General features: G+C 46.4%; 2 protein-coding genes across 2 annotated transcripts in view; both read left to right on the top strand.

The window, feature by feature from the left end:
- LOC144121559 (ficolin-1-like) overlaps positions 1-30,208 on the top strand; it is a 61,235-nt gene extending 31,027 nt beyond the window's left edge. The window contains exon 6 of the mRNA XM_077654832.1: positions 29,369-30,208. Within this exon, the coding sequence (XP_077510958.1) occupies positions 29,369-29,640 (272 nt within the window). The 3' untranslated portion in view covers positions 29,641-30,208. The remainder of the gene's footprint in view (positions 1-29,368) is intronic.
- A 28,551-nt stretch (positions 30,209-58,759) lies between these two features.
- Positions 58,760-104,572, top strand: LOC144121558 (angiopoietin-2-like). Its single transcript, XM_077654830.1, has 4 exons — positions 58,760-59,297; positions 66,376-66,491; positions 68,819-68,961; positions 104,401-104,572. Exons 2-4 carry the CDS (start codon positions 66,389-66,391, stop codon positions 104,464-104,466), a joined length of 312 nt encoding a protein of 103 aa, XP_077510956.1. The 5' UTR covers positions 58,760-59,297; positions 66,376-66,388; the 3' UTR covers positions 104,467-104,572.
- Positions 104,573-133,347: the final 28,775 nt, after the last annotated feature.

Genomic DNA, 133,347 nt, shown 5'->3' with positions numbered 1-133,347 from the left:
AGCAATACCAAATACCATTCAGTATGTGATGGCTAGTTTCCTTTCATTTTCAAAGATAAAAGAAAGTAGGCATTAGAAGAAAATACAGGATGCCTTTATTTCAGCATCATTATTATCGGCGCTCGAGCGTGCTTATAAGTGTGTCATAAGCAGCGGCCTTTTTAATTTTTGGCAGGCCTGAATTTCTCTGGCCGTAGTTTTTCAGGTAGATATTGGGGGTAACGACTGTGTCCGGGTGATGTCAGTTGGAGGAAACAACCAAATATCCGTATCATTCAAGTTCTTCAAAGAGGCCAGAAGCTTTCTTTGGGGACACGTAGCATGAAGACATGTGGAATTTTCTTTCACTGTCAGTTTCTCTAGCACAATTTCAGCGTAAGGAACGACGTTGACTACGACTTGCTGAGGAAATTTGAGCGCACCTCTTGCTAGTCGTTTGATTGAACACTTGGCTTCCAGCGGAATGTCCCTTCCTGTCTTGTGAGGCTTCTTGCCAAAGCTTCGCAGGGAATTTTCTTCAGAGCCGTATGAGCACACAAGCCTGCTATTGCCGGCAAATGTTATCTTTTTAAGTTAATGTCAGAGCAAGTAACCTGAATTCTATAGCGTTGTTTCAGTTCACATGCTTCATTTCTGATGCTGCTTCACTCATAAATTTCTTTCATATCTGGGAACACAAGTGCGTCATGAAGGTACAGTTTGGTTTCAGACCTAAATATCAGCTGAACCGAAATATCACAGTTAGATCTAGCAAACTGGTGAAAGCGTCCTGATCTGTTCTCCAAACTAACTAACATTTCCTTATCAAGACTTAATAAAGAGAGACGGGAAGCGTGGCAGACAGTGGCAAAAAAACGTGGCAGAGACAGTATCGCGGGGGCTAGTTTTCGAGTGGCACAAGAGCTTCGTTGCGGACAGAACGTCGGTGGAAGACGGCACAAGGCAGGAGCGCGCTTCAATATCACGGAATGAAAACAACATAGCTCGGATCAGAGAAATCGTACAGCAAAACCGCACCCTTACAGTCCGCATACTACCAGATGCTCTCGACATTAGTAAGAAAACATGCCACCAAATGTTGCGTGGGAACTTGGGGAAACGAAAGCTGAATGCAAGACTTGTGCCACACTCCCTCACGCAGGACCAGAAGGACAAGTGTGCATCAATGAGCGCTGATTTTGCCCTCCGAAGAAGATAAGGATGCAGCATTCGTCGACAGCATCATTGCTCAAGACAAACATGGTGTTTTTAATGGGATCCTCAAACAAAGAGGGAGAGCGCCGAAGGGCGGTCCACAAGCTCTCCGGCGTCGAGAAAGGTGCGGCGATAGAAGTCCAAAACAAGGACGATGCTGTTTTTTTTCGATGCCGGAGATTTCATACACAACGAGTTTGTACCACAATGGCAGGCGGTGAATCAGGAGTTTTATATCCGCGTGCTCCAACACATGCGTGATGCACTGCGACGCCGTCGCCCTGACTTATGGGCATCTGAACAGTGGAGCCTTCCCCACGATAACGCAAGGCCGCACACTGCTCTTATCGTGACAAAATTTCTCGCCAAGCACAGCATTACTGTACTTCCCGTCCGCCATACTCACCTCACCTCTCCCCATGCAATTTTTCCCTCTTTCCTCATGTGAAGAGAGCCCTAAAAGGTCGCTGTATGAGAAGCGTGGAGGCCATTCAAGACGCGACGACAAAGGTGCAGGCAGACCTGCCAAACGAAGCGTTTTCCAGGTGCTTCTGAGACCTCAAGAAGCGTCGGAAGCTGTGTATAAGCAGCAAGGGAGACTATTTCGAAGGGTTGCTGCACAAATGATTTCAATGTTAAACGCATTTTTTGATGGACTCAGTCTCGGAACTTTACGGACAAAGATTGTAGTACGCGTTTTGTACAAGAAAACGCCGACATAAAATAATAAAACCTAAAGTGTCACAAAAACAGAGTAGATTTAAGAGCCACGGTCTTCGACAATTCTTGGTTTACTCCGCTTTTGCGTATTCCGTTTTAAACCATACCATGGTTAACGTATTTCTCCGTGAAGCACCAATAGAGTAATGATATCAAATGGAGAAATAAATAGTGCACAGTCAACACAGGAAAGTAGAAAGATGAACAGTTATACAGTGAAACATTAGACACAAAACACGGGAGAATAAAGATGCCCTTGCAAAAATTTACATGAACGTCAATTTGGAATCAGATGCACACAGAATTAGACAGCTTTAGAAAATGAAAAAGCACGAAAAGGAAATTGCGCAGTCGCGGGAATCAAATACGGTGGAGTAGACCACTGCAATCCTTATTAACCAATATGTTTTGATAAAATTAAAGGCTTGCTATTAGTTAATTATACATGACGAGAATATGACCCAGTTTAAAGCTCAACAACGAATAAGGAGGGCTTGAAATCGTCAACTCTTTCGGAATACGTTCTTCTCTTGATTTCCTAGTGAATACTGAACGCCACGCTTGGTCATCATCAGTCTGACTATGCCTGCTGCGGGACAGAGGCATCACCTACAACTTTCCATTTAACCCTATCGAATTCAAGCTGTGGCGACCTTATCACCGCAAACTTCTCAATCTTATCCGCCCGCTCAATTTTCTGCCGCCCTCTGCTGCGCTTGCCTTCTCTTGGAATGCACTCCGTTACCCTTAAAGACCAGCGATTATCTTGCCTTGGCATTAAATGCTCTGCCCAAGCCCACTTCTTGCTCCTGATTTCGCGTCCCTCATTGCCGGAGTCGCTATGGGACGTTAAAGCCCCATAAACCGATTCTCTTGATTTCGACTAGAATGACATTAACCCGCTGTTGTCCCCTCAACCACTCTGCCCGCTCTTTCTTATTATTTCTTTGTCTGAAGATTGCTGGCATTCACTACGCGCATTTCTAATCACGCTACCAGATCGACCGACTGTTAACAGGGGGTATTCATAGGCATAAATTGGGAACAGTTAGGGTGAAGAGTTAATGAAAAATGCGTTAGTAATCTGCGATTCGGTGGTGAGATTAACTTGCTAAGCCACTTCCGAGATGAACTCTAAAGCATGATCAGTGAATTAGACAGGCAAAGCAGTAAAGTGGGTCTAAAAATTAATGTGCAGAATATCACGTTTGGCATCGTTCTGCATGTTTTATAAGTGCGGCTCTCATCGAACTAAACTTATTTTGTGGAAGAGCGATGACCTACTCAAGATGTCTGCAAGTGTAGGCCTCCTCACTAGCTTGTGGGTCGCCGTCGCAAAGAGGGTGGGATTGCGAGCACGAGAAGGGCAGCTGCGGCCATTGCCCACACGAAGACACGCATGGCGATAATTTCTGGCGACCTGCGAGAGGAGAGTCAGCGGGGTAAGCCAGAATTCATGCGCGCCTCACGGGAGAGTATCTTGTCCAACAAATCTTCAACAGTCTGAGGCGTTAAAATACCTCACGCAAGTAGAGTGATACGAATTGAGGTGATCTGCTAGCAATACAATGCATGGCTGAGTGCAGTGTCCGTAGTAGCACGTGGCTGCCGAAATAATGTTGAGCGCAGTGGCAATCTCTGGCATTAATCAATTTTTTCTCGATGTGGGTAGCTCACCACGTCCTTACCAATGATTGTGCTTAAATTCTTTCCCTCCATGTCGCTCTCATTTATCAAGAAATATTCCACACGAAAATAGGCGCGCTGTGCCGCTTCACGTTTCAATTTGGCGGGCAAAGTATGAAAATAAGTCTTCGTTGCAATTTTTACGCATTTCTCGCGTAGTCTTTCTGGTGTCATCTCACGCTTTCTTGCCACCTATTATCGCCTACCACTCGTTCTCTTTTAGTGCTTTTACATATTTGCTATTTAATAGTCTGGTAAAAGAATTTTAGAATTTTGTAATGCAAGTCGTTAAGCAACATTTGGTTGTTTCCAACTTCTCTTCTTCTAACACATTATCTCTTCTTGTGTTATAATGTGTTATAATTTCGCTGAACCGCAGCAACGGCTGGTTTGTCTCCGGGCCAGAAGAGCTGGGATGAGGAGTCCGGTGAGTCAGCGCTCGGGCAGCCGCGTCAGCGGCATCATTACCTCGTAAGCCCTGGTGGCCACGAGCCCAAATAATTCTTTTCGGTGTTCAATCAGTGGCAGTCTGTCATAGAATACAAGCGGCTAAGGGGGAGATCTCCCCTGCCAAGTAATGATCAGATGCTTTTCGGGACTCCGTGATGATGATGTTCCCGGGTTCGAACCCGACCGCGGCGGCTGCGTTTTTATGGAGGAAAAACGCTAAGGCGCCCTTGTGCTGTGCGATGTCAGTGCACGTTAAAGACCCCCAGGTGGTCGAAATTATTCCGGAGCCCTCCACTACGGCATCTAATTCTTCCTTTCTTCTTTCACTCCCTCTCTTATCCCTGCTCTTACGGCGCGGTTCAGGTGTCCAACGATATATGAGACAGATACTGCGCCATTTCCTTTCCCCCCAAAAAAACCAATTATTATTATTATTATTAATTGGCGTGGGCGGCAGCAAGCGCTATCGTTACTTCCTCGGCTCGCATTGAATTCTGGGCTCGGAAGGAGAGTCCATCAACGTGCATTTCCTGGTGATTGACAGCGGCCATGTAAAATCCCGTGGGCGACTGCCATGCTACGTCTACATAGTATACACCGGGTCGGGAGCCGTGTTGTCTCTCAAGAGCCCGAGTCCGCGCTTGTCGTATGCTTTCGTGCATGTCGGTGTCCATGTTACGGGGGAGCGGGGAGACCCAGAGCCTATGGCGCCCCAGTTCTGGGATACGCTCCACCTGCTATGGAGTGCAATCGTGTTGAATGTGTAAGCCGTTCAGCAGGCGGCGCATGGGAGCCGTCTGCATGAGTCGGCTGCGGCCGCGTTTTGGATGGAGGCGAAACGCAGAAGTCGCGCTCGTGCTCTGCGATGTCAGTGCACGTTAGATCCCCAGGCGCTCGAAATTATTCTGGAGACCTCCATTACGACACCTCTTTCTTCGTTTCTTCTTTCACTCCCTCCTTTATCTCTTCTCATTCGGCGCGGTTTGGGTGTCCATCGAAATACGAGACAATTACTGTGGTGTTTCGTTTCCTGAAAAGAAAAAAAAAGATTAAAATTGGTTTTGAGGAAAAGAAATGACACAGTAACTGTCTCACATATCTCGGTGGACACCCGAACCACGGCTTAGAAGGGTTAAAGGAGGGAGTGAAATAAGAAATGAAGAAAGAGGTGCCGTAGTGGAGGTCTCCGGAATAACTTCGACCACCGGGGGATATTTAACGTGCACTGACATCGCACAGCACACGGGCCGCCGCGGTTGGGTTCTTCGGCAAAAACAATTTTATAAATTTTGCACTAAGTTTGAGAAAAGGAAAGGAACGTAACTGCACGCCGCAGAGGGAGGTTAAATACAACGCTCAGCGACGTATATTGCGATAGTGTGCTGAAGTTTAACACGAGTGTGCACGGCTGTCGAATGTTTATACGAGTTCTCATCGATTATCGTATTTCGAAGGCTGGAAGGAACAGGGAGATGAAAATGTGAAAGAAAAAACGAAGAGAAAGCCTCGATAAGATGCAGGGCCTTAAGGATGGAACCCTTTGGGAATTCGCTTCTTCATCAGTCGCATCGAGCGCTTTGGGCTTAACTGTAACTTTTTATGCCTATATTCTAAACCAATTTGATTTCCTTTCTTTTTATTGTATGATTGTGGTCAACGTCGTGTTTAAAATGAAAAGTGACAGCCTAGTAGTCTTGCACAGTCGCGCTTGAAACGTTTCTGTTCGCGCTACCGCGGGTTCGACTACCAGTCATGGATATTGATGTGATTTTTCTTTCTGCCTTTTTCTCTATGCTGCCGTGGTGCACATACAAAATATTATTTTGAAAAGCTCTGAACATCTGGATTAATTCTTTTGCGCTAAATGTGCAGGTATTTCCCAAGCGCTTATGGTTGTGTTTGTATTTGTGTTCTTTCCTTATTGTGGCACGCTCCGTAATTTATCTTTGCAGTGCACACGGGTCGTATATTCTGCATCTCGGAATTATGCCCGAGAAAAAAGTTGTGGGGTCTCCCTCTTTGGCACTCGGCCGGTGTGGACGTGCTTCGTATGGGCTCCCGCCTCGAAGCCACTTTCTGGAGGATAAAGCTGGCCCCCGGGCCTAAAGCTTTTGAGAATACATCCGGATCGTCATTTCGTGTTTGCGGAGACTGGAATTCTCCGGGTTGGTCCACTTTTTGCAAATTTCATAGACTTTTTCTCCCGACTACGGGCGTCGCAGGCTGCGCCTAACTTAGGCCGAACGCGGTGCGGCGTTCATGCCGTCGGGACCCGCACTCGCTCCCGAGCTCGCCTGCAAAGGCAGAACACGCAGTTCAGGGTGAGGCTGTTTCGCCAATGGAGCTTGCGTCCGGTGAATGTTAGGCCGTTATCAGCCTGCAAGACCGAGGAAGACGCCTTAAAAATGACGCCGCCACCGCCAGCAAGCCTCCGCTGGTGCATGACGACGAAGGCAAAATGGCGGGAAATTATCCCGCCAAAGAGAAGATGCAGACTGCTCCCCGTAGACGTGCCCCGCTCCCACGCCTGCCTGCCGATGACTATAAAATTGTCTGCCACCTACGAGGTTACAATTTGAACGACTTCGCGCCTCGGCAATTTCAACGTGCCGCCTGCGACGCGGTCAAGATTCCATTGTTACCAGTGTAATTGTAAAGCTATCCAAATGGAGAGAACAGTTCTCTATCTGGGCATCCACTTTGACCAACACCTCACATGGAGCGACCACATCGTCTACCTCTCTAGAAAGATAAGGGCCATTGCGGCTATGATGTATCACCTTCGTGGCCAATCTCCGCTTCATCTTAGACGATTGATCTATACAGCATTAGTAGAACCTGTTTTAAAATACGGCATTACTGCATATGCTAACTGCTCCAAATACAAGAAGGAAGCATTAATTGTTATCCTAAAAAGAATAGTGAACACTATATCTTACGCCACCAGACTAAACTCGGTTGACATGAAAGAAAAATACGATGAGTTAGGCATACTTCAGATCCGTGAACTCTTCCACTTTGTTGTGTTAACGCGGTATTATTATTCAAATGAATATAATACTCCCGTAAAAAAAGATGCCGCCTTGAGAAAAACGGAACCATTTCTTAAGCCACGGGGTTATCAAACTATGGTAAAAAGATGCGCAATTTTTATGTACCAGCTGTATTTAATAAAACTCCTGATGATCTATGTATTGCAAATAACAAGCGTAGGATGATGACGGGCATAAGAAATTGGTGGGCAAATGTATTGCCTTGTGTATAGATTGAGTTATTTCATATGTGCTATTTTTTGTTCAGACTCTTTTCTCTGCGTTAACATGACTGTTTAGAAAAGAAATATATTCATACAGAGTTCTTTCTCCACCTGCGGCCTGATCAGCCAACAAGCAAAATGTGCTTAGGCAGATTAGAATGCATGAATATGTACGCATACAGACGAATAAATTTTGATTTGATTTGATTCCTCGCCGCCCAAGCAGAGAATACCACTACTATCAACCCCTCGAACCATACGATCGCGTTCAGCATGCCGAATTGCCAACGAGCTGTATCGTACGGAAATCGGAAAGTACTCAAGATGGGGGACAAAGACTTCAACGGGGCATGATATGTGGCGGCGCCCGACGACTCCATCAAGGGAGTCATCTACCAACCCAACGACGACAGCCTCCCGGATACACCCCGTTAGGGTTTCATGAACCGGAACCCGAGAATCGTCATCGCGGAGGCCTACGCATCGGCAAATCCACGCCCATCTAAATCACCTTCCAAGGAATGAAGATCCCCACTCAGATATACTACTGGGAAGCCATCTTCCGCGTACACCCGTATCGAGAGCAAGTAAAGGTTTGCTTTAACTGCAGAAGAGTCGGCCATCCAGCGGACGTCCGCTACAAGCCCAAGACCTCCTTTAGCATTCGAATGAAATTAGGTGCACTTACTTCTCTTGAGGATGCAATCTGCGCTTGTAGTCTGAGGTATTAGTGAAGTTTGACGTGAAGGAATAATTTGTGCATAGTCAATGGGAAAGCACACGAAATTGAAGCAAAGTTTTCATATTTCCAAGGAATGGTAACAAGAAGAAATGATCATCCAGTCGGATTTAGATCACTCTATTCAAAGCATATAAGACTGGCACTCGCTTGAGGTTTTGTAGGGTCATTGCTGAGTTTAATTATTAACATGCCAAGGTTTTTATCTGAGGTACAGAATCGTGTCATCCACGTTTTGATATGGACTCCGCAGTGTTACAGCACTGTGGAAGGTTATCAAAATGTATTTTTGTAGGTTTTGGCAATTTATCGATATGGGATTAATTTGCCGTCGGAAAAAAATTCGTCTGAGCGGAAAACTATGGCGTACAAAAATACGATTTTTCAAAAATCCAGAATTAGCATATTGTTGTGAACAAGCAAAGCGCACAAATTCATAATGTAGCGGCTGCGTGGATTTTGTTACAAAAACGAAAGGGGGGGGGGGGGGTGACAGTTTTGTGCAGATTTTTCAGCTCATCGCAAATATCATATCACCCTTGTTGAGGTAGACGATCCAATGCAGCTATCCTAGCGTCAGGTGTAGAAGACAATAGCTCCCACAAGCGCATTCGCCGCGCCTCTGCGGTGGGGGATTACAAAGCAGTAGCTTTCTATAGTGAAATGTATCTGGTTGGCGCCTTTAATAAAGAAGATGATTGCAGCGTTTCACGCTGCAAGAGAATGATCAAGTGTACATGTTATTGTCTAAAAAGTATACAACTCTGCTCGAACCCGACCGCGGCGGCAGCGTTTCGATGGAGGCGAAACGCAAAATGCGCCTATGTGCTGTGCGATGACAGTGCACGTTAAAGATTCCCAAGTGGTCGAAATTATTCCAGAGCCCTCCACTACGGCACCACTTACTTCCTTTCTTCTTTCATTTCCTCTTTTATCTCTTCTCTGACTGCGCGGTTCAGGCGCCCGCCGATATTTGAGACAAATACTGTACCATTTCCTTTCTCGAAAAACCAATTTTCTGAGCAGAGGTTATCCATTAGTTAGCTGTGTGGGATTTAAAAAATTAACAGCGTTTGCGCTTTGCAGCGTTTCGCCCTGTATTTGTGCCATGTTGCGTTAGTTTGAAGTACACTGTTAGACACTAATGCTGTGTTCACTCCTGGCTATTGCTGCTTCTTAAATCTCGTGGTTAAAATTCATGGTATACGGTGCGGTCAACCAGGCAAGACGCTAGGACATTCCAAAGTGCCCGAAAAAGGCGGCACGCTATGTAAGGGCTCCTGAAGAATAAGTTTTGCGCGAAAGACACCAGTATCCACGAGTGTTCGCCCCGAGATACAAGCCACCCGTGAAACACGCACCAGACATATTTGAGGTTTATAAAAATCATAAATCGCGGATTTATTGCCCACGAAAGCACAGTGTGAAACCAGCCAGCGCTCATATTCCGCTTGCTAGGAATGTGTAAGCGCCATAATTGTTTTGTTTCTGAGCTTGGAAAGAGCTCTTTTTCAGTTGTTAAGTGACTTATTGTATTTCTCGGACTGTATATTCGAGGAGAGACCAAAGGACGTCAACTATGACTGTAAACAGCATGCAGCCGGTTTCGCTCCCCTAACATCCCTGGCTAATTTTTATCCCTTGAGCGGAGTTACTTGCGACACGCTGTAGATTATGTGCAGTACATCGGCGTGTCCTTCTTTAGTTTCGTGGTTACACAATACCTTCATACTGCTGTCGTTTTAACTAAAAGAAACGATTTTTCACTCGCGGTGATGCCTTGTAGCTACGGCATGCTGCTGCTGAGCCTGAAAGCTGCGCGATCGAATCCCAACGGTGGCGAATACATTTTTAAAGAGAAGAAACACACAAAAACACCCGTGTGCTTTATGATGTCATCGCACGTTGATGAATGCCAGGTGGTCGAAGTGAACCCGAACTACATCCACCATGGCGTCTCTTGTAGCCTCTGTGTCACCTTGAAACGTTAAACCTGACATAATGCAGCATGACCAATGCTTCATCGTAAACTATTAACGATATGTATATGTGAAGTAGCTGTACTTCACATAATTTACAATAAACAGATCGAAGGTTACGGTATTGTTTTACAGTTCATGTTCGAAAAGTGCGCTTTCTCGTCGTGTTGAAAGTGGCAGGAACATTGCTGTGGCAATATACCATTCACCTTAGTATCTTACGGATTGTGAATTTGTAATTTTCTCGAGTGTTCAACATCACTTTCCTTACTGACTGGTATTTTGCGAATACCTTTTGGGCTTATAAAAGTACTGAGGTCGTAAGGCCATAAATAAGTTGTCCGGTAAGCGCGCAGGACTTCCCATGCACAGACCGCAAACAGGCCCTCGTAAGTTAGTTCTTTCCTCGCTATGGGCGAGCCTTCGCGGCCTGCAGCCGTCCGCATATCCGTATTCAATATCTATATATTGTGGGATACACTGGTATCCCTCCTCGTCCCTCGCGCCAGCGGCAAACGCTCCGGAGTCACGAGTGCACGCGTGCGTGCCACCAGGAATGTGGAGAAGGCTCTCCTGCTACTCTACCCGTTCCCAACATTGACGTCAGACGTCGCGACAGCGCGCTGGCCACTTAGGGAAGGGTTGCATGCCTGAGATTGTGAGTAACGTATTGCTCCTAGGTAGGCAGCCACCGAGGGGTTAAAAAGAGTAGTACGTGGCGGGAAACTCCTCTCTTGCTGTTGGCCTCCTGCTGACCTGCCCGGGACCCCTTTCTGCCCGTCGACCCCCGAACCTAACGCCGATCGACAATGACGACTTGGTCAGCTACCGACCCTCTATTTTATCGGACGGAACACTCTTCCGCAGTGCGCTTTACCTCGCGTTAGGACATTAAACTATTTCTAGCGTGCTCTCCCGTTACCTATTTCGTCCGAACCTGCCGTGGCTGGGGCTCGGCGCCACGGGTTGGGGAAATGTGTCGCGTACGAGTAACGCCTGCGTGTAGCTGGCACGGAAGCTGGCCTTCCCGCAGGCTGGACGCAGAGTGTCTCCATAATATCTAAAAAATAAAGTGACTGGGAGTCGCTTAGACAGAATCCTGCATTCACTGCATTAACAAAAATTTCCTTTCGCAACATTCTCTGTGAAAACAATCCAATTTTATTTTTTCTGTGGTTTTGTCCGAAGCCTGTAAAATGCGCATGTAAAATACAGCACGCAATTTTGAAACACCGAGAAGACTGGAAAGTGTACCAGTTCGCACAGCACTGCTTGGTCTACATTTAAGTCTAGGGACATAGCATGTATCTTTTCATGAACCTGGCCTCTTTTCACATGTTTTGGGATGGAGTGACGTGATCTTTTAAGGCCAGTATTTCCAGTATTCGGTAAAAATCTTGCAGAAGGGTATTTGAGAGGTATCCGAAAGATACCTCGTACGCCTTGAAAGTTGCTCATGCTTTAGTTGCCGACAGGATATCAGGAGTGCATCCAGTTACGGTTTTGAAAATTTAGTTTAGGCGCACAAGTCATGATATGTAGGCAGGCTAGATATGTATGCATAGCGATTAGACACATGAAGAGTTTTTATCCTTGTAGCCAAATTACAGTTATTTTGCCATCGTGAAAACAAACTTCCAGCGTGATCTCCGCAAACTCGCTGTTTTGAAACAGAGGCCCATTGTCTGCCTCTACGCTGCTTGGCATAACCGATTTGAATGCAGGCTAAGTGCAAAGAATACGCGGCGCAGAATAGTGCAGTTTTCTCCTCTAATATTTCATTCGTTGAGATTCATGATTTGCTAAAAAGGCATCGTGAAGAATCATTAATGACTCGCACTCCCTCTATGCATTTAGAAACGAACGCTAGAACGCGCCCGTGATGTTGCTTTTATAGGAATATGGTCGGCCTATTTGTGGTACCACAGCATGAGAGGGTGGTCAGCTCTTAATCATTTAATTAACAAGATGTTTTGATGAGCTCTTAATCATTTAATTAACAAGATGTTTTGATTGCGTTGTAGTTGGGCGTCAATGTTCTTCATGCGCCTTGACTGGAAAATGTTGTAGACTACTTGTCCAACGTATTGAAGAAGGTAAGTCCTCTGTCGAGTGGCAACAGTAATGTTGCATGCTAGGAGAACATTCTGAATCATTCACGCTGTATTCCGCCTTTTAATTGAGGGTGAGCATCTCCATATGGAAAGTAGAAATGCAGATACGTCGGAAGTATAAGAGATATTCTGTACTTCCTCAATTGGAGTGGTTTCGGGCGCTTGTGGCTTTTTGTCATGACGTTGAGATTGATGGGTTTTCCACTGACTGTGCTATCACTTCTAAAGTCATTGATCTCTCCTCTGGGAATCGGACGGCGTGACTGTCGTACGTGCTTGCTATAGTTTATCTTGCAAGGTTATCATATACGGTGTTGTAACGTGGTTCTTCACACTATCTTAAACATTATGTTATTAGGAGACACTACAGGATTATGCCTTTTGAAGGGTGCTTTGCTCCACTTTTTGTGATAAAGCTGTAATGCTCCGACTGTAGTACAGAACGCCCCACGTGCTGTCCAGAGTGAAAGCTCGAAGAGGGATGGCATTCTTGTATAGTTCTTAAGGGTCAAAATTAAAGCAGCAGAATTGAACTATATTTGAAGAGCTGGGCCCATTGCGCCCCTTCCTGTCCATCTAGGCTGTTAAGCGTGATAGCCAACCAGCGCATACTACTATGATTATTTGGCATTTTTTGAGAGATCAAAGTCGTGGATCATATCTGAAAAAATGTTTTAATGACGTATTGTAGACGGGGTAGTGACAATCCCATTGTCCATGAGGGCCAAAGTCACAAAAGAGAGTAAAGCACAGCTTGCGGGGAAAGGGAAGAGGCCAAGAAGAGTGATTTCGAAAACATTTTTTAAATCTTTTCAGGAAGCAGAAAATGCCCTTAGGTGAAGGTGGTGCGTGGTGATTGCACGTGCAGCATTGTGAGTTTCTGAACTAAACGAAAGGACCTACACTTTGGGGGCAAGAGAGATCTGAACTTATCTTATGGCTTTCCCAGAATTAGTTTTTTACCAATTCAAAAGCTCTGTTTGCAATGTTTATGAAAACACCAAGAGACGTCCGACGTCTCTGATAGAAATTTCTTCAAACACAGGTAAGTTTTGATTATTGAATCCTCTATCTGACTATACAGTCCCCATTTTGCATGTATCAGGCCAAACAGCAACATTAGAGATGTGGTTGTTTTCACATATTTTTTGTTCCGTCTTTGGGACTCAAGGATAGGTTTCAACCTTTTTTTGGCCTGCAGCCATCGCTGTCAATAATCACTGCATGCAATTTATTTATTTCCAAAAATCATAGTAAATCCACTGGCCGTATAAGCAGTAGGGCACTCGGATAAGAGTGTGAGTACCCGAGCGAGCCGTCGCGATGTCCCCAGTCGATGCCAACGATTCTGTAGTCGTAGTGGCCGTTGAGATTGAGATCATTCGGATTTGACTGGTAACAATAATGGTACCACTAACCACCTCGGTATGGGACCGCGCGGTTGCCGTTCATAGCAACGTCCTTGTTCTTGTCGAAGGTAGCGAACATCCTGCCACCACGGTAGCTTAAACTGTCCCAACCTGGAAAAAAATGACAGTAAAAATATAAAAAGGAATGCCGAAAACACCTCTGCCATGTTTAATGCCATGCCTCGAAAAATTATGGAGCTTGTCTCAGTGACGCCGGCTGATCGCTCTTTCCTCAAAAGCGAAAATATTTTAAAGCCCTGGAAAAAGCAAGGTGTGCTGCGGGACGAGTTCGCTTGCAGGCATTTTTAAAACATGTGAGCGCTTGCAGCCGAAGGACGCCATAGAATAGACACAATGGCGTTTAACTATTAAGTTGAATCTAATCGCAGTTGTGTCCATTCTTGGTCGTCCTTCGTCTGCCAGCGCACGCATGTTTAAAAAAAAAAATTCTCTGGGAAAACCTCCCCATCAAAGTAGGCGCCACCTTTACTTGTTATAGACAAGAACCGCTCTTGGAAACGTATTTCTAAGCATCGTCGGGAGAGCAGATCTGTGCTTTATTATAGCAGCGCTCGTAAGCATCCTATGCTCTTCTGTATCAGAGAATGCGTGCGGCAAGCAGTTGGTTCTTCCGCCAATCGTAGGCTGTCTGATTTTCCTCGAACCGAACATTCCTGTTAGTCTAATTGGGCTTAGTGGCTTTGGCGCCAAGCTCCTGAGCGCTAGGTTGCGGAAAGCAAACACAGCCGCAGTGGTCACATTTCGAGGGAGGACAAAGGCCGTGTGCTGTAAGACGCGAGTGCCCGTTAACAACCTCCGCGGGACAGAAAAATCCCTATCAATCCATAATGAAGTTTTTCTTCGTCCACGTGCGTACTCGGGATCCTACATTCTAAATGCTACCTTGATATCAGACTTTAATTTGAAATTACTCTACGAACCCTATTAAAGAAATAAAAACAAGCTTTTTTTTCGGCCGCCGTTAGTCATCACCGCCGTGTCTGAAATCAAATACGAATGGTCTCCATCTCCGGTGTAGACAGTGGCTAGCACCGCTCGCTCATATCGAGCGGCGGCTATTGGTACGTATGCTCGGAACAGTGCGCTACATCGTAAATTGCCGTACCAGCGGACCGCTTCTGGACATACGAATATAGGCACAGGCTGGGGGTATTGGTATTTGATCTCAGACACCATAGAAATCACTGACGGCCGCCGAACACTAAGCGAGTCTTGATTTTTGTACTCGGGTCTAGAAAGCAAACAACAGTTCGAAAAGAATTTGTTTCATATTGGACAGATGAAAACGTGACATTCGCCAATTAGGAGTGCACTCGTTCCAAGCTTGCTATCACACGCCACAATTCTGGACAAAAGCAGTTTTGAACGAGAAAGAATTTATGAGCGCACTTTTTTCATATATTGTACGTTTTGACAATAAAAGCGAAAATATTCACAGATCTCCAAGCTGGCATTTTTCTTTTTTTGCCATTAATGCTCTTGTTATCGTCAAAAGCGTTCCCCATTGGTTTCAAACGGCATTCTTAACTGCTCGGCGCGAGTGATGGAAACTCTATAAAAGAAAGATTTTGCCACATGGCGAAAGAATCAGCCATCGCCTTCAATATTTGTATACCGGTACTTTAAAGTTTTCCAATATTCAAAATTTTAGTTCATGAATGTTGGACACGTTTTTATCACGAAGCGTTGATGTGCCAGCTATACCCCCATAGGAACGCCGTTGTGATGACTGCGCAGATCTAAACTGAGCCTAGCATGGTCGGCGGCGCTCTGGAGAGCTGTCTAGGAAATTGGCTCTTGCCTTTAGCAAGCGGATGGACACCTACACGGCAGGAGAACGGCGGAAGCGGGTGCTACCCTATTGAAAAAAAAAACACCTATATGATTCAATAACCTAAGAGAACCTAAGCTCAGCAATCAATGATGCCTGGTGACATGAGACTTTTAAGAGTGTTATTCTGTCATTTCCATCCTAATTTTTCAGTCTTCCTGGCGCATGCGTCTGATAGTCCATACGTGTCGCCTTCGTTATAATTGTCTTGGGAATAAATCAGTCGGAATTTAGCGCCTTGGTTGTGAGTGTCTTGGGGCTCGCTCGTTCGTGTTATTTATTTTTTTTTGCTCTAAACCTTGCTCTGAATTCTAAACGGCAGAGCTTTTCACCCTGTACGGACAACACCTACCGCAGCCCCCTAGAGACGCCGCTGTCGCGTAGCCCTTTTTAGAGCGCAGCTCTTACGCGCCCGTTCCTGCATGCGGCGTCGTAGTCGTTATCGTCGTAGTCGGCGCTTTCACAGGTAGCGTGTTACGGCAGCTGGCTGGTGGCGTGTTGGTAGGTGCCAGTAGGATGCCTCGATGCCAGCGCCGCCGGGGTGGAGACAACTTCAGCGGCGCCGCCATATTGAATCACTCGGGATCAGCGGCGCTAGCGTTTGTAGCGGCACCGTTCATGCTCTCGGCGCGCTTCAAAGTGCGATAACTCGAACGGCCTTTTGCAGCGAGAGCTACACTGGGCTACCAGTCGAGCATTTCGCGGTACATGGGAGAGGCCAGTTGTGATTCAATATGGCGGCGTCGCTTAAGTTGTCTCCACCCGGCGCTGGCATCGAGGCACCCTAGGTACTAGCAGAGCGTAGCATCACCTGCCACGGTACGAGCGGAAAAATGAACAACCGGAAGGTGATTGCCAGAGGAAGGTCCCGGAGGGTGGCTAGCAGCGTAACCCGCCACTTGCCAGTGGTGGCAAATGGCGCACGAAGAGCTGCGCTGAAATTTCGCATTACTGACTGTCGTAATCAGCTGTCATTTTTTTTTCTTTCGAGACTTTGTTACTTATCTTGTTTCGATGCTTGTACTCTCGGAACACAGCGTAAGCCTGGGTTCAATATAAGCGCCCATTATTTAGCAACAAAACTCGCGAGCTGCGTCAGAAATAAACGGAACACAATTTGCTCCCTGCGCTTTGCTGACAATCGATCGCTGACGGTGTTGAGCGTGCATAGCAATGAATAAACTGAGATGGCGTTTCCAAGAAATTGGGACGTTGACTTACAGAAAGCTTGGTTAAATCGTCCTGTAAAGTGCGGCTTAACATTCAGGACGACTGCGAGGCGCGAGGAAAAATTCACAGAGGATCCGTGCGATTCATGCGCCAGACTATGCGTTTCCTTCAGTGTTCCTCCGGGAAGAGCGCCCGTTGCCGTCGATAGGATCAGACCGTGGGAGCGGGTGAGATGAAATTAGCCACTGTGTGACACGTCATAGCCCTGCTCCACTCGCCAGGTCCAATGCAGCGATCGCCCAGTGGCGCACCTGGCCCTCTCTCTGCCAATCTTCGACTCCATCTACAGCGGTGTCCCTTTCGCCACACGATCCCCCCCCCCCCCCTCGGGTCCTCTTCTCTCTCTCTCCCCTCCCGTCTTCCTTTCTGCTCCCCTACTTCTGCCAATCACGGCTTCAGACCCCAATGCCGGACACTTAGTGCGAAAATGGGTGCTACAATGCATGAAAAGTGCCAGTGATCGCGCGTCTAGAATAATTGCATAAACAATCACTCTTAAGAATTAAAGAAAACTGTGCCCTCTCCTTTAGTTTTTTGATTGAGCAGAAAAGAGAATTTGGAACGGCCAGTCTTCTTATAGAGCTGTTTAGAGAAAAGTGTAATTTCGCAACAGAAGAATGAAAAAATAAAAATTTGTTTTTGACGAAAGGAAATGACGCAGTAACTGTCTCACATAACTTCGGTGGACACCCGAAGCGCGCCGTAAAAGAAGGAATAAAGGAGTGAGTGAAAGAAGAAAGGAAGAAAGCGCCGCCGTAGTGGAGGCCTCCAGAACAATTTCGACCACCTGAGTATCTCTAACGTGCGCTGACATCGCACATCACACAGGCGTCTTTTGCGTCTTTTTTTTCTGTTTTCGAACACTTGTAGTCACATAATTGTCGTTAGTAGTTTCTTTGCTACAGAACTGCGATCCAGGACCATTCTGGAGTAAGAGATCATCACCATTAAGGGCTGACTGACAGTGAGAGTGACAAAACAGGAGTGCATGTCCGAGGTTGGTCTGTCGCCGGACACAACAATTTTGTTGACTGATTGGGCATCATTAGAGAATCCCTGTACTTAGTTTAGGCATTACGAACTGGGGCCACGGGTGCGACGACGAGGAAAAAATAAGTGTATGCTGGCGGCAAAACGGTCGCGATATGCAGGCCGAAACATTAAACAGCAGCCTAGTCGTCGGTCGGGCGCACTGTTTGTCGGGCTGTAGAATAATAATAATAATAATTGGTTTTCTGGGGGAAAGGAAATGGCGCAGTATCTGTCTGATGTCTGAGTACTGAGTGATGTCAGTGCACGTTACAGAACTCCACGTGATCGAAGTTATTCGCAGACCTTCACTAAGACGCCCCTAATTGTCGGAGTCGCCTTGGGACGCTAATCCCCATAAACCATTAAACATTACTTTTTTGCATCCGTCACATTTACCGCACCATCCAGCGCGACTTCGTTCATGAATTCCAACTTTGAGAGCAGTGCTGTCGCGGCGCTCCAGCGTATGAGCTCGCAAGGTTTTTTTCATATTCCACCAACTTCTTTTTTGTCGAGGAAGCGCTGTATCTGTTCTATATGCATGTACGAAAATAAAAACTAGTGAATTAGCTGTTTTTTGAGATGCTTTATAATTTAACATAAGAAGATTCTTCAGTTACGGAATAGCTGGTAAGTTCAGTTTGTCAAGTTATTTAATATTATTTTGAACAAAATATAGGAGTACTCTGCCGTACTACACACAATGGTCACAACATGGTTGAAGTTCAACATGGTTGAGGTTGAGGGGTTTTTAAATATTGGCTAAAGTTAGCTGGATTACTGAGCATAGCGGAACGGTGCCCAGATTGCAGACACATAAGTGCCGATAGGAATATGTATCATCTCCAGGTCCCAGAAACCTGTCAGTGTGCAGCTTGAACTGCTCAGCCTCGCTGTCAACCCGTACGCTTGCGTAGGCGACCGAAGCTCTGTCTTCTCTCGTGTTCAGCAGTACCACGCAAGAGACGTGGTCTCGCTGCTCGATGTCAGCTTGTGCAACGCACGGTTTACCTCCAGGTCCCAGAAACCTGTCAGTGTGCAGCTTGAACTGCTCAGCCTCGCTGTAAACCCGTACGCTTGCGTAGGCGACCGAAGCTCTGTTTTCTCTCGTGTTCAGCAGTACCACGCAAGAGACGTGGTCTCGCTGCTCGATGTCAGCTTGTGCAACGCACGGTTTACCTCCAGGTCCCAGAAACCTGTCAGTGTGCAGCTTGAACTGCTCAGCCTCGCTGTAAACCCGTACGCTTGCGTAGGCGACCGAAGCTCTGTTTTCTCTCGTGTTCAGCAGTACCACGCAAGAGACGTGGTCTCGCTGCTCGATGTCAGCTTGTGCAACGCACGGTTTCCGGCGTGTTTCATCCCACTCATTGCGAAGGGGTTCAGGTTACCGCGCGACTTATGACGAGCGAAAAGCTCCGATAACCGACACTGTTTCTAGAAACCACTGGAAAGAGACAGCTGCTTTAGTCACTGTTATACGGCTGAGTACGGGCGCAAGGACACAGAAAAACATTCAGTTCTACTTTTCGCTTCAAAGTGGCGGATTAACTGGCGGTACATTAAGGGATTACAGGAAAAAGCAGACGGTATTGCACGCTTTTCTCCCAAACAGTTATTTAATGAAGGTGAAAGATTGCTTTTATAAAGAAAAAAAAAGCTGCTTTATAAACTAAATCCGCTTTAAAACGAGAGTTTTCTCCACTGGACGTCTAGGAATATGGCTTACCTTCCGGTCACCTGCCTTGCAGAGGTACATTTTTAAATCCTTGACATGAGTTATGTGGGACATCGGGGCCACATTCGTTATATATATGAATAAAAAGCATTTCATTAAGTCCGAACATTAGCAGTTAACAGACATGGCATAATAAGGCATGACAAAGCGTAGTAAATATGCTAAAGATTACCTGGAGGGGATGGAGGGACTACACAGGGAGTATATATTTGCATTGCAGGTGTCAGAAAGTGCCAGCCGAATAGAATGTTTTAATTGGAAGAAAAATAGTATTTTTCGTCTTCCTTCCGTGTCATGAGTGTGTACTAGGAGGGCTGCCGTTAAGGAAACAGGAAAAAAGCGCCATGGAGACTTACGCTGGCTTTGAGGTGATGGTGGCGAAATCGTTTTTCCCTAGCAATTGAAATGGCGGTGTAATCGCCGAACAAATGCTAGGTAAAAACGATTTCGCAGTCTTTACCAGCGTTTTTCACGCATTCGGCCGTTTTAAACTCATGGAATTCGAAAACCTCTTCAGATTCCTTTAAGCGTGCCCAAAGGTTTTACCGACTAGTTGCTCGAACAGTGCTAGTTCGTCAGGCTCTCCGGATAAGGCTTCGGCGTTTAACTCTACCAGGTTCAGCGTCCATTAGCGGTCCGTCCTGATGGAAATATTCTTATCCTCCCCCGTTGTGTCACGTGTTCACTTTGCTCTCCAGCCACTGCAGACTGAAGACCGGGAGCTAGTTGGTGTGCTTCAATAGGAGCTGATGGCCACGTGCTTCTCGAGGGTATACAAATCCTTTTCTGGTGGGCGGGTGTTTTCGAATCTGGCGCCGTGATTATGCCACACCCCAGGCTTGGATGTTCAATAACCTCGGCTTTTAGAGCTGCTCTTTTTCTCCTGTGAAGAACTGCGGCGGCACCGCGATTCAAACCGTGGTCCTCCTGAACGCGAGGCGCATGCTCTGCCTTTACGCAACCAGTGCTATCTCAGTTAGATATGAAAACTTCTCTTTAAACGCCACTCCGAGCTGCAGGCGACGCAACAATGCTGCACTCCTGCGGCAGCGGTCCGGCTTCAGCTTAAACTGCCGTAATAGGTCGAGGTTGTGTGGGTGGTGTACCTGGTCGTGCTGCAGGCAAACACGGCGTTTGTAACTTGTTGAATATTTTTAATCGTCTTCGCTGCCCAGCCAGCTAGAAGAGAAAGACCGTTGGGAATTTGCACCGGGGGACACGTGCTGAGACGTTCTGGACTCCGTCTTGGTTTAGGGTGCACTCATTAAGCCCCCTTTTCACCGTCCAAGAGTTTTCAGTCTTTGGGTGCCTGCCCGAGGCCCATACTCAACATGACTCGAATGCAGATACTTTGCTCAGTGTCATGAGTCTGTGCTCACTTCACTGGGGCTGGCAAGATTGACACTGTAAGTCTCGAGCACGCAATGTGAAAAGAGTGCGAATGATTCGTAGACCTTAGACTTGGCTTGCTCTGGGTTTCTGGATCTAAGTTTTATTTATTTATGTATTTATTTTTCATTTATTGATGGACTTAAGTTACCCTCTTGGACCAGAGGGCATTATAGAGGGGAGTGATACCGTAGAAAATAAAGAAAAAAGAAAAGTTGCCCGCACTCTTGCATTGCAACAGTGCTGTTCTGATTTGTTCAGTTCCGTTAGCAATAGTGTTGACCGTAAACGCGATCAGCAAAATCCTGGCCAGCAAAGGGTTCACTTGACAAAGCACAATTAGCGAAACCCTTCAGAGAGATCTCTACAAGCATTGCGCTTCTACGACATTTTGTTGCTTATCTAAGCTGTGCTTTTGCAGTCAAAATGATACTTAAGTATACTTGCGACCTTGGAGCACTGATTCGCCAGTATGTAAAAACAACACTGGCGCCGACCTGAAAAAAAGAATTTACTGGACACTTTAGATCTCTGAAGGGGGGTCCAGTTCAAATGGCGGCCTGGAATTTCTAATCATGCAGACCACATCACACCCGTTGAATCCAAACGACAGAAATTCAAAACTGATCTACGTACACGATTTGCGGTAGTTACTCAGGCCTGTTCTGAAACTATAAATATGATGTCTTTCTTCTGAAGAAGGCCCACTTGCTGGGACCTGAGACGTCAAGAAAATGTTTACTCGTGGACATCACTGCTTATTTTAAGTTATATCCCCCCATCACAAGGGACTCCGTCGCATCCTCAACATAATTCCTCGATCGAGTGAAACTTAATATTCTAAATTTGAGTCCTTTCAAGATGAATATTGCGTGATCGCACGAACATGCAGAACAACGAGCCTAGGGAAATTGCTGAAAAAAAAATAGAGCGAATAACGCCCAATAAACAGCGTACTAAAGAATTTCGACGCTATCCATTACATTGAAATTCTGCGCAACCCCTCTTAAAAAATATAAAATAATGTTGATGAATTTTTTTGTTGCTTAACTTATGGTTTCCGGTTGCTTTTTCTCCATGTTGCTATAGTTATGGCCTCTAGTTTGCAATCTTTATGTTATCAAGGCAAGCAAGGCAGCAATGTGGGCTAGTTAGTTGTACGTGTTGGTTGGTTGACTCCTCCTGCCTACCGCGTTGAGTTAAAAAATAAAATGGCGGAAGCCAGGACGTTTAATCCGATTTAATTAGAGCAATCAGCCGCAGAGGACAATAATTCGAAATTTCAAAGAATGCCCGGCACGTGTAGGTAGAGTTCCCGCGGTAAAAAGACGATTTCAGATTCCTCTTTAGTGCACCTTTACGGCGCGGTTCGGGTTTCCACTGCGATAAGTGAGACAGGCGTAATTTGCTTTTCTTAGAACCAATTTTTATTTCATTTTCATTTTCTTACGGGCGCGGTTCAGGTGTCGGTCTCCACGTCAGGCGTCGCATCGATCACACCTATTGCGTTCGGCTGAACGCATCAAAGCGCACCGGCGTACGTTTTTGCAAAACCCACTTTCATGACCTGCTCATGAGATGCCGGCAGACGCTTTCCCGCTTGACCGCAGGTCAAGGGAAATGGTCAAGGTCAAAGGTACAACGTTAAAGGTCAATGTCAAAAGTCAAAGGTCAAAGTTGAGATGGTTGGTGTAACAGCCGTTGGTGTCGCTGCTGTAGCTGACGTCATGTGTCGAACCTTACTACCACCAGTTATACTCATGGTTTGACCTTTACGTACATTAAAAGTGAAACTTGCGGCCACCGTGACCACTAGCAACATCCAAGGTCAATCTTGCGGCTCCGCTGACGGCCCGAAAAGATGGCGTAGTGAAGCTTTTCGCTTCAAAAAGGACCACTGAAGCGACGGGCAGAGGACAACCGCGCACTAACAAGCTGAGATTTATTCTGATGCGAAGGCCTGTAAATACATTTCATGCATATGCTCAAAACAATCAATTGATTGCCAACGGCTGTGTCGCATGCTCCTTCGTTTCTTGATTAGTTCTAACACCCCACTTGAAAACAACACCGAGGATGTCCTTGCGCACTCGTCTTCACCGGCCTTCCATATGTCAAAGGCTTCTTTTATTTCTCTTTATTTCTTGTTCCTTGCACGAGCCAAAATTGTAGTCCGTTCAAAGTAAGCTGAAGATTTGTGATTTGCGAAATGGGCCAAGGTTTCCAGGATTCGCTATTTTTCTGTGCTCTTTTAGCCTATGTAACTATGTAACCTATGTAACTACTGCCGCTTGACAAGGAAATTTTGTGGACTATACCGTTAACACATTCTACGAACTTTTCTTTGTATGCGATACCACAAGTGTTAGCTAGCTTTTTTCCTCGATTTATTCATTTCATGACAAGGGCTCACCATTTCCCGGGGTACGGTAAACACCAGGGGAACATCACATCTGTTTGCTACTTCCTTTAAGCCGTGTGAAACATTATGTACATAGGGAATGAAAATAAATCCAGTGGCCTGCTCTGTATGCCTTTTTTGCTGTATTTTGCTATCCAGTAGCTTTTGTAGGTTCTTTTGAACCACAGATGTTATTAGCGCGTCAGGGTACACACTTATTCCTAGCCCATCAACTTACCTCTTGATGCGGCACTCTACCTCATCAGAACACGAATTTTCAAGACACTGCGCCAAACTGTAGCTTGCTAAACTCCTTTTCACCAACTTAGAGTGCGCAGAATGATAACTTAAGAAGATTTTTCCTGTTTTCGTCAAGTACGTCCAAGACGTGTGCTTCCCACCTTCTTTTATCCCTATGTCCAACAATCTAATCAAAGAGTTCTTTGGCAGCTCGAACGTGAATTCCAGCCTGGCGAAAATCTCTGCGAGAACGTCTTAATACTGCCTAATGACAATTGGTTTGCAAACGAAAAGGAAAACAAAGCAGCAAATTAGCAACAAAATGAAATGCCGCCATTAAATTAAACGGTGCCATTCCTGATTGATGTATTTATGTGCCCTCGTACGAGAATAAATCTCAGTGCGCGCTTGTCCTGTGTCCGTTGTTTCAGTTGTCGTTTTATGTAGCGCGTTATTCCCATCAAGTTTATGTTCTATTGAACTGCATTCCAATATGGCTATCTGAGTGTACATAACCTTGAATCTTTCCTACTGGTTACTAAGAATTGATTCTACAAATTGCTGTTGAATGGTTTCTTAGTTTTACACCGAACTTTTTCCGTAAAGTTGAAGGATTAAATTTCTGTAACATAGCGCCAGGGCTTGTACGAAGTCGAAATTGCAGTATACTTTTAGAAGAACTTTTTTTTAGAAGAACTCTTATTTAGAAGAACTTTTACTTGCGTCCATAGGTTTGTAGCTGGCAAAAACATTATGAAATGCACATTCCTGAAGGATGGATAGTGAAGCTTCTAACCTTTGTTGAGGCCTTCAGCATGATATGATGAGAAGTCACTAAAAGTGTCTTCTAATTTGCTATTTTCTTCCATGGTCAGTGCTCCCTGCCGCACATTTAAGAGTGGTGCAGGAGGTGTGTGACTCTTGCGACTGGTGGCGTTTCGGACTAGAACAATCGAAGTTCCAGGGTGAGAACGTGACTAGGCACCCGAATAATAAAGTTTCGCGGCTCTCAAGTTTACCGTAACCGTTCTTTTTTGCGAAATGTGGAACCGGCGCCGGAGGTGGAGTATTGAAACCGAGAGCGCATTTGGAAAATTAATAAGGATAACGCTGGAATTGCGTGGTGTTTAATGCGAAGCAATTTAATTATGCTCACGGCATTGTTGGCAAACAGCGAGAAAATCACGCTTTCCGCCCACTAGAAAAAGGATGCTAATTTATGCCGTATCGCATTCAATCCAACTGCATCCTCGATGAAAATAGGCGATCGCCTTCCGTGTGGTCATTGTGCACAATGCACAGACGCTGATTAGCGTTTGCAGGAGGCAACGCGCTCAGCGTACCGCAAAACAGAAAGTCCGTATGCCTAGCCTCTGTTACACTGCACTCAAAGGGGACTGGTACGGAAGGTGTATGATGCGGGTCAGATTTCTAGCGCACTCACCGTCCAGCCTCCACCGTCGGTGCCCATGCCGCTGTACACTTTCTGGCCAGAACGACCATCCGCCTTGCGGAACACGTTGCACACTCCGCTAATGCGCTGGCCGGCCCGCAGGAGGTCGCCGCAATGGCGGGGGTGCATTAAACTTGAAATGAAAAAACACTACAAAAAGGAATCATGGAATGACCCACGATTGAACCTGCGGCTGTGGCTGCGGCTGGGTAACTTTTGTGTCTTATACTAAGGATTCGGCGAGTTGCGTCTGTTCCTGCATGCACTTGCATCCGGACCACTATGTAATTTATCGCGAGGTTCCTATTGATGATGACATATTAATACTGCAGTCTCATTTAAGTAACACTGATGTTTGTTGCGCCAAACGGCATATGGTACTAAACATTAACAAGTCTAAAATAATGCGTGTCTCTTTAGAAGGTGATTGTAAAGCGGTGCACACACTCAATCACACTCCGCTTCAGTCCGTGTCATCATACAGATGTCTTGGCCTAACCATTTCTTCCACATTAAATTGGAATGCTAACAGTGATAAATTACTAGCAACGCCAATCGCACGTTAGCATACTTAAGGCTTAATTACAGCAAAGCTCCTAATCCATTTAAACTTGTTTATAAAACTCCCCTGCGACAGAAACTTGAATACGCTTCTTCCATCAGGGATATTATTAAGTATATTTTAGCTCATACTGTTGAAATGGTTGAAAATAATGCTATTCATTTTGTTCATTCCAATTATAACCAAGCAACCAGCATAACAATAATGAGGTCTATAGTAGATTTATCGTGTCTGTCATTGCGCTCCAAAATGTTTCGCGTTTGCGTGCATGATAAAACCTACTATCATGACTATCATGAGTCTCTACCTTTAAGTCTGCAATCATGAGTCTCTACATTCAAGACATTCAAGTCGCAATTTTTGATTTACAATTTCAGCTTTCTGTACATATGAATCTTTTTCCTGTTTACGGCAGCGTCTAGAGAAGAGTTTTCATTGGTGATGAAAATACTGGAATACTGTCAGGAAAACTCTTTACCCTTGATCTTGCTTCTCGGAGCTTGTGTTCTTATCTTGTACTTAACGTACTCTGAAAGTTTATAGTGGACCTCAAGTGCCTTCACTTATATATTTGCCACATACGCGATGAAAACTTCCCTTACGCATTCAAAGGGCTTTCCTACACAAAAGTTGTGCTATGTATATGCCTTTAACCTCATGTATAACTCGAGTTTCAAAGTCGGCAAACTCCCGCGTGCGACCTCAGCGGGGTGTTGACCCCTATGTCAACCGATAGTTAAGCACCACGCTTCGAGTTCAATGCACAGTGGTAGAGGCCGAGCTTTGAATAGGGCCAAAGGAGGAACATCTAAAATAGCGTCAATAGCAGCATACTCCTGATAACCCATGTTATTGTAATGTTATTTATTAATAATGGTAAGAATACTAGTTGTCTATTTACTTATTTTGAAGTGCAAAGAAAAAAGCAGAACTTGCTCGAAGCGTATTTCATGAAAAAAAAAATGCTACAGCTCAGGTTGCATCGGTGACACATCGATCAGACTTCATAACAGTGAAGTGCCTATCTTCGAATAAATTTTAGTTGCAAATTCGCGCTCATCCCTCCTTGTCCTGACTTCAAAATACCGTGTTTTTTCCCGCAACTTATCGCCTCTTCGCCATTGTAGTCTGTCCCGAGTAAAGTTTCGTAGGTCCAATAAACTTCGGATGTGAATGGAGGACATCAGAATGCGTTCACTTGTAATCCCCTGCGTTATGAAGAGCACGTGCTGTTGCAAGCAGCGGATGACCCGATAAGAATGAATTAAAGGTAGTGACACGCATCGTTTCTCGCTGACAAAGAAAGGAATCGGTCGTCTAAGTTGCAATTTTCAGTGATCGTCTTTTCAAAGCTCAAGACCACCAGTTTCTCTGAGCAGAAAGTGACGAAGAGGGTCGGTTTTAAAAAACAAATCTGAACTTTTAGACACGGCCCATGCAACCGGCAACGCCATGAAGGCTGCACTGCGACACTCGTCCGCAAGCGCAAGAACATACGCTCAGCCTTAGAATAAAATCTTGGATTGCCTTTGAGGGACATCTTTCGCAGTGCCCTGTTCGTAATGGTTGATACCTGATGCCTGCAATGGTTCCACTCTGTGCAAGCAGAAAAATGTTCACGCTCTTGAAGTAGGTATCAAGAATGGGGAAGAATGACCTTCGGAGGCGCAATATTTGTTACAGTGGCGTCCTTCACTTGATGAGATGGCTTATATTCTGGATATATGCCTTTTGCTGTGTCACCTCAGATGATTCTTTTGCCTGAAATAAACCTCTAACCATTGAATGAACAATGGCTTACGTGCGAGCTTCACTTTAACGAATACGTAAAGTTTGTATAGGCTTGTGCAGCAGCCACAAAACTTGCGTGTGTCGAGTCCAGCGTTTTAGCAGGCTTGGCACCACCGGCGGACGTCTGCGTGCTTTGACACTTTCTCGCGTAGCGTTCCCAAGTTAAGCTCAACTTTTTGAAGCCATCCAGAAGAAGGAAATGAGGCATTTAAGATTAGTGCTCTAATAGGAGAGGCAGAGGCATTGCTTATGGTTATACATATATAATTCAATTCACCCTGTGTCGCAAGGAATCGAAACACGTTTGTGCAGCGGTACAACAAGGAATTGCATCGATCGAAAGTGCGGGAGCCTCATTAATGTAGCAAGACTGCACACATCTCACTCAGCTTTCAGTGACTCAGGGATGTGAGTAGCGTAAAGGCGAATCTTTAGCCGCGGCAATGCGACGCCGCGCACTGGTGTCTTATCCGAAACAATTGTGTCGGTGGTCATCTAATTTTCCCATTGGCTGCAGGGAAGTGATATCATCACACTAGATGACTCCTATTGGAAGAGAATTCACCAGACCGGATATGCCACCATGCACAAGTGACATCGCCACACATAAATGACCCAAAACGCGATGTAGAGGCACCAAGAGCCTCTAATGCTAACGCATTGCCGTTTAATGCAATTAGGAGCCCTGTGAATATTTTATGCCCTCCACTGCGCGACGTACGTACCTTCACTTCCTAGAATTTCCATATTCACTCTGTTCTTCTTTCTTCGCCACGCGTTCATCGCGTCCACTCTGTGTGAAACTATCACCCCTTTTTCCTACTCTATAGACAGTCTCCTCCTCTTCGCACAAGAATATCTTGGAGAACGCCCCTGTTAACCCTTTTTTGCCTTTGTGTCAGCGTTTCCTTTCGTCATCTATTACGTGCACCTCTTATACGTGCAGGCCACTTTTTCTAGCTTTTTTCTACGCTACGAGAAAAAGACATAAGCTAAAAAATCAAGTTTCCGGACAATGTAGTGTGCCTACGTAGTAGTTCGTGCTTCCTTGCGAAATAGAAAACTATACACGGTGATATTGTTGAAGGAAGGGGGTGAAGAAAGTTTCTTGAAACATTGGGTGAAGGCAAGCTTTTCATTTTTGGAACTGTTCGATGGCTGCAGCAAGTACAGCTGTCCTGTATACCTCTGATAAAGCTGTATATATGACTAATGTAAAAATCACTACAAGCATAAATAAAGTTAGACCAAACCTGTTCCACATTTTGAAGGAGCAATTTGTATGGGCTTTCGGCGGATTCCACAGCTTGAGAAAACCAGCGTGGTTGCATGACGTATACACCGCCTTACGCGACACGCATTAGGAACTAAGATGTTCGGAATCCGTGCGAAATGGCTTCATTGATCAGACGCTGGCATTCTAAACAAAAGACTGCCTATGTTATGTCCGAGAGGAAGCGGCTGGCTGACAAGGTTTCAGACTGACCTAGCCAACCTACATGTCACGTGGTAATTATTGCTCTTTTTGGCTGCTGGCTGCGTTCTTGCGGTACCATTTTCAAGAATCTAGTCCTTAGTTCTGGGTCTTGTCTGTTCTCACTTCTTGCCTGCGTCTGTCTATGCACTGTATGCGACCCTTGGGTGGTCTACGCAGACCTGTCCCTGGAACTTTCTGCAGAGCAGTGCTTGGCTTCTCTCCACGCAGCCAACCCTATTAAGAATATGGTTATCTCCAGTTAGTGTTTCAAGCGCAATGATTTCCTTATTATTATTATATTTTTCTAGCATCACGGCGTCTTCACTGGAGTTAATAAGCTCAAAGCACTGAGTATTGCACCAGTAATCATAACAATAAAAAATACACAACTCATTTGCTCGCCGGTTTGTTGCCTTATGCGTGCTCTAGGCACTGCGAAGTTGCTGTGGGCTTCGTCCTGTGGGAAAAGAAGGGTTTCTTTTCGCCTAAACCCATAGCTCCTGCCGCGCTTTCCGACAATGTTATAAGTGTGCGCCAGGGTCATTTTCCATGAACTCGTGAAAGATGATTTTCGCTACATGAAACAATGTTATAAAATTATAACACGAAAAAAAACTATGTCTATTTCTCTTCCTCTTTTCTTCTGTCCTCATTTGCAGGATGGGACGCCTTTGGCTACCACAGCGGCAATATGTTCTCCACTTTGGGCAGGGACAACGACGTAGATGATGGAAGCTGCGCGATAAAATTCCAAGGCGCCTGGTGGTACTATAACTGCCATATTTCTAATTTGAATGGCCTCAACCTAAAAGGTCACCATTCCAGCTATGCCAACGGAATTGACTGGTCTGTCAAGGACGGCCATACAGGTCTATACTACCATTCCTACCCCATTGTGCGTATGATGATCCGACCTGCTAGGTGCACATAGCGCGGCCGGGCGGAGTGTTACTCTAAACGTGCCGGGGAGACAGTTACGTGCGCTAAGTGATGTGCAAGAGCCTTGAGGGGAAGTGTCGTCTATTTTTGTTACATGCTGTGATGTATTTCGCGATTGCGAAAAGCAGCTACTTGCCTGGAGCTTTCTTTGATCACCAGTTTAGACTGCAGAGGGCACATGTTAGATTCTCTCGTAAGGGCATACCTCTCCGCTGGGAGAATACCCCAGGCGAGCGGCGCAGGTGCACTTCAAAGCCATCGACTGCTTCTTCCAATGCCAGCTCTATTTATCACGATTTAATAGCGCGTGTTTCTGCTTATGTTAAGGGGCGCTAAGCCGTAGCTTGATTTTTGCTGTGGCTTTGTCTCTAAGAAGACTACGCCCGGTGTTCAGGCTGATACTGTACGTGCTGGTAACAGTTCTTTGAAAGTTGAAGGGTATTGTCGGACAGACGGGTCGGTGTTTGAATACAAGAATGTGAGAACACGCCAGATCAGTACTACAGTCCGGAACGGGCAGCAGTTTAGCCGTTAATTGCAAGAACTGCGAATCGAGGAAAAATGTGCACCTTTGTCGAGCAGCACACGCGTAATAAAAAAAATAGAAATCTCAGAAAGCAAGGGAGGCGTTCGAGGCTATGGCTATCAGACTTAAGGGTCAGAGTTGTGTCAGCAAACCATCTGATAGATTGTTTGAAAAGGAAATTGATTATTTCTCTTCGTAACGCCATGGAAGTGGGCGTTCTCGGTTTCATATACACTCCGGGTAACATTTTATCTTGCCTTTCTGCTTGTGCTGCTTCCTCCCCTATGTATTTTTTGTAAAGCGGAATAAACTAAGTTGATACTCAGCGCTAATGGCGTCAGTTCTTCCTTGTCTTGTGTGCTGCGCTGCGTAAAACCGCTTCTAATTCTATTCTCGTCACGCCTGAGCAAGAGTTCGGCTTGTATGCGTTAGCAAAAAGTATCTCACAGCTCTGGCGGCACCGATTGATGTACTCGTAGGTCCACAGGGTATTCATACAGGAGTTTTCTGTTTTCTATCTCCTGCGGGTACCTGTGGCTGCAGTAGAGTGCAAGAATGGCTTATGACGTATATTTAGTTAATTACGGACAAGACGTAATGTGTGCTTAAATGCAAATTATCTCCGTAATAAAGCACAATAATCTTAGCGATCATTTCGCCGCTGGAAGTAGAAATTTATATAGAACAAAACAGCAAAATTGGAAGGCCTATCAAAGCGCCGCTATTCTCAAACACTCGTTGAAAATTTTTTAGTACGTGCGAACGCAGTGAATTGTATCTGACTTTATACAATAATTAGGCTGCAGAAGTGATGCGTTTTTAAAAAACCTGCAAAAGCCATTTCTGCATTGTAATCTACGCAGGAATTTACAAGGATATTGTCACGTAGTGGTGACGGCAGTCGAAGCAGCGATGAAGACGGACGAAAGGGTCTTCTAAAAGAAAACTGTTTATTGGGCTGACTTGCACCCAAAATGGACTGAATCACTCGGCGGCGGCGAAGCGACAAGCGTGCTCGGCGGTCGTCGAACAGAATCCCCGCCGCTGTCGGCCGTGCTCAATTTAAAGCTGATAGCGAACTTTCGAGATAAAGAGCGCAAAGTTACTAGAACATTCCGGAACAACGTAGAATCAGCTCTGCCTGGCTGCGATCAATCGAGATAAATCTAGTCGCGTCTTGCGTCGCAAACAAAGCCATAAAGTGGTGTGGCGGCAGATTTGAAAAAAGAACAAACATTGCAAATATTCTCGGCATTTCTCGGCAATGAAGCATCGAGCCGATGCATTAAAACAAATAATGCGACTAGTAAGAGAAAAAACGGATCTTGCGAAAATAGAGCATGGAAATGCAACGGCCTTTAGCGCGCATAATACGGCTTCAGACGGACTACATGGACAACTTCAGGTCGTACGCGGCGTCGCTGGGATGCAGTCATTGCGTCAGGGATGACTTCATAATCCAGTTCACCTAGCCGACGAAGAACCTTGTACGGGCCGAAATAGCGGCGCAAAAGCTTTGCACTCAAACCACGGCGGCGAATGGGCGTCCACACCCAGACTTGGTCTCCTGGCTTGTATTCCGCGTTGCGTCTTCGTAGATTGTAGCGTCTGGCGTCGGACCGCTGCTGACCTTTGATCCGTAATCGGGCAAGCGTTCGAGCTTCTTCTGCGCGTTGAAGGTAGGCGGCAACGTCGACGTTCTCTTCTTCTGTAATGTTGGGCAGCATGGCGTCGAGCGTGGTCGTAGCCTCCCTGCCATGGACGAGCCTAAAAGGCGTCATCTGGGTGGTCTCCTGCACTGCGGTGTTGTAGGCGAAGACGACGTAAGGCAGGATGACATCACACGTTTTGTGTTCGGTATTGACATACATGGCGAGCATATCGGCGATGGTTTTGTTCAGGCGCTCGGTCAATCCGTTGGTCTGCTGATGGTATGCAGTTGTACTCCGGTGGCTGGTTTGGCTGTACCGCAGGATGGCTTGCGTTAGTTCCGCCGTGAATGCTGTTCCTCTGTCCGTGATGAGCACATCGGGGGCGCCATGTCGTAGAAGAATGCACTCCACGAAAAATTTGGCGACTTCTGCTGCTGTTCCGTTCGGTATGGCTTTCGCCTCGGCGTAGCGGCTCAGGTAGTCGGTCGCTATGATGATCCACTTATTTCCAGATGTTGACGTTGGAAAAGGGCCAAGCAAGTCCATGCCTATCTGCAGAAAGGGCCTTGAGGGAGGTTCAATGGGGTTCAGAAATCCTGCTGGTCGTGTGGGAGGGGTCCTTCGTCGCTGACAATCTTGGCAGGTTTTCACATAATGTGCGACATCGGCAGACAGTCGGGGCCAGTAATACTTGTCTTGAATGCGGCGGAGGGTGCGAGTAAACCCGAGATGTCCAGCTGTCGGCTCGTCACGTGAAGCCCGTAGAACGTCTTCGCGGAGACAAGCAGGTACAACAAGGAAGTAGGCTGTTTTGCTCGCTGTAAAGTTCTTGACAAAGACCTCATTCTGCGCACAGAAGGAAGACAGTCCTCGCTTGAATGAAACGGGGGGTGAAGAAACCTTGCCTTCAAGGTACTCGATGAGGCCTTTTAGGTCGGGGTCCGAGCGTTGCTGCTGAGCAAAAGAGCTGGGGCTGATGGGTCCCAGGAAGGCGTCCTCATCGTCGTCCGGCGGCGGTGTATCTACAGGGGCTCGTGAGAGGCAATCGGCGTCAGAGTGCTTGCGTCCGGTCTTGTAAACGACGGTGACGTCAAACTCCTGGTGACGCAGACTCCATCGAGCGAGTCGGCCAGAGGGGTCCTTCAAATTGGCAAGCCAGCAGAGCGCGTGGTGGTCGCTGACCACCTTGAACGGTCGTCCGTAGAGGTAGGGGCGGAATTTCGACGTAGCCCAGATGATGGCAAGGCAGTCCTTCTCAGTTGTCGAATAGTTAGCCTCGGCTTTGGAAGGAGAACGGCTAGCGTATGCGATGACTTTCTCCAGCTTGTCACTTTTTGAAGGAGGACGGCGCCTAGTCCCACGCTGCTTGCGTCGGTATGAACTTCAGTATCGGCGTTTTCATCAAAATGCGCAAGGATCGGTGGGGACTGCAAACGACGCTGAAGTTCCTTGAAGGCTTCTGCTTGCGGCGCTTCCCATTTAAACGGCACGTCTGCCTTCGTCAGTCGGGTCAGCGGCTCGGCGATGCGGGAAAAGTTTTTCACAAATCGTCGGTAATATGCGCACAGTCCGAGAAATCTGCGCACTGCTTTCTTATCGGCCGGCGGTGGAAACTGTTCAATAGCAGCTGTTTTCTGCGGGTCGGGGCGTACTCCCTCCTTGCTAACGATGTGGCCTAGAAACAGCAGCTTTTCGTAGGCAAAGTGGCATTTCTTTGCTTTTAAGGTTAGGCCAGACGACTTGATTGCGTCTAGTACTGTTCGAAGTCTTTTGAGGTGCTCTTCAAAGTTCGAGGCGAAGACAACGACGTCATCTAAATATACCAGACATATTAGCCACTTTAGGCCTGCCAGCACTGTATCCATTACTCGCTGAAACGTCGCTGGTTCGGAACAGAGACCAAATGGCATCACATTGAACTCAAACAGCCCATCCGGAGTGATGAGTGCTGTCTTCTCGCGATCTCTTTCGTCGACCTCAATTTGCCAGTAGCCGCTCTTGAGGTCCATCGATGAGAAATATTTGGCGTTGCAGAGGCGATCCAGTGTGTCGTCGATGCGGGGGAGGGGGTATACGTCCTTCTTTGTTATGTTGTTCAAGCGGCGGTAATCAACGCAAAATCGAAGCGCGCCGTCTTTCTTTCTCACAAGAACAACCTGGGCCGCCCATGGGCTGTTTGAAGGCTGGATGACGTCGTCGCGAAGCATTTCTTCCACTTGATCCCGGATGGCTTATCGTTCTGGCGGCGACGCACGGTAGGGGCCTTGAAGGAGAGGTCGGGCGTGTTGGTCCGTTATAATGCGATGCTTGGCAATTGGCGTCTGTCGCACCTTCGGCGACGTCGAAAAACACTCACTGTAGCTTTGAAGCAGATTGCGGATCTGGTCCTGTGTGTTCCGGTGCAGGGCTGGGTTGATGTCGAAAGTGGGCAAGTTCTCTTGGTCAGGCGAATCTTCTGCGGAGGGGTCGGAGAGGGCGAAGGAGTCTCGTACGTCGGATATTTCGTCGAAGAAAGCAATCGTCGTTCCTCTGTTAATGTGTCCGTATTCTTCGCTGAAGTTAGTGAGCAGTACTTCGGCCTGGCCATTGTGCAAATGTGCGATACCTCTTGCGATGCTGATTCCTCGGTCTAGGAGCAACTGCATGTTGCCCGCGATGTTGGCTTCAGCGTTAATGGCTTTCGTGGCGCCTACGGTCACGATAACGCTTGATCGGGGTGGGGCGCTCACTTCTTCCTCCAGGACACTCAGGGCAACGTGATTTTCCCCAGATTTCATCGAAGCGATGGCTTCGTCCGTCGAAAGCGTGATCCGCTTGGATCGCAGGTCGATGATCGCCTGATGCTCATTAAGGAAATTCGTACCCAAGATCACTTCGCGGGAGAATTGCTGTAGCACAACAAAGGCCGCAGGATAGGTATGTCCTTTGACAGTCACTCGCGCTGTGTACCGTCTTGATGGCGTAATGAGGTGGCCCCCCGCGGTGCGAATTTGTGGGCCGTCCCAATCCGTTTTGGCTTTTCTCAGCTGCGCAGCGAATGATCCATTCATCACCGAGTAATCGGCTCCTGTGTCGACTAGAGCGGTAACTTTCCGGCCGTCGATAGTCACTTCTATGTCGGAGGTCCTGGCTCTTCCATTGCATGTCGCTCTCGGTGTCGGGTCACGGCTTCGTCGCGTATGCGAGTCGCGGGTGTGGCGTGTGGTCGAAGCTTTTCTGGGTGGCGGCGTCGTTTTGAAGGCAGTTTGCGTCGTGGTCGGGGTTGTCATTTTGTGCGGCGTCGGTGCAGCGAGGGTAGGTTCTTCATGCGGCGTCGCGGGTGCAGCGTCTTCACGGGACGTGGTCGGTGGAGGATTTTCGGCGTTTCGCTCGTGAGCAACCTCACCTCCAGAGGTTGCTGCCTTTAGTTTCCCCTACGGGAGCTGGGTGACCATCCTCGTACCGCGTCTGCGTAGCTGCGGCGTGGCGACGCAAAGCGCGAGGTTGACGGCGATGGTGAGCGCGAAAAGCGGTTCGGCGTATACTCCTCTCGACGCAGGTACTCGTCGATTTCCTGCGGACGTTGTCCGAAGCGTGGTCGTGGGGCGTTAACGGCAAATCCTCGAAGACCGATACGTCGGTAAGGGCAGTGACGAAGAATATGGCCGGCCTCACCGCAATAGAAGCACAACGGCCGGTTGTCGGAAGTCCTCCAGGCGTCGCATTTCCTAGGACCTGAGCGTCTGTCATAGGCTGGGCGGGCGGGGGCTGGGAGGCGGCGTTGTGGAACAATTGGCTCATCTCGGGGAGAGCGTGGGGTTTGTCGCTGGGGCTGAGCAGTCCTTACTGCAGCGGCGTAGGTCATGGCCTGTGGTTCTGTAACCGTCGGGGTGCCAAGTGCCTGTTGCACTTCTTCCCGTACCACATCCATCAGAGTCGCTGCTTGTGGCTATGGGGAGGATGACTGTAATCGGCGTAGCTCTTCTCGGACGATTTCCCGGATAACTTCCCGCAAGCTGTCGCTGGTGGTGGCCGGCGTGTCCGAACGAAATGCACAGGCAGAGGAAGGGCGATTTTACTGCCGAGCTCGGACGTCGAGGGTCTTCTCAATCGTGCAGGCTTCTTGCATGAATTCCTCAACTGTTTTTGGCGGCTGGCGGACGAGGCTGCCAAAGAGGTGTTCTTTTACGCCGCGCATTAAAAACTAAACTTTCTTTTCCTCGGTCATTTCGGGATCGGCGCGGCGAAATAGGCGCTTCATCTCCTCAACGTAACCGCGGACGGGCTCATTCGGAATCTGGATCCCGGACTCGAGGGGTCGTTCGGCTCTTTCTTTCCTCACGACACTAGTGAATACCTTCAATAGTTCTCTCTTGAATAGCTCCCATGTCGTAAGGGACGACTCGTTGTTTTCGTACCACGTGTGTGCGGAGCCATCCAATGAGAAAAACACGTGTCCAATCTTTTCCGCATCATCCCACTTGTTGAATGACGCCACGCGCTCAAATTGGTCCAGCCATTCTTCAGGGTCTTCGCCTAGGGATCCACTGAAAGTTGGCGGCACCCGCGGATGCTGCAGTATGATCGATGTCGACATCTTCGGCGAGGTTGCGGTGCTCGTAGCAGCGTCTTTTTGCAGGCTAGTGCGGTCCGGCAGTTTCCCGAACTCAGGCGCCTCTCCCTGGAGACGTCGGCTGGCTCGCTGAGCTGCTGGTTCGTCCTCGGGTGCGAAACGCTAAGGGCTCGCTTCACGACTTGAAGGGGGCGTCTGGAACATGGGAGGCTACCCCGCACCTCCACCAGATGTCACGTAGTGGTGACGGCAGTCGAAGCTGCGATGAAGACGGACGAAAGGGTCTTTTAAAAGAAAACTGTTTATTGGGCTTACTTGCACCCAAAATGGACTGAATCACTCGGCGGCGGCGAAGGGACAAGTGTGCTTTGCGGTCGTCGAACAGAATGCCCGCCGCTGTCGGCCGTGCTCAATTTAAAGCTGATAGCGAACTTTCGAGATAAAGCGTGCAAAGTTACTAGAACATTCCGGAACAACGTAGAATCAGCTCTGCCTGACTGCGATCAATCGAGATAAATCTAGTTGAGTCTTGCGTCGCAAACAAAGCCATAATGTGGTGTGGCGGCAGATTTGAAAAAAGAACAAACACTGCAAATATTCGCGGCAATATTACTATATAGTTAACTCAAAAGAATTCAATATATATTTTGATATAGGCCGAGTTTTTGAACGCACTCAGGCGTGATTTGACATGTTATTTGGTACAGCATTGTGAAAACACTGCAGAAAGCACAACTCCAAAGGTTTACACAACCGCTCCGAAACATACACGAGTGCTGTCAGGCGCACACTGGCACTCGTGCGCGTCTCTCATGCGTTTTGTAAACCTTTGTGCTTATGCAGTGCGCTGTGTTTTCAGAGTGCGCTCTCAGTTTTGTGCTGTCCGTTTTGGGAAGCTACTCTAGCGCCATTTTCCTACATCGATGATCATCATCATAAATAATTTTTTTTTCCTGAAGTCACTGGTATCTTAGAGGTCATCCATTAGAGAAATTTTTCTTTTTGTTATTGTTTTAGTGACAAAACGATCGCAATATATTGCGCAACAGAGTGGCCATCATCGTGATTATCATAAGCCCGAGTACGCGCACTTCAAGACCAAGGCCTATCCCATTTGTCACCACTAACCCTTACCTCCGCCAGCGTTGGCATCCTTACCCCGCAGATATCATCGTCTCTTTCACCCCTCTAAATTTCTGCTGACCTCTGCTACGCTTGCCATCTCTTAGTATTCACTTCGTTACCCTTAAGGACCAGCGGTTATCTTGCCTTCGCATTACATGTCCTGCCCAAGTCCACCTCTTCCTCCTGATTTAGACTAGGATGTCATTAACTCGTGTTTGATGCCTGACCAACTCTGTCCTCTTTCTGTCCGTTAACATGACAGCTGCCATTTTTCTTATCATAGGGCACTGCTGTGTCTTCGTTTTAAGCTTAACTCTTTTCGTTTGCCTCTACGTTTCTGTTCTGTCGGTGAGTACTGGTAAGATACAGCTGTGGCATACTTCACTCCGGACGGATATTGGTTACCTGCAATTCATGATCGGAGGGAATATGCGACATACCCTGCACCCCATTCTTTTTCCTCCAGTTATTTTTCGCTCGTGATTAGATCTGCGCGTATTCCCTACTATACACGCGTTCCCTTGCCCCTTCCAGCGTGTCGCTACCAGTCAAACAGCTCTTCCCTTCCCTGACTGTTGAACTTTATTTTAGTTTTCTGCAAAATAAACATGATGAGAGCTGTGAAAGGAGATATATGGCGCTCCGCTAGTCAGAAGCGGGGGTGATCGCGTACGTGTAGTGCCGTAAGACGAATGATTGGGAGAGCTCAATACTAAAACTCGAGTTGGCCGCTCCTGACATAGCGCCACTGTTGCCCTTCGATGAGAGCGCGGGAGGCAAGAAAGTTTTCGCCGAAAAATCGCCTACATTTGACTGTCATAACCCCATATGCCGCCCCCCCCCCCTCCTCCCAAAGAAATAAAAATTAATGTTGTAACTAACCTGCTGGCTGGACTTGGTCGCTTCGAAGAAAATGCATTGAATGATTGCACAAATTAGTACCTATTTTCTGGGACGGAATTTTATATACCAAAGTACAATTGCATTACGGGTGCAAAATAGCAGCACCGTTTTGCGTTATTTAGAATAGTTTGCATTATTTATGTATATGCCGAAATTTACAGGCATTGGAAATGAGGCACTATATTACTCCTTAGTTTGGAAAGCAAGGCGAGGGCAGCAAGGAGAAAATAAATGAATGTTCAAAACACTAACACTAAGAAGCATGAAGGACTTCACATACAGATGTACAGAGGTGAACATATACAGACACAGACCGGTGCAAACGTGCACAGAAAATCGGAATCCACAGACATGACCACAGGCCGCTGCTTCCGTTCAGGACAAAGACGTACAAAACAACGCGCGCACAGATGCACACGTCTGTGCCCACTAGTATTACCGCGAGTGTCAAGACCACACGCCATTTCGAGAACCACGTGTTGATTGAAAGGTATTTGATAGAATGAGCTCCAGTACGCTTTTCACGGAAAGCGCTCTCCACTTGACCGAAACTTGAAAAAAAAGACGTGAGTTTGTTGCAATTGATAGAAATACTGCCTTAGAATAGCAGAACAGAAAGAGCAGATTTGATTGAGGAGAGGCGGCGGAAATAAGTGGCATGCTGCTCCTCTAGCTTTTGCTGGCTTTCTTGGTAATTCTTCTGACTCGCGCCGGATACAGCAGGCACGCTTTGGTCTTCTACAGGAGTGGATGTTGTTGGGCGAGTCGGTCGTACATCGTTGAGTAAAGGTACTGCGCAAAATAATACAAACATGGACGAGAAGGGCACAAGGACGTGCGCAGACTCGCGACTGGGTTTATTCAGGACAAGTCATACTTATAACTTGCACACCACCATGTCAGTCAGTCACTAGGCGCAAGGCAGAAATCTGCATTCAGTCTCATTAAGTCTTATCGAGGTATCACTCACGCAATCATCTCTTTTGTTCCTAATGAAAAAAGCCCCAACAAGTTCACGCGCCATCTGGTCACGGCTACGCTTCAATATCCCCGTTTTCGGCAGCAAAGGCAGGCATGGATTATCACGCGTAGCCGAAGAGCATGCGCTACAGTGTGAGGGCAGATTAGATCCTTTTCCGGTCTTAAATAAAAGCTGGTGTTCCCTAAGCCGGCCGTTTACACCTCGGCTCGTTTGACCAATGTAAGCTTTTCCACATGTCAGGGGGATATCGTAAACAACCCCCTCAGAGCACTTGACGAACTCAGTTGCGTGACGCTTCTTGCAACCTCGCACGCTCCTTTCTCGGGCAGCAATTCGAGGGCAGAGTGAGACCAATTTGCGCGGGGCAGAAAATACCACCGGCATGCCGTGGCATTAGCTACGTTCTTCAAGTTGAGTGATACCCTGTGTATGTAGGTAACAACCGTCGGCCTGATTTTTTCTCGGACGGGATCCTCCTGGGGTGCTCTCACTTTCAATCTCCGTAGTAGCTTTTCAGCCACAGCGACGACAACTGGATAAGCGAACCCAGCCCTCACAACCTGTCAACCTGATTGTTGAGGCTGTCATGAACCAGATGAACACACGACCTCTCCCAGGCTCCCTTCAGGCAGAATGTAGCAATGGCCTGTTTGACCGTCTTGGAATGTGCGGATTCTTATGGCAACAGGCCTTTCCGGGCTCGTGGCGAGTACATCCAGCAAGTGTGAACTTGCTTTAAAAACAGGTTGATATCTAAAAACGGGAATCTATTTTCGTCAGGAAATTCGTAAGGGAAGGTTAGACCCCTCCCATGTCGTTTAAAAACCGATAAAATCTCTTGCACGGAGTTCGTGCGTATCAAACCAGGTTGCTCTTTAAGAAAAAACCATATAGACGTCCATGTATCTAAACACCTTAAAAACAAACTTGTCCAAATAACAAACCAGATCACAATCAATACTGCCCAAGAAAATGACAGCTAACACAGGTGCCACACAAGACCCAATACAAATACCTTCGCGTTGAACCAAGACCTGGTTCCCAAAGGTTGCAAGGGTTGACTCGCGATAGAATTCAAGTAGTAACATAAAGTTGTCCTGGGACAAACCACTGGCGTTTTGAAAACGCACGACCCCATTATTTTCAATACAAGAATTAACAGCACGAAACAGATCATCTTGTGGTATAGAAAAAAACAGGTTTTCTACGTCAAACAAAACCGTACCCCACTGATGGTGAACCCTGTAAGAAAGATACTACAGCACCCGACTTCTTTACCATGAAAGGGTCTTGTATCTTTAAATACTTTAAGCACTTCAGGAGAAAAAAGCTAATCTCCCGTTGCCAAGTATGCCTTTCGCTTACAGTGCACCTAAAAGGTTGGTCAGTCTTGTGGGTTTTTACCGTGAAAAACAGTTCTAGGCTATTGCGTTTGCATTTATCAACAGCTTTTGACAGTCTCTCTAAAGCCCAATGTTTGCACAATTCCATCGCTCGGGTCTTTACCTTGGTTGGTCTCATTTCTTGGTAACAAAGTTCTTAGCGACGGCTTGAGCTGCCTTGTCATGAAACATCCCGGGCGGTAGCACGGCGAAACCTCCCTCCTTGTCCGATTGTAGAAGCACCAAATCATTTTCCTTTAAGAAACAAACAACTTCATCCACGCATTTTTGCATGCTACATGTGCGTCCGCCTGCAGAAACCTGTGACCGGGTGGCAGTGCGCAGCAGGCTGTCTACACCATCGAGTAGACACCTTTCACGGTCCTCGTCGTTTGCTCTACGAGCCATTTGCCGGTTCAAAGAGAGCAGCTCGTGCGCTGGCACTTCAGGTTCCGTGCTAAACTTGGGACCCTTATTTAGCACCAGATGGCGCGTGAACTTGCTGAGGCTTTTTTCGTTAGGAACAAAAGAGATGATTGTGTCAGTGATACCTCGATAAGAGTTTATCAGACAGAACGCAGATTTCTGGCTTGCGCGTACTGACTGAAATGGTGGTGTGGAAGTTATAAGTATGAGTTGTTCTGAATAAACCCAATCGCGAGTCTGCGCCCGTCCTTGTGCCCTTCTCGTCCATGTTTGTATTATTTTGCGCAGTACCTTTACTCAACGTTGGTCTTTTACGCCTACCGCTGGCCAGCTCCAGGCTCGAGGAAGAGGAAGGAAGGAAAAGAACTTTAACTGAAAAGGAGATGTCTGCCTGGTTGTCGGCCTGGCATGTCAATAAATGTCTATACCATAGACGAATTTGTGCGAAAAAAGTAAACATCATATTTAAATAAAAATAAATCTGGAAAGACAGAGGAGGAAATAAATCGGCAAAGCTGATTCTAAAGGACACAAAAGAGAAGCCCTGTGTTTCAGAATTCGAGTGTGTAGGGCTGGTTGTGAACCACACTACTTCTGAAGAGATAGAATGTGGTTCACGAAAGAAAGGAAATTTGCCAGCTGCAAGTAACAGAATAAGGGTAGATGGATTTAAAACACCAGCAGAGAAAAGTGCGAGGAGAGAAGGCGCATAACATCGCTTTCGGCACGATGCACCACATAACGCCAGGAAAGAGTTTGTTGAGGGAAACTGATGAGTGCTAACAAAATACAAAATATCGAGAAGGGACAACCACACACGCCACATTAGAGGAAAGGTAATATGAAACTGAGATTCGACACTGTAAATTGCAGGCTGGCACTTGAGCTTCCCACGGTTTTCATTGCTTCTATCAGAGACAATTTTGAACTGGTGGACAACACACAACTGCCCTATTTCTGTGTCGTTGTCAGGGATGACATTGAATTCCTGGATGATCGCTTTGAAATTTGTAAATTCGTGACCTGGAGTGTTGACTCGCCTCCATAAGGGGAGTATAGGGAGAGGATTAACTGCTGAAACTTTTTGACAAAGCGAGGAGAGATGCGCCAGTACTGTCCGTTATATTTTTAAAGAAGAGCGTGCTTTAAAAACAATACTTCTTTAGCTGAAAATTTAAAACATGTACAGATTTGACAAATTTACATTATAAGAGATGAAATTTCCCCGTGGAATGCTGTTTTAAATTTCAGATCTAGAGTTATCAAACAACAAATTTATTTATGAAAGGGAATACAATAAAAAATTTCAATACATATAAATTAGCCAAAGAAAATGCCAAAGAGCCTCTCCTCAATGCGGATTTTCTTTATCTATGATTCAGGGAGGCTTCCAGGAACGGACGCTAAGGCGTGCTAACTAGCAGGCTCGTTAGCTATTATTGAATCGTTAACTTTTTAATTGTTACTGTTGAGTCCTGATTGACTGAGAAGCGTGTAATATCGTAAGCATTATCAATACGTTTTTAGAGTTTCGAAAACAAAGTTGCCCTCGGTGCTGAGGCCTAACAAATTCTGGCAGCATCCCGCCGAAATCCATGCGGTTTGAAGAACCTTGCAGGCAAAGCAACCTCGCCAGTGCACGTAACTTGTAAATTTCTTTCAGCAGAACGCTGCTGGTGGCCACATTTTCTAAATTCTAATAACTTATATGGTTTTTATTTATGACGGGCCACTCGCCTCTCAATAATTAGGAAGCCTAAAAAGTAGTGTTTAAAAAACATAACTCTTCATTATTAGTTAAACAGCCTGCTAGTTAGCATGTATAATGATATACAGCACCGCGGTCAGAAGCATGCCGAAGAAAGCGCTCTTTTAGCTCATAAGGCCTATTTTTAAACATTATGGAAAGTCGTAGGTGCAGCGCCCTGTGTATCCAATGTCTTCATGAATGCCTCGTTTCATAGCTGGCAGCTACTATAGGCAGGAGAAGCTTGCGTGTTTTGTTCGAATAATCTCGTGAAATACCGCAAAACAAAGTTTCGTTGAATGCGTGTGTTTTGTTCGAATCCTGGTCCCACGATTATAGATACTCTGCAGTCGTGGACTACGTCTAGCTTTCCAGCGTGTTCAGTTAGCTAGCCAATAAAAAAAAAGGCATTAGCAATCTGGGATCGTGCCTTTAAGCTCAAGGATTGGTTCTCATTTGATCACTGCTGAAAGGGCAAACAGCTACGGAGCCTGGCACATTTCTCAGCTATTTGTGGCAAAAAATTCCGTGTACGCTTTTCAGTATTCTGATTGTTTTAGAATAAAGCTTAAAACATTATTTCTCAGAAGCACACGAAGGAAGGTGGTGCAACTGATGGCTCCAGTCTTGTCTTTAAGCACCAGCTTTCTAGACTCTTCAATAATTCTGAAGATGGGCTGTATGGAGTCCTGAATGTGCCTATAATGCAGGGTCAATCCTCCATAGTGCCTGAGCTGTACTCAGAAGTGTATGTAGGCACGGAGTAAGGAAAAATGGCAGCATTTTTACTTAGTTAAACCAAGTAGACCTGCGAAAGCATGTGTTTAGCCTCATTGGCTCATGGTTTTGCTTTCCTGAGTCGCCGGCCCGTCTGGCGAGGATATTGCACTAATGTTAAGTTCTGCTCTCGATTAAGTGAGAAAGAGGAAAAACATTTAGTGTATATAATGGTTAGGTGGGCCCTCATTCCAGGAGCCCATAGGATTTTGCAGCCGCTCTGGCCCGCTTCACTGCAGCAAAGCTGGTCGTCCGAATTAATGTGAGCTGGATCCAGCGCCGCCTCCCAGTCCTCAGTTGTTGGGTTATTGATTCTTGGCATAGCTGGGTTTTATGGCATGCCCATGCCATATGCTATAAGTTCGCAACTTCACCGCAGAAGGCGCAATGCGGATCGTACGAATTTGGAAACATATTGCGAAATTGGACAGGATTTATATAAGTATTTGATTGCAATGTTCTCAAAATGACCCCTTTCTCCCTGTTTAGATTTTTGTGCCCTTCGGCGCATACTTTCGACGTTAATCTGAAATTTCGGAGTAAATCCCTGTAGATCTTAGTGGCTCATAAAAATGATGTTTCTGCGATTGTTGAGGGACCTGGGGTAAGAGCGCGCGGGCAGCGGCGTGAACGCTTTAGATTCCAACTTCCGCACAGTGTCCTGGAGTCCATATGACTGTGAATTTAAGGTCTCTAGCTTTTTTATTTATGAGTATTCTGTTAGCGTATTTACCAATCCTTCGTCTTGTATGGTTAACGACATGCAGTCTGGGCACCCGTAATTACACACGAGACCTTTCCGGAAACCATCGCCCCTTCCTCAGCCTGCACAATTCCCTGGCATCGAATTGATGCCCCATTAACTGTCTTCCCTTGCGCGTCCATGCATGCTATCGTTATATCCCGTTGACCGGTCCTGCCGCGTCCACGTAAATTGCCCCTTCCATCGCGCCCCATGGTCTCCTGATCGCGTTCGCCCTATCCTTTGTTCTTTCCTTGTGATATGCGGTGTGCATATTTCTCAGAATTGTCTGTACCTCGATCTTGCTTCTAAGCTGATCTCCCAAGTGCTCACTGTCCACCGTAGACCAAATGCATGGGAGCCCTAGTCTATCGAGTACGTCCCTTCCTGCCCTGCTTCCTGACATCCGTATCCTCTGCGATATGGAATGACCTTCAATAATTTCATCTACAGAATTGTGAATGCCCATGTGTAGTCATATTTCTTTTCCCGCACTGACCAGGGTACCAAGTGCTCTTTGATATACTTTGCTCATTATCACGTCCAGCTTGTTCTCACTTTTCATCCATTTAAGACACAATGCTGTGTAAGCACTTCTGCTAACAATAAAAGCCTGCGTTAATATTACGGTATATTTTCTTTAAGTCCAGGCTTGTGGCTTCATACCCTACCAGTCATTCTCGCCACTTGATCAGTTGTTGCCTACAATCGCCTAACCATTTCCGCCTTGCTGCACTGGGCGTCTATTAACAGGCCTAAGATTTTCTCAAGTAGCACCTCTAGAATTTGTGCTCCCCCCCCCCCCCCAATTACATTCACAGTGTGAGAGTCTTCTTTCTTCCTAAATTTTAATAACTCCTATTTGTTGGGTGCGCATTGAAGTGAACAGCTATCAGTGTAAGAGAGGGGGTGCTGAAAAGCTCCCGGCTTTGCACAGAAAGAAAAGAGCCAGAGTTTTGAAAGTACACTTATCTTCAAAATATTACATCCTCACAGTGATGCACTTGTTACATAGTTTTTTTCAACATTTCAATTCTGTTTAAAATCATTACGTGACAGGTCCTCATGCCAGCTTTCAGCAGCATGCTTGACCTCAGCAATCTCATCCAAATGACGAATTTTAATATTTTTCTTCAAGTTCGGAAAGAGATAGCAGTCAAACGGGGCCAGGTTAGGTGAATAAGGGGGATCGTGGACCATTTAGAAACCCAGGGTCTTCAGTTTGACAGCCAAAACTCTGGACATGTGCGCAGGTGCATTGTCCCGCAACAAAAGGATAGGTTAGGTGAATAAGGGGGATCGTGGACCATTTAGAAACTCAGGGTCTTCAGTTTGAAAGCCAAAACTCTGGACATGTGCGCAGGTGCATTGTCCCGCAACAAAAGGATAGGTTAGGTGAATAAGGGGGATCGTGGACCATTTAGAAACTCAGGGTCTTCAGTTTGAAAGCCAAAACTCTGGACATGTGCGCAGGTGCATTGTCCCGCAACAAAAGGATAGCACTGTTCAGCTTTTTCTGGCCTTTCTTCTTAATTGCCTCTTTCAGCTGGTCTACGAGGCCAGCGCAATGCTCTCCGCTTATACTACAGCCCTGAGGGAGGTAGTCTACCTACAGAACACTATACTTGTGGTAGGAAGTTGATGCCATGACTTTTTCCGTCGATCTCTGGGTGCGTAATTTGTTCTGTTGCGGGGACCCACTGTGGCGCTATTCCTCTGACTGTTCCTTGGTTTCGGGATAATAAATGTGGAGCCATGTTTCATCCTCAGTCACTAGTACATCTAAAAAGTCCTTTGTAGCATCAAAAAGGATCAAAAGAGCTCTCGATGCCCCAACTCGGGCCTCCTTCTGTTCACTGATCAAACATTTCGGAACCCACTTCGATGAAAGCTTGCGCATGACTACGATATTGGCAATAATAAAACCAACACTCTTTCGGGAGTTGTTCAGTATCTGGGCTATCTTTTTGGCGGATATTCGTCGATACTCAAGCAACAGCTTATGGACAGCATCGCTTGTTGTCTGGTCTGTTGAGGTTTTGAGGCGTCCGCTACGGAGCTCATTCTCAACAGAAAAATACACAGTCTTGAAACGAGCAACCCAGCTCTTGACAGTGCTTTAGGAAGGACACTTCTCCCATAGTGTTTGTGATATCTCATTGTGAATATCTTTTGCAGACTTTCCCTGCAGGAACAATAATTTTATGACGACCGCGATGTGATTGCCTCCCATGAAACTATGCGTACCAATCTCCGCCATGTCATCCAAGGGACGAAGCACTTCCTACACCGCGTTCTCCTTTGTCACTGTAACTCTGGCTTTGACCAAGCTGTGGAGCGCTTGCCCCTCCCTACTATTAATCAGCCGCCCAAACTACGACCTCTGACCTTTCTCTCCTGGACACTGTCGCCTCTAAAGGTGAAGTTTGTTCCAGGTGGGCATGCAAAGAGCCGCGTGCCTCAGGCAGCGCTTTAACAAGCTACTCTTGCCTACTTAACCAAGGAAAATACGAAGCATACCCACATCTACACCGACGGTTCAACTAGTAAAGAAATCACTTCCTGTGCCATTTATGTGCCCTCAACCAGGCATATCCTTTCTTACTGGCTGCAGCGGAAGACATCCTTGATGACAGCTAAGCTTTACGGCATTATAGAAGCTATTTCCTATATACTGCGCAAGACTAGACAAGAGAGGGTTTATTGATAGAAAATGCAGAGAGGTTGGCCTGAAAAATAAATATCTGGCCTGCTACCCTGCTCTGGGGGACGGGAAGAGGAGATAAAAGAAGGTCACGATGGGGGACGATGATGATGGGAGGAGGCAGATGAAAAACTACTTAAAAAATCAAAAAAAAAAAAACAAAGCACACTTCCTGACATCACAAACGCGAGACAAGGTCCGTGTCACTCAAAAAGCGTGAGAGCGCTCGCGTTGCCTTTACAGTTCTAAAACTATCTGGCCAAGCGCCGAGGATCAAATCCTCACAAAGGAGCGATGTGTTCATAGGCTTCAGAGCAGATGCGAGTATGAGTCGTTCACGTGCATACGCTGGACACGCCACTAAAACATGTTCTATAGTCTCTAGCACGCCACATGTGGTACATTTTGGGGAGTCCGCTTGTCCTATTAAGTGCAAGTATTTGCGCGTGAATGCCACGTTTAAACGTAGTCTACGGATAACGCATGCAATAGGGCGAGGTATTCCGCGAGGAACTGAAAAGGTCATCGTCGGATCTAGCCGTTTAAGGCGGATATGGCGGGTGTCTGGCAGGGCCCAGTACCTAGCCGTCGCCCTCCTCATCAATTCCGAAAGGAGACAAGTTGTGTCCACTATAGAGAACGGCACAGCTGTACGCAGGCCACTGCGGAAGGCGCTCCTTGCTTCAACGTCGGCGGTCTCAATTCCATCGAGTCCGCAGTGTCCGGGGATCCACTGAAACACTATACGGTGGCCATTTCCCTGAGAAAATGATACGAGACTAATGATATCAAGAGCCAGAGCTTGGTAGGCTGTGTGGCGTAGGAAGCATCCTAAAATGTGTAGCGCAGGTTTACAATCGGTGAAAATGCACCACTCCTGAGGCGGTTCTCCGCAGATGTGGCGAATCGATTCCCGAAGGCCCATAAGCTCTGCAGCGGTTGAACTAGACTTGTGTCGCAAAATGAATCTGCGGGTCGTCTGTTGTGCAGGGATTTCGAACGCTACTGTTGATGCATTTCGAGACGCAGATCCATCCGTGTAGACGTGCACACATTTGTGGTATTCTGACCAGATGTAGGCAAGTGCGAGTTGGTTCAGTCCGCTAACCGGCATCGCAGACTTCTTGATTATGCCAGGGACATGCAGGCAGACTGAAGGCTCAGCCATTACCCATGGGGGCTGCAAGGAATGATGCGGCAGGGCATAGTCTGAAGGCAATTCGGAGCGATGGAAGCGCAGTGCGCGTGCAAAACTGCTGTCCGGTCGCTCATCAAAAGTCTTCGTCAGCGGGTGACAGCGGTGCCGTGTAAGCGCACGTAAATATACACGAAGTGGTTCGTGTGACAGGTAGACCGATATTGGGCACGCACGAGATTCCTCAATCGTGCCTTTGTTCGAGGCACAACGTGGTAATCCGAGGCATATCTTGAGCGCCTGTGCTTGGACACTCTCTAATGTCCGCAAGCAGAAAATACTCATGTTAGAGAGTACAGGAAGCTTGTAACGAATGCAGCCAATAAAGAGGGTATAGTAAAGTCGAAGCAAGAAGCGCTCCGTTGGGCCCCATTTAATGCCTGCCACAAAGCGAAGCACATGGCAAAAAAGAGTGAGTCTTTTCTTTAGCATGTTTATATGCCTCGACCATGACAGATCGTGGTCAATGATAATGCCCAAAAATCTGTGGTGGGAGACGTATGGTATTGCAACCCCTTGAAGAGTTACCGGGTAGTGGCAGACAAACTTGCGCGTGAATGCGACCACAGCACATTTTTCAGCTGCCAAGTGCAAACCCTAACGTCGTAGGTACCTTGAAGTAGATGACACGGCACGTTGTAACCTCGCACGCATTTGCGGACGTGTCGAACCCGACGCCTAGATGCAGATATCATCAGCATAGGCACTGATGTGAATGTTAGTGGGAAGTTCATTCACCAGTCCAATCAATGCCACGTTAAATAGGGTTGGGCTAAGAACTCCTCCCTGAGGAACTCCACGGCATACCTGATGACGGGTAGTATCCCCATCAGGCGTAGACATGTAAACAGACCGGCCGTTGAGGTATCTCCCAATCCACGAACACATCCGGCCGCCAACGCCAATGTCGTCAAGGGCATCAAGGATGGCGTCATGAAGTACATTATCGTAGGCACCTTTGATGTCCAAGAAGACAGCAGCGACGAGTCGGCGACTACGTTTTTCATGTTCCACTGTCGATATGAGGTCGATTACGCTGTCAATCGAAGAACGTCCCCTCCGGAGCCCGGTGATCATATCCGGATACAGAGCATTCTGCTCTAAAAACCATTCGAGCCGCGCGAGCACCATTCGCTCCATAACTTTGCCGACGCAGCTTGCTAGTGCAACTGGCCGGTATGAGGTAAGCTCATAAGGAGGTTTGCCAGGCTTCAAAAGTGCAACCAGGCGGCTGATCATCCAGTGTTCTGGAACGATTCCGGAAGCCCATGTATCATTGTAGTAACTGAGCAGCACAGTTCGGCATTCCATGCCAAGGTGAGAGAGGGACGCGTACGAAATCCCGTCAGAACCAGGTGCAGATGAACGCCTACACGAGGAAAGAGCAGCTTCTAGTTCAGGCATCGTGAATAGCATGTCGTAGTGGTCATCTGGTGAATGTGGTACAAAAGCCTCCAAACTGGTTGAAGGTACCATAGTTGTGCCCACAACCATTTTGCAGAATTCTTCTGCTACCTCTACATTATTACGGCGCTGGAAAATAGACAGGGCATGGAAAGGATAGCGTTCCTGCGGGGGTGAACGCAAGCTCCTGGCTACATGCCAAATACGCGACAGTGGTTTGCGAGGGTCCAGCGATGAACAGAACTGCCTCCAACGTTGTCTCCCGAGTCTCGCTAGGGGGCGCTTTATTTGTCGTTGAACTCGGCGACAAAAGGCAAGATCATACGTGGATTTGGTTCTTCTGTATTTCCTTTCGGCGCGCCGACGGACTGCGCGTAGTCTTTCGAATTCCACGTCAATAGTAGACCCTGGCGTAGGCGCACATATATAGCGCGTGGTCTCACTGAGAGAGGACGTAATCCGGCCTTCTATTTTAGATGGTGTTGAGTGGTCCACACAGGAAATCTCCACGGACGACCTAAAGGCAGGCCAGTCTGCATATCGCACGCGAGACGGAGTAGTGGGTGCGTACCACTTGACGCAAACATACGTTGGAATGTGGTCACTCCCATGTGTTTCCACGTCATTGCACCAGCTGACGTAAAACTGGAGACTTGCTGAAACAAACGTCAGATCCAAGCAGCAGCTGTACGACGTGCCACGCAGAAACGTAGGTGAACCATCACTGATATTGATGAAGTTCTGGGAGTGCATAAATTCAAACAGGTTCCTGTCTCGGTTATTTATAACAGCACTGCCCCACTGAGGGTGATGAGCATTAAAATCGCCCACTATGATATAAGGAGCTGGACAACTCTGGATGGCTGAATATAGGTACGAAGTATCAATGGCATCTCTAGGTGGAATGTAGGCACCGATTATCGAAAAGACCCGTCCTTTTAGCGTGACTGTCAAACAGATGTAATGGTTTGTGTTGTGTGGCTGTAGAACTTGGCGGACGAGCGCAGTGTCTTGGCGTATGCAAACTTACACTTTGCTAGTTTCGTCTTCTGTGCGAGACCACAGCAGCACCTATTCAGAAAGGCGGAAAGGCGACGGCATGTTGGGCTCACATATAACCAGCACAGGGAAGCGGTACTTGTGGACGCGTTGCCGGAAGTCACTCAGACGACCTCGTAGGCCTCGGGCATTCCATTAAACCACTACACTACGGCGCACGTGCATTGGCACAGATGAGGTGGGTTTTGGTTGTGCCATAATGAATTACAGCAACGCCGCCAAGGGCAGCTCAAGTGCATCTAAAAACTGCACAATAATCTTTGCTGTTGGCGTGTTAATGCCTGAAAGGAGCACGCGCATTGAACACACAAGCTTTTTTTAACATTATGCTCACATCGTGACCTTCGGGCTTGCCAACAGTGTCAGCTGGAGTGGCAACCGGTCTTGGTCTTGCCATGTCGATCTCCTTGGATGGCAGAGCAGGCCAATCAGCATCAGAGGAAGAAGGTAACACAAACGCATCAGACTGAGCTACTGCGGTAACATGGGACACGGCCGCAGACGTCTTGTTATCGTTGTTAGGCTCATGCTGCTGTGCCGGCTGAGCTGATACTTCCTGTGACTGTGGTGCAAGTGGACTAGAATTGTGTGGAACCGAACGACGCCGCCGGGAACGATGTTTGCGGCGATGAATACGCGCCGCCGCTTCTTGGTGGGTCGAATTGTCCTTCACCATCTTTTTCAGGATGAGTCTTTCGTTTTGCAGCTTAGGGTAGTCCTTAGCTGTGGCCTCATCGGCACCCAAGCAGTTGGCGCACTTTATAGTCTCCGTCGTGCAGGTGTCATGCTGGTGCATCCCGCCGCATCGATGGCAGAATACTTCATTCTTGCAAACAGCACTCACATCACCTATCTTGTTGCACTGGTGGTACTGAACAGGTTTAAGAACATACAGGCGGACAGGATGCCTCACATAGCCCACCTTGACGTGGGATGGCAGAGCGTCAGATTCAAAAACTAGTTTGACACACTTGGAGGGCCCGAAACGATGAATGTCAACAATCCGGGCCGTAGATTTAATCAGCGACCAGAGGTCCTTGTCAGCTATCTCCGGGTCAACATCAGTGATAACTCCAGTGGTTGTCCGCTTCCCGTAAGCAACGTAGGAGCGGACCGCCATGCCATCGAGGACGCTAGTTTCTTTCAGCTTGTCTACTGATGCCTGAGATGTAACATCTACTGTCAGGACATTCTTCCATGCATTAATTCTGACTTCACAGACTTGTCCCGGAACAACCCGGTCGAAAAACTGGGTTAGCCGCTGTCTGTTAATGGTGTTCAGATTAGCCGTCTGCGTTGTAGGAACGAAGGCCACTGAGAAGACACCTGGATGGTCAACAATCCTCGTAGGCAACTCAACCGCTGTCGATGTCCGGCGCAACTTCCTTTTCCGGGGGCGCGACTCAGGAAGCGTGAAGCTGCTGCTGTCAGAATTCATCGCTGTCACCGTGGATTGATCCGACGAATCTGGAAGCTCCACATCAGCACTAGAGTTGCCACCTGGTAGAGCCGCAGTCCTGTCAACGGCGACCACGGGCGGACGCAGGGGTTGTAGTCCCGCCATCCCGAAGGATGACGAGGACACAGTTCACGCACAAAAGCAAAAAACTGCAGAAAAGTGGAAGAGCTCAAACAAAGAACGTTCGGCACCACCACCACCGGTGGGTTATCATAACCGACTCTATAGCATCTCTGCATATCTTGTCCAACCTGCTGAAGATAAACAATCATCACCTCGTGTCCCATGAGATCAGCTATCTACATCACTTGGCAACTGCTGCAGGCCACTGCATAGCATTTCAGTGGATACCAGAACACTGCGTCATTTTCGCCAATGAAAAGCAGATCAAGCGGCCCGGGAAGGCCACTAATATCTAACATGCATTATGACATTCCTCACAAAATTTCACACGTCACAAATAACTAAAAGATTTGCTTCAGAACATATGCGTCGGATCTGGAGCTTGCCGACACATTATTACCAATTTCTTTACTCATTCAACCCACATCTCAGATCGAGACTCCCACCAGAATTCCTCGCCACCTGTAAACACTTCACCGACTTCGCCTGAACGCTGCATTTGCAAACGGCTTGCGATACCGTTTCAGTGAAAAGAACCGTCCGCATTGAGACACCTGCGGCTCGATCGAATCTGTGGAACATGTCTTGCATGAGTGCCCTGCATATGTGGATGAGCGTGCGTACTATACGAAGCTCTCCCCTGTGCCTCTAACAATGGGCAGTGTTTTAGGTCCCTTAGCCTGCCCTAGGCAACAGAGACATGCAAATAACTTTTTGTTGACGTATTAAAAGGAATTCAACATCTCGACAAGCTCTAATTTCATTTAGCACGTGGTTTTCATGCATTTTTCTCGCAGAACTTTCATAGGCCATTTATCAGACTTTGCTGCTAAACATTTCATACGTTACATCATTTCTCGCCGATGTCGCCATTAGGCAATTAATGGCCGTATTTTACGTTCTCTCTCTTTTTTCTCTTTATTAACAATAATAATTGATTTTTGCGGAAAGGAAATGGCGCAGTATCTGTCTCATATATCGTTGGACACCTGAACCGTGCCGTAAGGGAAGGGATAAAGGAGGGAGTGAAAGCAGAAAGGAAGAATGAGGTGCCGTAGTGGAGGGCTCCGGAATAATTTCGACCACCTGGGGATCTTTAACGTGCACTGACATCGCACAGCACACGGGCGCCTTAGCGTTTTTCCTCCATAAAAACGCAACCGCCGCGGTTGGGTTCCAACCCGGGAACTCCGGATCAGTAGTGGAGCGCCCTAACCACTGAGCCACTGCGGCGGGTATTAATAATAATAATAATTGGTTTTGGGGGAAAGGAAATGACGCAGTATATGTCTCATATATCATTGGACACCTGAACCATGCCGTAAAAGAAGGGGTAAAGGAGGGAGTGAAATAATAAAGGATGAGAGAGGTGCCGTAGTGGAGGGCTCCGGAATAATTTCAACCAACTGGGTATCTTTAACGTGCACTGACATCGCACACCACACGGGCGTCTTAGCGTTTTGCCCCCATAAAAACGCAGCTGCCGCCGCCGGGTTCGAACCCAGGAACTCTGGATCAGTAGCCGATTTTTCTCTTTAATTTAACCTTTCCCATACTTCTCTCCATCCCGCTTTATCTCCCACATTCCCATCGCCACGCAGAGTAGCATACCAGCGATTTTTACTCATCGGCTAAATTCGGCTAAATTCTCTGGCCCCGCCGCGGTGGCTCAGTGGTCAGGGCGCTCGACTACTGCTCCGGAGTTACCGGGTTCGAACCCGACCGCGGCGGCTGCGTTTTTATGGAGGAAAAACGCTAAGGCGCCCGTGGGGTGTGCGATGTCAGTGCACGTTAAAGATCCCCAGGTGGTCGAAATTACTCCGGAGCCCTCCACTACGGCACCTCCTTCTTCTTTTCTTCTTTCACTCCCTCCTTTATCCCTTCCCTTACGACGCGGTTCAGGTGTCCAACGATATATGAGACAGATACTGCGCCATTTCCTTTTCCCCAAAACCAATTATTATTATTATTAAATTCTCTGCCTTTCCAATAAATGGTTTCTCTCTCTTTCTCTCTCATGACGACCTGTAACTCCACAGACGCTAAACTTGCTTGTGCCTCAGCCATCTGAGGTTCTAGCTGAAATTAAAGATAGTTATAAAAACCGCAATTATCTGACACTTGCGCAGTTAAATTAAGAGATGTCATGCTTTTTTATGGCACCAAATTAATCCTTCAATCTGACATGAAAGAGGGCAAACCCGGGAACTTCTCATCACCCCCGAATTGCCTACACGGTATCCGACGCACAGCGTAGTCTTTCCTGCTTGCTCCCAGTTGACCCTCCAGAGGTCCTAATCGTAATGACGGCAGCATACAGCGCGTGCTTGACATCCTGTATGCTGTTCAGCCTGCTCGGCCGTCCTAATAAGGCAATGCTGAAGATCAATGGGGACAACACTGCTTCCTGCGGTGAGCCTCTACTTCCCATTCGCGTGAACTCCGACTTTACTTCTCCGGCATTGAGCTTAACTCTTCGGTTGCAAAGAACTCCTTTGATATCACTATACGTACTTGCACCACAATTGCAGTCCTGTAAATTTTTAAGCACGATATCATGTTCGATATTATCGAAGGCACATTTCAGTTCTTATGCTAGAATTGCTTTGGTCTCTATGTTTGTCAATGATTTCTTCTTTTAGCTGTAGAAGTACATACTGAATCGAATGGTTAGGTCCGAACCCGAACATGGTGTTTAGGAACAGGCCACGCGTATATAAATGTCCGTAAACTCTTCTATATATCTTTTCTCATGTGATCTGTCCGTACCGCAGATGGAAGTTTATGAAGACCATCTGCAGAGCTCAAAGCAAGAGTTTAACACGAGACGTTATCGGCGGCGGTGATAGCATAACGCTCTCGTGCAGTTTCCTGCGAAGCTGATCTCTTCGTGCCGCCGAGGGTTCGAAACCCTGTTGCGGCAATGTTTGTTTTGTTAACTTATTCAACGTCAATGTCAAGGTCGAGGCTTCAGCGATTCGTCGGGTTTTGCAGCTTTCGTTCTGATTTAAATCTTTCGCTCTAAACGCGTAGAGCTGTCAACGAGGAAGTTCTTCCAAACGAAACGGATGTATGATACGAAGGGGCCTGCATTATTAGCGTTCTCAGTTTTCCACGCAGACCTCAAAGATAAAATGGTTCCTGCTTAGAGCAAGCTGCAAACACCAGTTGCGTCAGGAGTTCGCAATGCAGTGAAACCGTTTGGTTACAAGAAACCACACATCGAAGAAGAAGATAAAAAGAAGGAGAAAGCGTGATGCTGAGGATGAGCGTTGTGAAGCTCCCCTTGAGTGTTGCAACGTAGGCGATGATCCATAACAGCGCGGCAGACGGGACAAAGAAGAGGAGACGCAACACACAGCGCTGACTCAGAACTAAAACGTTTATTGGCTGCCAGCCAGTATAAATACTGGCCTGGTGGCCGGGAAAAGAATACAAGCACGCTTGACTTGCGTGATATCAAACATCGCCAGTTCATCAGGCACGTGTCAACATACAAGAGTCATCAGTGCAAAATATCACCCCTACAGCAGGCACGAGTTTTCATTCACAATCAAGGTAGCGGGTTTCCTTATCCGACAAGGCTACAGAGGGAGTGCTGATACACTGATCTGAAGTCCTAGCTATCAGGTGGGCTTCCATTATTTCCCTAGTTAGCGAGTCGCGGTTCTTACCTAATACAGAGCATTCCTTGTAAAGGGGAAAACAAGTTTTTGAGTCGTCGTTGTCTTCCTCGTCATCGTCATCTTCGTTGTCTTTGCAGTTTCTGCAATGTTTTGCTACGTGGCCTGTGATAGTGACACGAGAGACATTATATTGGTGCTCCTTTAATCTTTCGTTAACACATCGGCCAGTTTGGCCGATGTAACATTTGCCACATGACAGAGGTAGAGAGTAGATGACCCCTTCCCGGCAAGGCACGAATTGTTTCGCGTGCCTTATCAAGCAACTGCGTGGTTCCCTTCTTACTGAATTTACTTTTTTGACCAGGCTAGACAGTCGCTTAGGCGCCGAGAAGACAACTTCGACACCAGCATGTTTCCCAATTCTTTTCAAGTTATGCGAGACTTGGTGCAGATACGGTACTACTGCAAACTTTCTTTTCTTTTCCTCCTGTCTCGCTTCACCTATCTTATCCAATCCGACCTTTTCCTTCAGTTTTTCCGCAACAGAACCCAAAACGTCTGCATGGTAGCCAGCCTTTGACAGGCGGTTAAGTTGGTTACAGAAGCTGCGTTCCAACCTGTGCGCACAAGATTTCATTACAGCGTTGTAAAGCACAGAAAAAGCGATTGCTCTCTTCACCAGCTTTGAATGAGCTGATGAAAAAGGCAAGATTGGCTTTGCACCACGGGGCTCAAAAGCCCAACAAACATGAGATGGAGTGAAATGAAGCGAAAGATCTAAAAACCTAATAAAATCATTCGATGGTACTTCGTGTGTTAAAATCAATGGATTAAGGCATTCTGAGAATACCGATAAGACGTCATGCAATTGCTGCTCGAAATCGAGGTTGTCACAGTCTAAAAACACGAAGTAGTCGTCCACAAATCTAAAAATACGACAAACACTGGACCTGTCAAAACGCTCTTTCAACATTCTGTCGCGTGCAGCTAGAAACACATCGCTGAGAAAGGGTGCTAAACACGAACCAATACAAATTCCTTCTTTTTGAATAAAAACCTCGCCTTCCCATTCGGCAAACGTCGAGACAAGATAGAGTGAAAGCAATTCGAGGAAGCCGCGAGTGGAAATTCCGCACTCATTTTGAAACGCTATAGCACCATGTTGGTCAATGAGGTCACTTACAGATGGCAGAATTTCTGCTTGAGGCAAGGTGTAATAATGATCCTTTACATCGACTGAAAAACCACGGAGCTTCTTATTGTAGTTGAATTTCAAGAATTCAATCATATCGTCCGAGCGATTTATTCTAATAGGATCATCAATCGACAAAACATTCAGTTTCTGCTGCAGGAATTTCGCTACATGCTGCTGCCATGTTCCAATTTCGGAGACTATTACGCGGAACGGCCATTCAGGCTTATTGGTTTTCGCTGTGAAGAACACTTCCAACAAGGATTTGGAGCTGCTGTTGATCTTACTTGACAGCGCATTTAATTTCAAATTATTGACGAGTTTTTTTGCCCTGCTCTTGACCTTGGCAATTGACACATCATTGCGCTTTTCAAACACAGCAAGAACAGCTTCTGATGCTTTTGACACATACACATCCCTGTCCAGAACGACAAAACCTCCGTCCTTGTCAGCAAGTAGGAGAGAGAGTGAGTTATCTTTCAGCCAGCTAATGGTCTTCTGTAGAGGTAGCTTCTTCCGCGACGACCTGTACCTTGTTAGCACGTCTACACCTTCCGATATGCATCGGTCCACCTCAGTTTTGTCGGCCTGCTTGGCCACTTGCCTCACCATGGCCAGAAGTTCAGGTCTCGATCTCTTTGGCTCCACTGCAAACTTGAGCCCCAGGCTCAGGACTTTCCTGACGTATCCAGGAAACGGGACGCTCTCAGTGGTGTAGATCTGTTGTGCAGTTGTTGCACTCTTCTTCGGCAGCAGCGCACGAAGACCGGGAAGCGTTTGCTGCCAAAGGAAATCTGTGGTGCGGTCGATACACCGTGATAGCTGATGGCATTGATTGCTTGAGGGGACCGGTCCCACGGAAAGCTGCATCCGAAGCTTGAGCTGCTCCCTGTATATTCTCACCCTTTGCTGCCATTCCGCTCTGAGCAACTTGCACAGTTTTCTTCCATGGCTGGCAGACGGCTGGACACCACCCAACAGAGCCAAGACTCCGGGCGGGAGGAAAAACTGAAGGAAAAGGTCGGACTGGATAAGATAGGTGAAGCGAGACAGGAGGAAAAGAAAAGAAAGTTTGCCGTAGTACCGTATCTGCACCAAGTCTGGCATAACTTGAAAAGAATTGGGAAACATGCTGGTGTCGAAGTTGTCTTCTCGGCGCCTAAGCGACTGTCTAGCCTGGTCAAAAAAGTAAATTCAGTAGGAAGGGAACCACGCAGCTGCTTGATAAGGCACGCGAAACAATTCGTGCCTTGCCGGGAAGGGGTCATCTACTCTCTACCTCTGTCATGTGGCAAATGTTACATCGGCCAAACTGGCCGATGTGTTAACGAAATATTAAAGGAGCACCAATATAATATCTCTGGTGTCACTATCACAGGCCACGTAGCAAAACATTGCAGAAACTGCAAAGACAACGAAGATGACGATGACGAGGAAGACAACGACGACTCAAAAACTTGTTTTCCCCTTTACAAGGAATGCTCTGTATTAGGTAAGAACCGCGACTCGCTAACTATGGAAATAATGGAAGCCCACCTGATAGCTAGGACTTCAGATCAGTGTATCAGCACTCCCTCTGTAGCCTTGTCGGATAAGGAAACCCGCTACCTTGATTGTGAATGAAAACTCGTGCCTGCTGTAGGGGTGATATTTTGCACTGATGACTCTTGTATGTTGACACGTGCCTGATGAACTGGCGATGTTTGATATCACGCAAGTCAAGCGTGCTTGTATTCTTTTCCCGGCCACCAGGCCAGTATTTATACTGGCTGGCAGCCAATAAACGTTTTAGTTGTGAGTCAGCGCTGTGTGTTGTGTCTCCTCTTCTTTGTCCCGTCTGTCGCGCTGTTATGGATCATCGTCAGCACCAACTCGCCCAACAACAGGTATTGTCAAACGTAGGCGACCGGCTCTTGACCCGTACGCGCCTCATGTTTCCTCCCGCTGCCTATTTAAGCCATGCGGTGCGCTCCGTTGCCATCAGACGTGCTGACTGATTCGGGCGTTTTCACGTCTTCTGTTAGGCGCTTAGAAAGATACAACCGCGATTTAAACCGGCGGCCTGCTTAGAAGGTGAGTGTCACAACTTTTTATTCCGACGATGTGCTCACAGAGCTGGGAAGTGAAAGCGCCACTGAGTCAGTCGCTCAGCAGTCGCGAATCAAGCCTATTTTTAAACACATTTAACCTTTGGGCGATAGGATATTTTACAGGATGATTACGACTTGAGGCAAGGAGAGTGCAGTAGGAAATGAAGTTCCTTTGCAATTATTCACGTTGTCCTGTTCAACAAGAGAATGTCGTAATCGCTAAACCACCAGTGCTCTTTTATTTGCTTATTTTTGAATTTTTTTGTACATACTGCAGCCCTATTGGGCTATTGCAGGGGTGTGTGTAAACAAAACCACGTAGAGAAACAAGGAGCACAACAATGGCGAGCAGCAGAGACATTGTGAGTAGAGAAAAAAAACATATGCAGAAAAGGCAATACTATTCAATAGCCTCTAAAAACAGTTTAAGGGAAGGGAGAGCGTACAACCAGGTAAAGAATTCCAGAATTCCAGAAAGAAACTTTACATAAATGTGTTCGTACGGGCAAAATAAGGAGTGATATTTAGGCTGTGGTGACTTCTAGTTTTAGATGGTATAGCTGGGATTAGATAATCATTTGAAGAGGTCCGGCAAGAAGAGTTAGCAATACAATGCAGAAATTTTAAAGACTCAGCCCTTCGTCGAGCTGAGAGCAGTTGCAGGCCCAGTGATGAAAGTGCTGCGTAAGGCGAGAAATCCCGATCAAACCTGTGGTATATAAGCGAACGGCTTTTTTTTCTGGACTGCCTCGATTTGGTTAATTCCGCGTTGTTTATGCGGGTTCCAGACAGGAGAGGCGTATTCAAGTAGCGGACGGATTAGCGACTTGCACATTAGTATTTTATTATCTCTAGGAGCAGCTTTTATTGCGCGATGCAGGTATCCTAACTTTTTAAGTGCCTTTGAGGTTATTAAATCTACATGTTTGGACCATGACATGTTCGGTGTAAAAAGAAGACCAAGGTATTTGTATTGATTCACACTCTGGATAGGGGTATTGTTTGTTTTGTAAGTAAATACGGGAGGTGCTGTTCTCTTAGTGAATGTTAATCGTCATTTGCCATGTGTCGCGCCAAGAGCTAAATTCTGAGAATGATTTCTTCAGGTGTAAGTGGTCATCGAGGCATGTAATTTTGTGATATAACACGCAGTCATCAGCATACAGACGTAGTTTAGAGGTGATGTCACAAGCTAAGTCGTTAATAAAAATCAAGAAAAACAAGGGACCCAATACAGAACCACGTGGAACTCCTGAGGGCACGTCTGCTATTCTAGAATTACTTCCGTTGAAAGACACAAATTGAGAACGATTAGAAAAAAAATTTGAAATCCAGTTGAGAAGGTGGGGGTTTTTCAGGATGGCGTTAAGTTTATACACTAGTTTCGAGTGGATCACTGTATCGAACGCCTTCGAAAAATCAAAGAATATTGCGTCTATTTGATTGCCCGCATCCAGGTTATTGCAAATATTATGAGTGAATTCATTAAGTTGTGCCAAAGTGCTGAAACCGCGTTTGAAGCCATGCTGAGCATTCGTTAATAAATGATGTGATTTCAAGTATTCCATAATGTGTTTGTAGATGATGTGCTCTAAAATTTTACATGCAAGAGAGGCTAGATAGATTGGTCTATAATTGGATATTGTTTGCTTGTCACCGCTCTTGAATAAAGGGACAACTTGAGCCATTTTCCAGGATGAAGGAACTGTACAGGAAGCTAGAAACACGCGAAATATTACAACAAGGTATCGACATGTTCATAATGAGTAGCGTACAAAAAACAAGTTCGGGATGCCATCAGGTCCCGCAGACTTCTTTGTGTAAAGTTTAAATATTAGGTTTATAGAATGGCATAGTTTTTACAACATGTGAAGGACAAAATTTTACAGCACCCAAACAAATATTGCGCACTTGAAGGTTCAATTTCGACAATATTCTCGGCATCGGTATATTTGTCTCAGAAATATTAGAAAAATAATTTTCAAATCTACTTGTGTAAATATCCTTCGACTTCTTAAGGTTAAGTAATCGCGGAGTTTTCCGTGGTTGTTACAGGTTATGATCTCCGGTTCTTCCTTCAACGGATTCTCGGGCGCTTGGAATCTCAATCTGATGTGATGACTGCCAGAACATAAGTTCATCTTCGATCTTATGCAGGTTTTAAATTTCAATATAGGCTTCTTCTAATTACCCACCGTGGTGGCTCAGTAGTTAGGGTGCTCGGCTACTGGTATGGAGTACCCTGGTTCGAACCCGACCTCGGCAGCGGCGTTTCGACGAATGTGAAACGCAATGGCGCCCGTATGCTTTGCGATGTCAGTGCAGGTTAAAGATCCCCAGGTGGTCGAAATTATTCCGGAGCCCTTCACTACGGCACTTCTTCCTTCCTTCCTTCTTTTACTTCTCCTTTATCCCTTTCGTTACGGCGCGGTTCAGGTGTCCGCCGAGATGTGACAGATACTGCGCTATTCCCAAAAACCATTTTTATTTTTTTTTGCTGCTAATTAGCGCTCTGCATCACTAGATGCTCAGCTCTGCTTATGAGCTCTACTCTACGTTCCTTGATGTTCAGCAGAGTTTGACAGGTCAGAGCACGCTGCGCTGGAGGTGTGTCTGCGACAGTAATGGTGACTAGACATTTTTTCCGGCTAATCCCCTGCGTTAGCCACAGCGGGGCTGACGGATAAAGAAGACAGTGCCTTAGCAAGAAAACAATACAAAAAACTAAGAGGCAGTAAATGGGCGGCTGCGCAGTAGAAAATATTTCAACACGTGTTGATACAGCAGTCTCTTCGGTTGCGGCATTGCGGGATAGCCAAGATGACCTGGATAACAGGTCACGAAGGAACGGTTTAATAATCTATGGCCTTCCGGATGCACAGGAAGAAACATAGACAGAATGAGAGGCAACAGTCGTTTCATTTCCTTCAGAGAAACTAAACATTTCGGTTAGTTCGCAGTTTATAGAAAGAGCGCACCGGCTAGGACAGCACGAACCAGAAGGCACGGCCGTTGATTGTCAAATTCTTCTCATTTAAGCACAAACACGGAGTGCTTGATGATGCTCGTAAACTAAAAATACAGAATTTATTATCCCCCAAGATTACTCAAAAAAGTAAGAATTGCTCCAAAAAAATGTTATTTCAGTTAGCACGCGACCGTAGTGGCTCATTTAAATTGCACTTTAACAAGCTGACCATGTAAAATGGAGTTTTCATTTATGACAGTACGAATGATAAAGTAACCAGTATGGGCCAAGAGCCACCACGAAATGCTCCAGTAAAAAGGTTGCAGCCAGCAAATGACTTGAAGGTTATTGTCATCAATTGCTGTAGTCTTAAAAACAAAAAATGATGACTTTGCTGCACTCTTAGATTTGGTTAACCCACACGTAGTTATGGGTACTGAATCCTGGTTAGACAGCACTATAAGCGACTACTAGATATTTTCATCTAATTACGCAGTTTATTGAAAGGACCGTAACGCACACGGCGGTGGTGTTTTAGTCATTGTAGAGAGCAGTTTGAGCAGCATACATATTAATGTCTAAAGCAAGTCATATGAGGCAGTCTGGTTCAAGGTTGTTCTAAACAATGGTACCTCGATGGCATTTGGATTTTACAGGCCACGCCACCTGGTTCCAACACTCTCCAACCCTTATTCCAGTTAAGCGTTATATTATTATTCTTAAATGCAACGTGTATTGTTCTCGGCGGTGATTTCAACTTACCGAACATAGATTGGCTCTGTCTTCGGCCGACAATCAACACTCGTTCGCCTGTTTACTCTGCCTTTCTTGTAATGATCAACGCGCATTCCCTGTTTCAATTTGTAGAAGGTCCTACGAGAATAACCTCAACTGGTGCAACTCTGTTGGATTTATTGTTTTGCTCCGACCGCACGATTATTGCTTCTGTAGATTTAATACCCGGTATAAGTGACCATGAAGTTGTTGTTGCAAGCCTTCCTTGCATTGCAAGCCGTCGCCGCTGTCCGCCACCGTGACTGGTATTCCACTGTGACCGAGCAGATTGCTCTTCACTATCTAGAGAATTAGACGCATTCCAGCCCGATTTTAGACAACGCACGTCTTTCCTTGACGTAAACACGGCGTGGCATCTACTGAAAACCAAACTTTTATCACTAACAAAGTCGTTGGTACCGTCTCGTGCTATCTCTTCCAGACGCCGTACCGATAAGGCTTGAATTTACAGGAACGTACGGGCCTTGATAAAAAGGAGACACCGCTTGCACCGCTTGTACTGCAAATCGCCGAAACCTGAGCTGCGTGGCAAGATGAAAGAACTCAATAAAGAGATAGCAAATGAAATGTTCAAGGCAGAAAGTACCTATCTGGGCGTTCTGGGTGAAAATTAAAGACCAACCCGAAAGAAGTGTGGATGTACGTCAGAAACAAGCAAGGAGCAAAGGATGCTATTCAGAATATTGTAGTTGACAATAATTATGTAGAAGACCTGAAAGGAAAAGCTGAACAGTTTAATAGCTATTTCGAATCTGTGTACTTACAGTGCAATCCCCAGGCTAGTGGCATACAAACACTGCAGAATTTTTCACAAATGAACGAAATATCCTCTTCAGAACAGGGCATAACAACACTACTGAAAAGTGAACGAGAACTCTGCACCCGGTCCAGATCATACTTCGAATTACATAATAAAAAACTGTGCCGCGTCAATTGTCCTATTCCTGATGACTCTCTTTCAGAAATCATTTCATATCGGTCCCTTAGCAGATGATTGGAAAACTGCTAATGTGGTTCCTGTTTTCAAAAGTGTTCACAAAAAATAATCCAGGAACTATAGACCAGTGTCCCTTACCAGTGTTTCATGCAAAGCACTAGAACACAATATTTACTCCAACTGAGTGGCTGATCTCCAAAAAAACAATTTTTCTGCCCACCACAGCATGGTTTCAGGAGGTAACTTTTCTTCGACACCCAATTAATTGAGATTTCTCATGACATAGCGCTTTCAATTAATAATGGTAAGCAGGCAGATTGTATCTTTTCAGATTTCCAGAAGGGGTTTGACTCTGCAGCACATAATTTGTTAATGGTAAAATTGTCTGCGCTGAATCTTCCCTCTGATCTTTTACGTTGGATTGAGGCCTATTTAACTGACCCAAAACAGTGTGTAGTGCTTAACGAAAGGAGTTCATTGCATAAAGCAGTCCTCTCACGTGTCCCCCAGAGATCTTTCCAGGGGCCCCTTCTTTTTTGATATTTATTATTAACGTATGATAACATTTATCGTGTCATATCAGATTGTGTGCTGATGATTGTTGTCTTTACCGTGAAATTAATGGCTCACATGATAGCGAACAATTACACAGTGACCTCGACTCTATGTTACTGTGACGCAGAATGTGGAAAATGACACTGAATCTTACCAAATGCAAATTTGTCCAGTTTACTAAAAAAACATCATGTCCTGCATAGTACATATTCGCCAGAAGGGGAAAATCTGTAGATAGAATCAAGTTATGAGTACGTAGGTGTTTTGTTTTAGAATGCCTTCTCCTGGAATGAACATATAGACTACATTGCAGCTAAGGCTGTCCGTGTCCTTAACTTCTTAAAACGGAATTTCAAGCAAGCCCCTGCAAGAGTAAAAGAAACAGTTTACTTTTCAAACGTGCGCCCAATATTGGAATACGGATGCTCGGCATGGGATCCTGCCACAGAAATATGTATTGCCGACTTACAGCGCATACAAAAGCGTGCAGCGCGATTTGTCTGCTCAAATTTTAATTTCACCCAAAGCTCATCTGACATAATAATCAATCTGGGCTATCCCCTCCTGCAAGAAAGTAGGCAATACATACGCCTAAAGCTATTCTATAAAATTTATTCAGGTGCAACGGGCATAAGGAAAGAAACATATATACTTGATCCTACCTACAGATTCGCCAGAATAGATCACTCATTAAAAGTTCGTGAATACAAGTGTCGAATCAACATTTTCAAATATGCGTTTTCCCCAAATACAGTTCATTATTGCAATGCTTTGCCGGAGCATATTGTGTCTGTGCCGACCTCTAGCAATCATGGTGCTCTTGCCGAATTTTTGTTTACTAAGTGTGTAAAATTTTCTTCGCACGCTTTGTATACAAAACTGTAGTTTTTGTATCCAGTTCTTGTATATAGGTTGTTTTGAACATTTTTTTCTTGTTTGAATACGTTGTGTATCTTGCGTTATCTTTTGAACATAGCGTTACACTTATTGTTGCTGAATTGTGCTACCTGCACCTTTTATCTCTGTCCCCCCCCACCTCCTACAAAAATGCCCGTTTCAGGGCGCTGTGTGTATCTGAATAAATAAATAAATAAATAAATAAATAAATAAATAAAGACTGTTTGTTCTTGAAGCTAACACTGAACGTATTTAAATGGTATGTAACTTGTTTCCCCGCTTAAATACTGAAGAAACCATTACATCAGACTAAGCTAAACGGCACAATAACAAAGCAAACTTATTGACCAAATTCGCAACCGTGTGCGCGTTTGCGGAACATTTGCTTTCTTGCATAAGCTCCCCGGTGGCTTAAGGACTGTGGCATTTGGCTGCCAAGCACCAGGCCAATGTATCAAATCCCCACTACGGAAACCGCCTTTCGACGGTGGTGAAGGGACAAAGCATCCACGTGCTGCGCGAAGTCAGCTCACGTTGAATATCCGCAAGGGGTTGATATTATTAGGGAGCCCTCGACTGCGGCATGCCCCAAAACACTGTGTGACTCTGGGAATATTTTACCGTGGCTTAAGTGGCTGTGCTTGCTTGCTTCCCTGGTATGCCCGTGAGATGCATCATCACAAATCAGGTGAATGCAGAAGATTTACTTGTAATTTCGAGGCGCGTACATCAAAGCCTGTTTTAGTCATCTGAGCAAAAACTGGTTGAAAAGACGGAACAAAAAGCAAGCAAGGAGTTTAGGTGGAACGGAGCTCCCGTTTTACAGTGTTAAAACACGAGCTGCCGGACGAGACATGGGGGTCATTTTCACTGTTCTCGCCATTTTTGCACTTTCCTTTTCTTCGGCAGGCACCCCGAAAATATGTTCGGCATGTTTCCCTGTATACTTTTCCTGGCCGCATTCGCCTACGCAATGGGCACCACGCCGCCGTCCTTTGGTCTACTTCGGATGCTTATCAACAAGTGTAAGTTGTTTCTGACTCGGGAGTTCAGGAGATCTGAAAGAACGGAGAACTGCCGGTATCGCTAGAACAGTGTTTGTCTAAAGCCAGCTACAAGGAACGTATCCACGTTAAAATTAGAACTTTGCTTTATGTCTGACATAATTTTTTATTTATTATTTTTATTTATTTATAGATACTGATATTTAGTACTGATCATAGCAGGATGGTAAAAAAACATTATACAAGCATATCAACACTCAATTTCATAACATTTGCAGGCACTTTTCAAACATCAATAAAGAATTATGATTAACAGTCTCGCTATTATGTTTATTCCATTCAGTAATTGTCCTCGAAAAAAAAAGAATATTTAAAGCAATTATTTCGTGCGTTCAAAGAGGTTATTGTTAGTGCATGAGCTTAAAGAAAAGCTTTAATCGACAAACACGATTACGCTCAACAACTGGGGGTAAAGCACTTCACATCAGGAGCTCACTTACAGATGCACGGCCATATGAGTTAAAAATAAATCTAACTACTTTATGCTGTATTCGCTCTGATTTCTGAATGTTTGTTACCGTGAAAGGGTCCCAGATGATTACAGCATATTCTAGTAACGGACGAATGAGGGATTTGTATGCCAAAGATGAACACTAGGTGGGGATGACTTTAACGCTTATATATATATATATATATATATATATATATATATATATATATATATATATATATATATATATATATATATATATATATATATATATCAGTGTCTCTAACAACAGATGAGACCACAGAGCTGGCCTAGTCGTTTGAGCACCCGCCTCGCACACTGTAGGTGCGGAGCACGATCCCCAGTGCCACCTGGTACGCACCGGTGATGCAGTCAGTGCAGGCATTCTCCTGACTAGTACTCGGCTTCTTTACGTTGAAATACTTTGGTATTGGAATCTTTGACCCCACCTTGGGTAGACAAAAGACCTTGTGTCATGGTACTCTCTGGCCACAGATGTCCTTGTGCGATAAAAAATCATATCATCATCTACCAACGGATAGGAATGTGACAAATACGCGGTATATTGTGTTTACTTTGAAAAAGAGGGAAAGGATTGTACATTTCTTCAAGTAGAAAACTCATCCTGGGCGATGCTGGTGACCCTTCCCTTCCTCTGCATGGTATTCCGAGGAAAGCCTGGACGAGAACGGTCGTGGTAGGCCGGAAGGGAGAGAGTTCAGGAGGGGGACGTCTAGGGCGACGGAGAGGAAAGCGGATTCCCTCACAACTTCTTCTTTTCCCTGCCAACAACGGCTTGCTGCAGTCTAGATATTTTTACAATGAATGTAGCATCTAGATGGCAGCTGAAAGATTTTCGTACATCGTACTCAAGATTAAAAGGTCTATTAAAGTAGACGGCCAAAAAGGGACGTTCGTTCATATGGTGGATCGCTAAGAACGCACTGACACCAACGACGCTTACGTGAAGCCCAATTCATCTCACTCAAATACCGTCCACGGTAAGACGCTGAAAGAACGGCAGCAAAACGGTATTTTGGTGGTGTTGAAGTAATTTGCTGATTTTTCCCTCGCAAAGAACAATATTTGACAAAATGCAATTAAACACACTGGCACATATTTCTATTTCTTCTAGGAAGGTTCAACTGTATTTAATTTCATTTTGACCACACACAGTCAGCCTCCAAAAACGCTAGACAGCTTCAGGTACACTGACTGGCGTTCTTTGGAAGACGCCGATAAAACCCGCGAAGCTTCAGCGTGCACAGCCCGTGATTCGACTTAAGTAGCGCTCATGTAATCGAAAGGACTTTGTTGAACTTGCAAAGACCAAACTCAATTTACAAGGAGCCCCATAAAAAAAAGCTGTGCCTTAATGCAGACGCGTTGCAATGCCGAATGGGTCCATTTCTTTCGCTATTAGTCGATGGACAAGAGGTGGTACCTCATTCTCTAGGTAGTATATGCAAGAAAAGCAGAGGTTGCCATGACTTGTGGAATGTTGGTAGTGCATGCACGGCGTTCCTTCGTTTGCGATACCAATATTTCGGGGGAATATGTCGGTGCCCATCTCACCTGTGACGCAAAGATAAGAGTGCAGGAAATACTGTTTTACATACAGTGCTGACGATATCTTTCCCTCGACTCTCGTCGTCAAGAGACGGTCACGATTGACTTTTCTCTATCACTGACACGGCCTCTTCAGCTTGACGAAATATAAAAATACATATAAAGCAATCCTGCCTAGAAGCCAGCGAAGCCTGTCACAGACAGCGTTCATGTTCTCATAAGTAGTATCGAAGGAAAAAAAAGATTTTCTGTGTTTTCGTTCTTGCAGTTGAGTTTAAGCCCCAGCACTGCGGTGATATCCTGCGAGCCGGAGGCGCCACGAGTGGAGTGTACACCTTGTTCCATGACGCAGCTGGGCCCTGGGGACAGAGAGTGTACTGCGACATGGACACAGACGGCGGAGGCTGGACGGTGAGGATAGCCGTTATGAGAGTGTTATTCGGAATGTCGCTCTCCACCGGCATACCGTTTCTTCGCTCTTGCTGCAGCTGTCGCTATGTCAGCCAGACTTGTGCTCAGGTGCTAGTGTGGTATTTTACCTGAACCTAAGGCTGCAAATACTACGCATTAGCGGCCGATTGAGACTTTCTAAAATTTTTGCACAACAGCTGGGCCACTCCTGCTTATGAAAGACAACAAAGTTTTAGCTTAATAAAGGAGAAATTTATTTCATTTTCTGCTGTAGGAATTGCGGTTCATAACACATATTGTTGGTTCTAGTGAACTGAGCAAGAAGTGCTTGCATAAAAAAGAACTTTTTTCGACTTGTGGCAAGAAGACTCCGGAGAACGAAGAGTCAGCACAAACTCTGACGTTATCTACTGCAGAAGTCCTCCTTCGATCAATGCGTGCAACTGTAACATAAGTTTGATTGGGACGGGATTTTGACGGTGAGTTGTCAGGCCCAGTTTCTGCGCGAATTTGGCATGGACAATGGGGCAGGTAGTCCGACAGCTCAGAATGATATTGTGGATTAGGCAGTTCCGGCAGTTCCAGCGTGCAGACAGTGTCTGATTGTGGACCTCCAAACCACAGTGCCAATATAATAGAGAAAATTCACCGCGGCAACTGTAGATTGCTCACAATGCTGTGGGCTGCTCACGAAATTTGGAAAATCTCACATCGATGCGCTAACAAATATTATCAGGCAGAGAAGAAAAATGCCCAATGAGAAGCAATTTTGCAATATTCAAGAGTCAGGAGGCACAGCTATGCAACTCACCATCGCAGCGCTGTTTAATTCCATCTAATCCGAACATTGCCAGAGCAAATATGTAAGGAAAAAAAAAGCGTCGAAGAACTGAAAACTGGGCGAGTTAGTGCTTACTGAAGAAGTAAAAAGCAGCGCAGCGACGACAGACAAGAACGAAGAAAGCGCTTGTGTCACGGATCTCCCCAGAGAACACTCGGACCGAAAGAATGGACTAGGCGACAGGTGCACCCACACCAACGCACATTTAATACACCCTACGTGACACACACACACACTAGCATACAAAACTGACTAAACTAACACTAAACACAAAGACTATAAATACACACGACCTGGCAACACTGCTACGAGCGTCTACTACTAGCGTTCTGCTGTTAGCGTTCGGCGTTCGGGCTCACCGGCTGGTTCGGTGCGGCTGCGGCGTTGTATGGATCCAAAAGCCGGCGTCGAGGCGGCGTTCGACGTGCTTGGGCTGGCGTCGCTGGAGGCGTCGGTGGCTGCGTCGCATAAGCTCCCGGTCCAAGTGCCCGTGTAGGTCATGCCGGTGTTGTTGGGGGCACCACCCGGATGGGTGGCAACCGCGCTGGAGACACCCGTGGCCGTAGCAGGTGGTAGCGTCCCCCGTTAACTCCCCGGAACGGGCTCACGAACGGCAGGAACTTCACGTTGCGAAGCCGTAGAACGCGAGCTCACCGGAGCAGTAGCCGGCGTCGCTCTCTTCTAGTCGAAGTGTCCCTGACCCGCCGGATCCTCCGCTTCTCTGTTCCCCCCCCCCCCCCATGCCTCGCTCTCTCTCGCCCTTTTATAGCTTTGGCATTAGTCCACGTAAGCCTTGTCGTCGTCTTCTCTTCTCCACCAGTCATCTCCCTCCCCCTAACCGAATGCTTCACCACCAATCATCTCTCTCCACCTCACCGAATGCTTCTTCATCTTATTTAGTCATAGGTTAATCCACATCGTCTTCTTCACAACTCTTTTCTTCATAATTTTATTTTTGCACCCTATTATATGTGACAAGGACCCCTCTCTGAAAGGTTTTTTCATGAAAAACTGCTCACGTCATACTAATGTTCAAGCCATCCAGCCAACCGACTATCTTCTATGGCGATTCCGGACCCAGCACACAACACACTGCAGATGTCCAGCACACACCAAAAGTGCACCACTAACAGAGCACACCAAATTGCAATTTCGGAACACTAACACACCACTGCCGTTGTCTGTACGGTGTCCTTAATAAACATGGTAATGGCCACAACACACTCCCTTGTATAATAACATAACAATAGTAACTACAACAAGAAATCAACAATAACAACAACAACGACGATAGATCCTATAAATACCTAGAGCTGCTTAGTTGGCTCTGTTTGTATACACGTATAATTTGTAACATATGACCTACGTTTGGCTGGCCTATCCGAAAACATATTCCCCTTGATTTGGAGTAGAGCTGTGACCGTCTGTCTTCATTTACGTTGGGCTTCATTAGTACCTCATCCCCTCCTGCATTTTTGTTCCGACTGCACGTGGGCACCTAGGCAGGCAACATACCCTGTCTCCTTGGCCACTACCGAGCATGCTACCTTGGGGGCGTACCGTGCGGCACCCCTTTCTTCATACTTCAGCATATTTACATGAAAAACCTTCTTAGTGTCATCCTTAAATAATTCATAATCCATGTCCTTTTTCTTCCGCGTCACAAGGTACGGATCCTTCCATTGCATCAGTAACTTATTATGATCCGTGGGTAGGAGGATGAGAACCCTATCACCCGGATTCAGATTCCTGTGAATGGCTTTCTTTTCATAATATCCCTTATAGCGTTCGCGCGCCCTTTCCAGGCCTTGATGTGCAAGCCTGCATGTTTCCTTCAACCTGTCCCGCAACTCAAAAGGTACGTGTATGTTGTCTTGAGATTTGATGCAATTTTTTTATTAGCCCACAGCTCCTTGAGTATTGTCAGTGGACTTTTAACGGCTCTCCCATATAACATCTCGAAAGGCGAGAAACCAAGACTCGTTTGCGGTACTTCGCCGTAAGCGAACAAAAGAGGAGGGAGATATCTATCTCAATCAGTAGGTCTCTCTTGGCAGGATTTTCTTGAAGGGGTCTACAAGCACATTACACATGGGATGGTAAGGCGTCGTAAGTAACTGCCTTACTGACAAAAGGCGCTTAACCTCCTTCATTAGTTCTGATGTGAAGTTCGAGCCCCGGTCACTCAAAATTTTCCTCGGGAATCCAAAACGTGAGAACATCTCCACAAGACCCTCCGCCATTTGGATACTGTCAGTAGCCCTCAATGGATTAGCGTCAGGATTACGAGTGGCCATGTCAACCAGAGTAAGCACATATCTATTGCCTTTTACGGATACTGTAGAGATTGGCCCACAATGTCATTAGCCACTCGTTGAAACATCACGTCGACGGCTGGCATCTTGCTCTGACGTACGGGATCAGGTCTTCCCTTCAGAACTGTGCGCTGGCACATGTCACATGAGCGAACAAAGCACTTAACGTCACTTTGAACAGCCGGCCAAAAGAACTCCTCGGTGATCCTAAACACCGTTTTTTGAACCTACTGGTGTCCGGCCATAATGGCGTCATGTCCTAAGCGTAACACGGTCTCCCTCATACCTTTCGGTAACACCAGCAGTTGGACCCGCCTTTTGAACTAAATATGCATTCCCTGTACAGAAGTCCATTTACCAAATGATATTCGAGTGACGCACGACTCTTCATTCTTTTCACTTTTTTTCCTACTCTTTCGAAGCAGGCCTTCAAACTAGCGTCTTCTCATTGCATAATTGCAATTTCGCCCAGTGTTACGCTCAGGCACATCGTAACAGGAGTAGAGAGCGGACGCTGCGTTGCTCGGGCTGTCGCTTGAGCTCTTGTCTCCACTGGCGACGATAAACTGACTGCACCCGTCTGAGCTGTCGCGGGCCTTTTCTCCTCTAGGCGTTCTTCAACGTCGAGCATCCTCCACTCGGGATCGGGGTCCTGGACACTTCTTGCACCAGTAATGTTTCCCAGGATGAGATCGTAGATGGGCTGCTCTACTATTTGGCCACTGCCTGTCCAGTATAATATGGCGTGGACAATATAATCCTGGCTTCGGGAAGGTACCTTACTGTGCTATCTACAAAACTGACGGCCGACGCTTCTCCTGTAAAATCGTCGTCCTTCACCAGGCTTCTCCGAACCAAAACTGTGTTGGCTCCGCTGTCCCTAAGAACCAATATAGGACGGTCCCCTGTTTGTCCAACCATCAGCGGCATTGCTCCTTTCGACTTGGGTGTTCCATTCACCACTCCATTTCCCAGCTGCGTTTGCTCTTCTTTTAGCTGTGGAACTTCAGGAGGTGTGACAAGCTCTGCCCGAGAGTCGACAACGGATGCGGCTCGGACCTGCGTTCTGTATCGGCAGTCATCCATAGTATGACACCTCCTCTTACAACCTTGACACACAACCTGTTTCTTTTGGGCAACGCTACTAGTCCGACAGTGAACTGCACGGTATCCCACCTTGCCGCAGAGCTTTGCCCCAAAATCGCCCCAGAGCTATCCACTCGAATCGTTGCAGATATGCGTCCAAAGCATCTCTCTTGTCATCAAAAGGAGCCATCAGCTTTCTTGGACAAACTCTAGCCTGTCTAGGAGATTCTGTGTCCGTTAAGGAACGCTGATCACTGTTCGTTATCTCCTGATATCCTCCCGCGACATGCGCCTGTTTCCACAAAATAAACTCCTTCTCCCGTTTTAACCTTATTTTCTCCTGTTCTGCCTCGCGAGCTCTTCTAGCTTCTCGCTCTGCTGCCTCGCGAGCTCGTTTCTCGCTCTTCTGCCTCGCGAGCGCCTGCGCACGCTTGCGCCCTTTCCTTTCTCTGCCTATCTGCCTCCTCTTTCTGCCTCCTTCCCTCCTCCTCACAGAGACGCATCGCCTCTTCCTTGTTTAACCCTAGCATGAGCGCCAGTTCTAACGTTTTTGCCAAATCAATACTTTCTGCCGTCGAGAGATCCTAAAAATTCGAGACAAAGCAAAAAGAAAAAGCAAATGAATCCTGGCACAGGCTCGCCACTTATCTTTGTCACGGATCTCTCCGGAGGTCACTAGGTCCGAAAGGATGGACTAGGCGACAGTTCTACCCACACAGACGCATCTTTAATGCACCCTATGTGACACACACACTAGCACACAAAACTGACAAAACTAACACAAAACACAGACTATAAATACACACGACCGGGAACACTGCTACCAGCGTCTACTACTGGCGTTCTACTATTAGCGGTCGGCGTTCGTGCTCACGGTTGGTTCGGTGCGGCTGCGGCGTTGTATGGGTCCAGTAGCCGGCGTGGAGGCGTTCGACGTGTTTGGGCTGGCGTCGCTGGCGGCGTCGCTGGCTGCGTCGCAGAAGCTCCCGGCCCAAGCGCCCGTGGAGGTGATGTCGGTGTTGTTGGCGCTGGGAGCACCACCCCTATGGGTGGCAACAATGCTGAATACACCCCTGGCCGTAACAGGTGGTAGCGTCCTCAGTGAACTTCCCGGAACGGTCTCAGCAACGGCAGGAACTCCACGATGCGAAGCCGCAGAACGCGAGCTCACCGGAGAAGCAGCCGGCGCCGCTCTCTTCCAGCCGAAGAAGCGTCCCTGACCCGCCGGATCCTCCGCTTCTCTGTTCTTCACTCCCGGGCCTCGCTCTTCCTCGCCCTTTTATAGCCTTGGCGTTAGTACACGTAATCCTTGTCGTCGTGTTCTCCTTCTTCTCTTCTCCACCAATCATCTCTCTCCACCTCACCGAATGCTTCTTGTTCATCTTCACAAGGGTGGAAACTTGAGCGAGTCGGTAACGATGATCCATGGTATATGGGGAGCGCAAAAACGGCACAAGCGACAAAGAAAGAGAAAGAAAGATTTTTTATAATTGCTAAACTTTTATCTCCGCTCCACTTTTATCAACTGGAAAGGCGATGCTCACATTCAGAAACAGGAAATATGCATTGGGTCTTGTCTGGCCCCTGTACTTAGTGACCTGTATTTGGCTCATCTTGACAGGAGTCTCCAAGAGAGGCTTGCCAGCCCTCATGTAGTCATGATTTTCCGTTTTGTTGACGATTTCCTTTTTCTGGTTGAATGTACGCCATCGTGCTTAGAGCATGTTGCATCCGGTATTTTAGCTAATGTACAAGAGTGTTTTTCACCGCTGCTATTGACTAACGAAATGCCTACCAACAACAAAATTTGCTTCCTCGATATCCGGTTTAAATTCCTAGAAAACCACGTGTGTTGGAGCTATTTACCTCGAGCCAACAAACCTTTACTTCCCTACACATCTGCCCATTCAAAACTCGTTAAAAGAGGCATTATTAATTCATGCTTGAACAACGCTCTTGAAAAGTCATGCCCCCATCTCGTAAGCGAGAGCTTTCACGAACAAATCGCAAGGTTCCATGATGCAGGCTACCCAGCTGATATTTGTGTTTCAGTCGCTGAACGAATACTGAAGAAGCGCCAGGAGAGTCTACTACTGTCCGGGCCCTCGGAAAGAAAGGAGAAAATTGCTGTTATTCCTTACATCTATTGCCTGTCCCATAACCTCAAGAAAATTGGAACAGAAGCTAATGTTCGTGTCGTTTTTTCTGCCCCTGACAAACTAAGAGCGCTATCCAAAAAAAAACTTTGCCCGCCGATAAACGTCCCCAAAAGATGCAGTGCACCATTCAGCACAGACAGAAATTCGTGAAATGCACTGAAGGCATTGTTTACGACATCCCTCTCTCTTGTGGCAAACGGTATGTTGGTCAGTCTGGTCGGTGCTTAAATGAGAGACTTCGCGAATACAATAATAATTTAAAAACATTTACTAATAATTTAAAAACGCATTTTTTAATGGACTCAGTCTCGGAACTTTACGGACAAAGATTGTAGTACGCGTTTTGTACAAGAAAACGCCGACATAAATTAATAAAACCTAAAGTGTCACAAAAACAGAGTATATTTAAGAGCCACGGTCTTCGACAATTCTTGGTTTACTCCGCTTTTACGTATTCCGTTTTAAACCGTACCATGGTTCACGTATTTCGCCGTGAAGCACTAATAGAGTAATGATATCAAATGGAGAAATAAATAGTGCACAGTCAACACAGGAAATTAGAAAGATGAACAGTTATACAGTGAAACATTAGACACGAAACACGGGAGAATAAAGATGCCCTTGCAAAAATTTACATGAACGTCAATTTGGAATCAGATGCACACAGAATTAGACAGCTATAGAAAATGAAAAAGCACGAAAAAGAAATTGCGCAGTCGCGGGAATCAAATACGGTGGAGTAGACCACTGCAATCCTTATTAACCAATATGTTTGATAAAATTAAAAGCTTGCTATTAGTTAATTATACATGACGAGAATATGACCCAGTTTAAAGCTCAACAACGAACAAGGAGGGCTTGAAATCGTCAACTCTTTCGGAATACGTTCTTCCCTTGATTTCCTAGTGAATACTGAACGCCACGCTTGGTCATCATCAGTCTGACTATGCCTACTGCGGGACAGAGGCATCACCTACAACTCTCCATTTAACCCTTTCGAATTCAAGCTGTGGCGACCTTATCACCGCAAACTTCTCAATCTTATCCGCCCGCTCAATTTTCTGCCGCCCTCTGCTGCGCTTGCCTTCTCTTGGAATGCACTCCGTCACCCTTAAAGACCAGCGATTATCTTGCCTTGGCATTAAATGCTCTGCCCAAGCCCACTTCTTGCTCCTGATTTCGCGTCCCTCATTGCCTGAGTCGCTATGGGACGTTAAAGCCCCATAAACCGATTCTCTTGATTTCGACTAGGATGACATTAACCCGTTGTTGTCCCCTCAACCACTCTGCCCGCTCTTTCTTATTATTTCTTTGTCTGAAGATTGCTGCCATTCACTACGTGCATTTCTAATCACGCTACCAGATCGACCGACTGTTTACAGGGGGTATTCATAGGCATAATTTGGGAACAGTTAGGGTCAAGAGTTAATGAAAAATGCCTTAGTAATCTGCGATTCGGTGGTGAGATTACCTTGCTAAGCCACTTCCGAGATGAACTCTAAAGCATGCTCAGTGAATTAGACAGGCAAAGCAGTAAAGTGGGTCTAAAAATTAATGTGCAGAATATCACGTTTGGCATCGTTCTGCATGTTTTATAAGTGCGGCTGTCATCGAACTAAACTTATTTTGTGGAAGAGCGATGACCTACTCAAGATGTCTGCAAGTGAAGGCCTCCTCGCTAGCTTGTGGGTCGCCGTCGCAAAGAGGGTGGGATTGCGAGCACGAGAAGGGCAGCTGCGGCCACTGCCCACACGAAGACACGCATGGCGATAATTTCTGGCGACCTGCGAGAGGAGAGTTAGCGGGCTAAGCCAGAATTCATGCGCGCCTCACGGGAGAATATCTTGTCCAACAAATCTTCAACAGTCTAAGCCGTTAAACTACCTCACGCAAGTAGAGTGATATCAGTTGAGGTGATCTGCTAGCAATACAATGCATGGCTGAGTGCAGTGTCCGTAGTAGCACGTGGCTGCCGAAATAATGTTGAGCGCAGTGGCAATCTCTGGCATTAATCAATTTTTTCTCGATGTGGGTAGCTCATCACGTCCTTACCAATGATTGTGCTTAAATTATTTCCCTCCATGTCGCTCTCATTTGTCAAGAAAGATTCCACACGAAAATACGCGCGCTGTGCCGCTTCACGTTTCAATTTGGCGGGCAAAGTATGAAAATAAGTCTTCGTTGCTTTTTTACGCATTTCTCGCGTAGTCTTTCTGGTGTCATCTCACGCTTTCTTGCCACCTATTATCGCCTACCACTCGTTCTCTTTTAGTGCTTTTACATATTTGCTATTTGATAGTCTGGTAAAAGAACTTTAGAATTTTGTAATGCAAGTCGTTAAGCAACATTTGGTTGTTTCCAACGCATTTCTCGCGTAGTCTTTCTGGTGTCATCTCACGCTTTCTTGCCACCTATTATCGCCTACCACTCGTTCTCTTTTAGTGCTTTTACATATTTGCTATTTAATAGTCTGGTAAAAGAACTTTAGAATTTTGTAATGCAAGTCGTTAAGCAACATTTGGTTGTTTCCAACGCATTTCTCGCGTAGTCTTTCTGGTGTCATCTCACGCTTTCTTGCCACCTATTATCGCCTACCACTCGTTCTCTTTTAGTGCTTTTACATATTTGCTATTTAATAGTCTGGTAAAAGAACTTTAGAATTTTGTAATGCAAGTCGTTAAGCAACATTTGGTTGTTTCCAACGCATTTCTCGCGTAGTATTTCTTTTGTCATCTCACGCTTTCTTGCCACCTATTATCGCCTACCACTCGTTCTCTTTTAGTGCTTTTACATATTTGCTATTTAATAGTCTGGTAAAAGAACTTTAGAATTTTGTAATGCAAGTCGTTAAGCAACATTTGGTTGTTTCCAACGCATTTCTCGCGTAGTCTTCCTGGTGTCATCTCAGCTTTCTCCACCTATTATCGCCTACCACTCGTTCTCTTTTAGTGCTTTTACATATTTGGTATTTAATAGTCTGGTAAAAGAACTTTAGTATTTTGTAATGCAAGTCGTTAAGCAACATTCGGTTGTTTCCAACGCATTTCTCGCGTAGTCTTTCTGGTGTCACCTCACGCTTTCTTGCCACCTATTATCGCCTACCACTCGTTCTCTTTTAGTGCTTTTACATATTTGCTATTTAATAGTCTGGTAAAAGAACTTTAGAATTTTGTAATGCAAGTCGTTAAGCAACATTTGGTTGTTTCCAACGCATTTCTCGCGTAGTCTTCCTGGTGTCATCTCAGCTTTCTTGCCACCTATTATCGCCTACCACTCGTTCTCTTTTAGTGCTTTTACATATTTGGTATTTAATAGTCTGGTAAAAGAACTTTAGTATTTTGTAATGCAAGTCGTTAAGCAACATTCGGTTGTTTCCAACGCATTTCTCGCGTAGTCTTTCTCGTGTCACCTCACGCTTTCTTGCCACCTATTATCGCCTACCACTCGTTCTCTTTTAGTGCTTTTACATATTTGCTATTTAATAGTCTGGTAAAAGAATTTTAGAATTTTGTAATGCAAGTCGTTAAGCAACATTTGGTTGTTTCCAACTTCTCTTCTTCTAACACATTATCTCATCTTGTGTTATAATGTGTTATAATTTCGCTGAACCGCAGCAACGGCTGGTTTGTCTCCAAGACAGAAGAGCTGGGATGAGGAGTCCGGTGAGTCAGCGCTCGGGCAGCCGCGTCAGCGGCATCATTCCCTCGTAAGCCCTGGTGGCCACGAGCCCAAATAATTCTTTTCGGTGTTGAATCAGTGGCAGTCTGTCATAGAATACAAGCGGCTAAGGGGGAGATCTCCCCTGCCAAGTAATGATCAGATGCTTTTCGGGACTCCGTGATGATGATGTTCCCGGGTTCGAACCCTACCGCGGCGGCTGCGTTTTTATGGAGGAAAAACGCTAAGGCGCCCGTGTGCTGTGCGATATCAGTGCACGTTAAAGATCCCCAGGTGGTCGAAATTATTCCGGAGCCCTCCACTACGGCACCTAATTCTTCCTTTCTTCTTTCACGCCCTCTCTTATCCCTGCTCTTACGGCGCTGTTCAGGTGTCCAACGATATATGAGACAGATACTGCGCCATTTCCTTTCCCCCGCAAAAAACCAATTATTATTATTATTATTAATTGGCGTGGGCGGCAGCAAGCGCTATCGCTACTTCCTCGGCTCGCATTACATTCTGGGCTCGGAAGAAGAGTCCATCAACGTGCATTTCCTGGTGATTGACAGCGGCCATGTAAAATCCCGTGGGCGACTGCCATGCTACGTCTACATAGTATACACCGGGTCGGGAGCCGTGTTGTCTCTCAAGAGCCCGAGTCCGCGCTTGTCGTATGCTTTCGTGCATGTCGGTGTCCATGTTACGGGGGAGCGGGGAGACCCAGAGCCTATGGCGCCCAGTTCGTTCTGGGATACGCTACACCTGCTATGGAGTGCAATCGTGTTGAATGTGTAAGCCGTTCAGCAGGCGGCGCCTGGGAGCCGTCTGCATGAGTCTGCTGCGGCCGCGTTTTGGATGGAGGCGAAACGCAGAAGTCGCGCTCGTGCTCTGCGATGTCAGTGCACGTTAGATCCCCAGGCGGTCCAAATTATTCTGGAGACCTCCATTACGACACCTCTTTCATCGTTTCTTCTCTGACTCCCTTTTTTATCTCTTCTCATTCGGCGCGGTTTGGGTGTCCATCGAAATACGAGACAATTACTGTGGTGTTTCGTTTCCTGAAAAGAAAACAAAGATTAAAATTGGTTTTGAGGAAAGGAAATGACACAGTAACTGTCTCACATATCTCGGTGGACACCCGAACCACGGCTTAGAAGGGTTATAGGAGGGAGTGAAATAAGAAATGAAGAAAGAAGTGCCGTAGTGGAGGTCTCCGGAATAACTTCGACCACCGGGGGATATTTAACGTGCACTGACATCGCACAGCACACGGGCGGCTTTGCGTATCGCCTCCATCGACACGCGGCCGCCGCGGTTGGGTTCTTCGGCAAAAACAATTTTTTAAATCTTGCACTAAGTTTGAGAAAAGGAAAGGAACATAACTGCACGCCGCAGAGGGAGGTTAAATACAACGCTCAGCGATGTATATTGCGATAGTGTGCTGAAGTTTAACACGAGTGTGCACGGCTGTCGAATGTTTATACGAGTTCTCGTCGATTATCGTATTTCGAAGGCTGGAAGGAACAGGGAGATGAAAATGTGAAAGAAAAAACGAAGAGAAAGCCTCGATAAGATACAGGACCTTAAGGATGGAACCCTTTGGGAATTCGCTTCTTCATCAGTCGCATCGAGCGCTTAGGGCTTAACTGTAACTTTTTATGCCTATATTCTAAACCAATTTGATTTCCTTTCTTTTTATTGTATGATTGTGGTCAACGTCGTGTTTAAAATGAAAAGTGACAGCCTAGTAGTCTTGCACAGTCGCGCTTGAAACGTTTCTGTTCGCGCTACCGCGGGTTCGACTACCAGTCATGGATATTGATGTGATTTTTCTTTCTGCCTTTTTTTTCTATGCTGCCGTGGTGCACATACAAAATATTATTTTGAAAAGCTTTGAACATCTGGATTCATTCTTTTGCGCTAAATGTGCAGGTATTTCCCAAGCGCTTATGGTTGCGTTTGTATTTGTGTTCTTTCCTTATTGTGGCACGCTCCGTAATTTATCTTTCAGTGCACACGGGTCGTATATTCTGCATCTCGGAATTATGCCCGAGAAAAAAGTTGTGGGGTCTCCCTCTTTGGCACTCGGCCTGTATGGACGTGCTTCGTATGGGCTCCCGCCTCGAAGCCACTTTCTGGAGGATAAAGGTGGCCCCCGGGCCTAAAGCTTTTGAGAATACATCCGGATCGTCATTTCGTGTTTTCGGAGACTGGAATTCTCCGGGTTTGTCCACTTTTTGCAAATTTCATAGACTTTTTCTCCCGACTACGGGCGTCGCAGGCTGCGCCTAACTTAGGCCGAACGCGGTGCGGCGTTCATGCCGTCGGGACCCGCACTCGCTCCCGAGCTCGCCTGCAAAGGCAGAACACGCAGTTCAGGGTGAAGCTGTTTCGCCAACGGAGCTTGCGTCCGGTGAATGTTAGGCCGTTATCCGCCTGCAAGACCGAGGACGACGCTTTAAAAATGACGCCGCCACCGCCAGCAAGCCTCCGCCGGTGCATGACGACGAAGGCGAAATGGCGGGAAATTATCCCGCCAAAGAGAAGATGCAGACTGCTCCCCGTAGACGTGCCCCGCTCCCACGCCTGCCTGCCGATGACTATAAAATTCATGATTTGGGCCAGCATGAACTTTGGGACACAAACGAAGAGAGACACATGGAACACGGAACACACTGTCTCTCTGTCTCTCTTCGTTTGTGTCCCAAAGTTCATGCTGGCCCAAATCATGGATTCATACCAACTGGCCCAGAAAAATGCCACTATAAAATTGTCTGCCACCTACGAGGTTACAATTTGAACGACTTCGCGCCTCGGCAATTTCAACGTGCCGCCTGCGACGTGGTCAAGATTCCATTGTTACCAGTGTAATTGTAAAGCTATCCAAATGGAGAGAACAGTTCTCTATCTGGGCATCCACTTTGACCAACACCTCACATGGAGCGACCACATCGTCTACCTCTCCAGAAAGATAAGGGCCATTGCGGCTATGATGTATCACCTTCGTGGCCAATCTCCGCTTCATCTTAGACAATTGATCTATACAGCATTAGTAGAACCTGTTTTAAAATACGGCATTACTGCATATGGTAACTGCTCCAAATACAAGAAAGAAGCATTAATTGTTATCCTAAAAAGAATAGTGAACACTATATCTTACGCCACCAGACTGAACTCTGTTGACATGAAAGGAAAATACGATGAGTTAGGCATACTTCAGATCCGTGAACTCTTCCACTTTGTTGTGTTAACGCGGTATTATTATTCAAATGAATATAATACTCCCGTAAAAAAAGATGCCACCTTGAGAAAAACGGAACCATTTCTTAAGCCACGGGGTTATCAAACTATGGTAAAAAGATGCGCAATTTTTATGTACCAGCTGTATTTAATAAAACTCCCGATGATCTATGTATTGCAAATAACAAGCGTAGGATGATGACGGGCATAAGAAATTGGTGTGCAAATGTATTGCCTTGTGTATAGATTGAGTTCTTTCATATGTGCTATTTTTTGTTCAGACTCTTTTCTCTGCGTTAACATGACTGTTTAGAAAAGAAATATATTCATACAGAGTTATTTCTCCACCTGCGGCCTTATCAGCCAACAAGCAAAATGTGCTTAGGCAGATTAGAATGCATGAATATGTACGCATACAGACGAATAAATTTTGATTTGATTTGATTCCTCGCCGCCCAAGCAGAGAGTACCACTACTATCAACCCCTCGAACAATACGATCGCGTTCAGCATGCCGAATTGCCAACGAGCTGTATCGTACGGAACTCGGAAAGTACTCAAGATGGGGGACAAAGACTTCAACGGGGCATGATATGTGGCGGCGCCCGACGACTCCATCAAGGGAGTCATCTACCAACCCAACGACGACAGCCTCCCGGATAAACCCCGTTAGGGTTTCATGAACCGGAACCCGAGAATGGTCATCGCGGAGGCCTACGCATCGGGAAATCCAGGCCCATCTAAATCACCTTCCAAGGAATGAAGATCCCCACTCAGATTTACTACTGGGAAGCCATCTTCCGCGTACACCCGTATCGAGAGCAAGTAAAGGTTTGCTTTAACTGCAGAAGAGTCGGCCATCCAGCGGACGTCCGCTACAAGCCCAATACCTCCTTTAGCATTCGAATGAAATTAGGTGCACTTACATCTCTTGAGGATGCAATCTGCGCTTGTAGTCTGAGGTATTAGTGAAGTTTGACGTGAAGGAATAATTTGTGCATAGTCAATGGGAAAGCACACGAAATGGAAGCAAAGTTTTCGTATTTCCAAGGAATGGTAACAAGAAGAAATGATCATCCAGTCGGATTTAGATGACTCTAATCAAAGCATATAAGACTGGCACTCGCTTGAGGTTTTGTAGGGTCATTGCTGAGTTTAATTATTAACAAGCCAAGGTTTTTATCTGAGGTACAGAATCGTGTCATCCACGTTTTGATATGGACTCCGCAGTGTTACAGCACTGTGGAAGGTTATCAAAATGTATTTTTGTAGGTTTTGGCAATTTATCGATATGGGATTAATTTGCCGTCGGAAAAAAATTCGTCTGAGCGGAAAACTATGGCGTACAAAAATACGATTTTTTAAAAATCCAGAATTAGCATATTGTTGTGAACAAGCAAAGCGCACAAATTCATAATGTAGCGGCTGCGTGGATTTTGTTACAAAAACGAAAGGGGAGGGGTGACAGTTTTGTGCAGATTTTTCAGCTCATCGCAAATATCATATCACCCTTGTTGAGGTAGACGATCCAATGCAGCTATCCTAGCGTCAGGTGTAGAAGACAATAGCTCCCATAAGCGCATTCGCCGCGCCTCTGCGGTGGGGGATTACAAAGCAGTAGCTTTCTATAGTGAAATGTATCTGGTTGGCGCCTTTAATAAAGAAGATGATTGCAGCGTTTCACGCTGCAAGAGAATGATCAAGTGTACATGTTATTGTCTAAAAAGTATACAACTCTGCTCGAACCCGACCGCGGCGGCAGCGTTTCGATGGAGGCGAAACGCAAAATGCGCCTATGTGCTGTGCGATGACAGTGCACGTTAAAGATTCCCAAGTGGTCGAAATTATTCCAGAGCCCTCCACTACGGCACCACTTACTTCCTTTCTTCTTTCATTTCCTCTTTTATCTCTTCTCTGACGGCGCGGTTCAGGCGCCCGCCGATATTTGAGACAAATACTGTACCATTTCCTTTCACGAAAAACCAATTTTCTGAGCAGAGGTTATCTATTAGTTAGCTGTGTGGGATTTCAAAATTTAACAGCGTTTGCGCTTTGCAGCATTGCGCCCTGGATTTGTGTCATGTTGCGTTAGTTTGAAGTACACTGTGAGACACTAATGCTGTGTTCACTCCTGGCTATTGTTGCTTCTTAAATCTCGTGGTTAAAATTCATGGTATACGGGGCGGTCAACCAGGCAAGACGCTAGGACATTCCAAAGTGCCCGAAAAAGGCGGCACGCTATGTAAGGGCTCCTGAAGAATAAGTTTTGCGCGAAAGACACCACTATCCAAGAGTGTTCGCCCCGAGATACAAGCCATCCGTGAAACACGCACCAGACATATTTGAGGTTTATAAAAATCATAAATCGCGGATTTATTACCCACGAAAGCACAGTGTGAAACCAGCCATCGCTCATATTCCGCTTGCTAGGAATGTGTAAGCGCCATAATTGTTTTGTTTCTGAGCTTGGAAAGAGCTCTTTTTCAGTTGTTAGGTGACTTATTGTATTTTTCCGACTGTATATTCGAGGAGAGACCAAAGGACGTCAACTATGACTGTAAACAGCATGCAGCCGGTTTCGCTCCCCTAATATCCCTGGCTAATTTTTATCCCTTGAGCGGAGTTACTTGCGACACGCTGTAGATTATGTGCAGTACATCGGCGTGTCCTTCTTTAGTTTCGTGGTTACACAATACCTTCATACTGCTGTCGTTTTTACTAAAAGAAACGATTTTTCACTCTCGGTGATGCCTTGTAGCTACGGCATGCTGCTGCTGAGCCTGAAAGCTGCGCGATCGAATCCCAACGGTGGCGAATACATTTTTAAAGAGAAGAAACACACAAAAACGCCCGTGTGCTTTATGATGTCAGCGCACGTTGATGAATGCCAGGTGGTCGAAGTGAACCCGAACTACATCCACCATGGCGTCTCTTGTAGCCTCTGTGTCACCTTGAAACGTTAAACCTGACATAATACAGCATGACCAATGCTTCATCGTAAACTATTAACGATATGTATATGGGAAGTCGCTGTACTTCACATAATTTACAATAAACAGATCGAAGGTTACGGTATTGTTTTACAGTTCACGTTCGAAAAGTGCGCTTTCTCGTCGTGTTGGAAGTAGCAGGAACATTGCTGTGGCAATATACCATTCACCTTAGTATCTTACGGATTGTGAATTTGTAATTTTCTCGAGTGTTCAACATCACTTTCCTTACTGACTGGTATTTTGCGAATACCTTTTGGGCTTATAAAAGTACTGAGGTCGTAAGGCCATAAATAAGTTGGCCGGTAAGCACGCAGGACTTCCCATGCACAGACCGCAAACAGGCCCTCGTAAGTTAGTTCTTTCCTCGCTATGGGCGAGCCTTTGCGGCCTGCAGCCGTCCGCATATCCGTATTCAATATCTATATATTGTGGGATACACTGGTATCCCTCTTCGTCCCTCGCGCCAGCGGCAAACGCTCCGGAGTCACGAGGCCACGCGTGCGTGCCACCAGGAATGTGGAGAAGGCTCTCCTGCTACTCTACCCGTTCCCAACATTGACGTGAGACGTCGCGACAGCGCGCTGACTACTTAGGGAAGGGTTGCATGCCTGAGATTGTGAGTAACGTATTGCTCCTAGGTAGGCAGCGACCGAGGGGTTAAAAAGAGTAGTACGTGGCGGGAAACTCCTCTCTTGCTGCTGGCCTCCTGCTGACCTGCCCGGGACCCCTTTCTGCCCGTCGACCCCCGAACCTAACGCCGGTCGACAATGACGACTTGGTCAGCTACCGACCCTCTATTTTATCGGACGGAACATTCTTCCGCAGTGCGCTTTACCTCGCGTTAGGACATTAAACTATTTCTAGCGTGCTCTCCCGTTACCTATTTCGTCCGAACCTGCCGTGGCTGGGGCTCGGCGCCACGGGTTGGGGAAATGTGTCGCGTACGAGTAACGCCTGCGTGTAGCTGGCACGGAAGCTGGCCTTCCCGCAGGCTGGACGCAGAGTGTCTTCATAATATCTAAAAATAAAGTGACTGGGAGTCGCTTAGGCAGAATCCTGCATTCACTGCATTAACAAAAATTTCTTTTCGCAACATTCTCTGTGAAAACAATCCAATTTTATTTTTTCTGTGGTTTTGTCCGAAGCCTGTAAAATGCGCATGTAAAATACAGCACGCAATTTTGAAACACCGAGAAGACTGGAAAGTGTACCAGTTCGCACAGCACTGCTTGGTCTACATTTAAGTCTAGGGACATAGCATGTATCTTTTCATCAACCTGGCCTCTTTTCACATGTTTTGGGATGGAGTGACGGGATCTTTTAAGGCCAGTATTTCCAGTATTCGGTAAAAATCTTGCAGAAGGGTATTTGAGAGGTATCCGAAAGATACCTCGTACGCCTTGAAAGTTGCTCATGCTTTAGTTGCCGACAGGACATCAGGAGTGCATCCAGTTACGGTTTTGAAAATTTAGTTTAGGCGCACAAGTTATGATATGTAAGCAGGCTAGATATGTATGCATAGCGATTAGACAATTAAATGAAGAGTTTTTATCCTTGTAGCCAAATTACAGTTATTTTGCCATCGTGAAAACAAACTTCCAGCGTGATCTCCGCAAACTCGCTGTTTTGAAACAGAGGCCCATTGTCTGCTTCTACGCTGCTTGGCATAACCGATTTGAATGCAGTCTAAGTGCAAAGAATACGCGGCGCAGAATAGTGCAGTTTTCTCCTCTAATATTTCATTCGTTTAGATTCATGATTTGCTAAAAAGGCATCGTGAAGAATCATTAATGACTCGCACTCCCTCTATGCATTTAGAAACGAACGCTAGAAGTATAAGTTATGTCCTTCCCAGGGATCCCGTGATGTTGCTTTTATAGGAATATGGTCGGCCTATTTGTGGTACCACAGCATGACAGGGTGTTCAGCTCTTAATCATTTAATTAACAAGATGTTTTGATTGCGTTGTAGTTGGGCGTCAATGTTCTTCATGCGCCTTGACTGGAAAATGTTGTAGACTACTTGTCCAACGTATTGAAGAAGGTAAGTCCTCTGTCGAGTGGCAACAGTAATGTTGCATGCTAGGAGAACATTCTGAATCATTCACGCTGTATTCCGCCTTTTAAATGAGGGTGAGCATCTCCATATGGAAAGTAGAAATGCAGATACGTCGGAAGTATAAGAGATATTCTGTACTTCCTCAATTGGAGTGGTTTCGGGCGCTTGTGGCTTTTTGTCATGACGTTGAGTTTGATGGGTTTTCCACTGACTGTGCTATCACTTCTAAAGTCATTGATCTCTCCTCTGGGAATCGGAAGGCGTGACTGTCGTACGTGCTTGCTATAGTGTATCTTGCAAGGTTATCATATACGGTGTTGTAACGTGGTTCTTCACACTATCCTAAACATTATATTATTAGGAGACACTACAGGATTATGCCTTTTGAAGGGTGCTTTGCTCCACTTTGTGATAAACCTGTAATGCTCCGACAGTAGTACAGAACGCTCCACGTGCTGTCCAGAGTGAAAGCTCGAAGAGGGATGGCATTCTTGTATAGTTCTTAAGGGTCAAAATTAAAGGAGCAGAATTGAACTATATTTGAAGAGCTCGGCCCATTGCGCCCCTTCCTGTCCATCTAGGCTGTTAAGCGTGATAGCCAACCAGCGCATACTACTATGATTATTTGGCATTTTTTGAGAGATCAAAGTCGTGGATCATATCTGAAAAAAATGTTTTAATGACGTATTGTAGACGGGGTAGTGACAATCCCATTGTCCATGAGGGCCAAAGTCACAAAAGAGAGTAAAGCACAGCTTGCGGGGAAAGGGAAGAGGCCAAGAAGAGTGATTTCGAAAACATTTTTTAAAGCTTTTCAGGAAGCAGAAAATGCCCTTAGGTGAAGGTGGTGCGTGGTGATCACGTGCAGCATTGTGAGTTTCTGAGCAAAACGAAAGGACCTACACTTTGGGGGAAAGAGAGATCTGAACTTATGGCTTTCCCAGAATTAGTTTTTTACCAATTCAAAAGCTCTGTTTGCAATGTTTATGAAAACACCAAGAGACGTCCGACGTCTCTGATAGAAATTTCTTCAAACACAGGTAAGTTTTGATTATTGAATCCTCTATCTGACTATACAGTCCCCATTTTGCATGTATCAGGCCAAACAGCAACATTAGAGATGTGGTTGTTTTCACATATTTTTTGTTCCGTCTTTGGGACTCAAGGATAGGTTTCAACCTTTTTTTGGCCTGCAGCCATCGCTGTCAATAATCACTGCATGCAATTTATTTATTTCCAAAAATCATAGTAAATCCACTGGCCGTATAAGCAGTAGGGCACTCGGATAAGAGTGTGAGTACCCGAGCGAGCCGTCGCGATGTCCCCAGTCGATGCCAACGATTCTGTAGTCGTAGTGGCCGTTGAGATTGAGATCATTCGGATTTGACTGGTAACAATAATGGTACCACTAACCACCTCGGTATGGGACCGCGCGGTTGCCGTTCATAGCAACGTCCTTGTTCTTGTCGAAGGTAGCGAACATCCTGCCACCACGGTAGCTTAAACTGTCCCAACCTGGAAAAAAATGACAGTAAAAATATAAAAAGGAATGCCGAAAACACCTCTGCCATGTTTAATGCCATGCCTCGAAAAATTATGGAGCTTGTCTCAGTGACGCCGGCTGATCGCTCTTTCCTCAAAAGCGAAAATATTTTAAAGCCCTGGAAAAAGCAAGGTGTGCTGCGGGACGAGTTCGCTTGCAGGCATTTTTAAAACATGTGAGCGCTTGCAGCCGAAGGACGCCATAGAATAGACACAATGGCGTTTAACTATTAAGTTGAATCTAATCGCAGTTGTGTCCATTCTTGGTCGTCCTTCGTCTGCCAGCGCACGCATGTTTAAAAAAAAAAATTCTCTGGGAAAACCTCCCCATCAAAGTAGGCGCCACCTTTACTTGTTATAGACAAGAACCGCTCTTGGAAACGTATTTCTAAGCATCGTCGGGAGAGCAGATCTGTGCTTTATTATAGCAGCGCTCGTAAGCATCCTATGCTCTTCTGTATCAGAGAATGCGTGCGGCAAGCAGTTGGTTCTTCCGCCAATCGTAGGCTGTCTGATTTTCCTCGAACCGAACATTCCTGTTAGTCTAATTGGGCTTAGTGGCTTTGGCGCCAAGCTCCTGAGCGCTAGGTTGCGGAACGCAAACACAGCCGCAGTGGTCACATTTCGAGGGAGGACAAAGGCCGTGTGCTGCAAGACGCGAGTGCCCGTTAACAACCTCCGCGGGACAGAAAAATCCCGATCAATCCATAATGAAGTTTTTCTTCGTCCACGTGCGTACTCGGGATCCTACATTCTTAATGCTACCTTGATATAAGACAAATTTAAAATTACTCTACGAACCCTATTAAAGAAATAAAAACAAGCTTTTTTTTTCGGCCGCCGTTAGTCATCACCGCCGTGTCTGAAATCAAATACGAATGGTCTCCATCTCCGGTGTAGACAGTGGCAAGCGCCACTCGCTCATATCGAGCGGCGGCTATTGGTACGTATGCTCGGAACAGTGCGCTACATCGTAAATTGCCGTACCAGCTGTCCGCTTCTGGACACACGAATATAGGCACAGGCTGGTGCATGTTATTGATATTTTATCTCAGACACCATAGAAATCACCGACGGCCGCCAAACACTAAGCGAGTCTTGATTTTTGTACTCGGATCTAGAAAGCAAACAACAGTTCGAAAAGAATTTGTTTCATATTGGACAGATGAAAACGTGACATTCGCCAATTAGGAGTGCACTCGTTCCAAGCTTGCTATCACACGCCACAATTCTGGCCAAAAGCAGTTTTGAACGAGAAAGAATTTATGAGCGCACTTTTGTCATATATTGTACGATTTCACAATAAAAGCGAAAATATTCACAGATCTCCAAGCTGGCATTTTTCTTTTTTTGCCATTAATGCCCTTTCTATCGTCAATAGCGTTCCCCATTGGTTTCAAAATGCATTCTTAACTGCTCGGCGCGAGTGCTGGAAACTATATAAAAGAAAGATTTTGCCACATGGCGGAAGAATCAGCCATCGCCTTCAATATTTGTATACCGGTACTTTAAAGTTTTCCAATATTCAAAATTTTAGTTCATGAATGTTGGACACGTTTTTATCACGAAGCGTTGAAGTGCCAGCTATACCCCCATAGGAACGCCGTTGTGATGACTGCGCAGATCTAAACTGAGCCTAGCATGGTCGGCGGCGCTCTGGAGAGCTGTCTAGGAAATTGGCTCTTGCCTTTAGCAAGCGGATGGACACCTACACGGCAGGAGAACGGCGGAAGCGGGTGCTACCCTATTGAAAAAAACAACACCTATATGATTCAATAACCTAAGAGAACCTAAGCTCAGCAATCAATGATGCCTGGTGACATGGGACTTTTAAGAGTGTTATTTTGTCATTTCCGTCCTAATTTTTCAGTCTTCCTGGCGCATGCGTCTGATAGTCCATACGTGTCGCCTTCGTTATAACTGTCTTGGGAATAATTCTGTCGGAATTTAGCGCCTTGGTTGTGAGTGTCTTGTGGCTCAGTCGTTCGTGTTATTTATTTTTTTTTTGCTCTAAACCTTGCTCTGAACTCTAAACGGCGGAGATTTTCACCCTGTGCGGACCACAACTACCGCAGACCCCTAGTGACGCCGCTGTCGCGTAGCCCTTTTTAGAGCGCAGCTCTTACGCGCCCGTTTCTGCATGCGGTGTCGTAGTCGTTATCGTCGTAGTCGGCGCTTTCACAGGTAGCGTGTTACGGCAGCTGGCTGGTGGCGTGTTGATAGGTGCTAGTAGGGTGCCTCGATGCCAGCGCCGCCGGGGTGGAGGGAACTTCAGCGGCGCCACTATATTGAATCACACGGGATCAGCGGCGCAAGCGTTTGTAGCGGCGCCGTTCATGTTCTCGGCGCGCTTCAAAGTGCGTTAATTCGAACGGCCTTTTGCAGCGAGAGCTACACTGGGCTACCAGTCGAGCATTTCGCGGTACATGGGAGAGGCCAGTTGTGATTTAATATGGCGGCGTCGCTCAAGTTGTGTCCACCCGGCGCTGGCATCGAGGCACCCTAGGTACTAGCAGAGCGTAGCACCACCTGCCACGGTACGAGCGGAAAAATGAACAACGGGAAGGTGGTTGCCAGAGGAAGGTCCCGGAGGGTGGCTAGCAGCGTAACCCGCCACTTGCCAGCGGTGGCAAATGGCGCACGAAGAGCTGCGCTGAAATTTCGCATTACCGACTGTCGTAATCAGCTGTCTCTTTTTTTTTCTTTCGAGACTTTCTTACTTATCTTGTTTCGAGGCTTATGCTCTCAGAACACAGCGTAAGCCTGGGTTCAATACAAGCGCCCATTATTTCGCAACAAAACTCGCGAGCTGCGTCAGAAATAAACGGAACACAATTTGCTCCCTGCGCTTTGCTGACAATCGATCGCTGACGGTGTTGAGCGTGCATAGCAATGAATAAACTGAGATGGCGTTTCCAAGAAAGTGGGACGTTGACTTACAGAAAGCTTGGTTAAATCGTCCTGTAAAGTGCGGCTTAACATTCAGGACGACTGCGAGGCGCGAGGAAAAATTCACAGAGGATCCGTGCGATTCATGCGCCAGACTATGCGTTTCCTTCAGTGTTCCTCCGGGAAGAGCGCCCGTTGCCGTCGATAGGATCAGACCGTGGGAGCGGGTGAGATGAAATTAGCCACTGTGTGACACGTCATAGCCCTGCTCCACTCGCCAGGTCCAATGCAGCGATCGCCCAGTGGCGCACCTGGCCCTCTCTCTGCCAATCTTCGACTCCATCTACAGCGGTGTCCCTCTCGCCACACGATCCCCCCCCCCCCCCCCCTCGGGTCCTCTTCTCTCTCTCTCACCTCCCGTCTTCCTTTCTGCTTCCCTACTTCTGCCAATCACGGCTTCAGACCCCAATGCCGGACACTTAGTGCGATAATGGGCGCTACAATGCATGAAAAGTGCCAGTGATCGCGCGTCTAGAATAATTGCATAAACAATCACTCTTAAGAATTAAAGAAAACTGTGCCCTCTCCTTTAGTTTTTTGATTGAGCAGAAAAGAGAATTTGGAACGGCCAGTCTTCTTATAGAGCTGTTTAGAGAAAAGTGTAATTTCGCAACAGAAGAATGAAAAAATAAAAATTTGTTTTTGACGAAAGGAAATGACGCAGTAACTGTCTCACATATCTTCGGTGGACATCCGAAGCGCGCCGTAAAAGAAGGAATAAAGGAGTGAGTGAAAGAAGAAAGGAAGAAAGCGCCGCCGTAGTGGAGGCCTCCAGAACAATTTCGATCACCTGAGTATCTCTAACGTGCGCTGACATCGCACATCACACAGGCGTCTTTTGCGTCTTTTTTTTTGTTTTAGAACACTTGTAGTCACATAATTGTCGTTAGTAGCTTTGCTACAGAACTGCGATCCAGGACCATGCTGGAGTAAGAGATCATCACCATTAAGGGCTGACTGACAGTGAGAGTGACAAAACAGGAGTGCATGTCCGAGCTTGGCCTGTCGCCGGACACATAATAAATTTGATGACTGATTGGGCATCATTAGAGAATCCCTGCACTTAGTTTAGGCATTACGAACTGGGGCCACGGGTGCGACGACGAGGAAAAAATAAGTGTATGCTGGCGGCAAAACGGTCGCGATATGCAGGCCGAAACATTATACAGCAGCCTAGTCGTCGGTCGGGCGCACTGTTTGTCGGGCTGTAGAATAATAATAATAATAATTGGTTTTCCGGGGGAAAGGAAATGGCGCAGTATCTGTCTGATGTCTGAGTACTGAGTGATGTCAGTGCACGTTACAGAACTCCACGTGATCGAAGTTATTCGCAGACCTTCACTAAGACGCCCCTAATTGTCGGAGTCGCCTTGGGACGCTAATCCCCATATACCATTAAACATTACTTTTTTGCATCCGTCACATTTACCGCACCATCCAGCGCGACTTCGTTCATGAATTCCAACTTTGAGAGCAGTGCTGTCGCGGCGCTCGAGCGTATGAGCTCGCAAGGTTTTTTTCATATTCCACCAACTTCTTTTTTGTCGAGGAAGAGCTGTATCTGTTCTATATGCATGTACGAAAATAAAAACTAGTGAATTAGCTGTTTTTTGAGATGCTTTATAATTTAACATAAGAAGATTCTTCAGTTACGGAATAGCTGCTAAGTTCAGTTTGTCAAGTTATTTATTATTATTTTGAACAAAATATAGGAGTACTCTGCCGTACTACACACAATGGTCACAACATGGTTGAAGTTCAACATGGTTGAGGTTGAGGGGTTTTTAAATATTGGCTAAAATTAGCTGGATTACTGAGCATAGCGGAACGGTGCCCAGATTGCCGACACATAAATGCCGATAGGAATATGCATCACCTCCAGGTCCCAGAAACCTGTCAGTGTGCAGCTTGAACTGCTCAGCCTCGCTGTAAACCCGTACGCTTGCGTAGGCGACCGAAGCTCTGTTTTCTCTCGTGTTCAGCAGTACCACGCAAGAGACGTGGTCTCACTGCTCGATGTCAGCTTGTGCAACGCACGGTTTACCTCCAGGTCCCAGAAACCTGTCAGTGTGCAGCTTGAACTGCTCAGCCTCGCTGTAAACCCGTACGCTTGCGTAGGCGACCGAAGCTCTGTTTTCTCTCGTGTTCAGCAGTACCACGCAAGAGACGTGGTCTCGCTGCTCGATGTCAGCTTGTGCAACGCACGGTTTCCGGCGTGTTGCATCCCACTCATTGCGAAGGGGTTCAGGTTACCGCGCGACTTATGACGAGCGAAAAGCTCCGATAACCGACACTGTTTCTAGAAACCACTGGAAAGAGACAGCTGCTTTAGTAACTGTTATACGGCTGAGTACGGGCGCAAGGACACAGAAAAACATTCAGTTCTACTTTTCGCTTCAAAGTGGCGGATTAACTGGCGGTACATTAAGGGATTACAGGAAAAAGCAGACGGTATTGCACGCTTTTCTCCCAAACAGTTATTTAATGAAGGTGAAAGATTGCTTTTATAAAGAAAAAAAAGCCGCTTTATAAATTAAATCCGCTTTAAAACGAGAGTTTTCTCCACTGGACGTCCACGAATATGGCTTAACTTGCGGTCACCTGCCTTGCAGAGGTACATTTTTAAATCCTTGACATGTGTTATGTGGGACGTCGGGGCCACAATCGTTATATATATGAATAAAAAGCATTTCATTAAGTCCGAACATTAGCAGTTAACAGATATGGCATAATAAGGCATGACAAAGCGAAGTAAATATGCTAAAGATTACCTGGAGGGGATGGAGGGACTACACGGGAAGTCTATATTTGCATTGCAGGTGTCAGAAAGTGCCAGCCGAATAGAATGTTTTAATTGGAAGAAAAATAGTATTTTTCGTCTTCCTTCCGTGTCATGAGTGTGTACTAGGAGGGCTGCCGTTAAGGAAACAGGAAAAAAGCGCCATGGAGACTTACGCTGGCTTTGAGGTGATGGTGGCGAAATCGTTTTTCCCTAGCAATTGAAATGGCGGTGTAATCGCCGAACAAATGCTAGGTAAAAACGATTTCGCAGGCTTTACCAGCATTTTTTCACGCATTCGGCCGTTTTAAACTCATTGAATTCGAAAACATCTTCAGTTTCCTTTAAGCGTGCCTAAAGGTTTGGCCGACTTGTTGCTCGAACAGTGCTAGTTCGTCAGGCTCTCCGGATAAGGCTTCGGCGTTTAACTCTACCAGGTTCAGCGTCCAATAGCGGTCCGTCCTGATGGAAATATTCTTAGCCTTCCCCGTTGCGTCACGTGTTCACTTTGCTCTCCAGCCACTGCAGACTGAAGACCGAGAGCTAGTTGGTGTGTTTCAATAGGAGCTGATGGCCACGTGCTTCTCGAGGGTATCCAAATCCTTTTCTGGTGGGCGGGTGTGTTCGAATCTGGCGCCGTAATTATGCCACACCCCAGGCTTGAATGTTCAATTACCTCGGCTTTAGAGCTGCTCTTTTTCTCCTGTGAAGAACTGCGGCGGCACCGCGATTCAAACCGTGGTCCTCCTGAACGCGAGGCGCATGCTCTGCCTTTACGCAACCAGTGCTATCTCAGTTAGATATGAAAACTTCTCTTTAAACGCCACTCCGAGCTGCAGGCGACGTAACAATTCTGCACTCCTGTGGCAGCGGTCCGGCTTCAGCTTAAACTGCCGTAATAGGTCGAGGTTGTGTAGGTGGTCTACCTGGTCGTGCTGCAGGCAAACACGGCGTTTGTAACTTATTGAATATTTTTCATCGTCTTCGCTGCCCAGCGAGCTAGAAGAGAAAGACCGTTGGGAGTTTGCACCGGGGGACACGTACTGGGACGTTCTGGACTCCATGTTGGTTTAGGGTGCACTCGTTAAGCCCCCTTCTCACCGTCGAAGAGTTTCCAGTGTTTGGGTGCCTGCCCCAGGCCCATGCTCAACATAACTCGAATGCAGATATTTTGCTCAGTGTCATGAGTCTGTGCTCACTTCACTGGGGCTGGCAAGAATACCACTGTAAGTCTCGAGCACGCAATGTGGAAAGAGTGCGAATGATTCGTAGACCTTAGACTTGGCTTGCTCTGGGTTTCTGGATCTATGTTTTATTTATTTATGTATTTATTTTTCATTTATTGATGGATTTAAGTTACTCTCTTGGCCCAGAGGGCATTATAGAGGGGAGTGATACGGTAGAAAACAAAGAAAAAAGAAAAGTTGCCAGCACTCTTGCATTGCAACAGTGCTGTTCTGATTTGGTCAGTTCCGTTAGCAATAGTGTTCACCGTAAACGCGATCAGCAAATCCTGGCCAGCAAAGGGTTCTCTTGACAAAGCACAATTAGGGAAACCCTTGAGAGAGATTTCTACAAGCATTGCGCTTCTACGACATTTCTTTGTTTACCTAAGCTGTGCTTTTGCAGTCGAAATGATATACTTGCGACCTTGGGGCACTGATTCTTCAGTATGTAAAAAAAAAAACAGTTCCGCCGACCTGAAAAAAAAACAAAGTTCCTGGACACTTTAGATCTCTGCACGGGGGTCCTGTTCAAATGGCGGCCTGGAATTTCTAATCATGCAGACCACATCAAACCCGTTGAATCGAAACGACAGAAATTCAAAACTGATCTACGTACACGATTTGCGGTAGTTACTCAGGCCTGATCTGAATCTATAAATATGATGTCTTTCTTCTGAACAAGGCCCACTTGCTGGGACCTGAGACGTCAAGAAAATGTTTACTCGTGGACATCACTGCTTATTTTAAGTTATATCCTCCCATCACAAGGGACTCCGTTACATCCTCAACATGATTCCTCAATCGAGTTAAACTTAATATTCTAAATTTGAGTCCTTTCAAGGTGAATATTGCGTGATCGCACGAACATGCAGACCAACGAGCCGAGGGAAATTGCTGAAAAAAAAATAGAGCGAATAACACCCAATAAACAGCGTACTAAAGAATTTCGACGCTATCCATTACATTGAAATTCTGCGCAACCCCTCTTAAAAAATATAAAATAATGTTGATGAATTTTTTTGTTGCTTAACTTATGGTTTCCGGTTGCTTTTTCTCCATGTTGCTATAGTTATGGCCTCTAGTTTGCAATCTTTATGTTATCAAGGCAAGCAAGGCAGCAATGTGGGCTAGTTAGTTGTACGTGTTGGTTGGTTGACTCCTCCTGCCTACCGCGTTGAGTTAAAAAATAAAATGGCGGGAGCCAGGACGTTTAATCCGATTTAATTAGAGCAATCAGCCGCAGAGGACAATAATTCGAAATTTCAAAGAATGCCCGGCACGTGTAGGTAGAGTTCCCGCGGTAAAAAGACGATTTCAGATTCCTCTTTAGTGCACCTTTACGGCGCGGTTCGGGTTTCCAATGGGATAAGTGAGACAGGCGTAATTTGCTTTCCTTAGAACTAATGTTTATTTCATTTTCATTCTCTTAAGGGCGCGGTTCAGGTGTCGGTCTCCACGTCAGGCGTCGCATCGATCACACCTATTGCGTTCGGCTGAACGCATCAAAGCGCACCGGCGTACGTTTTTGCAAAACCCACTTTCATGACCTGCTCATTAGATGCCGGCAGACGCTTTCCCGCTCGACCGCAGGTCAAGGGAAATGGTCAAGGTCAAAGGTACAATGTTAAAGGTCAATGTCAAAAATCAAAGGTCAAAGTTGAGATGGTTGGTGTAACAGCCGCTGGTGTCGCTGCTGTAGCTGACGTCATGTGTCGAACCTGACTACCACCAGTTATACTAATGGTTTGACCTTTACGTACATTAAAAGTGAAACTTGCGGCCACCGTGACCACTAGCAACATCCAAGGTCAATCTTGCGGCTTAGCTGACGGCCCGAAAAGATGGCGTAGTGAAGCTTTTCGCTTCAAAAAGGACCACTGAAGCGACGGGCAGAGGACAACCGCGCACTAACAAGCTGAGATTTATTCTGGTGCGAAGGCCTGTAAATACATTTCATGCATATGCTCAAAACAATCAATTGATTGCCAACGGCTGTGTCGCAGGCTCCTTCGTTTCTTGATTAGTTCTAACACCCCACTTGATAACAACACCGAGGATGTGCTTATGCACTCGTCTTCACCGGCCTCCCGTATGTCACAGGCTTCTTTTATTTCTCTTTCTTTCTTGTCCCTTGCACGAGCTAAAATTGTAGTCCGTTCAAATTAAGCTGAAGATTTGTGATTTGCGAAATGGGCCAAGGATTCCAGGATTCGTTATTTTTCTTAGGTTATTGCTGTGCTCTTTTAGCCTTGTGTTTACACATCTGCCTGATTGACCTATGTAACTACTGCCGCATGAGTAGGAAATTTTGTGGACTATACCGTTAACACATTCTACGAACTTTTCTTTGTGTGCGATACCACATGTGTTAGCAACTTTTTTCTTCGATTTATTCATTTCATGACAAAGGCTCACTATTTCCCGGGGTACGGAAAACACCAGGGGAACATCACATCTGTTTGCTACTTCCTTTAAGCCGTGTGAAACATTATGTACATAGGGAATGACAATCAATCCAGTGGCCTGCTCTGTATGCCCTTTTTGTGGTATTTTGCTATCCAGTAGCTTTTGTAGGTTCTTTTGAACCACAGATGTTATTAGCGTGTCAGGGTACATACGTATTCCTAGCCTATCAACTTACCTCTTGATGCGGCACTCTACCTCATCACAACACTAATTTTCAAGACACTGCGCCAAACTGTAGCTTGCTAAACTCCTTTTCACCAACTTAGAGTGCGCAGAATGATAACTTAAAAAGATTTTTCCTGTTTACGTCAAGTACGTCCAAGACGTGTGCTTCCCACCTCCTTTTATCTCTATGTCCAACAATCTAATCACAGAGTTCTTTGGCAGCTCGAACGTAAATTCCATCCCGGCGAAAATCTCTGCGACAACGTCTAATATACTGCCTAGTGACAATTGGTTTGCAAACGCAAAAGGGAAACAAAGCAGGAAATCAGCAACAAAATGAAATGCCGCCAGTAATTTAAACTGTGCCATTCCTGATTGATGTATTTATGTGCCCTCGTACGAGAATAAATCTCAATGCGCGCTTGTCCTGTGTCCGTTGTTTCAGTTGTCGTTTTATGTAGCGCGTTATTCCCATCAAGTTTATGTTCTATTGAACTGCATTCCAATATGGCTATCTGAGTGTACATAACCTTGAATCTTTCCTACTGGTTACTAAGAATTGATTATACAAATTGCTGTTGAATGGTTTCTTAGTTTTACACCAACTTTTTCCGTAAAGTTGAAGGATTAAATTTCTGTAACACAGCGCCAGGGCTTGTACGAAGTCGAAATTGCAGTATATTTTTAGAAGAACTTTTTTTAGAAGAACTCTTATTTAGAAGAACTTTTACTTGCGTCCATAGGTTTGTAGCTGGCAAAAACATTATGAAATGCACATTCCTGAAGGATGGATAGTGAAGCTTCTAACCTTTGTTGAGGCCTTCAGCATGATATGATGAGAAGTCACTAAAAGTGTCTTCTAATTTGCTATTTTCTTCCATGGTCAGTGCTCCCTGCCGCACTTTTAAGAGTGGTGCAGGAGGTGTGTGACTCTTGCGACTGGTGGCGTTTCGGACTAGAACAATCGAAGTTCCAGGGTGAGAACGTGACTAGGCACCCGAATAATAAAGTTTCGCGGCTCTCAAGTTTACCGTAACCGTTCTTTTTTGCGAAATGTGGAACCGGCGCCGGAGGTGGAGTATTGAAACCGAGAGCGCATTTGGAAAATTAATAAGGATAACGCTGGAATTGCGTGGTGTTTAATGCGAAGCAATTTATTAATGCTCACGGCATTGTTGGCAAACAGCGAGAAAATCACGCTTTCCGCCCACTAGAAAAAGGATGCTAATTTATGCCGTATCGCGTTCAATCCAACTGCGTCCTCGATGAAAATAGGCGATCGCCTTCCGTGTGGTCATTGTGCACAATGCACAGACGCTGATTAGCGTTTGCAGGAGGCAACGCGCTCAGCGTACCGCAAAACAGAAAGTCCGTATGCTTAGCCTCTGTTACACTGCACTAAAAGGGGACTGGTACGGAAGGTGTATGATGCGGGTCAGATTTCTAGCGCACTCACCGTCCAGCCTCCACCGTCGGTGCCCATGCCGCTGTACACTTTCTGGCCAGAACGACCATCCGCATTGCGGAACACGTTGCACACTCCGCTAATGCGCTGGCCGGCCCGCAGGAGGTCGCCGCAATGGTGCGGGTGCATTAAACTTGAAATGAAAAAAACACTACAAAAAATAATCATGGAATGGCCCACGCTTGAACCTGCGGCTGTGGCTGCGGCTGGGTAAATTTTGTTTCTTATACTAAGGATTCGGCGAGTTGCGTCTGTTCCTGCATGCACTTGCATCCTGACCACTATGCAATTTATCGCGAGGTTCCTATTGATGATGACATATTAATACTGCAGTCTCATTCAAGTAACACTGATGTTTGTTGCGCCAAACGGCATATGGTACTAAACATTAACAAGTCTAAAATAATGCGTGTCTCTTTAGAAGGTGATTGTACAGCGGTGCACACATTCAATTACACTCCGCTTCAGTCCGTGTCATCATACAGATGTCTTGGCCTAACCATTTCTTCCACATTAAATTGGAATGCTAACAGTGATAAATTACTAGCAACGCCAATCGCACGTTAGAATACTTAAGGCTTAATTACAGCAAAGCTCCTAATCCATTTAAACTTGTTTATAAAACTCCCCTGTGTCAGAAACTTGAATACGCTGCTTCCATCAGGGATTCTATTAAGTATATTTTAGCTCATACTGTTGAAATGGTTGAAAATAATGCTATTCAAGTTGTTCATTCCAATTATAACCAAGGAACCAGCATAACAATAATGAGGGCTATCGTAGATTTATCGTGTCTGTCATTGCGCTCCAAAATTTTTCGCGTTTGCGTGCATGATAAAACCTTCTATCATGACTATCATGAGTCTCTACCTTTAAGTCTACAATCATGAGTCTCTACATTCAAGACATTCAAGTCGCAACTTTTGATTTACAATTTCAGCTTTCTGTACTTATGAATCTTTTTGCTGTTTACGGCAGCGTCTAGAGAAGAGTTTTCATTGGTGATGAAAATACTGGAATACTGTCAGGGAAACTCTTTACCCTTGATATTGCTTCTCGGAGCTTGTGTTTTTATCTTGTACTTAACGTACTCTGCAAGTTTATAGTGGACCTCAAGTGCCTTCACTTATATATTTGCCACATACGCGATGAAAACTTCCCTTACGCATTCAAAGGGCTTTCCTACACAAAATTTGTACTATGTATATGCCTTTAACCTCATTTATAACTCGAGTTTCAAAGTCGGCAAACTTCCGCGTGCGACCTCAGCGGGGTGTTGACCCCTATGTCAACCGATAGTTAAGCACCACGCTGCGAGTTCAATGCACAGTGGTAGAGGCCGAGCTTTGAATAGGGCCAAAGGAGGAACATCTAAAATAGCGTCAATAGCAGCATACTCCTGATAACCCATGTTATTGTAATGTTATTTATTAATAATGGTAAGAATACTAGTTGTCTATTTACTTGTTTTGAAGTGCAAAGAAAAAAGCAGAACTTGCTCGAAGCGTATTTTATGAAAAAAAAAATGCTACAGCTCAGGTTGCATCGGTGACACATCTATCAGACTTCATAACAGTGAAGTGCCTATCTTCGAATAAACTTTAGTTGCAAATTCGCGCTCATCCCGCCTTGTCCTGACTTCAAAATACCGTCTTTTTTTCCGCAACCTATCGCCTCTTCGCCATTGTAGTCTGTCCCGAGTAAAGTTTCGTAGGTCCAATAAATTTTGAATGTGAATGGAGGACCTCAGAATGCGTTCACTTGTAATCTCCTGCGTTATGAAGAGCACGTGTTGTTGCAAGCAGCGGATGACCCGATAAGAATGAATTAAAGGTAGTGACACGCATCGTTTCTCGCTCACAAAGAAAGGAATCGGTCGTCTAAGTTGCAATTTTCAGTGATCGCCTTTTCAAAGCTCAAGACCACCAGCTTCTCTGAGCAGAAAGTGACGAAGAGGGTCGGTTTTAAGAAACAAATCTGCACTTTTAAACACGGCCCATGCAACAGGCAACGCCATGAAGGCTGCACTGCGACACACGTCCGCAAGCGCAAGAACATTCGCTCAGACTTAGAATCAAATCTTGGATTGCCTGTGAGCGACATCTTTCGGAGTGCCCTGTCCATAATGGTTGATACCTGATGCCTGCAATGGTTCCACTCTGTGCAAGCAGAAAAATGTTTAAACTCTTGAAGTAGATATCAAGAATGGGGAAGAATGACCTTTGGAGGCACAATATTTGTTACAGTGGCGTCCTTCACTTGATGAAATGGCTTATATTCTGGATGTATGCCTTTTGACGTGTCACCTCAGATGATTCTTTTGCCTGAAATAAACCTCTAACCATTGAATGAACAACGGCTTACGTGCGTGCTTCACTTTAACGAATACATAAAGCTTGTATAGGCATCTGCAGCAGCCACAAAACTTGCGTGTGACGAGTCCAGCGTTTTAACAGGCTTGGCACCACCGGCGGACGTCTGCATGCATTGACACTTTCTTGCGCAGCGTTCCCAAGTTAAGCTCAACTTTTTGGCGCCCTCCAGAAGAAGGAAATGAGGCCTTTAAGATTAGTGCTCCAATAGGAGAGGCAGATGCATTGGTTTATGTCTATACATACATAATTCAATTTACCCTGTGTTGCAAGGAATCGAAACACGTTTGTGCAGCGGTACAACAACAAGGAATTGCCTCGATCAAAATTGCGGGAGCCTCATTAATGTAGCAAGACTGCACACATCTCAGTCAGCTTTCAGTGAATCAAGAATGTGAGTAGCGTAAAGGCGAATCTTTAGCCGCAGCAATGCGACGCCGCGCACAGGTGTCTTATCCGAAAAAAAAAATGTGTCACTGGTCATCGAATTTTCTCATTGGCTGCAGGGAAGTGACGTCATCACACTAGATGATTCCTATTGGAAGAGAATTCACCAGACCGGATATGCCACCATGCACAAGTGACATCGACACACATAAACGACCCAAAACGCGATGTAGAGGCACCAAGAGCCTCTAATGCTAACGCATTGCCGTTTAATGCAATTAGGAGCCCTGTGAATATTTTATGCCCTCCACTGCGTGACGTACGTACCTTCCCTTCCTAGAATTTCCATATTCAATCTGTTCTTCTTTCTTCGCCGCGCGTTCATCGTGTCCACTCTGTGGGAAACCATCACCCCTTTTTCCTACTCTATAGACAGTATCCTCCTCTTCGCACAAGAACATCTTGGAGAACGCCCCTGTTAACCCTTTTTTGCCTTTGTGTCAGCGTTTCCTTTCGTCATCTATTACGTGTACCTCTTATACGTGCAGGCCACTTTTTCTAGCTTTTTTCTACGCTACGAGAAAAAGACATAAGCTAAAAAATCAAGTTTCCGGACAATGTAGTGTGCCTACGTAGTAGTTCGTGCTTCCTTGCGAAATAGAAAACTATACACGGTGATATTGTTGAAGGAAGGGGGTGAAGAAAATTTCTTGAAACATTGGGTGAAGGCAAGCTTTTCAGTTTTGGAACTGTTCGATGGCTGCAGCAAGTACAGCTGTTCTGTATACCTCTGATAACGCTGTATTTATGACTAATGCAAAGATCACTACAAACATAAATAAAGTTAGACCAAACCTGTCCGACACTTTCAAGGAGTAATTTGTATGGGCTTTCGGCGGATTCCACAGCTTGAGAAAAGCAGCGTGGTTGCATGACGTATACACCGCCTTACGCGACAGGCATTAGGAACTAAGATGTTCGGAATCCGTGCGAAATGGCTTCATTGATCAGACGCTGGCATTCTAAACAAAAGACTGCCTATGTTATGTCCGAGAGGAAGCGGCTGGCTGACAAGGTTTCAGACTGACCTAGCCAACCTACATGTTACGTGGTAATTATTGCTCTTTTTGGCTGCTGGCTGCGTTCTTGCGGTACCATTTTCAAGAATCTAGTCCTTAGTTCTGGGTCTTGTCTGTTCTCACTTCTTGCCTGCGTCTGTCTATGCACTGTATGCGGCCCTTGGGTGGCCTACGCAGACCTGTCCCTGGAACTTTCTGCAGAGCAGTGCTTGGCTTCTCTCCACGCAGTCAACCCTATAAAGAATATGGCTATCTCCAGTTAGTGTTTCAAGCGCAATGATTTCCTTATTATTATTATATTTTTCTAGCATCACGGCGTCTTCACTGGAGTTATTAAGCTCAAAGCACTGAGTATTGCACCAGTAATCATAACAATAAAAAATACACAACTCATTTGCTCGCCGGTTTGTTGCCGAATGCGTGCTCTAGGCACTGTGAAGTTCCCGTGGGCTTCGTCCTGTGGGAAAAGAAGGGTTTCTTTTCGCCTAAACCCATAGCTCCTGCCGCGCTTTCGGACAATGTTATAAGCGTGCGCCAGGGTCATTTTCCATGAACTAGTGAAAGACGATTTTCGCTACATGAAACAATGTTATAAAATTATAACACGAGAAAAAGTATGCCTATTTCTCTTCCTCTTTTCTTCTGTCCTCATTTGCAGGATGGGACGCCTTTGGCTACCACAGCGGCAATATGTTCTCCACTTTGGACAGGGACAACGACGTAGATGATGGAAGCTGCGCGATAAAATTCCAAGGCGTCTGGTGGTACTATAACTGCCATATTTCTAATTTGAATGGCCTCAACCTAAACGGCCACCATTCCAGCTATGCCAACGAAATTGACTGGTCTGTCAAAGACGGCCATACAGGTCTATACTACCATTCCTACCTCATTGTGCGTACGATGATCCGACCTGCTAGGTGCACATAGCGCGGCCGGGCGGAGTGTTACTCTAAACGTGCCGGGGAGACAGTGACGTGCGCTAAGTGATGTGCAAGAGCCTTGAGGGGAAGTGTCGTCTATTTTTGTTACATGCTGTGATGTATTTCGCGATTGCCAAAAGCAGCTACTTGCCTGGAGCTTTCCTTGATCACCAGTTTAGACTGCAGAGGGCACATGTTAGATTCACTCGTAAGGGCATACCTCTCCGCTGTTAGAATACCCCAGGCGAGCGGCGCAGGTGCACTTCAAAGCCATCGACTGCTTCTTCCAATGCCAGCTCTATTTATCACGATTTAATAGCGCGGGTTTCTGCTTATGTTAAGGGGCGCTAAGCCGTAGCTTGATTTTTGCTGTGGCTTTGTCTCTAAGAAGACTACGCCCGGTGTTCAGGCTGATACTGTACGTGCTGGTAACAGTTCTTTGAAAGTTGAAGGGTATTGTCGGACAGACGGGTCGGTGTTTGAATACAAGAATGTGAGAACATGCCAGATCAGTACTACAGTCCGGAACGGGCAGCAGTTTAGCCGTTCATTGCAAGAACTGCGAATCGAGGAAAAATGTGCACCTTTGTTGAGCAGCACACGCGTAATAAAAAAAATAGAAATCTCAGAAAGCAAGGGAGGCGTTCGAGGCTATGGCTATCAGACTTAAGGGTCAGAGTTGTGTCAGCAAACCATCTGATAGATTGTTTGAAAAGGAAATTGATTATTTCTCTTCGTAACGCCATGGAAGTGGGCGTTCTCGGTTTCATATACACTCCGGGTAACATTTTATCTTGCCTTTCTGCTTGTGCTGCTTCCTCCCCTATGTACTTTTTGTAAAGCGGAATAAACTAAGTTGATACTCAGCGCTAATGGCGTCAGTTCTTCCTTGTTTTGTGTGCTGCTCTGCGTAAAACCGCTTCTAATTCTATTCTAGTCACGCCTGAGCAAGAGTTCGGCTTGTATGCGTTAGTAAAAAGTATCTCACAGCTCTGGCGGCACCGATTGATGTACTCGTAGGTCCACAGGGTATTCATACAGGAGGTTTCTGTTTTCTATCTCCTGCGGGTACCTGTGGCTGCAGTAGAGTCCAAGAATGGCTTATGACGTATATTTAGTTAATTACGGACAAGGCGTAATGTGTGCTTAAATGCAAATTATCTCCGTAATAAAGCACAATAATCTTAGCGATCATTTCGCCGCTGGAAGTAGAAATTTATATAGAACAAAACAGCAAAATTGGAAGGCCTATCAAAGCGCCGCTATTCTCAAACACTCGTTGAAAATTTTTTAGTACGTGCGAACGCAGTGAATTGTATCTGACTTTATACAATAATTAGGCTGCAGAAGTGATGCGTTATTAAAAAACCTGCAAAAGCCATTTCTGCATTGTAATCTACGCAGGAATTTACAAGGATATTGTCACGTAGTGGTGACGGCAGTCGAAGCAGCGATGAAGACGGACGAAAGGGTCTTCTAAAAGAAAACTGTTTATTGGGCTGACTTGCACCCAAAATGGACTGAATCACTCGGCGGCGGCGAAGCGACAAGCGTGCTCGGCGGTCGTCGAACAGAATCCCCGCCGCTGTCGGCCGTGCTCAATTTAAAGCTGATAGCGAACTTTCGAGATAAAGAGCGCAAAGTTACTAGAACATTCCGGAACAACGTAGAATCAGCTCTGCTTGGCTGCAATCAATCCAGATAAATCTAGTCGCGTCTTGCGTCGCAAACAAAGCGATAAAGTGGTGTGGCGGCAGATTTGAAAAAAGAACAAACATTGCAAATATTCTCGGCATTTCTCGGCAATGAAGCATCGAGCCGATGCATTAAAACAAATAATGCGACTAGTAAGAGAAAAAACGGATCTTGCGAAACTAGAGCATGGAAATGCAACGGCCTTTAGCGCGCATAATACGGCTTTAGACGGACTACATGGACAACTTCAGGTCGTAAGCGGCGTCGCTGGGATGCAGTCATTGCGTCAGGGATAACTTCATAATCCAGTTCACCTAGCCGACGAAGAACCTTGTACGGGCCGAAATAGCGGCGCAAAAGCTTTGCAGTCAAACCACGGCGGCGAATGGGCGTCCACACCCAGTCTTGGTCTCCTGGCTTGTATTCCGTGTTGCATCTTCGTAGATTGTAGCGTCTGGCGTCGGACCGCTGCTGACCTTTGATCCGTAATCGGGCAAGCGTTCGAGCTTCTGCGCGTTGAAGGTAGGCGGCAACGTCGACGTTCTCTTCTTCTGTAACGTTGGGCAGCATGGCGTCTAGCGTGGTCGTGGCCTCCCTGCCATGGACGAGCCTAAAAGGCGTCATCTGGGTGGTCTCCTGCACTGCGGTGTTGTAGGCGAAGACGACGTAAGGCAGGATGACATCCAACGTTTTGTGTTCGGTATTGACATACATGGCGAGCATATCGGCGATGGTTTTGTTCAGGCGTTCGGTCAGTCCGTTGGTCTGCGGATGGTATGCAGTTGTACTCCGGTGGCTGGTTTGGCTGTACCGCAGGATGGCTTGCGTTAGTTCCGCCGTGAATGCTGTTCCTCTGTCCGTGATGAGCACATCGGGGGCGCCATGTCGTAGAAGAATACACTCCACGAAAAATTTGGCGACTTCTGCTGCTGTTCCGTTCGGTATGGCTTTCGCCTCGGCGTAGCGGCTCAGGTAGTCGGTCGCTATGATGATACACTTATTTCCAGATGTTAACGTTGGAAAAGGGCCAAGCAAGTCCATGCCTATCTGCTGAAAGGGCCTTGAGGGAGGTTCAATGGGGTTCAGAAATCCTGCTGGTCGTGTGAAAGGGGTCTTTCGTCGCTGACAATCTTGGCAGCTTTTCACATAATGTGCGACATCGGCAGACAGTCGGGGCCAGTAATACTAGTCTTGAATGCGGCGGAGGGTGCGAGTAAACCCGAGATGTCCAGCTGTCGGCTCGTCACGTGAAGCCTGTAGAACTTCTTCGCGGAGACAAGCAGGTACAACAAGGAAGTAGGCTGTTTTGCTCGCTGTAAAGTTCTTGACAAGGACCTCATTCTGCGCACAGAAGGAAGGCAGTCCTCGCTTGAATGAAGCGGGGGGTGAAGAAACCTTGCCTTCCAGGTACTCGATGAGGCCTTTTAGGTCGGGGTCAGAGCGTTGCTGCTGAGCAAAAGAGCTGGGGCTGATGGGTCCCAGGAAGGAGTCCTCATCGTCGTCCGGCGGCGGTGTATCTACAGGGGCTCGTGAGAGGCAATCGGCGTCAGAGTGCTTGCGTCCGGTCTTGTAAACGACGGTGACGTCAAACTCCTGGAGACGCAGACTCCATCGAGCGAGTCGGCCAGAGGGGTCCTTCAAATTGGCAAGCCAGCAGAGCGCGTGGTGATCGCTGACCACCTTGAACGGTCGTCCGTAGAGGTAGGGGCGGAATTTCGACGTAGCCCAGATGATGGCAAGGCAGTCCTTCTCAGTTGTCGAATAGTTAGCCTCGGCTTTGGAAGGAGAACGGCTAGCGTATGCGATGACTTTCTCCAGCTTGTCACTTTTTTGAACGAGGACGGCGCCTAGTCCCACGCTGCTTGCGTCGGTATGAACTTCAGTATCGGCGTTTTCATCAAAATGCGCAAGGATCGGTGGGGACTGTAAACGACGCTGAAGTTCCTTGAAGGCTTCTGCTTGCGGCGCTTCCCATTTAAACGGCACGTCTGCCTTCGTCAGTCGGGTCAGCGGCTCGGCGGTGCGCGAAAAGTTTTTCACAAATCGTCGGTAATATGCGCACAGTCCGAGAAATCTGCGCACTGCTTTCTTATCGGCCGGCGGTGGAAACTGTTCAATAGCAGCTGTTTTCTGCGGGTCGGGGCGTACTCCCTCCTTGCTAACGATGTGGCCTAGAAACAGCAGCTTTTCGTAGGCAAAGTGGCATTTCTTTGCTTTTAAGGTTAGGCCAGACGACTTGATTGCGTCTAGTACTGTTCGAAGTCTTTTGAGGTGCTCTTCAAAGTTCGAGGCGGAGACAACGACGTCATCTAAATATACCAGACAAATTTGCCACTTCAGGCTTGCCAGCACTGTATTCATTACTCGCTGAAACGTCGCTGGTTCGGAACAGAGACCAAATGGCATCACATTGAACTCAAACAGCCCATCCGGAGTGATGAGTGCTGTCTTCTCGCGATCTCTTTCGTCGACCTCAATTTGCCAGTAGCCGCTCTTGAGGTCCATCGATGAGAAATATTTGGCGTTGCAGAGGCGACCCAGTGTGTCGTCGATGCGGGGGAGGGGGTAGACGTCCTTCTTTGTTATGTTGTTCAAGTGGCGGTAATCAACGCAAAACCGAAGCGCGCCGTCTTTCTTTCTCACAAGAACAACCCGTGCCGCCCATGGGCTGTTTGAAGGCTGGATGACGTCGTCGCGAAGCATTTCTTCCACTTGATCCCGGATGGCTTATCGTTCTGGCGGCGACGCACGGTAGGGGATTTGACGGAGAGGTCGGGCGTGTTGGTCCGTTATAATGCAATGCTTGGCAATTGGCGTCAATTGGCGTCTGTCGCACCTTCGGCGACGTCGATAAACACTCACTGTAGCTTTGAAGCAGATTGCGGATCTGGTCTTGTCTGTTCCGGTGCAGGGCTGGGTTGATGTCGAAAGTGGGCAAGTTCTCTTGGTCAGGCGAATCTTCTGCGGAGGGGTCGGAGAGGGCGAAGGAGTCTCGTACGTCGGATATTTCGTCGAAGAAAGCAATCGTCGTTCCTCTGTTAATGTGTCCGTATTCTTCGCTGAAGTTAGTCAGCAGTACTTCGGCCTGGCCATTGTGCAAATGTGCGATACCTCTTGCGATGCTGATTCCTCGGTCTAGGAGCAACTGCATGTTGCCCGCGATGATGGCTTCAGCGTTAATGGCTTTCGTGGCGCCTACGGTCACGATAACGCTTGATCGGGGTGGGGCACTCACTTCTTCCTCCAGGACACTCAGGGCAACGTGATTTTCCCCAGATTTCATCGAAGCGATGGCTTCGTCCGTCGAAAGCGTGATCCGCTTGGATCGCAGGTCGATGATCGCCTGATGCTCATTAAGGAAATTCGTACCCAAGATCACTTCGCGGGAGAATTGCGGTAGCACAACAAAGGTCGCAGGATAGGTATGTCCTTTGACAGTCACTCGCGCTGTGTACCGTCTTGATGGCGTAATGAGGTGGCCCCCCGCGGTGCGAATTTGTGGGCCGTCCCAATCCGTTTTGGCTTTTCTCAGCTGCGCAGCGAATGATCCATTCATCACCGAGTAATCGGCTCCTGTGTCGACTAGAGCGGTAACTTTCCGGCCGTCGATAGTCACTTCTAGGTCGGAGGTCCTGGCTCTTGCATTGCATGTCGCCCTCGGTGTCGGGTCACGGCTTCGTCGCGTATGCGAGTCGCGGGTGTGGCGTGTGGTCGAAGCTTTTCTGGGTGGCGGCGTCGTTTTGAAGGCAGTTTGCGTCGTGGTCGGGGTTGTCATTTTGTGCGGCGTCGGTGCAGCGAGGGTAGGTTCTTCATGCGGCGTAGCGGGTGCAGCGTCTTCACGGGGCGTGGTCGGTGGAGGATTTTCGGCGTTTCGCTCATGAGCAACCTCACCTCCAGAGGTTGCTGCCTTTAGTTTCCCCGACGGGGGCTGGGTGACCATCCTCGTACCGCGTCTGCGTAGCTGCGGCGTGGCGACGCAAAGCGCGAGGTTGACGGCGATGGTGAGCGCGAAAAGCGGTTCGGCGTATACTCCTCTCGACGCAGGTACTCGTCGATTTCCTGCGGACGTTGTCCGAAGCGTGGTCGTGGGGCGTTAACGGCAAATCCTCGAAGACCGATACGTCGGTAAGGGCAGTGACGAAGAATATGGCCGGCCTCACCGCAATAGAAGCACAACGGCCGGTTGTCGGAAGTCCTCCAGGCGTCGCATTTCCTAGGACCTGAGCGTCTGTCATAGGCTGGGCGGGCGGGGGCTGGGAGGTGGCGTTGTGGAACAATTGGCTCATCTCGGGGAGAGCGTGGGGGTTGTCGCTGGGGCTGAGCAGTCCTTACTGCAGCGGCGTAGGTCATGGCCTAGGGTTCTGTAGCCGTCGGGGTGCCAAGTGCCTGTTGCACTTCTTCCCGTACCACATCCATCAGAGTCGCTGCTTGTGGCTGTGGGGAGGATGACTGTAATTGGCGTAGCTCCTCTCGGACGATTTCCCGGATAACTTCCCGCAAGCTGTCGCTGGTGGTGGCCGGCGTGTCCGAACGAATTGCACAGGCAGAGGAAGGGCGATTTTACTGCCGAGCTCGGACGTCGAGGGTTTTCTCAATCGTGCAGGCTTCTTGCATGAATTCCTCGACTGTTTTTGGCGGCTGGCGGACGAGGCTGCCAAAGAGGTGTTCTTTTACGCCGCGCATTAAAAACTAAACTTTCTTTTCCTCGGTCATTTCGGGATCGGCGCGGCGAAATAGGCGCTTCATCTCCTCAACGTAACCGCGGACGGGCTCATTCGGAATCTGGATCCCGGACTCGAGGAGTCGTTCGTCTCTTTCTTTCCTCACGACACTAGTGAATACCTTCAATAGTTCTCTCTTGAATAGCTCCGATGTCGTAAGGGACGACTCGTTGTTTTCGTACCACGTGTGTGCGGAGCCATCCAATGAGAAAAACACGTGTCCAATCTTTGCCGCATCATCCCACATGTTGAATGACGCCACGCGCTCAAATTGGTCCAGCCATTCTTCAGGGTCTTCGCCTTGGGATCCATTGAAAGTTGGCGGCACCCGCGGATGCTGCAGTACGATCGATGTCGACATCTTCGGCGAGGTTGCTGTGCTCGTAGCAGCGTCTTTTTGCAGTCTAGTGCGGTCCGGCAGTTTCCCGAACCCAGGCTCCTCTCCCTGGAGACGTCGGCTGGCTCGCTGAGCTGCTGGTTCGTCCTCGGGTGCGAAACGCTAAGGGCTCGCTTCACGACTTGAAGGGGGCGTCCGGAACATGGGAGGCCACCCCGCACCTCCACCAGATGTCACGTAGTGGTGACGGCAGTCGAAGCTGCGATGAAGACGGACGAAAGGGTCTTTTAAAATAAAACTGTTTATTGGGCTTACTTGCACCCAAAATGGACTGAATCACTCGGCGGCGGCGAAGGGACAAGTTTTCTCGGCGGTCGTCGAACAGAATGCCCGCCGCTGTCGGCCGTGCTCAATTTGAAGCTGATAGCGAACTTTCGAGATAAAGCGTGCAAAGTTACTAGAACATTCCGGAACAACGTAGAATCAGCTCTGCCTGATTGCGATTAATCGAGATAAATCTAGTCGAGTCTTGCGTCGCAAACAAAGCCATAAAGTGGTGTGGCGGCAGATTTGAAAAAAGAACAAACACTGCAAATATTCGCGGCAATATTACTATATAGTTAACTCAAAAGAATTCAATATATATTTTGATATAGGCCGAGTTTTTGAACGCACTCAGGCGTGATTTGACATGTTATTTGGTACAGCATTGTGAAAACACTGCAGAAAGCACCACTCCAAAGGTTTACACAACCGCTCCGAAACATACACGAGTGCTGTCAGGCGCACACCGGCACTGGTGCGCGTCTCGCATGCGTTTTGTAAACCTTTGTGCTTATGCAGTGCGCTGTGTTTTCAGAGTGCGCTCTCAGTTTTGTGCTGTCCGTTTTGGGAAGCTACTCTAGCGCCATTTTCCTACATCGATGATCATCATCATAAATAAATTTTTTTTTCCTGAAGTCACTGGTATCTTAGAGGTCATCCATTAGAGAATTTTTTCTTTTTTTATTGTTTTAGTGACGAAACGATCGCAATATATTGCGCAATAGAGTGGCCATCATCGTGATTATCATAAGCCCGACTACGCGCACTTCAAGACCAAGGCCTATCCCATTTGTCACCACTAACCCTTACTTCCGCCAGCGTTGGCATCCTTACCCCGCAGATATCATCGTCTCTTTCACCCCTCTAAATTTCTGCTGACCTCTGCTACGCTTGCCATCTCTTAGTATTCACTCCGTTACCCTTAAGGACCAGCGGTTATCTTGCCTTCGCATTACATGCCCTGCCCAAGTCCACCTCTTCCTCCTGATTTAGACTAGGATGTCATTAACTCGTGTTTGATGCCTGACCAACTCTGTCCTCTTTCTGTCCGTTAACCTGACAGCTGCCATTTTTCTTTTCATAGGGCACTGCTGTGTCTTCGTTTTAAGCTTAACTCTTTTCGTTTGCCTCTACGTTTCTGTTCTGTCGGTGAGTACTGGTAAGATACAGATGTGGCATACTTCACTCCGAACGGATATTGGTTACCTGCAATTCATGATCGGAGGGAATATTCGACATACCCTGCACCCCATTCTTTTTCCTCCAGTTACTTTTCGCTCGTGATTAGATCTGCGCGTATTCCCTTACTATACACGCGTTCCCTTGCCCCTTCCAGCGTGTCGCTACCAGTCAAACAGCTCTTCCCTTCCCTGACTGTTGAACTTTATTTTAGTTTTCTGCAAAATAAACATGATGAGAGCTGTGAAAGGAGATATATGGCGCTCCGCTAGTCAGAAGCGGGGGTGATCGCGTACGTGTAGTGCCGTAAGACGAATGATTGGGAGAGCTCAATACTAAAACTCGAGTTGACCGCTCCTGACATAGCGCCACTGTTGCCCTTCGAGGAGAGCGCGGGAGGCAAGAAAGTTTTCGCCGAAAAATCGCCTACATTTGACTGTCATAACCCCATATGCCGCCCCCCCCCCCTCCTACCAAAGAAATAAAAATTGATGTTGTAACTAACCTGCTGGCTGGACTTGGTCGCTTCGAAGAAAATGCATTGAATGATTGCAAAAAAAGTACCTATTTTCTGGGACGGAATTTTATATAGCAAAGTACAATTGCAAAACGGGTGCAAAAGAGCAGCACCGTTTTGCGTTATTTAGAATAGTTTGCAATATTTATGTATATACCAAAATTTACAGGCATTGGAAAGGAGGCACAATATTAATCCTTAGTTTGGAAAGCCAGGCGAGGGCAGCAAGGAGAAAATAAATGACTGTTCAAAACACAAACACTAAGAAGCATGAAGGACTTTCACATACAGATGTACAGAGGTGAACATATACAGACACAGACCGGTGCACAGAAAATCGAAATCCACAGACATGACCACTGGCCGCTGTTTCCGTCTAGGACAAAGAAGTACAAAACAACGCGCGCACAGATGCACACGTCTGTGCCCACTAGTATTACCGCGTGTGTCAAGACCACACGCCATTTCGAGAACCACGTGTTGATTGAAAGGTAGTATAGAATGAGCTCCAGTACGCTTTTCACGGAAAGCGCTCTCCACTTGACCGAAACTTGAAAAAAAAAGACGTGAGTTTGTTGCAATTGATAGAAATACTGCCTTAGAATCGCAGAACAGAAAGAGCAGATTTTATTGAGGATAGGCGGCGGAAACAAGTGACATGCTGCTCGTCTAGCTTTTGCTGGCTTTCTTGGTAATTCTTCTTACTCGCGCCGGATACAGCAGGCACGCTTAGGTCTTCTACAGGAGTGCATGTTGTTGGGCGAGTCGGTCGTACATCGTTGAGTAAAGGTACTGCGCAAAATAATACAAACATGAACGAGAAGGGCACAAGGACGGGCGCAGACTCGCGACTGGGTTTATTCAGGACAAGTCATACTTATAACTTCCACACCACCATGTCAGTCAGTCACTAGGCGCAAGGCAGAAATCTGCATTCGGTCTCATTAAGTCTTACCGAGGTATCACTCACGCAATCATCTCTTTTGTTCCTAATGAAAAAAGCCTCAACAAGTTCACGCGCCATCTGGTCACGGCTACGCTTCAATATCCCCGTTTTCGGCAGCAAAGGCAGGCATGGATTATCACGCGTAGCCGAAGGGCATGCGCTACCGTGTGAGGGCAGATTAGATCCTTTCCCGGTCTTAAATAAAAGCTGGTGTTCCCTCAGCCGGCCGTTTACACCTCGGCTCGTTTGACCAATGTAAGCTTTTCCACATGTCAGGGGGATATCGTAAACAACCCCCTCAGAGCACTTGACGAACTCAGTTGCGTGACGCTTCTTGCAACCTCGCACGCTCCTTTCTCGGGCAGCAAATCGAGGGCAGAGTGAGGCCAATTTGCGCGGGGCAGAAAATACCACCGGCATGCCGTGGCATTAGCTACGTTCTTCAAGTTGTGTGATACCCTGTGTATGTAGGTAACAACCGTCAGCCTGATTTTTTCTTGGACGGGATCTTCCTGGGGCGCTCTCACTTTCAATCTCCGTAGTAGCTTTTCCGCCACAGCGACGACAACTGGAAAAGCGAACCCAGCCCTCAGCAACCTGTCAACCTGATTGTTGAGGCTGTCATGAACCAGATGAACACACGACCTCTCCCAGGCTCCCTTCAGGCAGAATGTAGCAATGGCCTGTTTGACCGTCTTGGAATGTGCGGATTCTTATGGCAACAGGCCTTTCCGGGCTCGTGGCGAGTACATCCAGCAAGTGTGAACTTGCTGTAAAAACAGGTTGATATCTAAAAACTGCAATCTATTATCGTCAGGTAATTCGTAAGTGAAGGTTAGACCCCTCCCATGTCGTTTAAAAACCGATAAAATCTCTTGCACGGAGTTCGTGCGTATCAAACCAGGTTGCTCTTTGAGAAAAAACAAACTTGTCCAAATAACAAACCAGATCACAATAAATACTGCCCAAGAAAATGACAGCCAACACAGGTGCCACACAAGACCCAATACAAATACCTTCGCGTTGAACCAGGACCTGATTCCCAAAGGTTGCAAAGGTTGACTCGCGATAGAATTCAAGTAGTAACATAAAGTTGTCCTGGGACAAACCACTGGCGTTTTGAAAACGCACGACCCCATTATTTTCAATGCAAGAAATAACAGCACAAAACAGATCATCTTGTGGTATAGAAAAAAAACAGGTTTTCTTCGTCAAACGAAACCGTACCCCACTGATGGTGAACCCTGTAAGAAAGATACTACAGCACCCGACTTCTTTACCATGAAAGGGTCTTGTATCTTTAAATACTTTAAACACTTCAGGAGAAAAAAGCTAATCTCCCGTTGCCAAGTATGCCTTTCGCTTACAGTGCACCTAAAAGGTTGGTCAGTCTTGTGGGTTTTTACCGTGAAAAACAGTTCTAGGCTATTGCGTTTGCATTTATCAACAGCTTTTGACAGTCTCTCTAAAGTCCAATCTTTGCACAATTCCATCGCTCGGGTCTTTACCTTGGTTGGTCTCATTTCTTGGTAACAAAGTTCTTAGCGACGGCTTGAGCTGCCTTGTCATGAAACATCCCAGACGGTAGCACGGCGAAACCTCCCTCCTTGTCCGATTGTAGAAGCACCAAATCATTTTCCTTGAAGAAACAAACAACTTCTTCCACGCATTTGTGCATGCTGCGTCCGCCTGCAGAAACCTGTGACCGGGTGGCAGTGCGTAGCAGGCTGTCTACACCATCGAGTAGACACCTTTCACGGTCCTCGTCGTTTGCTTTACGAGCCATTTGCCGGTTCAAAGAGAGCAGCTCGTGCGCTGGCACTTCAGGTTCCGTGCTAAACTTGGGACCCTTATTTAGCACCAGATGGCGCGTGAACTTGCTGAGGCTTTTTTCGTTAGGAACAAAAGAGATGATTTCGTCAGTGATACCTCGATAAGGCTTTATCAGACAGAACGCAGATTTCTGGCTTGCGCGTAGTGACTGAAATGGTGGTGTGGAAGTTATAAGTATGAGTTGTTCTGAATAAACCCAGTCGCGAGTCTGCGCCCGTCCTTGTGCCCTTCTCGTCCATGTTTGTATTATTTTGCGCAGTACCTTTACTCAACGTTGGTCTTCTACGCCTACCGCTGGCCAGCTCCAGGCTCGAGGAAGAGGAAGGAAGGAAAAGAACTTTAACTGAAAAGGAGATGTCGGCCTGGTTGTCGGCCTGGCATGACAATAAATGTCTATACCATAGACGAATATGTGCGAAAAAAGTAAACATCATATTTAAATAAAAATAAATCTGGAAAGACAGAGGAGGAATTAAATCGGCAAAGCTGATTCTAAAGGACACAAAAGAGAAGCCCTGTGTTTCAGAATTCGAGTGTGTAGGGCTGGTTGTAAACCACACTACTTCTGAAGAGATAGAATGTGGTTCACGAAAGAAAGGAAATTTGCCAGCTGCAAGTAACAGAATAAGGGTAGATGGATTTAAAACACCAGCAAAGTGCGAGGAGAGAAGGCGCATAACATCGCTTTCGGCACGATGCACCACATAACGCCAGGAAAGAGTTTGTTGAGGGAAACTTATGAGTGCTAACAAAATACAAAATATCGAGAAGGGACAACCACACACGCCACATTAGAGGAAAGGTAATATGAAACTGAGATTCGACACTGAAAATTGCAGGCTGGCACTTGAGCTTCCCACGGTTTTCATTGCTTCTATCAGAGACAATTTTGAACTGGTGGACAACATACAACTGCCCTATTTCTGTGTCGTTGTCAGGGATGACATTGAATTCCTGGATGATCGCTTTGAAATTTGTAAATTCGTGACCTGGAGTGTTGACTCGCCTCCATAAGGGGAGTATAGGGAGAGGACTAACTGCTGAAACTTTTTGAGAAAGCGAGGAGAGATGCGCCAGTACTGTCCGTTATATTTTTAAAGAAGAGCATGCTTTAAAAACAATACTTCTTTAGCTGAAAATTTAAAACATGTACAGATTTGACAAATTTACATTATAAGAGATGAAATTTCCCCGTGGAATGCTGTTTTAAATTTCAGATCTAGAGTTATCAAACAACAAATGTATTTATGAAAGGGAATACAATCGAAAATTTTAATACATATAAATTAGCCAAAGAAAATGCCAAAGAGCCTCTCCTCAATGCGGATTTTCTTTATCTACGATTCATTGAGGCTTCCAGGAATGGACGCTAAGGCGTGCTAACTAGCAGGCTCGTTAGCTATTATTGAATCGTTAACTTTTTAATTGTTACTGTTGAGTCCTGATTGACTGAGAAGCGTGTAATATCGTAAGCATTATCAATACGTTTTTAGAGTTTCGAAAGCAAAGTTGCCCTCGGTGCTGAGGCCAAACGAATTCTGGCAGCATCTCGCCGAAATCCATGCGGTTTGAAGAACCTTGCAGGCAAAGCAACCTCGCCAGTGCAGGTAACTTGTAAATTTCTTTCCACAGAACGCTGCTGGTGGCCACATTTTCTAAATTCTAATAACTTATATGGTTTTTATTTATGACGGGCCACTCGCCTCTCAATAATTAAGAAGCCTAAAAAGTAGTGTCTAAAAACATAACTCCTCATTATTAGTTAAACAGCCTGCTAGTTAGCATGTATAATGATATACAGCACCGCGGTCAAAAGCATGCCGAAGAAAGCGCTCTTTTAGCTCATAAAGCCTATTTTTAAACATTATGGAAAGTCGTAGGTGCAGCGCCCTGTGTATCCAATGTCTTCATGAATGCCTCGTTTCATAGCTGGCAGCTACTATGGGCAGGAGAAGCTTGCGTGTTTTGTTCGAATAATCTCATGAAATACCGCAAAACAAAGTTTCGTTGAATGCGTGTGTTTTGTTCGAATCCTGGTCCCACAATTATAAATACTCTGCAGTCGTGGACTACGTCTAGCTTTCCAGCGTGTTCAGTTAGCTAGCCAATAAAAAAAAAGGCATTAGCAATCTGGGATCGTGCCTTTAAGCTCAAGGATTGGTTCTTATTTGATCACTGCTGAAAGGGCAAACAGCTACGGAGCCTGGCACATTTCTCAGCTATTTGTGGCGAAAAATTCCGTGTACGCTTTTCAGTATTCTGATGGTTTTAGAATAAAGCTTAAAATATTATTTCTCAGAAGCACACGAAGGAAGGTGGTGCAACTGATGGCTCCAGTCTTGTCTTTAAGCACCAGCTTTCTAGACTCTTCAATAATTCTGAAGATGGGCTGTATGGAGTCCTGAATGTGCCTATAATGCAGGGTCAATCCTCCATAGTGCCTGAGCTGTACTCAGAAGTGTATGTAGGCACGGAGTAAGGAAAAATGGCAGCATTTTTACCTAGTTAAACCAAGTAGACCTGCGAAAGCATGTGTTTAGCCTCATTGGCTCATGGTTTCGCATTCCTGAGTCGCCGGCCCGTCTGGCGAGGATATTGCACTAATGTTAAGCTCTGCTCTCGATTAAGTGAGAAAGAGGAAAAAACATTTAGTGCATATAATGGTTATGTGGGCCCTCATTCCAGGAGCCCATAGGATTTTGCAGCCGCTCTGGCCCGCTTCACTGCAGCAAAGCTGGTCGTCCGAATTAATGTGAGCTGGATCCAGCGCCGCCTCCCAGTCCTCAGTTGTTGGGTTATTGATTCTTGGCATAGCTGGGTTTTATGGCATGCCCATGCCATATGCTATAAGTTCGCAACTTCACCGCAGAAGGCGCAATGCGGATCGTACGAATTTGGAAACATATTGCGGAATTGGACAGGATTTATATAAGTATTTGATTGCAATGTTCTTAAAATGACCCCTTTCTCCCTGTTTAGATTATTGTGCCCTTCGGCGCATACTTTCGACGTTAATCTGAAATTTTGGAGTAAATCCCTGTAGATTAATAGTGGCTCATAAAAATGATGTTTCTGCGATTGATGAGGGACCTGGGGTAAGAGCGCGTGGGCAGCGGCGTGAGCGCTTTAGATTCCAACATCGGCACAGGGTCCTGGAGTCCATATGACTGTGAATTTAAGGTCTCTAGCTTTTTTATTTATGAGTATTTTGTTTGCGTATTTACCAATTCTTCCTCTTGTATGGTTAACGACATGCAGTCTGGGCGCCCGTAATTACACACGAGACCTTTCCGGAAACCATCGCCCCTTCCTCAGCCTTCAAAATTCCCTGGCATCGAATTGATGCCCCATTAACTGTCTTTTCTTGCGCGTCCATGCATGCTATCGTTATATCCCGTTGACCGGTCCTGCCGCGTCCACGTAAATTGCCTCTTCCATCGCGCCCCATGGTCTCCTGATCGCGTTCGCCCTATCCTTTGTTCTTTCCTTGTGATATGCGGGGTGCATATTTCTCAGAATTGTCTGTACCTCGATCTTGCTTCTAAGCTGATCTCCCAAGTGTTCACTGTCCACCGTAGACCAAATGCATGGGAGCCCTAGTCTATCGAGTACGTCCCTTCCTGCCCTGCTTCCTGACATCCGTATCCTCTGCGATATGGAATGACCTTCAATAATTTCATCTACAGAATTGTGAATGCCCAAGTGTAGTCATCTTTCTTTTCCCGCACTGACCAGGGTATCAAGTTCTCTTTGATATACTTTGCTCATTATCACGTCCAGCTTGTTCTCACTTTTCATCCATTTAAGACATGATGCTGTGTAAGCACTTCTGCTAACAATAAAAGCCTGCGTTAATATTACGGTATATTTTCTTTAAGTCCAGGCTTGTGGCTTCATACCCTACCAGTCATTCTCGCCACTTGATCAGTTGTTGCCTACAATCGCCTAGTCATTTCCGCCTTGCTGCACTGGGCGTCTATTAACAGGCCTAAGATTTACTCAAGTAGCACCTCTAGAATTTGTGCTCCTTCCCCCCCCCCATTTACATTAACAGGGTGAGAGTCTTCTTTCTTCCTAAATTTTAATAACTCCTATTTGTTGGGTGCGCATTGAAGTGAACAGCTATCAGTGTAAGAGAGGGGGTGCTGAAAAGCTCCCGGCTTTGCAGAGAAAGAAAAAAGCCAGAGTTTTGAAAGTACACATATATTCAAAATATTACCTCCTCAGACTGATGCACTTGTTACATAGTTTTTTTCAACTTTTATATTCTGTTTAAAATATTTACGTGACAGGTCCTCATACCAGCTTTCAGCAGCATGCTTGACCTCAGCAATCTCATCCAAATGACGAATTTTAATATTTTTCTTCAAGTTCGGAAAGAGATAGCAGTCAAACGGGGCCAGGTTAGGTGAATAAGGGGGATCGTGGACCATTTAGAAACCCAGGGTCTTCAGTTTGACAGCCAAAACTCTGGACATGTGCGCAGGTGCATTGTCACGCAACAAAAGGATAGGTTAGGTGAACAAGGGGGATCGTGGACCATTTAGAAACTCAGGGTCTTCAGTTTGAAAGCCAAACCTCTGGACATGTGCGCAGGTGCATTGTCCCGCAACAAAAGGATAGCACTGTTCAGCTTTTTCTGGCCTTTCTTCTTAATTGCCTCTTTCAGCTGGTCTACGAGGCCAGCGCAATGCTCTCCGCTTATACTACAGCCCTGAGGTAGGTAGTCTACCTAAGGAACACTATACTTGTGGTAGGAAGTTGATGCCATTACTTTTTTTGTCGATCTCTGGGTGCCTAATTTGTTCTGTTGCGGGGACCCACTGTGGCGCCATTCCTCTGACTGTTCCTTGGTTTCGGGATAATAAATGTGGAGCCATGTTTCATCCTCAGTCACTAGTATATCTAAAAAGTCCTTTGTAGCATCCAAAAGGATCAAAAGAGCTCTCGATGCCCCAACTCGTGCCTCCTTCTGTTCACTGATCAAACATTTCGGAACCCACTTCGATGAAAGCTTGCGCATGACTACGATATTGGCAATAATAAAACCAACACTCTTTCGGGAGTTGTTCAGTATCTGGGCTATCTTTTTGGCGGATATTCGACAATACTCAAGCAACAGCTTATGGACAGCATCGCTTGTTGCCTGGTCTGTTGAGGTTGTGAGGCGTCCGCTACGGAGCTCATTCTCAACAGCAAAATACACAGTCTTGAAACGAGCAACCCAGCTCTTGACAGTGCTTTAGGAAGGACACTTCTCCCATAGTGTTTGTGATATCTCATTGTGAATATCCTTTGCAGACTTTCCCTGCAGGAACAATAATTTTATGACGACCGCGATGTGATTGCCTCCCGTGAAACTATGCGTACCAATCTCCGCCATGTCATCCAAGGGACGAAGCACTTCCTACACCGCGTTCTCCTTTGTCACTGTAACTCTGGCTTTGACCAAGCTGTGGAGCGCTTGCCCCTCCCTACTATTAATCAGCCGCCCAAACTACGACCTCTGACCTTTCTCCCCTGGACACTGTCGCCTCTAAAGGTGAAGTTTGTTCCAGGTGGGCATGCAAAGAGCCGCGTGCCTCAGGCAGCGCTTTAACAAGCTACTCTTGCCTACTTAACCAAGGAAAATACGAAGCATACCCACATCTACACCGACGGTTCAACTAGTAAAGAAATCACTTCCTGTGCCATTTATGTGCCCTCAACCAGGCATATCCTTTCTTACTGGCTGCAGCGGAAGACATCCTTGATGACAGCTAAGCTTTACGGCTTTATAGAAGCTATTTCCTATATACTGCGCAAGACTAGACAAGAGAGGGTTTATTGATAGGAAATGCAGAGAGGTTGGCCTGAAAAATAAATATCTGGCCTGCTACCCTGCTCTGGGGGACGGGAAGAGGAGATAAAAGAAGGTCACGATGGGGGACGATGATGATGGGAGGAGGCAGATGAAAAACTACTTAAAAAAAACAAAAAAAACAAGGCACACTTTCTGACATCACAAACGCGAGACAAGGTCCGTGTCGCTCAAAAAGCGTGAGAGCGCTCGCGTTGCCTTTACAGTTCTAAAACTATCTGGCCAAGCGCCGAGGATCAAATCCTCAGAGAGGAGCGATGTGTTCATAGGCTTCAGAGCAGATGCGAGTATGAGTCTTTCACGTGCATACGCTGGACACGCCACTAAAACATGTTCTATAGTCTCTAGCACGCCAAATGTTGTACATTTTGGGGAGTCCGCTTGTCCTATTAAGTGCAAGTATTTGCGCGTGAATGCCACGTTTAAACGTAGTCTACGGATAACGCATGCAATAGGGCGAGGTATTCCGCGAGGAACTGAAAAGGTCATCGTCGGATTTAGCCGTTTAAGGCGGATATGGCGGGTGTCTGGCAGGGCCCAGTACCTAGCCGTCACCCTCCTCATCAATTTCGAAAGGAGACAAGTTGTGTCCACTATAGAGAACGGTACAGCTGTACGCAGGCCACTGCGGAAGGCGCTCCTTGCTTCCACGTCGGCGGTCTCAATTCCATCGAGTCCGCAGTGTCCGGGGATCCACTGAAACACTATACGGTGGCCATTTCCCTGAGCAAATGATACGAGACTAATGATATCAAGAGCCAGAGCTTGGTAGGCTGTGTGGCGTAGGAAGCATCCTAAAATGTGTAGCGCAGGTTTACAGTCTGTGAAAATGCACCACTCCTGAGACGGTTCTCCGCAGATGTGGCGAATCGATTCCCGAGGGCCCACAAGCTCTGCAGCGGTTGAAGTAGACTTGTGTCCCAAAATGAATCTGCGGGTCGTCTGTTGTGCAGGGATTGCGAACGCTACTGTTGATGCATTTGGAGACGCAGATCCATCCGTGTAGACGTGCACACATTTGTGGTATTCTGACCAGATGTAGGCAAGTGCGAGTTGGTTCAGTCCGCTAACCGGCATCGCAGACTTCTTGATTATGCCAGGGACATGCAGGCAGACTGAAGGCTGAGCCAATACCCATCGGGGCTGCAAGGAATGATGCGGAAGGGCATAGTCTGATGGCAATTCGGAGCGATGGAAGCGCAGTGCGCGTGCAAAACTGCTGTCCGGTCGCTCATCAAAAATCTTCGTCAGCGGGTGACAGCGGTGCCGTGTAAGCGCACGTAAATATACACGAAGTGGTTTGTGTGACAGGTAGACCGATATTGGGCACGCACGAGATTCCTCAATCGTGCCTTTGTTCGAGGCACAACGTGGTAATCCGAGGTATATCTTGAGCGCCTGTGCTTGGACACTCCCTAATGTCCGCAAGCAGAAAATACTCATGTTAGAGAGTACAGGAAGCTTGTAACGAATGTAGCCAATAAAGAGGGTATAGTGAAGTCGAAGCAAGAAGCGCTCCGTTGGGCCCCATTTAATGCCTGCCACAAAGCGAAGCACATGGCAAAAAAGAGTGAGTCTTTAGCATGTTTATATGCCTCGACCATGACAGATCGCGGTCAATGATAATTCCCAAAAATCTGTGGTGGGAGACGTATGGTATTGCAACCCCTTGAAGAGTTACCGGGTAGTGGCAGACAGACTTGCGCGTGAATGCGATCACAGCACATTTTTCAGCTGCCAAGTGCAAACCCTGACGTCGTAGGTACCTTGAAGTAGATGACACGGCACGTTGTAATCTCGCACGCATTTGCGGACGTGTCGAACTCGACGCCTAGATGCAGATATCATCAGCATAGGCTCTGATGTGAATGTTAGTGGGAAGTTCATTCACCAGTCCAATCAATGCCACGTTAAATAGGGTTGGGCTAAGAACTCCTCCCTGAGGAACTCCACGGCATACCTGGTGACGGGTAGTATCCCCATCAGGCGTAGACATGTAAACAGACCGGCCGTTGAGGTAGCTCCCAATCCACGAATACATCCGGCCGCCACCGCCAATGTCGTCAAGGGCATCAAGGATGGCGTCATGAAGTACATTATCGTAGGCACCTTTGATGTCCAGGAAGACAGCAGCGACGAGTCGGCGACTACGTTTTTCATGTTCCACTGTCGATATGACGTCGATTACGCTGTCAATCGAAGAATGTCCCCTCCGGAGCCCGGTCATCATATCCGGATACAGAGCATTCTGCTCTAAACACCATTCGAGCCGCGCGAGCACCATTCGCTCCATAACTTTGCCGACGCAGCTTGCTAGTGCAACTGGCCGGTATGAGGTAAGCTCATAAGGAGGTTTTCCAGGCTTCAAAAGTACAACCAGGCGGCTGATCATCCAGAGTTCTGGAACGATTCCGGAAGCCCATGTATCATTGTAGTAACTGAGCAGCACAGTTCGGCCTTCCATGCCAAGGTGAGAGAGGGACGCGTACGAAATCCCGTCAGGACCAGGTGCAGATGAACGCCTACACGAGGAAAGAGCAGCTTCTAGTTCAGGCATCGTGAATAGCATGTCGTAGTGGTCATCTGGTGAAGATGGTACAAAAGCCTCCAAACTGGTTGATGGTACTATAGTTGTGCCCACAACCATTTTGCAGAATTCTTCTGCTACCTCTACATTATTACGGCGTTGGTAAATAGACAGGGCATGGAAAGGATAGCGTTCCTGCGGGGGTGAACGCAAGCTCCTGGGTACATGCCAAATACGCGACAGTGGTTTGCGAGGGTCCAGCGATGAACAGAACTGCCTCCAACGTTGTCTCCCTAGTCTCGCTAGAGGGCGCTTTATTTGTCGTTGAGCTCGGCGACAAAGGGCAAGATCATACGTGGATTTGGTTCTTCTGTATTTCCTTTCGGCGCGCCGACGGACTGCGCGTAGTCTTTCGAATTCCACGTCAATAGTAGACCCTGGCGTAGGCGCACATATATACCGCGTGGTCTCACTGAGAGAGGACGTAATCCGGCCTTCTATTTTAGATGGTGTTGAGAGGTCCACACAGGAAATCTCCACGGACGACCTAAAGGCAGGCCAGTCTGTATATCGCACGCGAGACGGAGTAGTGGGTGCGTACCACTTGACGCAAACATACGTTGGAATGTGGTCACTCCCATGTGTTTCCACGTCATTGCACCAGCTGACGTAAAACTGGAGACTTGCTGAAACAAACGCCAGATCCAAGCAGCTGCTGTACGACGTGCCACGCAGAAACGTAGGTGAACCATCGCTGATATTGATGAAGTTCTGGGAGTGCATAAATTCAAACAGGTTCCTGCCTCGGTTATTTATAACAGCACTGCCCCACTGAGGGTGATGAGCATTAAAATCGCCCACTATGATATAAGGAGCTGGACAACTCTGGATGGCTGAATATAGGTACGAAGTATCAATGGCATCTCTAGGTGGAATGTAGGCACCGATTATCGAAAAGACCCGTCCTTTTAGCGTGACTGTCAAACAGATGTAATGGTTTGTGTTGTGTGGCTGTAGAACTTGGCGGACGAGCGCAATGTCTTGGCGTATGCACTTACACTTTGCTAGTTTCGTCTTCTGTGCGAGACCACAGCAGCACCTATTCAGAAAGGCGGAAAGGCGACGGCATGTTGGGCTCACATATAACCAGCACAGGGAAGCGGTACTTGTGGACGCGTTGCCGGAAGTCACTCAGACGACCTCGTAGGCCTCGGGCATTCCATTGAATCACTACACTACGGCGCACGTGCATTGGCACAGATGAGGTGGGTTTTGGTTGTGCCATAATGAATTACAGCAACGCCGCCAAGGGCGGCTCAAGTGCATCCAAAAACTGCACAACAATCTTTGCTGTTGGCGTGTTAATGCTTGAAAGGAGCACGCGCATTGAACACACAAGCTTTTTTTAACATTATGCTCACATCCTGACCTTCAGGCTTGCCAACAGTGTCAGCTGGAGTGGCAACCGGTCTTGGTCTTGCCATGGCGATCTCCTTGGATGGCAGAGCAGGCCATTCAGCATCAGAGGAAGAAGGTAACACAAACGCATCAGACTGAGCTACTGCGGTAACATGGGACACGGCCGCAGACGTCTTGTTATCGTTGTTAGGCTCATGCTGCTGTGCCGGCTGAGCTGATACTTCCTGTGACTGTGGTGCAGGTGGACTAGAATTGTGTGGAACCGAACGACGCCGCCGGGAACGATGTTTGCGGCGATGAATACGCGCCGCCGCTTCTTGGTGGGTCGAATTGTCCTTCACCATCTTTTTCAAGATGAGTCTTTCGTTTTGCAGCTTAGGGCAGTCCCTAGCTGTGGCCTCATGGGCACCCGAGCAGTTGGCGCACTTTATAGTCTCCGTCGTGCAGGTGTCATGCTGGTGCATCCCGCCGCATCGACGGCAGAATACCTCATTCTTGCAAACAGCACTCCCATCACATATCTTGTTGCACTGGTGGCACTGAACAGGTTTAAGAACATACAGGCGGACAGGATGCCTCACATAGCCCACCTTGACGTGGGATGGCAGAGCGTCAGTTTAAAAAACTAGTTTGACACACTTGGAGGGCCCGAAACGATGAATGTCAACAATCCGGGCCGTAGATTTAATCAGCGACCAGAGGTCCTTGTCAGCTATCTCCGGGTCAACATCAGTGATAACTCCAGTGGTTGTCCACTTCCCGTAAGCAACGTAGGAGCGGACCGCTATGCCACCGAGGACGCTAATTTCTTTCAGCTTGTCTACTAATGCCTGAGATGTAACATCTACTGTCAGGACATTCTTCCAAGCATTAATTCTGACTTCACAGACTTGTCCCGGAACAACCCGGTCGAAAAACTGGGTTAGCCGCTGTCTGTTAATGGTGTTCAGATTAGCCGTCTGCGTTGTAGGAACGAAGGCCACTGAGAAGACACCTGGCTGGTCAACAATCCTCGCAGGCAACTCACCCGCTGTCGATGTCCGGCGCAACTTCCTTTTCAGGCGGCGCGACTCAAGAAGCGTGAAGCTGCTGCTGTCAGAATCTATCGCGGTCACCGTGGATTGATCAGACGAATCTGGAAGCTCCACATCAGCACTAGAGTTGCCACCCGGTAGAGCCGCAGCCCTGTCAACGGCGACCACGGGTGGACGCAGGGGTTGTAGTCCCGCCATCCCGAAGGATGACGAGGACACAGTTCACGCACAAAAGCAAACAACTGCAGAAAAGTGGAAGAGCTCAAAGAACGTTCGGCACCACCACCACCGGTGGGTTATCATAACCGACTATAAAGCATATCTGCATATCTTGTCCAACCTGCTGAAGATAAACAATCATCACCTCGTGTCCCATGAGATCAGCTATCTACATCACTTGGCTACTGCTGCAGGCCACTGCATTGCATTTTAGTGGATACCAGAACACTGCGTCATTTTCGCCAATGAAAAGCAGATCAAGCGGCCCGGGAAGGCTACTAATATCTAACATTCATTATGACATTCCTCACAAAATTTCACACGTCACAAATAACTATAAGATTTGCTTCAGCACATATGCGTCAGATCTGGAGCTTGCCGACACATTATTACCAATTTCTTTACTCAGTCAACCCACATCTCAGATCGAGACTCCCACCAGAATTCCTCGCCACCTGTAAACACTTCACCGACTTCGCCTGAACGCTGCATTTACAAACGGCTTGCGATACCGTTTCAGTGAAAAGAACCGTCCGCATTGAGACACCTGCGGCTCGATCGAATCTGTGGAACATGTCTTGCATGAGTGCCCTGCATATGTGGATGAGCGTGCGTACTATACGAAGCTCTCCCCTGTGCCTCTAACAATGGGCAGTGTTTTAGGTCCCTTAGCCTGCCCTAGGCAACAGAGACATGCAAATAACTTTTTGTTGGCGTATTAAAAGGAATTCAACATCTCAAGAAGCTCTAATTTTATTTAGCACGTGGTTTTCATGCATTTTTCTCGCAGAACTTTCATAGGCCATTTATCAGACTTTGCTGCTAAACATTTCATACGTTACATCATTTCTCGCCGATGTCGCCAGTAGGCAATTAATGGCCGTATTTTACGTTCTCTTTCTTTTTTCTCTTTGTTAACAATAATAATTGATTTTTGGGGAAAGGAAATGGCGCAGTATCTATCTCATATATCGTTGGACACCTGAACCGTGCCGTAAGCGAAGGGATAAAGGAGGGAGTGAAAGCAGAAAGGAAGAATGAGGTGCCGTAGTGGAGGGCTCCGGAATAATTTCGACCACCTGGGGATCTTTAACGTGCACTGACATCGCACAGCACACGGGCGCCTTAGCGTTTTTCCTCCATAAAAACGCAACCGCCGCGGTTGGGTTCCAACCCGGGAACTCCGGATCAGTAGTGGAGCGCCCTAACCCCTGAGCCACTGCGGCGGGTATTAATAATAATAATAATTGGTTTTGGGGGAAGGAAATGACGCAGTATATGTCTCATATATCATTGGACACCGGAACCATGCCGTAAAGGAAGGGGTAAAGGAGGGAGTGAAAGAATAAAGGATGAGAGAGGTGCCGTAGTGGAGGGCTCCGGAATAATTTCAACCACCTGGGTAACTTTAACGTGCACTGACATCGCACACCACACGGGCGCCTTAGCGTTTTCCCCCCATAAAAACGCAGCTGCCGCCGCCGGGTTCGAACCCAGGAAGTCTGGATCAGTAGCCGATTTTCCTCTTTAATTTAACCTTTCCCATACTTCTCTCCATCCCGCTTTATCTCCCACATTCCCATCGCCACGGAGAGTAGCATACCAGCGATTTTTACTCATCGGCTAAATTCGGCTACATTCTCCGGCCCCGCCGCGGTGGCTCAGTGGTTAGGGCGCTCGACTACTGTGCAGCCCTATTGAGCTATTGCAGGGGTGGGTGTAAACAAAACAACGTAGAGAAACAAGGAGCACAACAATGGCGAACAGCAGAGACATGAGTAGAGAAAAAAAACATGCAGAAAAGTCAATACTATTCAATAGCTTCTAAAAACAGTTTTAAGGGGAGGGAGAGCGTACAACCAGGTAAAGAATTCCAGCATTCGATTACATGCAGAAAGAAACTTTACTTAAATGTGTTCGTACGGGCAAAATAAGGAGTGATATTTAGGCTGTGGTGACTTCTAGTTTTAGATGGTATAGCTGGGATTAGATAATCATTTGAAGAGGTCCGGCCAGAAGAGTTAGCAATACAATGCAGAAATTTTAAAGACTCAGCCCTTCGTCGAGCTGAGAGCAGTTGCAGGCCCAGTGATGAAAGTGCTGCGTAAGGCGAGAAATCCCGATCAAACCTGTGGTATATAAGCGAACGGCTTTTTTTTCTGGACTGCCTCGATTTGGTTAATTCCGCGTTGTTTATGCGGGTTCCAGACAGGAGAGGCGTATTCAAGTAGTGGGCGGATTAGCGACTTGTACATTAGTATTTTATTATCTCTAGGAGCAGCTTTTATTGCGCGACGCAGGTATCCTAACTTTTTAAGTGCCTTTGAGGTTATTAAATATACATGTTTGGACCATGATATGTTCGGTGTAAAAAGAAGACCAAGGTATTTGTATTGATTCACACTCTGGATAGGGGTATTGTTTGTTTTGTAAGTAAATACGGGAGGTGCTGTTCTCTTAGTGAAAGTCATAACAACGGTTTTGCGGATGTTAATCGTCATTTGCCATGTGTTGTGCCAAGAGCTAAATTCTGAGAATGATTTCTGAAGGTGTAAGTGGTCATCGAGGCATGTAATTTTTGTGATATAACACGCAGTCATCAGCATACAGACGTAGTTTAGAGGTGATGTCACAAGCTAAGTCGTTAATAAAAATCAAGAAAAACAAGGGACCCAATACAGAACCACGTGGAACTCCTGAGGGCACGTCTGCTATTCTAGAATTACTTCCGTTGAAAGACACAAATTGAGAACGATTAGAAAAAAAATTTCAAATCCAGTTGAGAAGGCGGGGGTTTTTCAGGATGGCGTTAAGTTTATACACTAGTTTCGAGTGGATCACTGTATCGAACGCCTTCGAAAAATCAATGAATATTGCGTCTATTTGATTGCCCGCATCCAGGTTATTGCAAATATCATGAGTGAATTTATTGAGTTGTGCCAAAGTGCTGAAACCGCGTCTGAAGCCATGCTGAGCAATCGTTAATAAATGATGTGATTTCAAGTATTCCATAATGTGTTTGTAGATGATGTGCTCTAAAATTTTACATGCAAGAGAGGTTAGATAGATTGGTCTATAATTGGATATTGTTTGCTTGTCACCGCTCTTGAATAAAGGGACAACTTGAGCCATTTTCCAGGATGAAGGAACTGTACAGGAAGCTAGAAACACGCGAAATATTACAACAAGGTATCGACATGTCCATAATGAGTAGCGTACAAAAAACAAGTTCGGGATGCCATCAGGTCCCGCAGACTTCTTTGTGTAAAGTTTCAATATTAGGTTCATAGAATGGCATAGTTTTTACAACAAGTGAAGGACAAAATTTTACAACACCCAAACAAATATTGCGCACTTGAAGGTTGAATTTCGACAATATTCTCGGCATCGGTATATTTGTCTCAGAAATATTAGAAAAATAATTTTCAAATCTACTTGTGTAAATATCCTTCGACTTCTTAAGGTTAAGTAATCGCCGAGTTTTCCGTGGTTGTTACAGATTATGATCTCCGGTTCTTCCTTCAATGGATTCTCGGGCGCTTGGAATCTCAATCTGATGTGATGACTGCCAGAACATAAGTTCACCTTCGATCATATGCAGGTTTTAAATTTCAATATAGGCTTCTTCTAATTACCCACCGTGGTGGCTCAGTAGTTAGGGTGCTCGGCTACTGGTATGGAGTACCCTGGTTCGAACCCGACCTCGGCAGCGGCGTTTCGATGAAGGTGAAACGCAAAGCCGCCCGTATGCTTTGCGATGTCAGTGCAGGTTAAAGATCCCCAGGTGGTCGAAATTATTCCGGAGCCCTTCACTACGGCACTTCTTTCATTCTTCCTTCTTTTACTTCTTCTTTATCCCTTTCGTTACGGCGCGGTTCAGGTGTCCGCCGAGATGTGACAGATACTGCGCTATTCCCAAAAACCATTTTTATTTTTTTTGCTGCTAATTAGCGCTCTGCATCACTAAATGCTCAGCTCTGCCTATGAGCTCTACTCTACGTTCCTTGATGTTCAGCAGAGTCTGACAGGTCAGAGCACGCTGCGCTGGAGGTGTGTCTGCGACAGTAATGGTGACTAGACATTTTTTCTGGCTAATGCCCTGCGTTAGCCACAGCGGGGCTGACGGATAAAGAAGACAGTGCCTTAGCAAGAAAACAATACAAAAAACTAAGAGGCAGTAAATGGGCGGCTGCGCAGTAGAAAATATTTCAACACGTGTTGAAACAGCAGTCTCTTCGGTTGCGGCATTGCAGGATAGCCAAGATGACCTGGATAACAGGTCACGAAGGAACGGTTTAATAATCTATGGCCTTCCGGATACACAGGAAGAAACATAGACAGAATGAGAGGCAACAGTCGTTTCATTTCTTTCTGAGAAACTAAACATTTCGGTTAGTTCGCAGTTTATAGAAAGAGCGCACCGGCTAGGACAGCACGAACCAGAAGGTACGGCCGTTGATTGTCAAATTCTTCTCATTTAAGCACAAACACGGAGTGCTTGATAATGCTCGTAAACTAAAAATACAGAATTTTCTATCCCCCAAGATTACTCAAAAAAGTAAGAATTGCTCCAAAAAAATGTTATTTCATTTAGCACGCGACCGTAGAGGCTTATTTAAATTGCACTTTAACAAGCTGACCATGTAAAATGCAGTTTTTATTTATGAAAGTACGAATGATAAAGTAACCAGTATGGGCCAATAGCCACCACGAAATGCTCTAGTAAAAAGGTTGCAGCCAGCAAATGACTTGAAGCTCATTGTCATCAATTACTGTAGTCTTAAAAAAAAAAAGGATGACTTTGCTGCACTCTTAGATTTGGTTAACCCACACGTAGTTATGGGTACTGAATCCTGGTTAGACAGCACTATAAGCGACTACTAGATATTTTCATCTAATTACGCCGTTTATTGAAAGGACCGTAACGCACACGGCGGTGGTGTTTTAGTCATTGTAGAGAGCAGTTTGAGCAGCATACATAATAATGTCTAAAGCAAGTCATATGAGGCAGTCTGGTTCAAGGTTGTTCCAAAACAATGGTACCTCGATGGCATTTGGATTTTACAGGCCACGCCACCTGGTTCCAACACTCTCCAACCCTTATTCCAGTTAAGCGTTATATTATTATTCTTAAATGCAACGTGTATTGTTCTCGGCGGAGATTTCAACTTACCGAACATAGATTGGCTCTGTCTTCGGCCGACAATCAACACTCGTTCGCCTGTTTACTCTGCCTTTCTTGTAATGATCAACGCGCATTCCCTGTTTCAATTTGTAGAAGGTCCTACGAGAATAACCTCAACTGGTGCAACTTTGTTGGATTTATTGTTTTGCTCCGACCGCACGCTCATTGCTTCTGTAGATTTAATGCCCGGTATAAGTGACCATGAAGTTGTTGTTGCAAGCCTTCCTTGCATTGCAAGCCGTCGCCGCTGTCCGCCACCGTGACTGGTATTCCACTGTGGCCAAGCAGATTGCTCTTCACTATCTAGAGAATTAGACGCATTCCAGCCCGATTTTAGACAACGCACGTCTTTCCTTGACGTAAACACGGCGTGGCATCTACTGAAAACCAAACTTTTATCACTAACAAAGTCGTTGGTACCGTCTCGTGCTATCTCTTCCAGACGCCGTACCGATAAGGCTTGAATTTACAGGAACGTACGGGCCTTGATAAACAGGAGACACCGCTTGCACCGCTTGTACTGCAAATCGCCGAAACCTGAGCTGCGTGGCAAGATGAAAGAACTCAATAAAGAGATAGCAAATGAAATGTTCAAGGCAGAAAGTACCTATCTGGGCGTTCTGGGTGAAAAATTAAAGACCAACCCGAAAGAAGTGTGGATGTACGTCAGAAACAAGCAAGGAGCAAAGGATGCTATTCAGAATAATATAGTTGACAATAATTATGTAGAAGACCTGAAAGGAAAAGCTGAACAGTTTAATAGCTATTTCGAATCTGTGTACTTACAGTGCAATCCCCAGGCTAGTGGCATACAAACACTGCAGAATTTTCCACAAATGAACGAAATATCCTCTTCAGAACAGGGCATAACAACACTACTGAAAAG

The sequence above is a fragment of the Amblyomma americanum genome, chromosome 2, assembly GCF_052857255.1.
Source record: "Amblyomma americanum isolate KBUSLIRL-KWMA chromosome 2, ASM5285725v1, whole genome shotgun sequence".
In the NCBI taxonomy this organism is placed as follows: Eukaryota; Metazoa; Arthropoda; class Arachnida; order Ixodida; family Ixodidae; genus Amblyomma; species Amblyomma americanum.
The sequence above is the reverse complement of the archived record's forward strand: the minus strand, read 5'-3'. Positions and strand labels throughout refer to the sequence as shown.

Excerpts from the sequence above, each read along its gene's own strand:
- LOC144121558 (XM_077654830.1), top strand. The coding sequence starts at position 66,389 with ATGTTCGGCATGTTTCCCTGTATACTTTTCCTGGCCGCATTCGCCTAC. Across the intron at positions 66,492-68,818 it reads TCGGATGCTTATCAACAAGT|TTGAGTTTAAGCCCCAGCAC; the intron begins GTAAGTTGTTTC and ends TCGTTCTTGCAG. Across the intron at positions 68,962-104,400 it reads CAGACGGCGGAGGCTGGACG|GATGGGACGCCTTTGGCTAC; the intron begins GTGAGGATAGCC and ends CCTCATTTGCAG.